This window comes from Pelophylax lessonae (genome assembly GCF_965119305.1).
Source record: "Pelophylax lessonae genome assembly, chromosome: 5".
In the NCBI taxonomy this organism is placed as follows: domain Eukaryota; kingdom Metazoa; phylum Chordata; class Amphibia; order Anura; family Ranidae; genus Pelophylax; species Pelophylax lessonae.
In genome coordinates, this window is record NC_138772.1 from 202,233,711 (window position 1) to 202,377,889 (window position 144,179).

The following is a 144,179-nucleotide window of genomic DNA, read 5'->3' on the forward strand; positions in this document are numbered from 1 at the left end:
AGCACACACTAGAGGGTGCTACAGATGTATATGTAGAAGTTGTGGAAGAAGGAGCAGAAGGAGGTAAGGTAAAAATAAGTCAGGGTCAGGAGGAGTGGTGGATGTGTAGGAGGGAGAAGGAGTGTGAAAAGAGTCCAAGAGAGGTGGGGTGGGTAGGTAGAGGGTAGATAAAGGGATAATGGGAGGGACGAGAAAGGGAGAAGAGTTTGGCCCCTGCTCAACCTCACCACCACTCTTGAAAGGTTTTCCTTGATTAAAAGGCGAGTATCTGCTGATATTCTTGTGCGAAAGTGAACCACATTCAGACATACCGTGTGGAACCGAATTTATGAAATTGGTCCAAATTTGGTTTTCCATTAGCATGGTTTTATTAATCTTGCAAAACCACAAATCTATGGTGGGGGTTAATTTTGTTTTCCACGTTGCTGGTATACATGCTCCAGTGATTTATTTAGAGGATGTATTACCAGGAATTCATTTAGCTCTTTTATGAATGGTTGTTGAGATGTAAAACATATGTAGATGGTTGGAGGTCTAAATCAGGGGTCTTCAAACTTTCTAAACAAGGGGCCAGTGTACTGTCCTTAAGACTTTGTAGGGGCTGGACTGTGGCCATTGGGAGTAGAAAAGTTCCTGATGTCAGTGGAAAAAAAAGTCCAATCTTTGGTGTCATTGGGAGGGATTGTACCCCATCATTGGTGTCATTAGGAGGAATAGTACCCCATTGTTGGTGCCATTGGAAGGAATTGTGCCTCTTCATTGGGGTGGGGGGGATTGTGTCCTATTGTTGGTTTCAATGGATTAAATATTAGCAGGCAAAGGGCACATCTGGCCCTCAGTCCGCCGTGTGGAGACCACTGATCTAGATAAACATCTAGAATTTAGTTTTTTTACTTTTATCCAGTATGGATTCCCTACAATGCTCTCCCCAGTCAAGCTGTCTTTTTAGATACTGTGCAGCTGTGCTACAAAGCCCAGCTTCAGGCAAAACTTTTTTTTTTTCCACAGTGGCTTGGAAATGTAAGGACTTTATTTAGACAAACAATTTAACACATAACAGAGGATCACGTACACTTTGTAATTCTTTAATTAAAATGTGAGCTCCAGAAATCCCTCTGCTAAAGTTTCCTGAACCTCCAGACACCAGCTGCAACACTGATTGCCATTGTAGAATTTGGCTGGGTCTTCTGTTTGCTCAGATCATACAGTCAACCCTTGTGTCACCAGCAGGCCTCCAGGATTAGAGCGGCCAGATTGTGACGTGGATCGTTAACTTTTCTGCCTAACAATGCATCCAAACACAAAATACAGACACAGTTATACAGGTGTTTATATGGCCTATTGATTGCTTTTCTTCATGTTTGTGTGTAGATCCCTTTTAAGGAAAACTGATATTAAATAAAACAGCTGTATGATTAAGCTCTGATGGAAGTAGCCACTCTATGGCTAGTTCTTGGGCAATAACCATAAACCTAACCTTTAAGTGCCGATTCACATATATGCAATGCAGGAACCCTGCAAATCCACTGCAGGTTCCCGCATCGCATTCAACTTGCAGGCAGTTCACACTGCCATATGCGAGTTGTTGGGGGTGTCAATACAAAGTTAATGACACCCCCAGATCAGTTTGCATATTGCAGTGCGAATTGCCAGTTTGGACATAAATCGGATCGCATGGGTGTAAACACCCATGCGATCTGATTCTGGTTTGGACCCAAAAAAGGATCCTTTGCGAGTTATGTCCGAATGCAATGCAAATTCAGCCATACAATCTGTATGGCTGAATTCGCATTGCACAGACGTCGCATGTGATTTGCAGAGCAGTGCGCTACGAATCACATGCAATGTCTGTCATCGCTCATATGTGAACCGGGACTGAGTCACCATCCTGGAACTAGTATCTTAGTACTGTAGTCAGTAAATGCGTCCATCCAATATCACTGACGCTGGAACTTTGTTTCAGGACACAGACCCTTGAGGGTCTATTCACACCAGTGTATTTTATGGGTGCTACAGTGCAGGATCACAGTGTGCTGAAAGCATATGAAAACAAGTTCCTATTCTATTCTATGAAGCTGTTTACTCAAGTGCGTTGTGTTAGAGAACAGTGCGTTGCATTTTTTTTTTTAATAAAAATTTGCTTTCTGCATACTTTGTGTATTGTGTGTTTTGTTAAAACCAGCAGGTACATTTCAAGGAAAAATGGAAATGGATTGCAATATTTTAATTAGTGTGGTTCTCTATACTATAAATAACCAATTAAGCTTCCTAGTTAGTGGTGCTGACGCCACCTCTTTTCACAAGGTGTGTCTTACTACAACTTTTTATGCGTGGCTTTTCTCATTAAAAGTACAGTGCCTCCAGTGGAAAGGGGCCAAGTCGATACCTCTTTACCCCCTAAGTAGTGGTAATCAGCAAGCTTGTTCTTGCAGCACAGAGCACTCCGGCTTATGGGGGTCATAGACAGCAAAACCAAGGCTGTCCACAGACATAAAGGTGCCTAAAGCCCCGTACACACGTACCGATTGTCGGCCGTAAATATTCGGCCGACGACCGATCCGCCGATTGTAGGCTTGTTAGTATGATGCTTCCGACAGCCGACAGCGCACTTTCGGCCGAACAGAATCTGTCGTGCAGGCATTAAAATTTTTGTTGGCCAACACCAGAACGGCCGATTGTTCGCCAGTCAGTACAGAATTCGGCCGACAATCAGCAGATTTTCAAGACTGGGCATGCTCAGAAAAGAAAAAACACACGGAAAGTTAACCATCACATGACATCATTTCTGCAGTCGGCTGTTGGCCGACAAAATTCGTGTGCAGTCTTTTGCAGTTTTCAACAGACACGACAGCCCTGGACAAAAGACGGCGATCGTTCGGCCGACGATCGGTACACGTGTACGGGGCTGTGGGGATTTGCTCTGGTGGGTAGGATTTGCGGGTGCAGTATAGAGGCAAAACAGATGGTTCTTCAAAGTAAATCAGGAGTGTTTTATTTACACTTCAGGAACACAAAAGTAACAGTCTTTCTTGGTGTTGACTCACACCCAACAAAAAGGAAAACTGACAGTCTTAAAGGCAGGTTTAAGCACAGCAACAAGTCCATTCACCTGTGTCTCTTTGGTGCTGTTCACACACAGCAATGGGTCAGTTCATCTGCTTGTAAGCTTTCCAGCCTCAACACTCACTTCCACAGCCTTCTGGTGCCTGGAGACAAAAATCTCAAACACCTGTTAGGCTGTCTGCCTTATAAACCCCAGGCAAGACCTGGCCTGGAGCGTGGGGAGCAGCCACCCACCCATACCTTAACTGCTCCCAATAAGAGCCGGCCCGGATTCGGCTTTGCAGCCACACTAAAATAGAAAAATGTCAAACAGCACTAGCTGCTGCTGACACAGAATTACCGGCTCTTATCTCACCGAGGCCAGGAACCACGGTGACACGTATCTTCCGTCGACCACGGATCCATGTGCCCTGCCACATACCTCCCCCCTTTGTTCAACCCTCAGGGGGTGAACACATGTCATACAGTGTGCGCGAGACAGGGCATCCGCATTTCCCTGTAGGCGGCCTGCCCTGTGTTCCACTGAGAATTTGAAGTTCTGAAGGGACAGGAACCATCTGGTGACCCGAGCATTTCTCTCCTTGGCCTGGCTCATCCATTGGAGAGGGGAATGGTCGGTCACCAGACGAAATTTCCTCCCCAACAGATAATAGCGAAGAGACTCGAGTGCCCATTTGATAGCCAGGCACTCTCTCTCCACTATACTGTATCGGGTCTCTGCTGGGGTGAGCTTCCGGCTGAGGTACACGACAGGATGCTCCTCCCCATTGACCCCCTGTGATAGTACAACCCCTAGACCTACTTCCGAGGCATTGGTCTGTACTATAAATCCCTTCTTGAAGTCTGGGGTGACCAAGACTGGGGACCCACATAGTGCCGACTTCAAAGCGGAAAAGGCCTCTTCCGCCTTATCATTCCAGTGAACCATGACGGACTTTCGTCCTTTTAGTAGCCCTGTCAGTGGAGCAGCTAAGGTGGCAAAATGGGGAATGAACCTCATATAATATCCCAGCATTCCCAGGAATGATCTGACCTGCTTAGTGGTGACTGGTCGGGGCCAACTACGTATGGCTTCTATTTTGTTTATTTGGGGTTTGATGACTCCTCGCCCAACCACATACCCCAGGTATTTAGTCTCTTCTAATCCTATTGAACACTTTTTTGGATTAGCGGTCAGCCCGGCCTTCCTAAGGGCATCCACTACCGCCTGCACTTTGGGCAGATGACTTTCCCAATCCCGGCTGTGGATGACGACATCGTCCAGGTAAGCCGAGGCGTACTGACCATGAGGTCGCAACACTATGTCCATTAGTCTTTGGAAGGTGGCAGGGGCGCCATGCAGGCCAAAGGGTAACACCTTATAATGATATAGGCCCTGAGGAGTAACAAAAGCCGTTTTTTCCTTGGCAGACTCCGCCAAGGGTACTTGCCAGTACCCTTTGGTGAGGTCCAGCACTGAAAAATATCGGGCTTGGCCTAATTTCTCAATCAGCTCGTCTACTCGGGGCATAGGGTACGCGTCAAACTTGGAGACCTCGTTTAGCTTACGAAAATCGTTGCAGAACCGCAACGTCCCGTCTGGTTTGGGTACTAAGACTATAGGACTGGCCCATTCACTTTTAGACTCTTCAATAACATCGAGTTTTAACATGAGTTGTACTTCTTCCTCAATAGCATGTCGCCGAGCCTCGGGTACCCGATATGGCTTTACCCGGACCTTGACCCGGGGCTCAGTGACGATATCATGTAGGATTAGAGACGTACGTCCAGGGAGGTCAGAGAACACATCTGTGTTCCGACTAATGAACTCCCTGACTTCCTGGACCTGTTTGGAGGACAGGCTATCTGCAGCTTTTACCGAGGTTACTGCTTCACAGGCTTCAAGAGGAGGGGCTGGACCCTTTTCACCTAGAAACCCTGGCTGGGGGCTGTCGTTCTCGGACAAGTCCCTATCTTTCCACGGCTTTAGTAAATTTACGTGGTACACCTGCTCCGGCTTCCGCCGCCCTGGCTGGTGTACTTTGTAATTTACTTCTCCTATCTTTTCGAGCACCTCATAGGGACCTTGCCACCTAGCTAGGAACTTGCTATCTACTGTTGGTACTAGTACCACTACCCGATCACCCGGGTTAAAGTTCCGGACCCTAGCCTGTCGATTGTAGATCCTACTCTGGGCTCGTTGGGCTGCCTCCATGTGTTCCCGGACCAAGGGCATCACCTTTTCCATCCGTTCCTGCATCTGGGTGACATAGTCAACAACACTTTTGTAGGGGGTGGGTTGTTGTTCCCAGGCCTCTTTGGCTATATCCAACAACCCGCGAGGATGCCTACCATATAACAGTTCGAAGGGCGAGAACCCCATGGAAGCCTGAGGTACTTCTCGCACTGCAAACATCAGATAGGGTAGAAGCAGGTCCCAGTCCTTACCATCCCTGGAAACTACTCTTTTTAACATGTTTTTTAATGTTTGGTTAAACCTCTCGACCAGGCCATCCGTCTGGGGATGGTAGACGGATGTACGTAATTGTTTTATGTGTAGCAGCTTACAGAGTTCTCTCATAACCTTGGACATAAACGGTGTCCCTTGGTCAGTCAGGAGCTCTTTAGGCAGTCCCACCCGGGAAAACATTTCCATTAACTCCTTAGCTATAAGTTTGGCGGATGTATGTCGCAGGGGTATCACCTCCGGGTAGCGAGTGGCGTAGTCAAGGATGACTAGAATATGTTGGTGACCCCTGGCAGATTTTGGAACAGGGCCGATTAGATCCATAGCGATTAGTTCAAATGGGACCTCAATTATCGGGAGAGGTATCAGGGGACTACGAAAATGGGGCTGGGGGCTAGTTATCTGACAGACCGGACATGACTTACAATACTCTTCCACTTCTCTGAATACACCGGGCCAATAAAACCTCTGTAGTATGCGGTCCTGTGTTTTCTGCCACCCCAAGTGTCCCCCAAGAACATGTTGGTGGGCAAGCTCCATAACAAGCTTGCGGTACGCTGTGGGCACCACCAACTGTTCAACCAGTTCACCCCGGATTTGATTCACTCGATATAACATTTCCTGTTGAACAATAAAACGTGGAAACATCAATTCAGCCCCAGGGTTTTTTGGTTTACCATTAATGATTACAACATTTTCCCAGGCCCTGCTTAGGGACGTATCCCGGTGTTGTGCGGTCCCAAAATTTTCCCCGGAGACATTGAGGTCTGCCAACTCAGGGCCGGATGGCAAGTCCTCCACGTCTCCCACCATTACATTTAGTGGGGTGGTGTCCCCCTCTATCACAGAAGCTGTGGTCACCCCTACCGAGGGCCCTTCGGACTCAGGCTCCCAGGGCTCTGGCCTCACACTGGAACCAGGCCATTCTGCTAGGGTTGTCCCTGTCTCAGGCTTGTCAGACCCTTTAACCGTAGGCCACAGTGCCAGAAAACCTGGAAAGTCCCTTCCGATTATTAGTTCATGTGGTAACTTGGTAGCGACAGCCACCTCATGGGTCCATTTGCCGGCCGCTGTAGACAAAGTTACCAGCGCTGTGGGATAGTCCTTTAAGTCTCCATGAATACATACGACCCCGACTCTGCGGCCGGTATATTCAGCAGGCCGTATTAACGCCGTTCTCACCAGGGATACCAGACTTCCTGAGTCCAGCAGAGCCACCGCAAAAGTGTCTCCCACTTCCACCTGACACAGATGGTTACTGTCTATCACCTCACCAGTGCCTGTGGCGCATAGCTTTCGTGCATACAACGAGTGGCGGTGTCCATAGTTAGTCTCCATAGGCTCGTCCTGTTGGGGACACTCAGCCCTCACGTGACCTGGCTCCTGACACCGCCAGCAGACTATTGGGGCCGGGCGTACAGGGAGTACGTCTTGAGTGTGTCTCATTGCCACCAAGCGTTGGGTCTGTGGCGGAGATTTCCGGGGTTTGACTGGCCCCCTCCCCCCTGTACATCCCTGCAAGTTCTTGGTGGCCTCATAGCGCTCCACCAGGTCAACCATATCCAGAGCATTGTCAGGAGAAGCCTGGCCGATCCAGTGCTGGAGGGGATAAGGCAAGGCCCTCCAAAACATGTCAGCCAATAAGCGGTCCAGCATATCAGTGGGCTTTAACAGATCAGGCTGCAGCCATTTTTGCAGTCTGTGCAGTAAATCGTAATATTGTGGCCTGGCCGGTTCGGCCGCTTTGTAGCCCCACTGATGCACTCGCTGAGCGCGGACTAAGACATTTACGCCCAGTCTCGCCAGGATCTCACCTTTTACGGTCGGGTAGTCGGCAGCTTGGTCATCTGTCAAATCGAAAAACACCTGCTGGGGTCCGGATGCCAGGAACGGAGCGACCACCTCAGCCCACTGGTCACGGGGTAGCTTCTCCCGGACCGCCACTTTTTCAAATATGGCGAGGTACGTCTCAACGTCATCCGTGGGAGCCATCTTGGGTATCGCTGCACGGACCGCTTTCCGGGCATCATGCACTCCCCGAGACACCCCAGACTTTTCCAATGCCAACACATGTTGCAGCAGCCGTTGATTAGTCTCCTGCTGTGCACGCATAGCCTCCTCATGTCTTTTCTGCTGTTGCAGGTTAGTCTCCCGCTGTAGCTCTATGGTCTGCTGTTGTCCTTAACTGGCCTGGGTAAGCTGCCTTATCAATTCCTCCATCTTTTCCTGTGGCTGCAGCTTAGCAGGCTTAATATACGACATGTACAGTCACATTCAGCAGAACAAAAATATTTTGGCGTTTTACGCCAGCCTCACTGCGCATGCCCGCATCCGAGCACCAAATGTGGGGATTTGCTCTGGTGGGTAGGATTTGCGGGTGCAGTATAGAGGCAAAACAGATGGTTCTTCAAAGTAAATCAGGAGTGTTTTATTTACACTTCAGGAACACAAAAGTAACAGTCTTTCTTGGTGTTAACTCACACCCAACAAAAAGGAAAACTGACAGTCTTAAAGGCAGGTTTAAGCACAGCAACAAGTCCATTCACCTGTGTCTCTTTGGTGCTGTTCACACACAGCAATGGGTCAGTTCATCTGCTTGTAAGCTTTCCAGCCTCAACACTCACTTCCACAGCCTTCTGGTGCCTGGAGACAAAAATCTCAAACACCTGTTAGGCTGTCTGCCTTATAAACCCCAGGCAAGACCTGGCCTGGAGCGTGGGGAGCAGCCACCCACCCATACCTTAACTGCTCCCAATAAGAGCCGGCCCGGATTCGGCTTTGCAGCCATACTAAAATAGAAAAATGTCAAACAGCACTAGCTGCTGCTGACACAGAATTACCGGCTCTTATCTCACCGAGGCCAGGAACCACGGTGACACGTATCTTCCGTCGACCAAGGATCCATGTGCCCTGCCACAGGCTTTACAGGTAAACGGCACTTCTCTTTTGTTTTCCTCTAAGGGTTCACTTTAAAGAAGATATATCACTAGAAGAAAAAAAAAAAAAGCTTGTTAGAGCCCTCAGGGTCCCTGTCTACATGGCACTTGTCCCTATTAAAATTAGAGCATTGGATGTTAAAAAGGAAAACTTTTCTGTCATTGCTGGGTGTAGCTCAACCTCTCCTGGAGCCTAAAAATATGAACGATTTAATTGGGGGAGGGGAATTACAGCCAGCACTGAGCCCCACCCCCTCTCAACTCCAGAGCTGCTTTCTCCTTATTTCTTCTCTTTAGTTTATGCAGTGCTGTAGCCTGTTATTCAGCTTGTATTTTAAATGACTGCAACTTGAGAGCAGTCTGAGCCAGCCTTATGTAGTACATGGCTTGTGCTATTGTCAGCTTGTTCTTTTTTGAATAAAAGCCCTTTTCTGCAATTTACAACACAAGCTGACAGTTTTCACTCTCTCCATTCCCCTTAATAGCAGGCTGCAGCTCTGGACACTGTGCAAACCGCACAAAAGGGATTAGAAGGCAGAACAGCAATGTTCTGTGTCAGCTTACTTGGAGGGGAAGTGGGGGCTCGTTGTTCACTGTCTGTTATGCCCCCTCTCTTCTTGAGCTGTCACTCAGAGTCTCAATTCCTTAGTGTTGTCGGATAGCTAGGCAGTTGGGGAGAGCTATCCGACAACACAGTTCAGCAAACCCTTCACAGATTTAATGGGGAAAAGTGCTATGGGCACAGGATCCCCTAAGGGTTTACAAAGATAGCTTTTCTTCTTGTCATAGATCTTCATCTTTAAAGAGTGAAGCATACACATACAGAATTTCAGGTCGAAACTGGTAGTTTTCGTAAAGATCATTCAACATTCGTGCTGTTATTGAACTCAATTCAACTGTCGATTTCGACAGCAGGCCTGGCTAATGTTGATGGATCCGAAGCGAAAATATTTACTGTTTCAACCAAAGTCTTTATTTGCATATTATATTTGAAACAAAAAAATCTTCCGTCTTCTATTGCTCATGTCCTTGGAATATAGGTGAACTGGAATTCTGTATATGTTGTTATTGACTGATCTCTTTCGATCGTGGAAATTATTTTATTCTATCAATTAGTGGGCTCGTCGTTCGCACTGCAAACGGCCAAAATTCTATACGTGTATTGCCAGCTTAGCTTGACTCCACTTCTCCACTCCCCTCTGGGTAATCAATGGACATCGCAAGGATTTTAACAAACTTTGTTGCAGAATCCTACCGGTGTCTGCTGGTGCATTTTCATGCCTCTGATATGAAAAGTTGCAGTGTCTGCATCCCTTTAGAAGTAATTAACCCTAAGGCTCGGTTCACACTACGCCGCTCCGACTTAGGGGGCGACCTGTGAAGTCGCGTGCACTGCGACTTCGGCACGGCTTGCACGGACTTCATAAAATCCAGGTCGCCCCAAAGTAGTACAGGACCCTTTTTCTAAGTCGGAGCGACTTGTGTCGCTCCTATTAGAACCGGTCCTGTACTACTCAATGGACCGTGACGGTGCGCGACTTGCCAGGCTGACCAAGTCGCCTGACAAGTCGTAATAGTGTGAAACGGCACTTAGGGAGCACCTCACCAAAAATTTAATTTTTGTTGAAGAGGATGCCTAAAATCTGACTTGTATCTTAGTGCAGAGTTCCTCGCCCAAGCAGGAAATTACATTTCTGGGGGTATTCTGTACACAGCCCTCAGGGTAGCATATAACATATAACTTTATAACTGCGAAGGTCAAGTAATCATTTAAAGCCAATGGTTCCAAAAGGTTTTGAGGTTTTGAATGACACAAATTATAATTTTCATAAAGTCTGATGCCACAGTTTTTACCATGGCAATTTGCATATACTCCAGAATATTATGAAGAGTGATCAGGAGAATTGCAATTAATTGCAAAGTCCCTCTTTGCCATGGAAATGAACTTAATCCCCCCCCCCCCCACCAAAAAAAAAAAAAATTTCCACTGCATTTCAGCCCTGCCACAAAAGGACCAGTTGACATCATGTCAGTGATTCCCTCCTTAACACAGGTGTCAGTGTTGACAAGGACAAGGCTGGAAATCACTCTGTAATGCTGACTGAGTTAGAATAACAGACTGGAAACTTTAAAAGGAGGGTGGTGCTTGAAATCATTGTTCTTCCTCTGTTAGCCATGGTTACCTGCAAGGAAACACGTGCAGCCATCATTGCTTTCAACAAAAAGGGATTCACAGGCAAGGATATTGCTGCTACTAAGATTGCACCTAAATCAACCATTTATTGGATCATCAGGAACTTCAAGGAGAGAGGTTCAATTGCTGTGAAGAAGGGCACCCAAGAAAGTCCAGGAAGCACCAAGACTGTCTCTTACAGTCAGGGTCGCTGTTAGAAATCGTGGGGCCCCTTCTTCGCCCCCACCCTCGATCCCACCCCTGGCTCCACCTGTAAACAAAATGTATTGCCCGGCCAGCAATACATATGTGCTGCATGTGGGTGTTAAAGCCCAGATTTTTGCCACCACACATATGGGTTTCTTGGGCATAAAGGGGGTTAAAGGGGAGTGGTTGGGGGGGTATTTGTAAAGAGATATTTGTGTCACTCACAGTGCAGCCCTGCCGCCACCAGGATTAGAATTGCTGCTCCCTGTCAGCCGTTACACATCAGTCTTGGAACCTGGCTGAGGGAGCAGGGCAGAGCATGTGGGCATCCTACAATTTAGCAGAGTGAGTTATGGTGCTGAATTGTGTACCTCTGCCCCGAGAAAGAAGAAAAAGTCCCTCCTCTGCCCTCACCTCCTGGGCCCCTCTGTCGACCTGATCGGGCCCAGGAAAATGTAATTATACACCCCCTAAACAAATAAGGGGTAGCAAGTTCTGACAAACTCCAATTAATTATGCAAGAATGAGCTGCCATCAGTCAGGATGTGACCCAGAAATTGATTGACAGCAAGTCAGGGAAAATTGGATAAGGGTCAACACTGCAAATATTGACTCTTTACATAAACCTAATGTAATTATCAATAAAAGCTTTTGACACTTATGAAATGCTTGTAATTACAGTGCCTTGCGAAAGTATTCGGCCCCCTTGAAATTTGCGAACTTTTGCCACATTTCAGGCTTCAAACATAAAGATATAAAACTGTAATTTTTTGTGAAGAATCAACAAGTGGGACACAATCATGAAGTGGAATGAAATTTATTGGATATTTCAAACTTTTTAACAAACAAAAAACTGAAAAATTGGGCATGCAAAATTATTCAGTCCCCTTAAGTTAATACTTTGTAGCGCCACCTTTTGCTGCTATTACAGCTGTAAGTCGCTTGGGGTATGTCTCTATCAGTTTTGCACATCGAGAGACTGAAATTTTTGCCCATTCCTCCTTGCAAAACAGCTCGAGCTCAGTGAGGTTGGATGGAGAGCGTTTGTGAACAGCAGTTTGCAGTTCTTTCCACAGATTCTCGATTGAATTCAGGTCTGGACTTTGACTTGGCCATTCTAACACCTGGATATGTTTATTTGTGAACCATTCCATTGTAGATTTTGCTTTATGTTTTGGATCATTGTCTTGTTGGAAGACAAATCTCCGTCCCAGTCTCAGACACCACTTGGGTCATACACTTGTTGATATTCCATACTTGCTGGCTATTTTATAACATGTGCACTATTGTCTTTGACAGGCTTATATATTTATTTACTCCTGATGAGTGGGCCAACAGACCCACGAAACGTGTTGAGTTTTTTACAAGATATTCTGTTGAGTTTTAATCCAAAACATTCTACTCATGTATTACTGCTACATATGCCTTGCACTGATGCTCATTGGCCTGTGCATTAACCCTTATACTTTTATTGTATGTTTTTACTCAATTTAAGCTATATACTAAGTTTATTGCTTCATATGTATGTTGCTCTGTAATCCTGTCATGTTGATCATGTTTTCTATTAACATTTGACATCTGTTACTTGTCGGTACTTGTTCATATTCAGTTATGTTTTTATAATAAACAAATACATTCATTATTCCATAGTAGTGACTATTGCGTGCACCTCATTCAAAGTCCCATCTGGGCACTCCATTTTTTTGCAATTGAATTAGGGATGGAGGTGCACACAATTGCTAGTGTCAGACCATTACCCCTTTCTACTCCTTTCACTTGCAGCATCCTATGGCATCACCCTTGTATGCAGAGACTAGAGCTGTGTCTTCCTACATTGTGTGAATCAATAGGAACACACAGCCCAGTAGCCTAGGGTGACAAGGCATTGCCCTGCTCCTTCTTCCACCCCTCTTTCTCCAGTCCAACAGACTTGCTGGGTAAAGCCTAAGTTTAATCGAAAAGTTTAAAAAAAAAAATCAACATAAGGAACATTACATTTTGATAAATGAAGAGTGTCTAGTGTGAAAGGTGGGGTTAAAACAAGCCAAGGGATCTGCCATATGCATTCCACAGGAGTGCCAACAATGCCCAACCTTTCCGTCCACCAACTCCATTCTTGAAAGCTGTGCTATAGCTTCTATGAATAGAGGAGGTGGATCTTCCATTCAAAGATCTTGTTTTATTTATGGAAGCTACAGTACAGCTTATATGAATGGAGGTGGTGGGCGGAAACGTCAGGCATGGCCATCAGTCTTGAGGTGTGCATATGAGAGGCCCCTCAACTCATTCACAAACGCAATTGTTTATTGGGCCCATAATGTTACATAAAGTCGAGGTGCCAATGTTGCGGATCCTAGCAGGGTTAACCTCCTCAGGGTGACTTGTTGATTCAGTTGGCCTAAAGAAGGAAACCCTATGAGGTCCTGAATCATTGGCATTATGTGTTTGCAATTAATTTTTGAAAGGCCCTTTGGAGTACTGGCGACTTTCTTCTCTATGGACCAGGGGACTCCAGACTACAGTTCCCCATGCCATCTCCCACCTACTATATAATTACATGTGGCCCACTACTAATGTCAGGTTCTATATCCCTCCTGCTGTGCTGTCTTTCTCCAAGTCAGTTGATTGCTAGGCCTGTCTGCACTCTAGCAGCTGATGACATGCTTCCCCAGTATGAAGTTGGAGTATCCTACATTCATACCTGCTCAGTCTCCTGGCTCCCACTCTGCTGCTACATGGACTACAGCCACACTGTAATCAAGGTAGGGGCAGACTACTGATAGGGAATCTGAAATAAAGGAGAAGTATAGCCAAAGCTAATTTGGCTATACTTCTCCTGGTGATCACAAGAGTGTAGTTTGTTCTGCAATCCTGTAATCTGTTTTCTGCAGACACCGGGCTGACATCACTCAGCAGGTCCAGGCTCTGGATCAATCCCAACCTTAGTCAGGATCCACCAAGATGCCTGGATCGACAGCAAGCAGAGCAGAGCAGAGAAGAGCAGAGAGTCGGTGACTGTCAGTGAAGGCTGAGAACTGAGAAATCAGCGATATTTGATCATTTAGTTCTTAGTCTTAGAAGCAGCAGGGGACAGATGCAGCATCCGATCGATGCTGCCTCTACCTAGGTCAGTATAAAAGTTTGTTTTAAAAAACCATATTTCCCTTTTAAGGGGCTCAAATGAGCAGCTTGATGTAAGGGGGACTCTGATGAATACTCTGAATGGGGGGGGGGCTCTAATGGGGACTCTCAAGTAAGATGGGGCCCTTCTGATGTAAGGGTGCTCCGATGGGAGCCCTGAAAAAGGGATGTCTAAGGTGGTCTATGATGTAAAGGGGACCCCTAACGCAAAATCTGATGTAAGGGGGTTCTAGTGGAAACCTTGATATAAGGGCGACATCTAAGGTGGTCGCTGATGTAAGGGGGGGGGGGTATCTGATGTGGACCCTGATACAAGGGGGGTGTTTAAGGTTGTCTCTGATGTAAGGGGGCTCTGATGAGGATACTCATGTACACAGGACTCCTAAGGTAGACTTTGATGTAAGGATGGCAGACTTCTAAAGCAGACTTAAATGTAGGGGGGGACAAATAAAGCAGACTTTGATGTAAGGGGGAACTCCTGAGGCATATTTGATGTAAGAGGAACTTTGATGTAAGGGGGGCTTTAAGGTAGACTCTGATGTAAGGGGGCTCTGATGGGAACCCTGATATAAGGGGGACATCTAAGATGGTCATTGATGTAAGGGGAGGGGGCTCTGATGTAGACCCTGACAATAAGGGGGATGTTTAAGGTGGTCTTTGATGTAAGGGGGGCTCTGATGAGGACACTGATGTACTGAGGACTTCTAAAGCAGACTTTGATGTAATGGGGGACTCCTAAGGCAGACTTTGATGGGGGGGGGGGCTCCTAAGGCATATTTGATGTAAGGGGGGACTCCTAAAGCTTCTATGGCATATTTAATGTAAGAGTAACTCTTTTGTAGGGGGGACTTATAGGGCAGACTTTAAAGTAAGTGGAACTCTGATGTAATGGGGACGCCTAAGGCAGACTTTGATGTAAGGTCTGTGTGGGGGCGGGGGGGCTACTATGGCATATTTAATGTAAGGGAGGGCTCCTAAAGCAGACATTGAAGTAAGGGGGACTCCTAAAGCAGACTTTGATGTAAGTAGGGGACTCTTAAGGCATATTTGATGTGAGATGGGACTCCTAAAGTAGACTTTGAATTAGGGGAGGACTCCTAAAGCAGACTTTGACATAAGGGAGGACTCCTAAAGCAGACTTTGATGTAAGTAGGGGACTCTTAAGCAGTGGTGTATTTTGGTTTTGTGCTGCCCTAGGCCTGACTAAACTTGGGCACCCCCTAATTTAAATACGACCCACCCCTTCCTGTCTGTGGTCTGTCAGAATGTCCTCACTGGTGGATATTATCACAGCGCAGGTAGCAGTGTGACCGCTTTATGGGGGTGCCAGACTGATTTGCCTCCTGGACCCTGCCCTCTGGCCCAATTTGCCCCATAAGACTGGCACTATACTCAAAGTGTAGCGCAAGCCAGCGGGTATCCTTTTCGTGCGGGAGCCGGGAGTAGGCTGTTTATTTTTCATGCTGGGTGCAGCTTTTTTGCTGCCCCCCTTCAAAGTGCCGCCCTAGGCCTGGGCCTTGTTGGCCTAGGCCAAGATACAGCACTGCTCTTAAGGCATATTTGATGTGAGATGGGACTCCTAAAGCAGACTTTGAATTAGGGGAGGACTCCTAAAACAGGATTTGATGTAAGTGGAGGGGGGGTTAAGTCATGTTTGATGCAGGAGGAACTCTGATGTAATGGGGGACTCCTAAGGCAGACTTTGATGGGGGGGGGGGGGCTCCTAAGGCATATTTGATGTAAGGGGGGACTCCTAAAGCTTCTATGGCATATTTAATGTAAGAGTAACTCTGGTGTAGAGGGGACTCCAGATATAAGGGGGTCCGGTGGGAATCCTCATGTCAGTGGAGGACTGTGTTTTACTGAAGTTTTTTCTCCCTTGATCTGAATCCTATGGTGCAGAAAAGATCCAAGTAAAGTGTATTTAGGATTTATAGATGTATAGAACTGTTTTTTTGTCCCATTAATAAAATGTAGGATGTTGTCCTGGTAGTGAAATGTTTGGAGCTCCTTGTTGCAGACATAGGCCAGTCCTTTGGACCAGTCCCTCCTGCAGGAATGATCAGACTCTATGGCTCTGGCAGGACTAGCAGTAAAGTTGCACAGATAAAGCCTTGTTGATCGGTGACATAACCTGTCCGCCCATTCCTCCCCAGCATCCATATACACCGTGCAGCCAGCAGGCGGGTCACTGCTCTGAGCTCACTGCAAATAGCAACATCATCATCATCATCATCATCATTAGTAACCGCAACCCCCTCCCCCTCCTCCTCCAGGTCTCCCATACAGACACACAGCTGCCGGGGCTGATCTGGGCCCCCACAGGACAACATCTACAGCCCGCGTCCTTGGCCCCAACATCGGATCCATCCCCTCCATAGAGAATCGTACAGGCCAGCCAGAGGAGGAAGAGGAAATAGGAAGAAGGGAGGGGAGAGAGGAGGCAGGATCGGTGGGGGGAGAGCAGGGCCCCGATCGGGGTGTGGAGACAGGGAAGGAGGAAGGATCGTGTGTGGGGACACCGCATAGACTGGACCAGGAGCACAGAGGTGAGTGCTGCACGACTGTCTGTGTGTGTGCCACTGCCATCCCTGAGAACAATGCCCGCTTCCTGTCTGCTATATATAGGACTGATCGGGACTGGGGAGACATTGCAGGGATAGGCTGGAGCCTCCATACATCATACACAGCCTGATACTCATCTCTATAATACTGCTATGGGATCTGTACCGATCTGTATGCTAAGAAATCAACACTACAAGGCAGAGATCTCTGTGTGTATGTGTGTGTGATCTCTGTGTATGTAAGCTCTCTATGCATGTGTGATCTCTATGTATGTATATGTGTGTGATCTCTAGGTAGGTATGTATGTGTGTGATCTTTAGGTATGTATGATCTCTATGTGTGTGATCTCTGTGTATGTATATGCACATGTGATCTCTATGTATGTATATATGTATGTGTGATCTTTGTGTATGTATGATTGTATGTATGTGTGATCTCTATGTATGTATGTGTATATATATATATATATATATATATATATATATATATATATATATATATGTGATCTCTGTGTGAGCTCTCTATGCATGTGTGATCTCTATGTATGTATGTAGATGTGTGTGTGATCTCTATGTATATATGTGTGATCTCTAGGTATGTATGTATGTATGTATGTGTGATCTCTATGTATGTATGTATGTATGTATATGTGTGTGATCTCTATGTATATATGTATGTATGTATGTATGTATGTATGTGTGATCTCTAGGTATGTATGTATGTATGTATGTGTGATCTCTATGTATGTATGTATATGTGTGTGATCTCTATGTATATATGTATGTATGTATGTGTGATCTCTAGGTATGTATGTGTGATCTCTATGTATGTATGTATATGTGTGTGATCTCTATGTATATATGTATGTATGTATGTGTGATCTCTAGGTATGTATGTGTGATCTCTATATGTGTGTGATCTCTGTGTATGTATATGTACGTGTGATCTCTATGTATGTAATCTCTATGTATGATCTCTATGTATGTATGTGTGATCACTGTGTATGTATGATTGTATGTATGTGTGTGTGATCTCTATGTATGTGTGTGTGATCTCTATGTATGTATATGTGTGATCTCTATGTATGTATATGTGTGTGTGTGATCTCTATGTATGTATATGTGTGTGTGTGTGATCTCTATGTATGTATATGTGTGTGTGTGATCTCTATGTGTGTGTGTGTGATCTCTATGTGTGTGTGTGTGATCTCTATGTGTGTGTGTGATCTCTATGTGTGTGTATATGTGTGTGTGATCTCTATGTATGTATATGTGTGTGTGTGATCTCTATGTGTATGTATATGTGTGATCTCTATGTGTGTGTGTGATCTCTATGTATGTATGATCTCTATCTATGTATGTGTGATGTGACAGCTCTGACTTCAACACACACACACGTATAATAAGTCTGGAGTGGAGAAGATGGGTGCATGGGACCATAGCCCAACCTCTATTTGGTTGATATGGACAACTGATCACCTGTTGTCTCTAGTTTTCTAAGGTTCACTACTATACACTTTGCGATCTGACCATACAATCAACTATAAATTTAGAAAATCTATGTAAAGATCCACTTAAAAGCTAATAATGGCCAATTATCCATCTCAACCAATCAGTTCGTATCCAGTCAGGCAGGTCATTGCACTACATACTTGCTGGTAGATCTAAAAGAGATTGCACAATCAGATTGTAATGTGTGTTGTGAGCTTAAGCACACCAGCCTACACAGTTTATATAGGAGAATTGCTTTTGAAGTGTAGACTGAGTGTCTATGTCAGCCATTCTAATTTGGGGTTCCATGGAAGGTTAGGGTTCCAGCCATGGTTGCTAGGGGTTCCTTGAGCTGTGGCTATTTAACTTCCCAGTTGATGGTACTTGTATAGTTTTTGGGTCATTTCTGTTTAGCATTACAAGAGTGGCGTGACACCAATCATCTTTTTAGCTGTCTGTAAGGGTGATATTTTTCCTGCTGACCACTTGTGTAAGGGGCATTTTTCTCACGGATACCAATAAAAAGGATGGAATTTCGCCCGCTGCCTATCGGGATGATATTCTTCCCACTGACCACCATTAGTAAGGGTGAAATTTTTCCCACTCACCACCAATGTAAGCATAACATTCTGCAACAGTGTAGGAAGGGGTCTTCCCACAGACCACCAATGTAAGGTGCCATTTTTCCCACTGACCATCAATGTAAGCATAAGATTCTTCCCACTGCCCACCAATGTAAGGGTGTCATTCCTCTCACTGCCCACCAATGTAAGGGTGTCATTCCTCTCACTGCCCACCAATGTAAGGGTGTCATTCCTCTCACTGCCCACCAATGTAAGGGTGTCATTCCTCTCACTGCCCACCAATGTAAGGGTGTCATTCATCTCACTGCCCACCAATGTAAGGGTGACATTCTTCCAACTGACCAGCAATACAAGGGGGCATTTTCTCGCTGACCACCAATGTAAGGGTGACGTTCTTCCTAGTGATTACCAATGTAACGGTGATATTCTTCCCACTGCCCACCAAAGTAAGGGGTAATTTTCCCACTGCCCACCAATGTAAGGGTGACGTTCTTCTCACTGCCCACCAATGTAAGGGTGTCATTCATCTCACTGCCCACCAATGTAAGGGTGTCATTCCTCTCACTGCCCACCAATGTAAGGGTGTCATTCCTCTCACTGCCCACCAATGTAAGGGTGTCATTCCTCTCACTGCCCACCAATGTAAGGGTGTCATTCATCCCACTGCCAACTAATGTAAGGGTGTCATTCTTCTCACTGCCCACTAATGTAAGGGTGTCATTCTTCTCACTGCCCACTAATGTAAGGGTGTCATTCTTCTCACTGCCCACCAATGTAAGGGTGTCATTCTTCTCACTGCCCACCAATGTAAGGGTGACATTCTTCCAACTGACTAACAATGTAAGGGGGCATTTTCCTACTATCCACCAATGTAAGGGTGGCATTCATCCCACTGACCAGCAATATAAGGGGGCATTTTTTTCTCGCTGACCACCAATGTAAGGGTGACGTTCTTCCTAGTGACTACCAATGTAACGGTGATATTCTTCCCACTGCCCACCAATGTAAGGGGTCATTTTCCCAATGCCCACCAATGTAAGGGTGACGTTCTTACCACTGACCACCAATGTAAGGGGTCATTTTCCCGCTGACCTCCAATAAATTGTTTTTAGCAGAGGTTCCCCTACACCTGAAAGTTATTTCAAGGGTTACACTGGGGTCAAATAGTTGAGATTGGCTGCTCTATGCCTAAAGTACATACAATTAAAAAGTAACTGTGCATCCAATTAATATTGCTTATACTTTCTGTTGAGTCTAAAGTCCTTTACATACCAAGTGACAATGTGACATGCTTTTATATGTGTCGAATATGGAAACACACACGGCATATATAAGGAGCATCTTTTTTTTTTTTTAATGATGCCATATAGTACTGCATTGCATCTGTGTGTTGTCATTGGTGTGAAATATTAAACAGTGGATTTTCTGGGTTCGTATCTTGCATTTGAAATCTTGCAGGCCTTCTGTTAGGGTGTGGTGCAGCTTGATGTTTAGGGCTTTTCCTTCAAGTCATTATCTCCGTTGCGCTTCTTTTTCCTCTGTGAATTCTATGATATTAAGTTTCGGTTACCACCCAAGGCATTTTGGGACAGTTGGAGAGCTTTTGACGAGATATGCGCACAATCGGAAAGTTTGAGTGGGTGTCCTGTTGCTATAGATCAGCTCCCTGGCCATATTGTTTTTTGCCTCTAATGATTCCTTTTACTGGAGGAATTCTGTTAGATGTTCTATTTATGTGTAAGCTTGGAGGAGTAAATAGAAATTTTCCCAATGATGCAGAGCCAGGGTGGAAATCAGTGGGAGTCGTGCTTCATTTGTTATCTGGAATATGTGACCTTCATATGTTATGATCAGGCTTCTATAATATTAGTAGATGTCATTGCGGAGCAGCACAATAATACTGTCTGCGTTTTTATGCCTCAAAGGGATTTTAAATTAATTGCTCTGAATTTTCAAGCCATGAAATAATGTACTGTATGTCTGGGGAGTTTCTGTTTTTTTGTGCCCCCATTTAGCTTCAGTATCGGGCTTGTCCTGTAAGGCATGACAAAAAGCATCTATAATATACAAAGTCATTTAAAGTAAACCCCGAGGGCCAATTTACACTGGTCTGTCTTGGTGCGTTGCATTCATGCATACACGGTAAATTTTATCACTTAAAAGCTGAACGGAGAAAAGAAAAAAAAATTCCCTTGCATTGGGGCTACTCTTGCAACTACAAGGGTTAAATGCCAACTCATGCCTATGGTTTCCGTAACAAAGAAAATTGTGATGCCCCCCCCCCCCCCCCCCAATTTCATTCACTTGTGGGGGGCGGTATCTGGGAGCCCCCTTTTTGGTAAAGGGGGCTTCTAGATTCTGATAAGCCCCCCAACCATTGGCCCAGGGTTGTGGGAGAAGAGACCCTTGTCCTCTTCAACATTGGGAAAGGTACTTTGCCAGGGGAGTTCATCCTGTGGCAAGGTAACCCCCATGTTGCCTGGTATGGGTCAGGAATGGGGGCCGCACACTCATCCCTCCCCTTTCCTGGTCAGCCAGGCTGCATGCTCGAATAAGGGTCTGGTATAGGGATGCACTGATCTGACTTTTTTGGACCCGATACCGATATCTGGTGTTGTGAAATTGCCGATACCGGAACAGATCCGGAGCTACACACAAAGCAAGCGGCTGCAGTACAGGGCAAAGCCGCTGCTTCATGTGTACGGCTCCTCCATTCACAGGTGGAGTGCATCTGATATCACTCCGCCTGTGAGCCGGACCTATACAGGAAGTAGCGGTTCCCATACTATTACTGCACCAAGTAAGGGATGGCTGAGCCGTTACTCAGCAAAAACCGGATTGGCCAGTGGATCGGTCAATGTTACCGATCCCCCGATCCATCTAAAATGGCCATATCGGCGTGGATATCCGATCCGAATATCGGATCGGTGCATCCCTAGTCTGGTACAGATATTTAGGGGAGGGCCTCCAGGCCTTTTTTTTGGGCAGTGGGTCCCCCTTAAAATTCACACCAGACCAGAAGGGCCTGGTATGGATTTTGAGGAACCCCAGCACCATTTTGTATTGTGTTCTGGCTCTTTTTTTTACAATCCCCTGTCAGCTGGGAATCCCTGGCTGACATCTGAATGAGCAGGGCATGAAGAAGTCACTGGTTGTTAGGAAGCTGGTGGGTCCCGACTCCCTGACAACCAGCATCTCTGAGCTGAAACTGTCACCTTTTGCAGTTTTGGGAATATCACATCTAAATGTTTAACTTCCCCCTGCAGCTGGAGGTCCAGTCTGTGGTAAAATAAGGGGTAAAAAATGCATTAAATATCACAAAAAAAAAAAAAAAAACATATGCAGTTTTTTTTTTTTCTTTTTTGCCTGCTCCTGAGGTAATAAATACGGTTGTTATAATTCAAAAATTCATGCAGTGTTATTCGCTTAGTTTTTTGAGCCTTGGTTGGCAATTTGAGACAGTATTGTCAACCCATAACAGGAAGTGCTGAACCTTTCAAGGCAGTATTCTTGGGTATTATTTGAATTCTAGCAGCTGATTTATAAAGATTGAAAACAACTTTTTAAAATGTACATTAACATGTTGGGAAAGCCATTCTCAACTAGGGTTCCCTTCCGGGGTATCTAGGGGTTCCTTGAGCTGGGGCTGATTGACCTCCCAACTGATAGTGCCTGCCCAGATCCAACGTCACTTGACAGAGCTAGCAGAATGACACCAGTGATCTTTTTAGCTGTCTGTAAGGGTGGCACTCTTCCCAATGACCACCAATGCAAGGGGCATTCTTCCCACTCGGCCCTGATTAATTAATTTATGCAGGGGTTCCCTAAGACCACAGGTTTAATTCAAGGGTTCTTTTGGGGTAATAAGGTTGAGAAAGGCTGTGTTAGGACATAGACGTAACAAAATGAAAATGCAGGATCAGGGCATTTTAGCTGTCCGTATGCAGTACACATGTACTGTTTGTGTACATGCAGCCAGCAGTACAGCAAATGTGGCCATGTCTCTTGCCATGGCCTGACAATATAAAAAATGTGTAGTCAGTGGCGTGAGCTCAATAATAGACCCCTGCAACCTTGCATCCTTGATTGCTAGGATTCAGGCTGCCCCTACACCCTAGCGTGCATGGTTGCTAGGATCCAGGCGGCCCCTACCCCCTAGCATGCATGGTTGCTATGATGCAGGAGGCCCCTATACTGTAGCGTACATGGCTGCTAGGATGCAGGCAGCTCCTGCCCCCTAGCATCCTTGGTTGCCAGGACAAAGACGGCTTCTGACACCTATCATCCTAGATATCTAGGATGCAGACAGCCAATGCACCCTAGCGTATTTTGTTGCCAGGACACAAGTGACCCCTGTTGCCTAGCATCCTAGGTTGCTAGGATACAGCTGGCTGGCAGTGGAAAATAGATGTGCAAATGGGCCCACCCACTTCCATATGGCTGCATATGAATGCTGTGTACAAGACTGTAGCTACATGTGTAACACCGGTGTGAATGAGCCCTATGATTATGAGATTTTTGTGATTGGGTTACACCTACTTTAATCCATGGAAGCCTATCTGAAACCCTCTCTTACATGATCTGACTATGTGTCAAGGTCTTACCTTGTCCACCTGTTGGCAGCCATCTTGGACATGTGCAGACTTTTGCCTCTTATAAACTCTGATTGCATCATCACTTGCCTGCTGCCTGGGCGTCACACAGTGATGATATTCTGACTATATCTATCACCTGATGGGTTGCAGTCCTTGGCCTTGCGTTGTGCTCCAAGGTGCATCCCTGCTAGTCTTCTGCTCTCTGTGTTCCTCCATGCATGACCTGGCTTGGCTGACGACTCTCCTTGCTCTCGACCCCACATCGGCAGATGACCCGCTTCTGGACTCAACCCTGGCTTGGATGACTACCTGCTTCTGGACTTGACCCCGGCTTGTTCCTGCTCTCACTTCCTCACTCTTGCTGTGTGTTTATTGTTGTTTGCTCCAATAAACTGCTTTATTTTACCTGCATCCCCGTGTGGGCTGGTTTCCTGGTACCATGACACTATGGTAAACTGAGATAATTGGTTGCTTGGGGATACTGCCCTATTGAATAAGATCATGTTTCATTTTATAATAGCCCCAGAATAAAGGTAGTTTTGTTCATGTAATCCTAATCACCTACATTAGGTCACCATTGTTAATTAGGTGATTCCTCTTGTTCCTCATGCACCTTTCTACCTAAAGTGGACCTATCATTAAAGCTAAAATGTGTATGAATCAACAGAGCCTGTGCCAGTACTGCCAAATCATTGTTGTTTGTAATTGAACAAGTATCTGTTTCTTGTCATAAAAAGAAAAACTCCCGAATTTCTCATTTGACCTACAGCTTGTACGTGATCACAGTGGGGATCGAAAGTGTGGGGACCCCAGGCAAAAATTTGTATTAATGTGCATAAAGAAGCCAAGGAAAGATGGAAAATTCTCCAAAAGGCATCAAATTACAGATAAGACATTCTTATAATATGTCAACAAAAGTTAGATTTTATTTCCATCATTGACACTTTCAAAATTACAGAAAACAAAAAAATGGTGCCTGCAAAAGTTTGGGCACCCTGCAGAATTTATAGCATGCACTGCCCCCTTTGCAAGGCTGAGACCTGCCAGTGTCATGGATTGTTCTCAGTCATCGTCTGGGAAGACCAGGTGATGTCAATCTCAAAGGTTTTAATTGCCCAGACTCATCTGACCTTGCCCCAACAATCAGCACCATGGGATCTTCTAAGCAGTTGTCTAGAAAACTGAAACTGAAAATAGTTGACGCTCACAAAGCTGGAGAAGAAGAAGATAGCAAAGCGTTTTCAGATGTCAATATCCTCTGTTTGGAATGTAATTAAGAAATGGCAGTCAACAGTGGAAGTTAAAGCAAGATCTGGAAGACCAAGAAAAATATCAGACAGAACCGCTCGCAGGATTGTGAGAAAAACAATTCAAAACCCACATTTGACTGCACAATCCCTCCAGAAAGATCTGGCAGACACTGGAGTTGTGGTACACTATTCCACTATAGAGATACTTGTACAAATATGGTCTTCATGGAAGAGTCATCAGAAAAAAACCTCTTCTACGTCCTCACCACAAAAATCAGCGTTTGAACTTTGCAAATGAACATATAGACAAGTCTGATGCATTTTGGAAACAAGTTCTGTGGACTGATGAGGTTAAAATTGAACTTTTTGGCCGGAATGAGCAAAGGTACGTTTGGAGAAGGGGCACAGAATTTAATGAAAAGAACCTCTGTCCAACTGTTAAGCATGGGGGTGGATCAATCATGCTTTGGGGTTGTATTGCAGCCAGTGGCACAGGGAACATCGCACGAGTAGAAGGAAAAAATGGATTCAATAAAATTTCAGCAAATTTTGGATGGTAACTTGATGCCTTCTGTGAAAAAGCTAAAGTTAAAGAGAGGATGGCTTCTACAAATGGATAATGATCCTAAACACACCTCGAAATCCACAGGGGATTACATCAAGAGGCGTAAACTGAAGGTTTTGCCATGGCCTTCACAATCTCCTGACCTCAACATAATTGAAAATCTATGGATAGACCTTAAAAGAGCAGTGCGTGACAGACAGCCCAGAAATCTCAAAGAACTGGAAGACTTTTGTAAGGAAGAATGGGCAAAGATACCTCAAACAAGAATTGAAAGACTCTTGGCTGGCTACAAAAAGCGTTTACAAGCTGTGATACTTGCCAAAGGGGGCAGTACAAGATATTAACTCTGCAGGGTGCCCAAACTTTTGCAGACGCCATTGTTTTCTGTTATAGTGTAAATGATGGAAATAAAATCTAACTTTTGTTGACATATTATAAGAATGTCTAATCTGTAATTTGATTCCTTTTGGAGATATTTCCATTTCTCTTCTTTATGCACATTAATACAAATTTTTACCTGGGGTGCCCGAACTTTAGATCCTCATTGTAGATGATGGAAGTCAGCAGAGCTTCATCTTATTCGATAAACTAAGAGAAAATTCCCTTGCAAAGTGAATAGCCATTTGCCTTTAGTAGATCAGCCCCATTGTCTCTGTGAAACAAAAGAATAGTGGGTGTTTTAATGTAATTAGATACTGCAGAGCGTTTTCCATTTAGACCCTGTCAGGTATATTTGCAGGTAAAAGGGAACAAGCAAGGCACATGCGTAATGGGTGCCCGTGGTACATGTATAACTATTTTGGATAGATACGAGCTTTCTAAGGCCTCATTCACTCATCTGAAATGGCCAGTCAGTGGATTACTATAGCTGGAATCACAGGGATGTGCGAACAGCCGCGGCGCTCAGCAGGTATGAAGCACTAACAGGCAAACCGAAGGCACGGCTAACAGTTATCTGTCATTGCGGACAGATGATCGACCCTGAATGTTTGGATACATGCAAACACGAATTCAGATATGTGAATATTCTGACTCATGATGAAGGAATCGGCTGCCTGGTTGTACTTGGACATGTAAATGAGGGTTAAAGCTTATCACACATGTTACAATCTGTACGATATTCTTTAGATCTATCATCAAGTATGTACTGCAAGGGTCTGCCTAGAGCCAGCCATAGACAGTTTGAATCTTGGCCGCTTCAGCAGATACCGGCCGAGTTTCAAACCATGTATGGGCAGGCTGAATGTACCAAAGTTGATTGATCAACTTGGGAACAACCAGCCTGCCAGGTTTTTACATTTGATTATCGTTAGCGGCTGGTATAGCTGCTAGCACTAATCACTGTCTTCTCTCAGTGAGGATGGTTTCCCCTGCCCTTCCACTAGATTAGGGGTGTCAAACTCCACTTCCATCAGCATTATGGTTTCCCTCAAAGGCCGGTTATATCTGTAAGATTAGATGTCCAGAGCACCCCACCCCTCCCTTACACCCTTACATCACAATGCACCCCCTTACCGGAGGGTGGATCTGGGAAGAAGTGCAGGGGCTGGAGGAGAACCAGAGAAGGGCTGGAGTCAGCTTCCAGAGTCTGCTGAATGCTGAGACCAGGGGAGGCAGCAGAGACAAGGTGGTGTTGCGGCTTCACAGAGAGGTGCAGGATCTGTAGGAGGAGTTCTGCCCTCCTCTCTGATGCGGACTGCTGAGGAGGAGGGGGGGGGCAAAGATGAGCATTCCTGCAGCTGCACAGAGTACTGTAGGATCTGGCAAAGGAGTTCTGTCCTCTCTGCTGCCAACTACAGAGAAAAGATGGGGGCAGAGACAAGGGGGCTGCCACAGCTGCATGAGAGGTGCGAGGGCCACATGAAATGGCCTGGGGGGCCGCATTCGGCCCGCGGGCCTTGTGTTTGACACCTGTGCACTAGAAGAATACAATGGCTTGGCGGGATTCCCCTTTCGACACTGTCTGTGTTGTTGGGGGAATCAAGCAAATTTTGCAGGAAAGTAACTTGATTTGTGTAAAACCTGCACAATAGATAGAAATTATTTGATAATTTAGGTGGGTCCTCAGCATTGCACATTTTTGTAGATCTAAAGCTGATTACTGTATACAGATATAATATAATATAGTCAGATTGTAATGTTTATGGTGAGCCTAGAAGATTAAACTTTTTTTTTTTTTTTTTTTTAAAAGCGGTCTGTATCTCTGTTAGGGAGATTCGCTCTCTCCTATTGTCCTGTTTACTGTTAGCACCAAGAGTGAAAGTAAAAGAAAATCCCAAATTTAGAATAGGATTTGAGGGGAAATCTTCCAATGGGCACAATAGTTTTGATGACTACCATGGATTCCCTTACTTTAGAGCAGGCTCTTCAAACTATGGCCCTCCAGTTGTTCAGGGACTGCAATTCCCATCATGCCTAGTCATGTCTGTGAATGTCAGAGTTTTACAATGCCTCATGGGACATGTAGTTCCTGCAACAGCTGGAGGGCCGTAGTTTGAAGATCCCTGCTTTAGAGGGATTTTCTCTCACTTCCTGTTTTGGATATGGAACAGGATGCTAAGGGATATCTTCCCCAATGGAACACAAAAAAACCTGACAGGAGTAATAACCCTTACTTACTCTATCCAAAAAGGAAAAAGTGGTGTGGTACATACCAGTACATTAGGACTTAAACCAGGGCTCCACAAATCCCAGGTGCCAGGATACCGTGGCAACTAGAAATTGCATCCTGGCGCCTGGGGTTTTGTTAGCCCCTTTCCAGGCGAGCAGTTCCTGCATGCAGTTCAGGGGGCCTGGTAGCTGATTGGAGTGTTCTGGTGGGGGGCCGTCCCCCTGTTGGAACACAATAGCTTAGTGGGGGGAGATCGCTGTATGTACTTTGCATAGCGACTACAGCAGCTCCGACCGGAGCTGAGGTTTTTTTTTTTTTAACCCGCTGGGTTGAACGGAAAAAAACAAATAGTGTGTACCAGGCTTGATTGTCCTCATTAACCCCTTCAGGCCGACCGAAGGCAAACATGCGGCCTCAGCTTCAGGGGGTTGTACCGGGATGATCGGTGCAGCTAGAGGCATCACCCCAGTACTGTGTTTAGGGCTGATGCTTGGCTTTCTTGGCTGACCCTCCCACTGCTTTCCGTGGCTCTTCCAGGTCTCCCGTCCCACCGGGAGACTTGATTGACCAGCCGGCACGTCCGCCGTCTGGCCAAAGACCCAAACAAAGCCAGATTCAGCTGTGATCGGGTCTCCGATGTAGAAACCCGGAAGCGATATCATGACATCACTTCCGAGCACTGGAGCCCTAAAGGTGCCAGATTGAAAAAAAAAATAAAAAAAGTGACAGCATTTGAAACACCCAAACTTGGCGTTTTGAAAGCTTTTAAGTGCAGAAGAGGGATTTGGGGCCTGCCTGTCACTGCCTATTACTGTCACAAGGGATGTTTACATTCCTTGTGACAGCAATAAAAGTGATCACATTTTTTTTTTAAAGAAACGGTGTAAAAATTAAAAAATAAAATAAGAAATAAAAAAAATGAAAACGCCTCGTCCCTCCGTGCTCACGAGCAAAAGCGAACGCATACGTAAGTTGGGCCCGCATATGTATACGGTGTTCAAACCACACATGAGGTATCGACACAGTCGTTAGAGCGAGCGCAATAATTCTAGCACAAGGCCTCCTCTGTAACTGTAAACAGGTAACTGGAAAAAAATTTAAAGTGTCGCCTATGAAGATTTTTAAGTACCGTAGTTTTTCGCCATTCCACGAGTGTGCCCTGTTTGAAGCATGACATGTTCGTTAACATTCTACAAAAAATTGGGCTAACTTTACTGTTTTTTTTTTAAATTCATGAAAGTGTATTTCTTCCAAAAAAATTGTGTTTGAAAGATCGCTGCACAAAAAGCGTGTGACATCAAAAATTGCAACGATCGCCATTTTATTCTCTAGGGTCTACGCTAAAAATATAATTTATATATATATATCCCCAGCAATTTGCATATGGCAGTGTAAACTGCCTGCGAGTTGAATGGGATGCGGGAACCCGCAGTGGATTTGCAGGGTTTCCGCATCGCATATGTGTGAACCAGGACTAAAGATACATTTTTTTTTTGTAGCCTATTTCAACAGTTGGACTGAAATGACCTGGCAGTTAACTGTATACTCACTAGATTGTTGCCATTTTATTTTTATTACAATTATCTGTTTTTACTTTTCAAGTGCTGCTGCAGGTTTATTCTGGTCGCAGTCACATAGCCATTGCATAGACATGCGCATTTATTTTAAAACACTGTGACCCCGGGCTCCATAAATAACATGGTTGTAAATTGGCCTTCTGAAAAAACGTATTTAGATGTATAAGTCAAATTTAATTTACCCCCTTATCATTTAATTGTATCCTGGACGTGTCAGAAGTGCACGGATTTAAGCCTACTCACAACGGCTCTTACAAATAAAGAAATTCTACCAATGCTGAAAATGAAGACCATTCAATTTCATAGGCGTGGCACTGTTATATTGTGCTGCTGCATGGTGACTGTATCCCTGGCTGAATTCATTTTGGGATCTTTATTCCATGGAAATTTGTGATCTTTCCCAAGAGTGTACATCTAATTTTTGCAGTGACGTTTCTCAATTCTAATCATTTTGGTGCTGTGTGATTTTTATTTCCCTGTACAGTTCTTTTCACATGGAGATAAGGCAATCTCCAGAGCTGGCAGAAATGTATTATTTAGTGTCTGCATGAAATTGATCAAATTGTTTAAAATGGACTACTGATATAATGCTGCAATTTGTTGGTATCTAACAGGCTATGTATTTTATTTTTTTTAACTATATTTTTTACTGTGAGGTTAAAATAGAAGTAAAGGTAATTTTAATTTTAAAGAGTATGGGAGGGTTATAATTAGGGATAGACCGATTATCGGCAAGGCCGATATATCGGGAGCCGATATGCACTTTCCCCGATATATATCGGCCTCGGAACTGGCCGATATTGCCGATATTTTTGTGACGTCATTCTGCCTTCTTAGGCCGCCTCCTTCACCTTGGACAGCCTCATCTGGAGTCGGGACTAGTCTCGCGGGAGTGTATCACAGCCATACACCCACACACAGCAGCCCGGTGCCTGCCAGCCACCCACATCCACAGGCCCTGTACCAGCCAGTCAGCCACAGGCACTGTACCAGCGAGCCAGCCAGCCAGCCACAGGCACTGTACCAGCCAGCCACAGGCACTGTACCAGCCAGCCACCCACAGCCCCTGTGCCAGTCAGCCACCCACCACAGGGTGCCAGACAGCCAGCCATCCACAGACAGGGTACCAGCCAGCCAGCCATCCACAGACAGGCTACCAGACAGCCAGCCACAGGCTTTGTACCAGCCAGCCACAGGCCCTGTACCAGCTAGCCACCCACCACAGGGTGCCAGCCAGCCATCCACCACAGGGAGCCAGCGAGCCAGCCACCCACCTCAGGGAACCAGCCAGCCACCCACCACAGGGAGCCAGCCACCCACCACAGGGTGCCTGCCAGCCACCCACCACAGGGTGCCAGCAAGCCAACCACCCACCACAGGGTGCCAGCAAGCCAGCCACCCACCACAGGGAGCCAGCCAGCCACCCACCACAGGGAGGGAGCCAGCCAGCCACCCACCACAGGGAGCCAGCCACCCACCACAGGGTGCCTGCCAGCCAGCCACACACCACAGGGTGCCAGCAAGCCAGCCATTAAGCATTAAACAAAAATTAACATGTTCAGTACCAGATTTGTGTCAAAAATTGTCTATTTTTCAAAACTTTAAATGTGCAAAATATCGGCCAATACTGATATGTTGTGACCAAAATATCGGTATCGGCCCTGAGAAAACCATATCGGTCTATCCCTAATTATAATCCCTGTTACCTTTTGGCCATCCGTGTCCCTCTAGGGAGATTTCCCTTCAGTTCCTGTCCCATAGCCAAAACAGGAAATGAGTGGAACAAGAAGACACCAGACAATCTCGGGAGATTGCCTTGCCCAGAAAACAGGTGGTGATTGACTTCCCAGCTTTGCACGTTTCCCTATGAGACTGTGTAGAAAGGAATGTATTCATTCCTATCACTCAGGTCTCAGAATAAATGTAGCTCTATGCTGGGCAGTGTGTGACATAAGATCTCCACCCTCTGCCTGCTGGAACTGAAAAATGCTGTATAAATTCTGTGCTTTGAATGACTGTAGAGAAGAGATGGCTGCAGATAAACAGCTACAACTTATGTAGGGGGATATGTTTCAACTGATTAGTGTACAAAACTGACTGAACGCCAAGTGTGGTACGATACCTAGGACCAGATTAAAGAATTTACTGTTTGTAACTACTACTGTTCTGTCTGGACAATAGGTTCACTTTAATGCTGACCCTGTAGTAGTTTGTAATAATCTCTTTTCCTTCACATGGTATCGGGAGCATGTGACCCAATCTCCAACTTTCAATTTAAGAGAAGAGAAGCATGGCTTTTAAAAAAATAAAATAAACCGTCATACTCCCCTAGATGGCTGCAGCACCGATCCAAGCTGCAGCTGTCCCCCACTGCCTCTTAAGAACAAAAACTGAGCAATCTGCTGATCGCTCAGTTCTCTGCCTTCAGTGAGCAGAGAGCTGGTGACTGTCAGTCACCGGCTCTCTGCTCTGCTCCACTACTCCAGCGCTCACTGGAGCGCTGTGCTGTGGAGATGTGGGAGCGGATGCCTCAGTCTTCCAGCTGCTTGCTAAAAGGCCGAGCCAGCTGATACTCTAGGTATCTGGGTAGATCCCGACTGTAAAGTTGGAATATTTCCCATACTGGGCCAGCTGAGTGACGTCAGCTGACAGCGTGCTTTATCCCACTGTTGGCTGAACACGGGTCACAAGTGTGCAGAACGAACTGCACTCCTGTGATCCATCGGAGAAGCATAACCAAAATGGCGTTCCTCATGGGTAGTTTGGGATAATGTCCACAGCTTGGTGTGAGATCTGACCAGGATCAACTTTGAGATTACGCAGGCATATGTAAGGAAGATATGTCTAAATTCTATACTGTAGGTCACAGACTGTCTGTGTCTAGGCCACTCATCTGTCCCTGTACCCTTGTAAGTGTTCAGATATGCGGTTACGTCTCTACAGCTGTAATGTCTTTCAGCCTGTCATTGAATTTTACAGGCTGCTGGCCACTGCTATATGCAAATTCCCTGTGACTAGCAGAAATATGCTACTTCTTGGGGTGTAAGCCTCCCTGTGCCTGTGTGCATGACTTCCAAAGGTTAAAGTAGAACTTTAAAGGCAAAACTTTTTTGTTTTTCATTTTGGATAGTGTAAGGAAGAGTTTTGTTTTTTGCCATCTGTGTCCCTTTTGAGATTTCTCTTTGCCTTCCTGTCCCATAGCCAAAAGAGGAAGTGAGAGGAAATCCCTACAAAATCATGGATCCCATGGTGGTCACCATGTCTGTCCTGTCCTAATGACAACTCAAATGTGAGATTTTCTTTCATTTCACTCACAGTGATAATGGTATACAGGAAAAATTGAGAGGATGACTCTCTATTCGGGACCAGAGTTGTATAAGGTACTCAAAACCCATACTTGAGTAAAAGTACAAGTGCTCGATCAAAAAGTGACTTGAGTAGAAGTGGAAGTGCTCTATCAAAAAGTGACTTGAGTAGAAGTACTAAAGTATTCAACATTTTTTGTACTTAAGTATTGCAAGTAGTTTTTTTTTTAAATTTTGCTACTCAAGTACTGAAAGTAAAAGTACAAGTACTGTGTTATGTAGTTATCAAAGAAGTCAAAAGTTTGAACATCATATTGTTTTTTTTATTATTTCAAATGATGAACCTAAGCCCCCATTCACACTGGGGCGACGCTACTTCGCACCGCGACCTCCGAGGTCGCGGTGCGAGCAGCGCGCCGCTACCTCGGAGCGGCCGCCACGGACTTCGTAACATTGAAGTCTATGGCGGTCGCCTCCTGGTCGCCCCAAAGAAGCTCCGGACCCTTTTTCTGAGTCGGAGCGACTTGTGTCGCTCCTATCAGAACAGGTCCGCAGCTTCCCTATGGGAGGCGACCTGCGGCGACCTGTGAGGCGACCAGGTCGCCTCACAGGTCGCCCCAGTGTGAACTGGGGCTAAAGGACAATCACAATTTGTTTGTTTCATATTTTCTTTTTAGTGGAAAGATTTGGTATAGCAGCTTTTATTTATACATAGAGTAGCATTTATTTTCGTATGCGCTCATTTACACATGACATTATACACATTTGTTTGAGCTTCATGAAACCTGCCATCTACTGTTCTGGCAGTGGTAATTTTTATAATTGTAACGAGTAACTATGCAGTACAAAAAAAAAATATTGGAGTAGAAGTATTGAAATCATCGAAAAAATGTAGTGAAGTAAAAGTGGAAGTAGGAGAAAAAAATTCTACTCTAGGAAAGTACAGATACCGCCTTTCGGTACTTAAGTACAGTAGTGAAGTAGTTCTACTTAGTTACTATACATCTCTGACCGGGACACAGACAGCAATAAAAACTCAACAAGGGTTCTAATCCCTTTTCCAACACTAAAAAACCTTTAATTATGCTTTAAACTCTACTAGCAGGTCTGGTGTGTAGTAAGGCCCCTTTCACACGGCGGACCAATCGGACCATTCATTGCCCTCTATGGAGCAGTGGATGTAAACAGTGATGTAAAAACAAGTGGCCACTGCCCCCACCTTTAACTGGTCTTTGCAGCAAGGAGCACTGGAAGGGCGACCAAGTAAGCAAAACCAAATACATTTTCAAGCTCAACTTACCGACCAGCTTGCGACCAACTAAATTGACCTGTCTAACAATATACATTAAAAACAGGGGTTTAGTTTGCACACATTTGCAGAAACATGCGTAAGCTACAGGCCCTGTCAAGGCACCCTTTTTTCTGTAGACCTAACTCTTAACTTCTGAGAGTCTCCACAATAAAAGCACATGGGCAGAGGGCAGGTAAGCCTGGAAGGAGCCCACCCCTCCTTAAAGCGGTAGTATCCCGCTTTTTGACACTTTTACCTACAGGTAAGCCTATAATAAGGCTTACCTGTAGGTACAAATAATGCCGTGCCGGTTTAGGAGATATTTACAGTGCATGCAGCCGCTCGTGCGAGCGGCGCATGCGCTCTGAAGGTCCGGGGGACCTTCAATTAAGTTGCCGGGAGCTTGCCGGAAAAATCACTCCCGCGCGCATGCGCGGGAGTGACGTCATCGCGGCTCCGGCCAATCATCGCGCCGGAGCCGTCTCTTCCGGCCAATCAGCGTGCCGGAGCCGCCGAACCCGGAAGAGACGGCGAGGGACCATGGCAGCGCCCGCAGCGATGTCCGGGGGTCCGTGTCGGGGCTTCGTTTTCAGGTAAGTTACACATAACGGGCTAGTATGCGTTGCATACTAGCTCATTATGCCTTTGTCTTGCAGGTTTTTTTTTTTTTATTTTTTTTTTTTATTGAGTTTACAACCGCTTTAAGGGTACAGGGGCACACTGAACACCCAACACATAGCAGCACTATGGTAGCAAAGGTGTCAGTGCGTTGCCTGGCCAATATACTAACAGTACAAACTAGTGGTCACTGCCTCCACCTATAAACTGGTCTTTGCATCAAGGAGCACTGGAAGGGCGATGTATGTCAAACAAAACCAAGGAAATTTCCAAGCTCAACTTACCGACTAGCCTGTGACCTACCGAATCGACCTTTCTAACAATATGCGTCTATTTACACCGACGTCTGATCCGATCCTATCGGCTAAAAAGTGACAGATGGGGGAATCCGTTCCCTATCCATCTGGTGGCTTGGATCAGATGTAAACGTACAGGAGGTTTACATCCAACTGACCATAGAGGAAAGCGGACTGTGTCTGTGTCTGCTCTGCATAAGCGAAACAGAGATGGACATGTCATCCCCCTGCTGAGCGGGGATCTGTGGACAGATCCCCCCACTGAGCAGGCGGATCTCTGCTGGTGGAGTCCTCCTGTGTGAAAGAGCCCTTACACGGATAATGGAATATTATTCACAGATAGTGGTATTCATGTGATCGTTATACTTTTTGTTTTGTTTTTACTATCCCTGTTCCATCGGGGAAGATTTCCCTTCACTTCCTGCCCTATAGCCACAACAGGAAGTGAAAGGAAATGTTAATGTCCTCATTGAAGATTTCTCCAGTGTATTCCTGCTCTGGTGACCACTCAAAATTTAGGATTTTTTTTTTCACTTTTTTTTGTGATAACAGACTGAAGAACAAACAGAGTGGGTGAATTTGCCAAACAGGGGCCCAGACAGCAATAAACACCAACAAGTATTCTAACCCCTCTCCACTCTATCCAAAACTAAAAATAAAAGTTTTCCCTTAGTCCGACTTTAACCACTTACCAACCAGCTGCTGTCAAAATACGGCGGCAGGTCAGCAGGTTCCCGCGAATCACTGTACCTGTACGGCGGATCACGGGAGCGCTCCTGGGGGGCCGCCGGGCACCCGCGATCGCTCCCTGTTAAGAGAGAACACAGCAGACCGTTGTTCTCTCAGGAGTCATCACAGGGCTCCTGTGTTTCTCCTATTTAGAAACACAGGTTCCTGTGTTTATTCTACAAGCCCATCTCCCTCACAGCTAGAAATCACCCCCTAGGCTCATGTTTAACCCTTTGATCGCCCCTGTTGTTTACCCCTTCCCTGCCAGTGTCATTACTACAGTAACTTCATATTTTTTGCACTGATTACTGTAGTAATGTCACTGGTCCTCCCCAAAAGTGTCAAAAATGTCAGTTAGGTCAGTGGTCCTCAACTCCGGGTCCTCAGGGCCCACTAACAGGCCAGATTTTAAGTATTACCTTGAGGAGATGCAGACTAGAGCACTGCAATCACTGAGCAGCAAATGATATCACCTGGGATGTATTTCAGTTATCTTGCAAATCTGGCCTTTTAGTGGGCCCTGTAGGCCAGGGTTGAGAACCACTGAGTTAGAAGTCCGATCTGTCTGCCGCAATGTCGCAGTCCGGCTAAAAATCACTGATCGCTGCCATAACTAATAAAAATAAATAAAAATGACATAAATCTTTCCCCTGGTTTGAAGACGCAATAACTTTTGCACAAACCAATCAATGTATGATTATTGGGATTTTTTTTTACCAAAAATATGTAGCAGAATACAAATTGGCCTAAAATTATGAAAAGATTTTTTTTTTTTTTTTTTTTTTATTGGAAATGTTATATAGCAGAAAGTAAAAAAAATATTGTTTTTTATTTTTTAAATTGTTGCTCTTTTTTTGTTTATAGCGCAAAAAATAAAAATCACACAGGTGATCAAATACCACCAAAAGAAAAAAAGACATCCATTTTATTAGGGTATAGCAGGGGTATTGAATTAAAATTTACGAAGGTCCAGTCAGTAAAATATTCTTCCAGCAGAGGTCCGAATTGCATGTTTGTGCAATGACCGCCCTGTATCCTCGCAACCAATCACCTGCTTGTTAACTTGGATAGCCCTTGCCCTCTGTCTATAGCTGTCCTGCCTCCAGCTGTTGGCTCTGTGAGACTGGCAGTGGTGATGGCTGTGGGCAGAACGACTCTAAAGGGTGGGCCTGCAGGGGTCCGGATGAGACATTAACTGGGTCCGGATCCGGACCGCGGTCCGCCATTTAGTGATGCCTGGGGTATAGCATCGTACGATCACGCAATTGCCTGTTATAGTAACGCAGTGCCGAATTGCAAAAAATGACCTGGTCATTAAGGGGTAAAATCTTTTCCGGTCCAGAAGTGGTTAAGCAACTCACTTGTCAGGCATCAAAAAATATAATCACTCCACCAAAATTATTTTAAAATGATAAAAATATAATAGCCCTGTTCATTTTGCTGAGAGCTAGAATGCTGCATATTTTTGGGAAATGGATTTTCATGTCTCAGTTGCTGAGCTGAATGCATTGGTATGGATTTCACTATGAACCATAATGCTCTGCATGTCTTGAATCCATATTTCCTTTACCAATAAAAAATGGAATATGCCCAGCAACAAAATAATGCTATAGAACCGTTTTATTGTTTAAATTGAATTTACGGGAATCTGTCCCAAACCTCAACACCTCTGGGAGCAAGTAGGCTCTGATGGATGCTGCTGTTCCGTGACTCATTTTGCAATTTGCATGTGTTTCTCAGAAGTGCAGGGATAGCCCTGAACTACAGCTACATAAACAGTAATCTGTCAGGACAGAAATATGGAAGCTGACATTTGTCACAGCCTCCAGACCTGTCATCATCCTTGCTTCACCCATTGGTGGCTTAAATCAAGCAGGTGTAGAGACATCTGATATGGATGTGCACATGATTGTTCCAGTCTGGTGATTTTGGCAGAACTCCAGCCAAAAAATTACAAAGGTTGAAATAAACATCCAAATAAAAGATAAAATAAAATCACTTTTGCTGCAATATTCACCTTCAATGCAGAGATTTCCCCCAAAGTGCTTTTTTACCACTAGATGTCCTCCATCTTGATCTTTCAGGCCACTTCTTCTGAGCCCGTGTCCTCCCCAGCCTGTGACAGGACAGTGAAAGGAGAAGCAGCAGAGTGATGAGCTCATCCCTCTGTCAATCTGCTTTTTCTTGCAATCAGCATGCTTCTTGTCAGCACGTGAACTTATTAGCTCCTTGTGCTTCTTCTGCCTCTCACGTTTAAGCTCTGCTGTACTGGGACTACAAGAGGTCTGATGGCAGGTCAGATTTAAATACTTACACTGATTAAATCAAAAAATAAAATTCATGATGTTTTAGGCTCCATGTACACGGGACGTTGATAAAAGTCCCTTTGAATGCTGGAATTTTTAGGACGTTTGAAACGTCCGTTCGGTCGCGTTTGTACCCGCGTTTAGCGGGCGTTTAGCAGCGTTTGCGTTTAGAAGCGTTCCTAGAGGTCAAAAAAATGATTCCCCTGTAAAATGGAAAAACGCAAACGCTAAACGCGGGTCATTGCGTTCGGACGCGTTTGTGCGTTTGAAACGCCGGGAAACACACGTTCGAACGCAAATAATTGCGTTCTAAAAACAGTCCCTGAACGCAACTGCCTGCAAATGACTGTAAACGACCTGGTGTACATGGACAGATAAGATAAAATGTAGATGGGTTCAGGGGCTTCTGAAAAAAACGCCCAACTGCTCCAAAACGGCCATTTCCAGCGTCCCGTGTACATGGAGCCTTAATGGGATACAGATCTACATTTATGTGTGTCCTAAAATACTACAGCCCTGGAAGATTTCATCCCCTTCCTGACCAATCCATTTTTTGTGATACGGAACTGCGTTGCTTTAACTGGCAATTGCTCAGTCTTGCGATGCTGTATCCAAATATGTCCTTTTTTTCTCACAAATAGAGCGTATTTGATCACATCTGCGATTTTTTTTTTTTTTTTTTTTTGGGCTATAAACAAAAAAAACCTGACAATTTTGATGAAAAAAAAACCAATATTTTTTTACTTTCTGTTATAAAACACAACCACTAAAAAAATCTAATTTCTTCATCCGTGTAGGCCAATTTGTATTCTGTTACATATTTTTGGTAAAAAAAAATAAATCCTAAAAAGCGTATATTGATTGGTTTGCGTAAAAGGTATAGTGTCTACAAACTATGGGATAGATTAATGGACTTTTATTTTTTTTGTTTTTATTAGTAATGGCAGCAATCAGCGATTTTTGGCAGGACTGCAACAAATCTGAAACGCGGTGACACTTTTTGAGGACCAGTGACATTAACACAGTGATCAGTGCTAAAAAAAATGCACTGTCACTGTATAAATGACACTGGCAGGGAATGGGTTAACATGAGGGGCGATCAAAGGGTTAGTGTGTTCCTAGAGAGTGTTTTCTAACTGTGTGGGGGATGGACTGACTGCAGGAAGAGATGGGTTAACGTCAGGGGCGATCAAAGGGTTAAGTGTGCTCCTAGAGTGTGCTTTGTAACTGTGGGGGGGGGGTGGACTGATCTGGGGGGGGGGGGTGGACTGATCTGTGTCCCTGATTAGAAGGAACACAAGATCTCTCTTCCTGTCTGACAGAACGACGGTCTGCCTTGTGTACATAGGCAGACCACCGTTCTGTCATTCCTCTAAATGATCATGGCCGCCGGACCCACTGGTTGGCTCCCGCTGTGTTCAATCACAGTGGAAGTGCGGCTTTGGCGGCGCACGCCCCCTAGAGTTGATGAACATAATCACGTACAGGTACGTGATTTTGCGGTTAAGGGCGGCCCAGCCACAGTAAATGTATGTGGGGCAGTCCTTAAGTGGTTAAAGTAGAACTTTTGGCAAAACTTTAGTTTTCATTTTGGATAGAGCAAAAGAGGCCCTGTTCTAATAGGAGCGACAAGACAAAAGTCGCTCCAACTTAGAAAAAGGGTCCTGTACTACTTTGGGGCGACCTGGAGGCGACTTGCATTGACTTCAATTATATGAAGTCCGTGCAAGTCACGCCGAAGTCGCGGTGCACGTTGTGCACCGTGTCTTCACAGGTCGCCCCACAAAGTCGTGTCGCGCCAGTCTGAATGGGCTGTAAAAATAATCAGTGTTGACTGAGGAATGAAGTTCTGCTTTAGCTTAGGTTCGCACTGATGCGGTGCGGGACAACGCATTTAATTTGCACAGGAATTACAGCACATTCCTTGTGCGAATTACATTCGGTGTCTCTGGGGTGCGATTTGAGCCATGGATTTGTATTGATCAATTTTAACCAAACTCGTGCTTTTTTTTTTGTGTGCGCACCAGAATCGCACTCTTTCTCAAACCAGTTTCGGGGTGTCCTTAACTGAGCATAAACTCCGCAGTCGATTTACATGAACGGGCCGCCATTTTAAAGCATCGTGAATTCACACCACATCTAGTGTGAACCGAGGCAAAATGTCAGATTAAAGCGGTTGTATACTGCCTGAAAAAAAAAAAAAAACCTTGCAAGACAAAGGCATAATGAGCTAGCATGCATTGCATACTAGCTTATTATCAAATACTTACCTTAAAACGAAGCCCCGACACGGACCGCCGGACACCGGTGTGGGAGCTGTCCTGCTCCCTCAGCGTCTCTTCCGGGTTCGGTGGCTCCGGTGCTGTGAGTGGCCGGAGCCGCAATGACGTCACTCCTGTGCATGCGTGTGGGAGTCACTTTCCGGCAAGTAGCCGTCAAGGAACTTTGAAAGTCCGCCGGACCTTCAGAGCGCATGCGCCGCTAGCGTTAGTGACTGCATGCAGGGCAAATATCTCCTAAACCGTGCAGGTTTAGGAGATATTAATTGTACCTACAGGTAAGCCTTATTATAGGCTTACCTGTAGGTAAAAGTAAAAAAAATGAGTATACCACCGCTTTAATTTGTATCTTTTGTGTCAGTTTTTAGGCCTTGTTTACATGCGCTGTAGAGTTTATCGCTCCTCTTTCAAGGGGCAGTTGATGGGCAGCTCTAAAATCATTATGTTGCCTCCTGCCCGGCCTATTTTAACTTAAAAGCCCACCACACTGCGCTATAACCATGTTCATTACTTGAGATTGCAGTGCAGCCTGTTTTACTTGAATAGGACATGTGAACGAGACCAAAGCAAATAGAAATTGCACCTTGAGAGTTGTCTCCATGACAGGGGTAGCCACTGGTGTTTGGTGACAACTGTCAATGGTGGGATTTTTCCCAACTTTCTGTCAGAGTGACCGCTGCCACTGAAGAAAGGAAATTAGATATCTCCCCAGTAGGGACATGGGCAGCACAAAATCAGGAAACTAAAGGTGTGTATATATATATATATATATATATGTATATATATATACACACCCGGCCAGAGCTTCTCTGTCCCATAACTATGGTGACCCCCCATGTGCTGCGGTGGAATACAGCAATATCACCGTAGTCTAGAAGGAACTCGCAGCTCAAAGTTTTTATTCCCAAGGTCACTTTGGAAATTCCTAAATGCCTTGACAAAGCAAGTTGATCAGCGTGAAATGCTGAAATCTGAGATTCTTTTTAACCTTGATTTTTTTTTTTTTTTTTATATATCTGCAGATAAAGTCCCATGAACTGCAAGTGCCCTCAACTGCTTATATGAATTATGTTTATTTCAGCTAATATGAAAATTAACTATTCTCTTAAAGCAGAAATAATGGTTGCCTGTGTCCTGTTTTCTAGATCACTGGAAATTAGTGGAAGGGTTGCTTCGTATGGCAATAAGCCAAAGAATAGTTACTTTTGCCTAATCTTGCTAAATCCATTGAACTGTAAAGGGAAACAATGAAATAAAGATTTAGGATCAATTTTATAATTATTTGTTTTTAAGCATATGCATTTTTAATCAGATCCTTAAATTTTTGCTATTTTTATATAATCCTTAAACACTGAATACAGGGTACATCTGTCACACTGGCGGCACTATTGTGGATCATCCAAGGGCCCATTCACACCACAGTGTCCTGGTGATTAGTGGAAACACATTTTTTTTCAGGCATTAATCTGCTTTGTGTTATGGCTGCTTATTCAAATGAATAGGGTGGTGTAACAGAACCACCGACCCACACTGTACTTGTGGTCTTCCGTCAGTATACGGCTTTCTTGAAGTCTTGAACCTATATCCCAGATTTTCCCAGCCACCCTCATACAAAGCTAGCCAACAACTTAGCTTGTACAAGTTTTGCAACCTTCTCCTTTATTGAACAGTTTCACACTCAATTTATACACACATGAGCAAATCCCCCTCCTGATCAAATTACTACACACAGGTCAGGGGTTGCCTGATTACATTATCCTATGCAGATGAAATTGTATACAGAAACCGAATTAACCTGAACTAATTATCTGGCCATCTGGACAGAACAATGTGAGATCATTAACATTTAACAATGGGACAGGCAGACTTAACACAATACACATTATCTCAATACCCAAACAATAGGGAAAGCCTGTCTCTAACATTGAAGGACATGGAACAGAAGCCAATGTGAATAGCTCTTTCACATGTTCAGAATCAATCAGGAACAGTCCTCACATATCTCTTGAGATACATGGCTGACAAACATCACTGTCCCACTTAAAGCAACCCAAATCATCAAGTTTCTGTCCTTCACTCCCAGTGACGGTGAGCACCGTCACAGGTGGCAACACCAAAACATAAAAAACATGGCCATGCAGCATTTTTTGCCAACTCAGCAAATCACAGTGCTGTAGGGCAGATGTCTTAAACTGGTGGCCTTCCAGCTGTTGCAGAACTACAATTTTCCATGAGGCATTGCCATGCTGACAATTACAAGCATGACTCCCATAGGCAGAGGCATAATGGGACTTGTAGTTCTGCAACAGCTGGAGGGCCGCCCATTTGAGACCCTTCCTCTAGGGCAGTGGTGGCGAACTTTGGCACCCCAAATGTTTTGGCACTACATTTCCCATGATGCTCAACTACACTGCAGAGCGCATGAGCATCATGGGAAATGTAGTTCCAAAACATCTGGGGTGCCAAGGTTTGCCATCACTACTCTAGGGTATTGTAAATACCTTAAGGGCCTGCATTACATGCATGTGTTTTGAATGCAGGCAACTGCATTGCCTCAGTGCATTGGGTGGCAATCAAAACTAATGGCGTTAGTTTTGAATAAAGTCAAGAGGGATTAGAACACAAGTCAGGTTTTCACTGCTGCCTGTACCTCCGTTATAGAGATTCATCCACACTTTTTGTCCTGTTTTATCGCAATTTCCAAGAGTGAAAGTGGAAGAAAATCCCAAATTTTGGGTTACCACTAAAAAAGGATTATGAAAAATCCTCCAATGGGGACATTAGTTCTAGTAACAACCAGGGTTTTCCTTAAAATATGAGGGATTTCCTGTTGTGGCTAGGGACAGGACGTGAAGGGACACAGAAGGCAAAAACAAAAAATGATAGGTGTTATAATTTTACTTTATCAAAATTAATAAAAAAGAAAGATTTTGCCCTTAGTTCTACTTTGAACTGTATGAACCCCTAGAACAGGGGTGGGGAACCTTTTTTCTGCCAAGGGCCATTTTGATATTTATAACATCATTTGGGGGCCGTACAAAATTATCATCCTAAAAATAAGCCTGTTATATTTGGTCAAACATTTAATTAACTCACCCCTAATGTGATGGCTGGAACTGCGTCTTCTTTGGTGAGATGTGTGATGTTAGCTGGTATTGATGAGGTTACTACTCTCAACTTGTTTTCCAGGTTTGCGTCGAGCAGTCTGGAGCGCAGTCGACTCTTTGCAGTAGTAAGTTTTGATAAGAACTGCTGGTGGGTACAGCTGGTGGGTACTGCTGGCTGGTACTGCTTGTGGGAAATGTTGGCTGGTACTGCTGTGGGTACTGCTGTGGAAACTGCTGGCTAAGGCTGGTACTGTGCTGTGGGTACTGCTGGCTGGTGCTGCTGTGGGTACTGCTGGCTGGTACCGCTGGCTCAGGCTGGTACTGCTGGCTGGTACTGTGCTGTGGGTACTGCTGGCTGGTACTGCTGTGGGTACTGCTGGCTAAGACTGGTACTGCTGGCTGGTACAGCTGTGGATACTGCTGGCTCAGGCTGGTACTGCTGGATGGTACTGCTATGGGTACTGCTGGCTCAGGTTGGTACTGCTGGATGGCACTGCTGTGGGTAGTGCTGGCTCAGGCTGGTACTGCTGTGGGTACTGCTATGGGAACTGCTGGCTGAGGCTGGCACTGCTGTGGGTACTGCTATGGGAACTGCTGGCACAGGCTGGTACTGCTAGGTGGTAATGCTGTGGGTACTGCTGGCTCAGGATGGTACTGCTGGGTGGTAATGCTCTGGGTACTGCTGGGTGGCAATGCTCTGGGTACTGCTGGCTCAGGATGGTACTGCTGGGTGGTAATGCTCTGGATACCTCTTGGGTGGTAATGCTCTGGGTACTGCTGGCTCAGGCTGGTACTGCTGGGTGGTAATGCTCTGGGTACTGCTGGCTAAGGCTGGTACTGCTGGGTGGTAATGCTCTGGGTACTGCTGGCTAAGGCTGGTACTGCTGGGTGGTAATGCTCTGGGTACTGCTTTGGGTATTGCTTTGGCTACTGCTGTGTGTACTTCTGGCGGGAAATGCTTACCAGAGAAGAGCGGCGCCACGCTGGATGAAGCTGATGCTTCCTGTCTTCCTGTCTCAGTCAGTCTCCTCACAAGCAGGCGGAGTGCATTCGATATCACTCCGCCTGTGACTCACACTGTCAGGACAGAGCCGAAACTATAAAGGAAACACCGGCTTCGTTCTGCTGGCATACGGCTTAGCGGCACGGGGGGGGGGGCGGATGCAATGATTTTTTGGGCCGCATGTGGCCCGCGGGCCTCAGCTTCCTCACCCCTGCCCTAGAACAATGGTCTCCGAACTTTTCAGTAGAATGGCCACATTTTATTTTTCTAAATATTTGCAGGCCGAAAACAACTTGAAATCAATTAATAGAAATTTAAATTAATTTTTACTTGAAGCTTTTTTGTGATCGGCATGGTGTGATTTAGAACAACGGAGAAATAGAGTAGAACTATAGGCAAAACTTATTTATTTTTTTTTCATTTTGGATACAGTAAGGGAGGGTCAAAACCTGTGTCTATTTTTTTTCCATCTCCACCTCCAAACAATGTTTTTGTAACCTAGGGCCAAATGGGCTTTGTACCACTCTCCTGGCAGACCATCTGGCCCTGGGGATTTATGATTGGGGAAGGATTGGATCGCAGCCTCAATCTCCAAGAGTGATAGGGGTTTGTCAAGTACCTCCCTATCCTCGGCATACAAAAGCCACAATTGTACGTATACCAGAAAGTCCAGCAGGGACCTATTCGGGTCCAGGGGGGAATCCTGATACAGCATATTGTAGAATTGATGGAATTCCCCTAGGATGCGCTCTTGGTCCATAAAATAGTCCCCTGCGGGAGACTGTATCCAGGTATCACAGTTTGACAGGAAGGTTCTGCTACTAAATTGGCTAGCATTTTTATCACCTAATTTAAACACTTTGGCAGCCAGGTGTTGTGCATCTGACTGGACCAATGAGGTGCAATGGAGCCTGAGCTCCCCCCTAATCTGCGACAGTTCCGAGAATGAGACAGGCCCGGGAATGATTCAGGCGTCGGATCCTCTGCAAAAGCTACTGAGGCCTCCGATTAACGCTTTTCCAGTTGAGTGGTCTGCGAGGCAAAATCGGAGCGCAGGGCCTTAATAGAGGAAATGTATTCACCTCTAGCATGAGCATGTTTGGTATTTTTAAATAAAAAAACAAGACTTTAGTATCACTTTAATTGTAATATCTATATGTGTTTTGGCATATCTTAATTTTAGTTAAGAAAAGTAAGCCTATTCTGAAGTTTAACATGCTACTTGTTTTCTTGATGTCTTTTTTGCATGGCTTACCAAATGATATTTAAAGTGTGCATATGTAGTTTTATGTTTCCTTACCTAAGGGTCTGTTTTTAAATCTGACAAGGACAAATTTACATCCCAGTGAAAGTTTCAGTAATGTGTGATATTTATTCTTTGTGACTCCTGCTGTTGTATAATGCTCACATCAAGGCTACAGGGAACACTGCAACCGGAGAGTGATCTGCTCAAGCACAAAGCTGATTGTTGAAAGAATAGAGCTGACCTGGTTTTTGTATTGCTACGAGTTCTTTAATGATGGTGACTTTCTCTGTGACAACAGTCCTATACCTTTCTGGAAAAGAACAAAAATAAAGGGGGGCTTCAGATGGTTTACATTGCAGAAACCATCTGAACAACGGCAGAGACCAGGGGTATAGTCTGAATAAAACTTCAAAACAAATGAGATATATACTGTATATATTCACTATCATAACTATCCACTTTCATAACCTAGTACAGTGAGCTGACATCATTTTAGCAGATTGGGAAGGGAGGAATGATGTCATTGTATCCCTACCCAACTGGACGTAAGTTGATTTTTACAGTTTTTCACAGCTGCTACTTATAGCTAGATAGTGGGTATGAGCTCAGGTGTGTTTGGCCCCAAGTTTGAACCCTTCTGATTAATCCTGCCAAGGAGCTGACACTGTCCTTGGCCAATCGTAAGCGGTTGAAGCATTCTCCACCCCGCAGCCACTCATAAACGTCCCCTGAATATACTCGGCTGCGGGGTATTGAATGCCTCTGACAATTATTATTGATAAAAGACAGTGACAGCTTCCTGGTGGAGGATTGCTCAGGTGGGTTTGAACTAGGATTCAAATACACCTGAGCCTATCTGTACTAGAGAGTTTTGTGTCTGGGGAGATGAACAGTAAATCGCTTGGGTAGGAAGGGTTATTTTAACTCAACTTCAGTCCAAGCCTTAAAGCAGTAATTAATCCCTGACCAAAAATGTATTGTATTGCAATTTAAAAATCCTTAAAGTGGATGTAAACCAATTGTAGGCTTGTACCTACAGGTAAGCCTATAATAAGGCTTTCCTGTAGGTACTATGAATATCTCCTAAACCTTTACGGAACATGCATGTTGACTTGATAAAGCGCATAGCACGAAACATGTAGTCATGGCAACCATATAGCTTATGGTCCACCCTGGTTCCTGGTATTTCTCCGCAAGTGGCGCCTGTCCGGCTGATGTCACCGCTACGGAACTACAGCGGAGTCCTTTCATCCTCACGCCGGCTGGTTTCCGGCTTTGTGCACACACTGCTCAGCAGTCCTGGGAGACCGACCTCCTCGCACTCGTGTTGCTTGCTGCCAGGTGCCCTTGTCCACTCCAGCCCAGGGGGATGTAAGCATTTTATGTACTTTGTTTTTCGGTTATCAATACCAATAAACTGTTAACCCTTCCTATACTTGATGTTCACCTGACTTCCTTATCCATTGCATTCCGGTGTGGGTCATGCGCTGCCTTCCTCATGTACTTTTATTATCAGGGGTTCCCTGAGACAGGATAGTTATTTTAAGGGGTTCTTCCATGTTGAAAAGGTTGAGAAAGCCTGCTATGGAGCGTGCACATCGACAAATGTAACCATCGCTTAGATCAGTGTTTCTCAACTCCGGTCCTCGGGCACACTAACAGACCAGATTTTAAATATTACCTTGGGGTGATGCAGAATAGAATACTGCAATCACTAAGCAGCAAATGATTTCACCTGGGATGTATTTCAGTTTTCATGCAAACCTGGCCTGTTAGCGCCGGTTCACACTACTGCGGGTGCGCTGATCGCATGTAATATCGGAGCGCAGTGTTCCTTCATTACATGCGATCTCCTGTGCGGATGCGAATTCAGCCATACACTTTGTATGGCTGAAATTCGCACTGCACCCGCACAAAAGACGCACAGGACCCTTTTTTTCAGCCGCATCAGGATCAGATCGCACAGTGGTTCACACTTGTGCGATCCGATCCTGTGCGAACTGTCAGATCGCACTGCGATATGCGATCAAACTGGGGGTGTCGTTAACATTTAATTGACACCCCCTGCGTATCGCATATGGCAGTGTGAACTGCCTCTTGTGCGGATGCGATGCGGGAACAGGCTGCGAATTCGCAGCCTTCCCGCATCGCACAAGTCTGAACCGGGCCTTTGTGTGCCCTGAGGACCGGAGTTGAGAAACATTGGCTTAGATAATCCCAACAATCTTTGAGAAAATCACAGTTTTATTTTAGGCACACCACGTAAATAAAAATAATGAATTCCATGAACTTAGATTATTATTTTTTTTCACCCCTGCGGTAGTGATGTTCAGTTGTTGGTAAATCAGGCTCATTGTGTTTAGTATATATGCTTTATGTCAGCTGAGCAGCAGATTGTGGTGTTGCAACCATCGGAATGTAATAGTTTTGTTTGCTATATGAACCGACAAGTCATATGTGGGGTTAGTCATCTCTGCATACTGTGTTGCTCCTAGTTTCACGTAAACATCATTTTACACTCTCTAGGGATGGAGAATATTCTTTACACTTTGTAGTAACTTAGATCATGCTCTTCATCTTGTATGGTTTGTTGGAGCTGTTTTTTATTCTTTTAATGAGAACTTATCTTTCAACACTAAAAAAAAAAAAAATCGCCAAAATCATTGTTTTTTTTTTTTTTTCCTTTTTAGAAAAACTTGCATAAAGGAAAAAAAGATCAGGTTACTGGCTAAGTTCGCTTTTGAATAAAACTGACTGCAGTCAAGGGGCCATAGGGGTAGGAGGGTAAAAGCGCTTTGCAGCCAAAACACTTTTTGCTTAGTTTAAAAGGAGTTCTATGGTCACAGCATATACTTTCATTTTATCAGCACTGTAATAACAATATCATCAACAGTTATTTTTTTAAATTCTTTGCTCAATATGTAATCCATAACATATAATTCCACTCGCAGGCAGGGCAGACCAGAGTTATAAAGCACATGGAAATATCATAGGCAGAGGTAAAGGTGTCAAATTGCAAAAACAAGATGTGGAATGTATATTATCTCCATAACATGGAGTGTTAACGGGTAGTAAGGGATGCTGCGATAGCTAGAATTGCAGAATTTAAAGTGGTTGTAAAGGCTGATGGTTTTTTACATTTATGCATTCTATGCATGATGGGTAAAAACCTTCGGCATGCAGCTCCCACTAATACTTGGGCCCCTTTCACAAGGGCGGACCGATCGGGTCAGCCTGTCAGTTTTTAGGCGGACCTGATCGGACCATCCATTGCCCTTTATGAAGGGGCAGATGTTGATACTCACCCACGACATCCAATCTGATCCTATCCGCCAAAAACTGATCGATATGGGATCTGTTCCCCATCCATCTGGCGGATTGGATCGGATAACAGTTAGCTGTAAACAGACAGGCAGTCCGTTTACATCTGACCACCCATAGAGGAAAGCAGGCTGTGTCCGTGTCCGCTCTGCATCAGCGGAGCAGACACAGACCTGTCATCCATCTGCTCGGTGGGGATCAGTGCGAGATCCCCCGCTGAGCAGGCAGATCTGCTGGCAGAGTCCATCAGTGTGAAAGAGCTCTTATCTGAGCCGATCTCAATCCAGCAATGTGTATGAGAGCAGCTGTCCCTTGGTTTCTGCCTCCTGATTGGCTGAGAGACAGCAGCGGGAGTCATTGGCTTTTGCTGCTGTCAATGACAGCTCACAACCAGTGCGAAGAGGGCGGGGTGGGGCCGAACCCCCTTCTGTGTGTCTAATGGACACACAGAGCGGGGCTCGGGAGCAAGCACACATGAAGGCAAGCAGCTGGCTAAGGGGGCACTGGGAGAAGAGGATGGGCCAGGAGTGTTGGCAGGGGACTTGAGAAGAGGAGGATTGGAGCTGCTCATTGCAAATAAATAAATGAATACCTTTTTATTATCACTTTAAGTTTTTCGTATTTTGTAAAATATTGGAAATAAAATAAAACCAGGGCAATTTAAAAAAAAAAAAAAAAAAGCGTTTTGGGGGCAAAGGGAAAAGAGGGGAAAAAAATGTTTCAAGGGAAACCCTCAGGGTAGAAGGTGGGAGAGGGGGTAAGAGATCACGCCAGGGTTTGGTCGCTCAAGCAGTCATGTGGAACACTTTTTTGGAATGGATATAAAGTTGCATAATATGAAGGGATCTGAATGGTCCCCCCCATGCATCTCTATGGGGCATCGGATGTCAGTGGAGACATGTCCGCTGACATCCGATCCGTCAAATCTGGACGGATGGAAACCCTATTTTCCATCGGCGGATCGATCCCCCGCTGAGAAAAACGGAGTCCGTCCAACGGACAGTGTGTGTGAAAGAGCCCTAAAGCTGGCAAAATTATTCATGTGGAAAGAAAAAGAGAGATAAGTCACGAAAGAGAATTCAGCTGTGCAGATGTAAAATTGGGAAAAAAAAATGTATAACATTTTAAATGACCATCATAAAGTCTTTCAAGTCACCAGGACTATATCAATGTCTTGACAGCTGCTTGGATGAATGAACAAATAGAAATTTTATTGTCTGAAATTAAAGTTTTACTGGTCTAGGTCAATTTTATATGTTAAAACTAGCCTTATACAACTGAACCCCTATAATAGCATGAATGGTGGAATTTTACACTGCTGGCTATTGTATTTAGCAGCCATGACACCCACAGCTGTCTGAATACAGTGGCACCACTGAACAAGGACTACATCTGATAGGATGCAGTCACTGTTTGGCTCAGTTGATTTTTAAATCTACCATTGTCGAGTCTGGCGGTACTTGCAGGGCCACCTATGGCTCGCCCAATTCAGCAGTAATCAATCTGAAAGGAAAAAAAAACTAGAGGCTTTGGGTGGACATTAACTGATATATCTGTTAGCCATATTGTATGGGTTGGAGCACATTGCATGCTATTATTGCTCTTTGCATTGTCAAGCATTTGAAAGATCTTTCGTAATAAATGCTCTATTTTGTTCTTTAAATAGTGGTAAAGGCCTTTAATATGAACCTGTCCCCATCTAAGGTACATCAAAATACTGCAACTTCTCATTAGCAGATGTGGGGTGTTTGCACATTCCACATTTCCTATGAAAGTCCCTCCCCTGCGTACACAAACTTTGTGTGCTCAACTTGAAAGTAATAGGCCTGGAGAGCTTTTGAATGGCAATTCTGTAAAATACACAAGCCTTTCTATAAGTCAGTAAGATGCATGCACAGTGGGATGGAGGGAGTGGGACATGTCTGAGCTGCAGCTTGTGGTAATTTGTTGCAATGGTGACAGGTTCACTTTACATTTTCAGTTTATTTTACAGTGTGTACCATTGTTAGTGGTAGATATATGTGTGTGTGTGTGTGTGTGTGTGTGTGTGTGTGTGTATGTGTATATATATATATATATATATATATATATATATATATAGTCGGTTCCATAAATATTGGGACACAATTCTAATCTTTTTAGCTTTATACACCACCACAATGGATTTGAAATGAAACAAACAAGATGTGCTTTAACTGCAGACTTTCAGCTTTAATTTGAGGGTATTTACATCCAAATCAGGTGAAAGGTGTAGGAATTACAACAGTTTTTGTATATTTGCCTCCCACTTTTTAAGGGACCAAAAGTAACGGGACAATTGGCTGCTCAGCTGTTCCATGGCCAGGTGTGTGTTATTCCCTCATTATCCCATTTACAAGGAGCAGATAAAAGGTCCAGAGTTAATTTCAAGTGTGCTATTTGCATTTGGAATCTGTTGCTGTCAGCTCTCAATATGAGATCCCAAGAGCTGTCAAAGAGCTGTCACTATCAGTGAAGCAAGCCATCATTAGGCTGAAAAAACAAAACCAACCCATCAGAGAGATGGCAAAAACATTAGGTGTGGCCAAATCAACTTTTTGGAACATCCTTAAAAAGAAAGAACGCACCGATGAGCTCAGCAACACTAAAAGACCCAGAAGACCACAGAAAACAACTGGGGTGGATGACCAAAAGTATTCTTTCCCTGGTGAAGAAAACACTCTTCACAACAGTTGGCCAGATCAAGAACACTCTCCAGGAGGTAGGTGTATGTGTGTCAAAGTCAACAATCAAGAGAAGATTTCACCAGAGTGAATACAGAGGGTTCACCACAAGACGTAAACCATTGGTGAGCCTCAAAAACAGGAAGGCCAGATTAGAGTTTGCCAAACAACATCTAAAAAAGCCTTCAGTTCTGGAACAACATCCTATGGACAGATGAGACCAAGATCAACTTGTACCAGAGTGATGGGAAGAGAAGAGTATGGAGAAGGAAAGGAACTGCTCATGATCCAAAGCATACCACCTCATCAGTGAAGCATGGTGGTGGTAGTGTCATGGCGTGGGCATGTATGGCTGCCAATGGAAATGGTTCTCTTGTATTTATTGATGATGTGACTGCTGACAAAAGCAGCAGGATGAATTCTAAAGTGTTTCGGGCAATATTATCTGCTCCTATTCAGCCAAATGCTTCTGAAGTCATTGGACGACACTTCACAGTGCAGATGGACAATGACCCGAAGCATACTGCGAAAGCAACCAAAGAGTTTTTTAAGGGAAAGAAGTGAAATGTTATGCAATTGCCAAGTCAATCACCTGACCTGAATCCGATTGAGCATGCATTTCACTTGCTGAAGACAAAACTGAAGGGGAAATGCCCCAAGAACAAGCAGAAACTGAAGACAGTTGCAGTAGAGGCCTGGCAGAGCATCACCAGGGATGAAACCCAGCGTCTGGCGATGTGTATGCTTTCCAGACTTCAGGCTGTAATTGACTGCAAAGGATTCGCAACCAAGTATTAAAAAGTGAAAGTTTGATTTATGATTGTTAATCTGTCCCATTACTTTTGGTCCCTTAAAAAGTGGGAGGCACATACACAAACTGTTGTAATTCCTACACCGTTCACCTGATTTGGATGTAAATACCCTCAAATTAAAGCTGAAAGTCTGCAGTTAAAGCACATCTGTTTCATTTCAAATCCATTGGGGTGGTGTATAGAGCCAAAAATATTAGAATTGTGTCGATGTCCCAATATTTATGGACCTGACTGTATATGTGCGTATGTATATAATATAATGTGTGTGTATGTATGTATATATATATATGTGTGTGTGTGTAATATCCAATGGTCGCCACTGCACACATATCAGAGACCATAAATGGGCCCAGGTGCGCAGCAAAGACTGTGGAACGTATAATCCAATTCCCCATCCTTAAGAATGTGCTTCGTTAAAACGTCGAAATAAAACCTTCATTGTGAGTTTTACCTTTCATGGCCCTTGAGTGCCGCTCTCTCTTTTGGATTATATATATACATATATATATATATATATATATATATATATAATCTTAAAATGACAGTCTTAAAATACGATTAGCTTAAAAGTTCTGTGTTAAAAAAAAAAAAGAGAAACCAAGCCCACGAGCATACACTCCTGCCCATTGCAGGAGCACATTCTGTCAGGAGCCCATGCCTCCCGTGATCATCAGAAGCTTGGGATGATGTAAGTATTTACTTCAGTAAAGCAGATTTTCTTGTTTTCATGGTAGGTCCACTTAAGGGTGGAAAACAATTGAATCGTACAGACACACTTAACAGTTGATCAAAAATAATAATTTATTGATTATTTCTTTACTATTTAAATAAAATATTTTGTTCTACAAGCACAGTACTACCTGCTTGCTTTTGACTTACTTTGATTGAAACGTACAGTCTGAGTTGCCCTATAAAGGAAAGGGCACTGCTGATAAAGCGTTTATTTGTATTGTAAATTTCAGCTTGGGCTATTGAGTTTTGTAAACAGTAAACTTGGGGCCTGGAAATAGTTCAGCAAAGGAGCCAAAAGCTCCACCTGGTGGCTCAAAAAGAGAGCACTACATTTTGGTATCTAATATTCCATATTTTCCGTCACAAATTGATTTTATTTTTTTTGGTACCCTAATTAAAAAGAAATTAACATTAAACCACATCTACTACACTCATTCTTTAAACATAATAATTTTGGAGGTTTATTATATAACAAATCCTATCCAAAGTGCTGTGTGAGTTATTATGGATCTAATAAAAGCACTTGTGTGTTTTAGATTGGTGAATATTTGTTGTAACAAAGAGACATAATAGGCCTGAGGAACACCTGGCCTCTATGGTTTCTGTGGTAAATAATACAACAGGGTCAACTCTCAAAAAGCTTTACACCGTGTGTTATGTGCTTTGCTGTGTAATGTTCATCATTGGTGGAGAAATATCACTATAATTAATTTATAGGCTGGATCACCCCGTGCAGTATTTTACCAACTGTTTACCTAAAAATGTATGCAATTCACAAAGATCATCCCTAGAGCAATGTTTTCATTTTTGCACCCGATAAATATGAATTTTTGCTATAAAATGACTTAAAACTCCCAGAACATTCTATGTTTGCTGAAAGCAGAGCTTTACAATAAAGATAGAAGGTGCATTTTTTTTTATACTGTACAATATTTTCCCAACTGTTTATCAAATATTTATTTTTAGGAAAAAATACACTAAAATCATTTTTATTGCACACAAGCACAATTTATTCCCCATTTTTTGTACATAATTAATGATGAGATAGCGCAGAGGATATAGATACAAAATGTGTCTGACCTCAAAACTGCATGTGCCTAGTATATTGTGAAAAATGATGGTAGCCAGAATTATTAATAGGCGATGCTTTAAATGTTTTACAGCTAGCATTTTTTCTCTAACTCTGGCGATCACGAGGATATATAACGTGTGACACAATCGCGGTTTACGTACACGTGCACGTATTCTGCGCATTTGCGAGTGTGAGCAGGGTGACGGTGTTGCTTTCATTTTTTTTTTTTTTAATTAATTTTGACTATACAACTCCAGTTGCTAATAAGTTAGGACGCTGTGTCAAATCGACATAAAAACAGAATACAATACAATTTGCAAATCTCATGAACCCATATTTTATTCACAATAGAAAATATATAAAATGTTTAAACTGAGAAAATATACCATTTGGAGAAAAAAATAAGCTGGTAAAGTAAGTGGCACTAACATGGAAGAGCTGGAAGAACATTTTGCAACTAAAGCCCCGTACACACGTAGCGATTGTCGGCCGTAAATATTCGTCTGACGAACAATCGGCCGATTGTCGGCTTGTTAGTATGATGCTTCCGACAGCGACTTTTCGGCCGAACAGAATCTGTTGTGCAGGCATTAAAATTTTTGTTGGCCTACACCAGAACGGCCGATTGTTCGCCAGTCAGTACAGAATTCGGCCGACAAACAGCCGATTAGCAAGACTGGGCATGCTCAGAAAAGAAAAAACACACGGAAAGTTAACCATCACATGACATCACTTCTGCAGTCGGCTGTTGTTGGCCGACAAAATTCATGTGCAGTCTTTTGCAGTTTTCAGCCGACAGGACAGCCCTGGACAAACGACGGCCGATCGTTCGGCCGACATTCGGGACTTGTGTACGGGGCTTAAATAAGTATTTGGCAACAGGTCAGTAGCATGTATTAAGAATAGCCTTGCAATGAAGGACATCCACACAGCTATATCTCCATCAATTTAATCAACAAAAAGAGGTGCTATGTGTACAACAAACTAAATCAACACCTATGACCTGCAAATTATATTAAGCAAAAAAACTTAATACATGTATTAAAAATCAGTAACCGTGCATATGTGCATAAACAGTGTCCATAAAAGTCCATTTCAAAAGTCCAGTGATTAAATGTCTTTTTACATTTGGCGTGCTCTTCCAATCCACCACTATGCTAGCACAATGATATTATCCTGTGAGCCACAGATAAATAATGCCCTCACCAGACCAATATGACTGCTATACTTAAAGGTCAAATGGTGCTCCAATCGTTTAGTGCTTATTATAGTTCTCAATCCACCAACAGCCTAGGCTCCAAAGGGTAAGCTCCAATGCCTCCCAGAATGATCTCCTTATATGTGCCACTCATATCGCAATAGACCAAAGAGAAGGTGCGTATAGTGCAGTAGATTTTATTAAAACATCAAACATATAATGAAAACAGCAGGATGTATACTTTCCAGCTGCCTATATCTATCACTGAGAAGGCCGCTTGTATGTGCTATGAATATTACCGCCCCTCAGCACACTCCTGGAGATGGCTTGTGCGCCAAACACTGAATATGCAAAGCCAGAAGTGAAATACCGAAACGAGTTTAAGATCGGAGGACCCACCCCTACGAGTTTTGTCCCAATTGCATCATCAGGACGCCCAAATGGTCGCCATTTTGGGATCACAAAGCATCAAAAACAGAGTGACCTAGTACGAGAATAAACACAGTTTTTATTTTTTATTATGTCTTCTAGGGCTGCTGAATATAATCGCCGAATCGATGCATCGCGATGCGACCCTTCGCGATTCTGCATCGATTCGGGGTGGTTGAATAATCGATTATTCTAATGACGTCACTTCCTGGGGCGGGGTATACATGAAGAAGCGCTGCGTCGCATCATGAACCGCTGCACTGCACATGAAGTTCCGGCAGGGCGCCGGTCGGACCGCCCACTGCCTGCCTAGCCTATGCTCTGCGGCTCTAACCTCCTCGTCAGCGGAGTGATTCTGCGGAGGACTCACAGAAGGCGGGAGGACCGAGGAGAGCGGGGGATCATGTGTGGCCGAGGACTCGAAGGAGCGGGAGGACCGAGGAGAGCGGGGGATCGTGTGTGGCCGAGGACTCGAAGGAGCGGGAGGACCGAGGAGAGCGGGGGATCGTGTGTGGCCGAGGACTCGAAGGAGCGGGAGGACCGAGGAGAGCGGGGGATCGTGTGTGGCCGAGGATTTGAAGGAGGCGGGAGGACCGAGGAGAGCGGGGGCTGCGAAGGACTCGGAGGAGGCGGGAGGACCGAGGAGAAGACTCCTGCCACTGCAGGTAAGTGTACTGGTCAATCTGGCATTGAAAGGGTGCACACTGTGGTCAATCTGGGGCACACTGTGGTCACTCTGGGGGCACACTGGTCACTCTGGCATTGAAAGGGTGCACACTGTGGTCACTCTGGGGGCACACTGGTCAATCTGGGGGCATGCTGTGATCAATCTGGGGGCACACTGGTGACTCTGGCATTGAAAGGGTGCACACTGTGGTCAATCTGGGGGCACACTGTGGTCAATCTGGGGGCACGCTGTGATCAATCTGGGGGCACACTGGTCACTGTGGCATTGAAAGGGTGCACACTGTGGTCAATCTGGGGGCATGCTGTGGTCAGACTCTGTAGTCCCCCTAGTTGTTGTATAACAGGCCCTGGTAAGGAGGAATTCTGGGCTCTGTAGTGCCCCTAGTTGTAGTACAGTAGGCCCTGGTAAGGAGGAATGCTGTGCTCTGTAGTCCCCCTAGTTGTAGTATAACAGGCCCTGGTAAGGAGGAATGTTGGGCTCTGTAGCTCTGTACAGAGCCCAGCATTCCTCCTTACCAGAGCCTGTTCTACTACAACTAGGGGGACTACAGAGCCCAGCATTCCTCCTTACCAGAGCCTGTTATACTACAACTAGGGGGACTACAGAGCCCAGCATCCCTCCTTACCAGAGCCTGCTATACTACAACTAGGGGGACAACAGAGCCCAGCATTTCTCCTTACCAGGGCCTACGGTACTACAACTAGCATCAGGTAACTCTTCAAACCTGATGTGGCCTGCTCTAAAGGGGGATCTATGAGGGGACCTGCTCTACTAAAGGGGGATCTATGGGGGAACCTGCTCTACTAAAGGGGGATCTCTGGGGATGCTGGCCTGCTCTAAAGGGGGATCTATGGGGACCCTGCACTAAAGGGGATCTATTTCATAGATCCCCCTTTAGAGCAGGGTCCCCATAGACTCCCCTTTAGAGCTCAGTTCCCCTGGATCCCCTTTAGGACAGGCCCAGGCTCCCCATAGATCTCCTTTAGAGAAGGGTCCCCATAGATCCCCCTTTAGAGAAGAGTCCCCATAGATCCGCCTTTAGAGCAGGGTCACCATAGATCCCCCTTTAGAAAAGGGTCCCCATAGTAATCGTGATGCATCGCGGAATCGAATCGTATTGAATCACGACCCTAATAATCGTAATCGCATCGAATCGCGAGATAAGTGAAGATGCGCAGCCCTAATGTCTTCTACACTATTCTACGTCTTGGACACTTATCTAGTGGGAAAGGGGGAAATTCTGATTATCTGAGATAATATTGTAAATGTCACATAAATGATAATTTGCAAATTAATTGATTATCATATATCAGCCAAATAGCTTATTAAAAATAACATGAAAGAAAACCCATAATATAAAAGAAAGTACCATAGCCAAAGATACAAGGCCGCGCGTCCTTTCCTATCCACCTGCTTCTTGTCCCCATCCCACACATCCTACACAGCTAGAACAATGGTTATCATCATGAACCTAAATTTACTGACATCCTTTCATTTCTACATTGTCTAGGCAGAGCTAAAATAAGAAGAAAGAACTCAGAACACAACAGAACACAGTTCTCTTATAGTTCATTTTTAAGTCATGCCAAGATGGCTTCCTTGTGACTTCATCTTGGTATGTCTAATCTTTTTTATTAGGTATTTGCAAACAATACAAGTTTTTAATACAAATACAGATCATAACTGAACAAATGTATCTGGATTCGTACATCCACCTTATGATGAACATCATACAATGTAGAACAGATGTAAAATATATATATCATTTTAAACAGTGGTCACAACAAACCAATAGTGTCCAGCCCTACAGGTTATCAGAAGCCACTGGACTACATTGAGAAAACAGTAGAAAAAAAGGATATGCACCAAGAGTGATACCAAACAGTAATATCCGGTTCAGCTGACTCCAACTTGTTATGTTAATAACTCAACTCTCTTTTGCATCTCATCTTAACACATGATTGGGTCTAAAATGAGCATCTTAGAGAGTCAGAGTATCTCAGAAGTAAAGATAAGCAGAGGTTCATCAATCTGTGAAAAGCTGAGTCCAAAAAAAAGAATGTCAAACATCAGAATATTGTTCCTCAACATAAAATTGCAAAGATTTTAAGTATATCATCATCTACAGTACATATTATCAGCAAAAGATTCAGAGAATTTAGAGCAAGGGATGAGGCTAAAACGCAAAATTGTATGTCCATGATCTTCGGGCCCTCAGATGACACTGCATTTAAAACCGGCACTATTATACTGATCAAAATTATAAACGCAACACTTGTTTTTGCCCCCATTTTTTATGAGCTGAACTCAAAGATCTAAGAAAACTGGGATTCATCCATGAAGAGAACACCTCTCCAAAGTGCCAGACCCAATCAAATGTGAGCATTTGCCCACTCACGTACGCAACTGCAATCGTGTCAAGACCCCGATGAGGAAGACGAGCATGCAGATGAGCTTCCCTGAGACGGTTTCTGACAGTTTGTTCAGAAATTCTTTGGTTATGCAAGCCGATTGTTGCAGCAGCTGTCCAGGTGGCTGGTCTCAGACAATCTTGGAGGTGAAGATGTTGTATGTGGAGGTCCTGGGCTGTGTGGTTACACGTGGTCTGCGTTTGTGAGGCCGGTTGGATGTACTGCCAAATTCTCTGAAAAGCCTTTGGAGATGGCTAAAGGCCCGTACACACGTGCAGATTGTCGGCCGACGACCGATCTTGGGCTTGTTAGTATGATGCTTCCGACAGCCGACAGCGCACTTTCGGCTGAACAGAATCTGTCGTGCAAGCATTAAAATTTTTGTATCCCGACACCAGAACGGCCAATTGTTCGCCAGTCAGTACAGAATTCGGCCGACAGACAGCAGATTTGCAAGACTGGGCATGCTCAGAAAAGAAAAAACACAGGGAAAGTTAACCATCACATGACATCACTTCTGCAGTCGGCAGACAAAATTCGTGTGCAGTCTTTTGCACTTTTCAGCTGACACAACAGCCCGGGGACAAAAGACGGCCGATCGGTCGGCCGACGATCGGTACGTGTGTATGGGGCTTTATGGTAGAGAAATGAACATTCAACTCACGGGCAGCAGCCTAATGGCGCTTTTCCACTGCATAGAACCGTACCGGCTCGGCGCGCTTTTGTGCTTTTCCACTGCGGTACCGCATGGTATAGGGTCGGAACGGTTCGGTACGGTACGGTATAGGTTTGCTTTTCCACTGCATGAAACTGAACGGTACGGCCCTGAAAAACAGTACCTACTCGATTGTGGTTCCAACAGGTACCAAACTGGTACCATATCCCACAATCCTTTGCATGCAGTCACTACTAGCCACTGATTGGTCAGAGAATCACACCCACCCCGTTGTTATCCCACCCACTTAACTTTAGTACTACTTTAGTGGAAAAGCAAACCTATACCGTACCGTACCGAACCGTTCCGACACTATACCATGCGGTACCGCAGTGGAAAAGCAAACCGGGCCAAGCAGGGCCGAGTAGAGCCGAGCCGTACTAGCCGGGTACTTGCAGTGGAAAAGTGCCATAAGGCACACCTGTGCAATAATCATGCTGTCTAATCAGCATCTCGATATGCCACACCTGTGAGGTGGATGGATTATCTTGCCAAAGGAGAAGTGCTCTCTAAGGGCTCTTTCACACGGGCGTTCTGTTTTTTATGCCCGATCAGTTCCTTTTTTTTTTTTTTGAAACGGACACGGGTGACACTTGTGTCATCCGGTCCGTATGTCCGTTTTTCATCCCATCTGTTTGCGGATGAAAAACGGACATAATGTATCTCTATGTAAATACGGATGTCAACGGATGACACCACTGACATCCGTTTTTGCATTTGTTCCGTTTTTTGAACTGAAGAAAAAATAGGGTTCTCTTCCGTTCAAAAAAACTGAACTGAACTGATCATCCGCTGACATCCGTATTTACATAGAGATACATTATGTCCGTTTTTCATCCGCAAACGGATGGGATGAAAAACGGACGTACGGAACGCCCGTGTAAAAGAGCCCTAACACAGATTTGGACAGATTTGTGAATATTTGAGAGAAATAGGCCTTTTGTGCACATAGAAAAAGTCTAAGAGCCGGTTCACACTACCACGACCAGAAAGTCGTCCTATGAAGGAGCGACTTTTTAGCGTGACTTTGAAGAGACTTGTGCACTACTTTGAAGAGACTTAAATGATAGGCGACTTTGTCTGTGGGGAATGCCTGGCTAATCTTTTTTTTCTTCCTGGAAAGTCTGATAACAAGTCGCTTGAAAATGGATAAGGATCCGACTAATGCCCCGTACACGCGCATCGATTATTGGCCGGGAATTTCGGCCAATGTCCGATCAGCTGTTTTTCGGCTTGTTAGTATGATGCGTCCAACAACCGACTCCGACTTTTCGGCCGAAAAAAATCTGGTGTGCATGCTATAAAATTTTTGTTGGCCAACAACACAACGGCCGATTTTCCGTCAGTCAGTACAGATTTCTGCAGACAAAAATCTGATGAGCAAGACTGGGCATGCTCAGAGAAGAAAAAACACACGGAAAGTAAACCAGCACATGACATCACTTCTGAAGTAGATTTTTGTTGGCCGAGAAAATTCGTGTGCAGTCTAGGCACATTCCAACCAACAAAACACCACTCTGGACAAAAGTCGGACGATCGGTCGGCCGATAATCGTTGCGTGTGTACGAGGCATTAGAGGTGACTCCCATTGAAGTCTATGTGCACAAGTCGGATACAGGTCGCCTTGAAGTAGTACAGGAACCTTTTCTGAAGTCAGAGCGACTTCAGTGGCCCAAGTCGGAGTAGTGTGAACCGGCTTTTAGAACTTTGAGTTCAGCTCATGAAAAATAGAGGCAAAAACAAAAGTGTTGCATTTTCTTATAGTTTTGTTCAGTATATATAGTAGACACCATTGCATGGGCTCAGGAATACTTCTAAAAATTATTGTGTGAACACAATTCGCCATGCCATTCACAAATGCAAGTTAACCACTTTACCACTAGAGGATTTTGCTGTCATACGTCTGGGCCACTTTTTGCGATTCGGCGCTGTGCGACTTTCACGGACAATTGCGCGGTCGTGGGACGCTGTACCCTAACAAAATTTACGTCCTTTTTTTTCTTGGTGGTATTTGATCACCTGTGCGATTTTTACTTTTCGCGCTATAAACAAAAAAAGAGTGTTTATTTTGAAAAAATAACAATATTTTAACATTTTTTTTATATGAAATTCCCCCCAAAAAAATGTAAAAATCAAAATTTTTTTAACATTTTTGGCCAATTTGTTTTCTGCTACATATGTGTGGTAAAAAAAAAATCACAATAAGTGTATTTTGATTGGTTTGCGCAAAAGTTATTGCTTTTACTAACTAAGGGAAAGATTTTTGTCATTTTTGGTATTTTTTTTTTTAACGAGTAATGGCGGCGATCTGCAATTTTTTTTTTTTTTGCGGGACTGCGACATTGCGGCGGACAGATCGGACCCTTGACTGACATTTTTGACACTTTTGGGGGTACCAGTGACATTACTGCAGTAATCAGTGTTATATATTTGCACTGTTACTGTAAAAATGACACTGGCAGGGAAGGGGTTAATTTTATTGGAGAGGGAGGGGTTAATGTATGCCTGGAGCTATGCTGAACACTGCGATCTGTCACTCCCTGTCACTTAGGAGATCCGCCCGCTCTGTTTACACAGGCGGGCGGATCTCCAAACTAGATTCCTCGACGATCGGGGAAGAGCAGCGGCGATCGCCGCCGCTCCTCCCCTGGCCCGACTCCCGCTGTGACTGAAAACAGCGGGAGCGCGCCTCCGGCGGCGCGTGAGCGCCGCCTATAGGGGGAGGAGTCTAGCGACGTAGTACTACGTCGCTAGACGATAACGAGCCACGTTGCTGCAGTAGCAGCAAAGTGAGCAGACGGAAAGTGGTTAAAGCTATCACTTAAAAAAATAAATCATATCTGAACATGATCCAGAAACACCGCCGTCTTCTTTGAGTCAAAGCTCATTTAAAATTGTCTGTTGCAAAGTGGAAAACTGTTCTGTGGTCAAACAAATCTACATTTGACATTCTTTTTGGCAACCATGGGCGCTGCATTCTCTGGACTAAAGAGGAGAGGGACCTTCCAAGGTGTTATCAGCACTCTGTTCAAAAGCCTGCATCTCTGATGGTATGGTGGTGCATTAGTGTGTATGGAATGGGTAGCTTGTACATTTGGAAAAGCACCATGAATGTTATAACATATATCCAGGTGTTAGTGCAGCATATATGCTCAGGCAAGGAAAAGACGACGTTCCTCTCCCTAGACACCAGAAACTGGTTTACTTTACAGAGTCTTGTTAAAAGAAATGTGATGCTACATCGTAGTAAACATGGCCCTGCCCAACTTTTTGGGAATTGGGGTTGTACTTTGCCAGCTTTTTGTTGACCTTTTTTAAGACGTGTCGCCTCCATCAATTTCAAATGACCTTTATTTTTTTCTTAAAATGGCAGTTTTCTCAGTTTAACATTTGATATGTTTTCTATTTTCTATTGTGAATAAAATATCGGTTTGTAAATTGCATTCTTTTTTTCTGTATATTTTACACAGCGTCCCAACTTTTTTTGGAATTGGGGTTGAAATTTTTTTAAATGTGTCATATATATATATATATATATATATATATATATATATATATATATAATATTTTTTTTTTAAATGTAACTGTCCCTAATGTGATAGCATTAGACACCCCTAATGTCTCTTCTGCCCTCTTCTCCAGCTGACCGAGTATGGGATTGTGCTAGATCAGCTGTTCACCCGGCTTTCTAGCTAGTGTTTTGACAGCTCTGAGCCAGAGGTGCTCAGCGCTTCAGGTTCACAGTACTGAAGCAGAGATCATGGAATGGATTTTCCTGATTCTCTCCTACTCGCCATACTAATGGTAGTTTTGGTCCTAGGCTCCAGGGAGGAGCAGGGTGGGGTAGGGGGCAGCTTTCGCCGGACATGTAAAAGTGATCAGACAGCTCCACAGCTGCCCAGATCACATAAAAGCCCAGAGCCTGCAGATGAAAAAAGGAAAACGGGCTAAATTACAAAGGTGCTCACAGGTGCTGCCGCAGACTGGAAATATTAAATATGCAATATTCATATGCAGTTTTTTTTGTTTTTTTTTACCTGAACAACCGCGTTAAAAAATGTTTTCTAAGGGCTCATTCACACTAGTGGTCGGGAATTACCCGAAATTTTAGCCCCATCACTTTGGCTGGTATAGCGCCCACAGAATGCAACCCATTCAAGTGAATGGGGTTGCTCTGCAAGCAACCAGTTGCGATGCCCTAGTATGAGATTCAAGGGGTTAAAGTAGGCAGTGAGGAAGCGATACAATGACACCTCATCGCCTGTGAAGTGCTCTCTGAAGAGTGATCCAAACGCACATGGCTTTCCTTCATAGATCCAACTGGAAAAAGCGGTCTTTCTTCAACACGTGTACACCCGAACTGGAAGATGACTGCAAAACCGCTGGCATAGGCCATGTTGAAGGAAGTTGGTTCGTAGTAAGTAGATAAAGTATAATAAGCAATAGTTTTGTTGTATTTGGGAACATTAAAATATTGCTCATAATAGAACACAGCCTGCGCCAACCATAGCACTAATGTATGAGGCCATCATCTGTTTTTTCAGATTTCCATTGGATATGAAACGCTTAGTTATTTCCCCTATTTTCGTTTATTGCAGTTCCCATTACAACGCAACAGCATCTAAATGAATTTCATTCAGGATGTCAGCAAGATTCTAACGTATATTAATATTACATCGATAAAAGGCATTTTTAGTCAAGCGTTTAACAGTGAGAAGCTCAGGGAACAAATGTCCTGCTATGTAAGAAGGATGTAGTTATTAAAAATTAGATTAGCAGAGTTACTCTGAGAGGGACGAGGAAATTGTACTTAGCAGGTGATTTTCTTTGAAGATGCAATGTGGTGATATGGTCAGATTTGAAAAGATATGCTTTACCTAAAAAAAAAAAACCTGCGTCCATGTTAAGATGTAATTGGTGACAAAAAAAATTATATACTGCACTTTTCCCTAGATAGATAAACTACTGTATGAAAAAAAATATATATTAGCATAAATAAATGACTACAGCACTAATCTGAACACTAAAGAGTATTATAGCGAACCTATAACCATGGCCATATCTGAAAATGTCACCACCAGGAAGCCCACAGGTGGTGTGTACAGTTGCCTACGGAAGTCAAGGACTGTACACGTCTTTACATGTGTGTACGCAAGCAGTTGTCTAAACATATGTATGCGTACTGACATACAGCTCTGGATGCAGATTCCTGATTTTTACTGGGACTGCGACAAATCTGACACGAAGTGACACTTTTTGGGGACCAGTGACACCAATACAGTGATCAGTGCTAAATAAAAATGCACCGTCACTGTATCAATGACACTGGCAGGGAAAGGGTTAACATCAGGGGCAATCAAAGGGTTAACTGTGTTCCCCAGGTGTGCTTTCTTACTGTGTGGGATAGACTGACTGGAGGAAGAGAGAGATCGGTGTTCCTGATTAGCAGGAACACAAGATGTCTCTCTCCCTCTGTGACAGAACGGCGGTCTGCCTTGTTTACATAGGCAGACCGCCATTATGTCTCTCCTAACGATCAGCGGGTCCTGGCGGCCATCGCTGCCACCAGACCTGCTGATTGGCTCCCGCTGTGTCCAATCACACATAGAGCGAACAACAGCTATGATGTACAGGTACGTGATTTTGCACTTAAGGGCCACCCTGCCACAGTAAATGTATGTGGGGCTATGTTTAAGTGGTTGCGTAACCCTGCCATTTTTTACAATAAAAATAAATTGCGGTCAGCCTCCTCCAAGTACTTTTTCTTTTGTTTTGTTTTTCTAGTGCATCGACTCAACAACCTATGGTCCTACTTGAAGCTGCATGATTAATCATTAAAAAATCGCAAACTCAATTCAACCCCCCTCACGATCTAAATCCGGCATTTCCACAATTTATGTAACCATGCAGAGCCTTTCTCTGCTCAGAGCTGTCAAAGAAAAAAAAAACAGCTGGCAAAGTTTATCACAACATTGCTGATGAACTTCCGACTGTAAAGACTAAGCCTTTTTCTGACACTTGTTGCTTACAAGTTAACAAGGTAAAATCAGTATTTTTTGCTAGAAAATTACTTAGAACCCCCAAACATTATATATATTTTTTATATATAGACCCTAGAGAATAAAATGGCGGTAGTTGCAATATTTTATGACACTGTATTTGTGCAGCGGTCTTTCAAATACAATTTTTTTGAAAAAAAGTACACTTCAATTAACCAGTTGCCGACCGCCCCGCGCAGATTTACTGCGGCAGGGCGGCCTGGCAGCACCTACGTGATTATGTGCACCGCGCTCTTGGTGTGATTAGACGCAGTGGGAAGAGCGGCGGCGATCGCCGCCGGCCTCTCGCGACTGTCAGAGAAACTGACAGAAGACCCATCTGCTTATGTAAACAAAGCAGCCAAGTCTTCTGTCACACAGGCAGAGAGAGATCAGGAGTTTCGGCTAAGCTGAAACGCCAATCTCTCTGTGCCGGTCACAGAGCCCCCCCCCCCCCCCCAGTCAGTAAGCATTGTTAGGCATACATTAACCCCTTTGATCGCTCCCAGTATTAACCCCTTCCCTGCCTCATTTATATAGTAACCGTGCATAATATTTAGCACTGATTACTGTATTAATGTCACTGGTCCCCAAAAAATGTCAGAAATGTCAGTTAGTTTGTCCGCTGCAATGTCGCAGTCCCGCTAACACTGGCAGATCGCCGCCATTACTAATCAAAACAAAAAAATAAAGTCCAAAAATGTATCCCATAGTTTGTAAACGCTATAACTTTTGCACAAACCAATTAAAATACACCGTTTGGGATTTTTTTTACCAAAGAAATGTAACAGAATAAGAAATTGGCCTAAACTGATAAAAAAAAATTGATTTTTTAAAAAAAAAAATTTTTATTGCGAATGTTTTATAGCAAAATGTAACAAATAATGTGTTTTTTATTTTCAAAATTGTTGCTTTTTCTGTTTATATCGCAAAAACTAAAAACCGCAGAGGTGATCAAATACCACCAAAAGAAAGCTCTATTTGGGGGGAAGAAAGGACATCAATTGTATTGTGTTACAGCGTCGCACGATCGTGCAGATTTTTAGTTAAAGTAACGCAGTGCCGAATCGCAAAAAATGGCCTGGTCATTAAGGGGGTAAAACCTTCCCGGAGCTGAAGTGGTAAATAAAAAAAATAAATAAATAGTAAAGTTAGCCCAATTTTTTGTATAATCTGAAAGATGTTACACCGAGAAGCATGAGAGAATCATGATCTTTATTTTAAACAAAAAGAATTGTGATTCTCATTTTATCCAGAATCGTGCACTTCTAGTCCTACTGTAGGCAGGAATGTAGTCACTCTCTCTTGCTTGCTCCCAAAATGGACTATGGGATTTGTAGCATGTATAGAGCAGTGTACATGACTGCAACTAACGTGCACCGCTCATTCCATATAAACAGGAGAGGAGAGGGGTTCAAGAGCTCATGGAGGATTTTTCTCTTGTTTTCTGCCTCCTTGTAAGAAACCATTTCATAAAAAACAAATTACAGGGCCATTAAGTACAGGGTATGTATGGATTACTGTATTTTTGGAGAATGCATGGCCCGCTGTCTTCAGTTCTTAGAACAAGATGCAGATGCAGATCTTAAAAATCAGGAATCTTTATCGGCATGCTTGTTCTGTGTTAGTGGTGGAAAATATTGAAGTGAGAAGTTAGTAATACAAGCCAAGCAACGGACATTTGTAGAATGAGAAGTTGGCAGTTGCAGCCTTTGTGTTTTTCTCAGGAAAGATTCCATTACTGTAATTGATCACAGAGACCAAGTTTCCCCACACATCTCTTTTTCCATCTTGGATATAAAATCCCAACAGCCCCACAATAAATATCACAATAGCTTTTGGCTTGTTCTGGCTTAGAACATCAGCTCGTGTTTGGAATTTGTTGTGATCTATTGCTAATGCAATATACAATGTTGTTGAGTAATAAAGGGAACCAGTTATGTCAACTGGAACGTATGGAACCCTGTTCTGCAGATGCTGTTTTTGGAATAGAATAGCTGGCCTTACTAACTAGTATTTGACTTTGTGTGAATATAAGAGGGTGCGCTGATAAATGTGAAGCTGCTACCAAAGATCCAAATACCTGATATGGAATTAAATATTGAAAACGTGATAGTCTGGTGCGCTAAACAAATGATATTGTGTATTCCCAAATTATTCCATGTGACACTATTATCCAAATATAAAAAATTATATAAACTGTGTGAGTATACAGATCCACAATGAAGGATATTCCAATGTGAGGTACCCCTATATGGGGTGTGAATACAATAAAGCAAAGTCCACAGATATTACATTTTCCAGATATGAAAGGTTTTTTCCCATGTAAAAACTGCAAAATCTGCAGAGAGGCCAAAACTGTTAGAACAAATAAATTTAGTTCTACAGTTACAAACAAGGAATATAAGATCAATAATTTCATCTCCTGTCACACTAAGGGGGTAGTGTATCTCTTTAGGTGTGACTGCAGTCAACAATATGTTGGGAGGACCATCAGGACTGCTAGTATAAGAATAGAAGAACATTTAACCAACATTCGGAAAGGCTTCACGTGACATAGTGTCTCGCAACATTTTGCGAGATGCCACCATAAAGATCCTACCAATCTAGAAATTACGGTTATTGAAAAATATGTCCCTGGCGAGAGAGTAACCTAAAAAGATCCATATCTCGACGCGAGACGTTTTGGATCTATGAGCTTAAGTGTTTTAAACCATTAGGACACAACATCGAATGGGACATTAATGCCCACATTACCAATTGTTAATAATCAATTAAATCTATAACCTTCCTTTTGAAATCTTTTTTACATTTTAAACATTAGGCATATTTTAAATGGTTTATTTAATTTATATGTATGTTTATCTATATGTTAATTAGTAATATGTTGCCCCCACCTACATGCAGTAATTGTATTGTTAAGGTAGTGTGGAATAGAAGGAAAGTACTTCCGGTGTCAACCTACTGTCAACACTATGTGTTCTATTGTTTCAATACATACAGGGATGGAGACCCGATGGCAAGAGTCTCATCTAAAGTCCCACTTTTCCCCATCCCCATTTTTTCCCTCCCTTCCCCTTCCTTTTTTAAGATAACATCACTGAAGTTGTCACATAATAATTGATTTTGAGGACGGACTTTACACTGTGGACTTTGCTTTATTGTATTCACACCCCATATAGGGGTACCTCACATTGGAATATCCTCTGTTGTGGATCCGTATACTCACACAGTTTATATAATTTTTTATATTTGGATAATCGTGTCCCATGGAATAAAAAGAAAAGGGGACGAATGGCCTCTTTTATTTATGGGGAAGTGGCAGGTGAGGATAGCTTAGAGTAAGGAATAGGCTGAGTTAGTTGTTAGGCAGTTTAGAGCCTGTCAGATGTAAGGAAAGCTGATTGGCTATGGGGTGATAGTTAGTTTACCCAGTATCCAGGAAGAATAAGCCCCTTACCAGTTTGAGCCGGTTTTTCCCGCCTGAAAGAGTTGAAGTTGATTGGCCAAAGAGTTCAAGAGGTCCTATTTAAGGGCCCCCTCATAGATGAATCGTCACGTCGCCGGTCAAGAGGAGAAGAAAGAAGTCAGCCCAGCGGTTCCCCCCCCCCCCACCCCCCCCTTTTTTGTTTGTCGCGGTCAGTTTGTTATTTTAGGGTCACCTTCGGTCACAGCGAAGGGGGACGTTCTTGTTTTATTTGAGTTGGATGTTTCGATATATTTATTTGTTAATGGCAACCTGGGTCGTTGGGACCGGGTTGTTTTCTATACTGCTGTTTTATTCAAGTTTAAAAAGATTTATCGATCTTTAATGTGTGAAATAATAAACGGCCGCGGCCTCTTTCATTCCAAAATTAAGTCTGAAGGTGTCTTATTTAATATTTTAAGATAAGGTTAAGGAAATCCTGCCTACTGCCCCATAATTTGTGAATACACAATATCATTAGTATTTGTCTTTGGCCAACCTACTTCTGCCCCCACAACCCTTGTCTGTCCATAGCTGTAATGGATGGCCTTTCTGGCCATTACTGGAATATATGAGCTAGGAGAGCTTGAGGCTCAATTTTGTAAGTTAAAGTTCTTATTTGCATAATGGAATGCTTAGGACTCCTGTGACATTCAAGGCCATATCTATAGAAACACACATCAGAATGGTCTACTTAAATTCTGCTGACTGTTGCAGATTTCTGTTGGATATGTCTGCGTTTTAAATGATTATGATTTCATATAGCAGAAATAAAACCTAAAATTAACTTTAGTTTTCCCGCAATTTCATTTGACAGTCATAGTATCTTTAACTGTTATGTCATAAAAGTTATTCTATGATAGTAATAGAGCCAGGTAAAGCAAACCTTGCCCGTTTGTGTATATGTGTGTTATGTGCATTTTCCAGATATGTAGGGCCCCGGACACAGCTGTGGCCAACTTTTTTTGAATGCCACCAGATGTGGCACACATTTTTATTTGCAGATGCAGCTGTGGGCATGGCCCTATTGATTCCTATAGCTCTGCATGTAGATGCATACAAAACTGTACATACTGGAAATGCTGCATTTTGGACACCCATGTGCATGAGCCCTGACGCAGAAGAGACACAGGAGTTGATTTAGGCTCCATTCACACCTGAGCGAATAGTTTTCAGAAGTTTTTCATGCGTTTATTGCAGGTGTTTGGGGGCAGGTATTGACCTCTGACCAAAAATGCTTGTAATCTGTCAAAAAAGAAGCTGATGTACTTTTTTGAGCTTCAGGCGACACAACGCTCAGATGTTAACAGAGGCCATTGAAATGGGATTTTGCTTGTTGGGCGTTTTTGGATCTTCAGATAAGAGCATTTACGAGCTGAAAAACGCTCAGGTGGGAACAGGGCCTTATGCCTTGTACACACGCAACCATTATCGGCCGACCGATCGTCCGACTTTTATCCAGAGTGGTGTTTTGTTGGTTGGAATGTGCCTAGACTGCACACGAATTTTCTCGGCCAACAAAAATCTACTTCTGAAGTGATGTCATGTTCTGGTTTACTTTCCGTGTGTTTTTTCTTCTCTGAGCATGCCCAGTCTTGCTCATCAGATTTTTGTCTGCCGAAATCTGTACTGACTGACGGAAAATCGGCCGTTGTGTTGACGGCCAACAAAAATTTTATAGCCTGCACACCAGATTTTTTTCGGCCGAAAAGTCGAAGTCAGTTGTCGGAAGCATCATACTAACAAGCCAAAAATCGGCCGATCGGACGTTGGCCGAAAATTCACGGCCAATAATCGTTTTGTGTGTACGAGGCATTACTAAAATTATAGAGTGCAAAATCTGGTGCAGCTGTGCATAGAAACCAACCAGCTTTCAGTTTTTTTTGTCAAAGCTTGATTGAGCTGGCTGAAGTTATAAACTGATTGACACACAGGCCGGTTTCTCTGTGTAGTGTGAATGAGGGCCCTAAGGCTCTGTTTCAAATGATGTTCAGGAAAATAGTATTGAGTTAAACAGCACCAAACCAGTAAGGGATTAACATTTCACCTTTTATACAATATGTATTATGTAAATGTTTAGCACAATGATCTGTGAACATGTGGGTAGCACAAAAAAAAAAAAAAAGTCCCACAGGGCATAAAATGTGGGCTTACGTTTTATCTTTATGGTCTTTCAGTCATTGTCAAGTGTTTTTCCTTGGTCAAAGGGTCTCGAAACATTTCAACTTTGTGTAGGTCAGTCCAACCTTTTGACCTTCCTGGGCCACATTGGAAGAAGAGGAATTGTCGTAGACCACACATGAAATACACTAGCTGCTGAACAGAAAAAAAATTAATAATAACTTAATTTTTTTGGAATATTTTTTTTATAAAAGTAAAAGCGCAACATAAACTAGTGTGACATTTGACACTTTTTGACATCAATATCTGGTTCAATGGATGTAGTAGCTATTCTCAATTAATTCTCAAGGTCCACATCAGATATTTTGGTTGAAATTTTGCCCTTCATGTGCTTTATCCTTGAAAACTGATGGCATGAATAAGGCGCGATTGTGAAGAGTGGGAGATTTTTCTTTGGGAAAATAAAACCTATAAAAGTTCAGTAAAGAGACGCTGTCACATTTTTCTTTGGCCGCATGTGTTCACTAAGTGTAAACACATTTTTACAAAAAATTCCAAAAAATCAACATTTTTAAATAAGTTAACAATTTTGTGTTGGGCCACAATTATATTTGTCTTGGGCTGCATGCGGCCCGTGGACTGAGGTTGGACTCCCCTGGTGTAGATACTATTTTTATAAATCTCACCATCCAGAACAAAGTATGTAGATATTTTACAAAGCTAGTGCCAATTCCAATTAACCATGAGATTAAAATCTTGTTTTCTTTTGTCTTCCAGATTGATTTTTCTTACCATTAGGAACTGAAAACAAGTCCAAAGATGGCAGTCAATAAGCCTAAGGGGCAGAATTCCTTGGCATTACATAAAGTCATCATGGTGGGAAGTGGTGGTGTAGGAAAATCTGCGTTAACTCTTCAGTTTATGTATGATGAGGTAAGTTCAAAAGAGACGGCTTTGCACTTTTGTTTACACCTGGAAGCAAGTTTTGTCCATTTGGTTGTTGCTTAGTTCAACGAATTTAATTTAAATGGTATTTTTTTCCTAACATTAGGATCGGGCTAGCAACCTTCTCAAGTTTTAAAGTTGTATGTGCCCTTGCAGGGGAGATTCTCCCTCATTTGTCAATTTTCACTGGAACTAAGATTTAGGGAAATCCAACAATTTGAACCATCACTGAAAAAGGAGGTCTTCCAAAGGGAACATTTGTTCCAGTGTCAACTATCTAAGAGAGGATTTCCTAAAGATGGCCATGCACTAGTAGATTTTCAAATGAATGTTTGTATGAACATTCATACCAATGTTCATATGAATTTCGTTCAAATATAATTAAAAATTTCATTTTTAATTTAACATTTGATTTTATAACAAATGGGACTTTTCTGAATGAAAACCATATTTACTGTTAGAAAAGTTCTATCTGTAGAGCTCTGGCGTCTGTCACCCTGAATGCCCTGAAATCTGGTGGTGTACAGCCCTCTTCGTCTGTGTAAATGGGCCTTTTATACCTGCTCTCAACTAGATGATCATCTGTGGAATAGGGCACTCTGCAATTATGAGTATTACTATAAATCTAGGCGACATTTGTTTTACTTTTAGCTTATTAGACTTGCATATGTTTTTCAGTTTGTAGAAGACTACGAACCAACGAAAGCAGACAGTTACCGCAAGAAAGTTGTGCTGGATGGAGTTGAGGTCCAGATTGACATCTTGGACACTGCTGGTCAGGAGGATTATGCCGCTATTAGAGACAATTACTTCCGCAGTGGGGAGGGCTTCCTCTGTGTCTTCTCCATCACAGAACAGGAATCTTTTGCTGCTACTGCAGACTTCAGGTGGGTTTTTATGTGTTTTGTCCAGAAAAGTAATACCATAAAAAGATTTAATAAAGATTTAATCTATCTTGTCCGTAGCATAAGGAATAGTGCCCACTCATTGGTATTAGTGTGAGGAATAGTGACCCTTTGTTGATCTTAATGGAGTGCCCCATCGTTGGTGTCATTGGAAAGAATGGTGCCCATCATTGGTATCAGTGAGAGTAATAGTGCCCTGTCATCAGTACTAGTGGGAGGAATAAGGATGCTTTGTTGGTATCAGTGGGGTGCACAATTGTTGGTATCAGTGGTAGGAGAGTAGTGCTCTATTGTTGGTGTCAGTGAGAGGAATGGTGCCCCAAGGGCTAGATAAAGGCAAGCAAGTGGCAGCATCTGGCCCACAGGCCAAAGTTTGGAGACCAGTGACTTACCTCTTCCCAACCGTGCTATAGCCAAATGACAGCTACAGCTATGTCTTCCAGTTCTGGGAAGGCGTCCTTCAGACACAGCTAATCACAGATCATAGTAAAGGGACAATCACAGCAGCCCTTCACTATGTGATCACTTGCAAACTTGCTGATTTTTGGCATTCCTTTCCTCACGCGTTGTTACAGCTTGAGGAGAGAAGAGTCGGTAACTGGCAATTCTGACATGTTAAATTTACACTGATCATCAGCGCAGCCCTATCAGTGCCCAACAGTGCTGCCTATCAGTACCACCTATCAATGCCCATCAGTGCGCCCCCAAAAGTGCACATCCATGAAGGAGAATAATTCGTTATTTACAGAATTTTTTAAAAGAAACTAAGAAAAACTTTTTTGTTGTTCAAATTTGTCAGTCTTTTTAAATTTGTTTAGCAAAAAATAAAAAACCCAGTGGTGATTAATTACCACCAAAAGAAAGCTCTGTCTGAAAAAAATTATAAAAATGTCATATGTGTACAGTGTTGCATGGCTGTGCAATTGTCATACAAAGTGCGACAGCGATGAAAGCTGAAGCTTGGCCTGGGCAGGAAGGGGGTAAAAGTGTCCAGTATTGAAGTGGTTAAGCAACCTACTTCATACAGACAACTGGTTCACAAGTGTGAAGTTCTCGTGTTCATGTCTAGAAAGTGACAAGATGCACAAAGCCCATTGTATTAGATTTACATTATTCTAATGATAAAGTATATTAGCACAATTTTTCTATCTCCAAGTGATGTATTTGCAGGGTAGTTAACAAACTGCGTGTTAAAGCAAATGGATAATAAAAAAATTACCCAGCATTTAAAGGTCCATTTTAATACATACGGTTTTTTAAAGTGTTTTTCACAGCCTGTTTTTTTTTTTTTTTTTTTTTTTTCATGTTTCATTGGGGATGATTTTATTTACTTTCTGTTCCAGAGACACTACAGAAAGTGAAATGAAATCTTTCCACTGTGAGAGGAAATCTGTTAAACTGTCTATACTTTACAATCTATTCTATTTTCAATCACCCAAATCTATATATCCAGTCATCTTCTGTACAGTCAGATAGGCCTTTGTTCTACATAGTTGGTTAGGTTGTTGGTTACTGTAATGAAGTTTGTACAATCAGAGTCCAATATATGCGGCCAGCTTTTCACAATTTAAGTTGGATCAGGTTTCCCCATCCGAAGGTTTTCCATCACTTCCTGTTCAGGGACAACTGTAAAATTTTGGGTTTCCTATTATTTTGTGCCCTAATGGGACACACTGAGCATTATTTATTTTACTTTACTCCTAAGCCTTTTCAACTTTTTATTTACTCCTCTGTTAACCCCTTGATGGCGGATCCCGCCTGCCCTTCAAGGGGTTTGGCATTCCAGGAGACCGGACAGGGCTTGTGACCAATCACGGCGGTCACATGATCGGAAAGCTCCCGATTGTAAGAAGCGATCGGGAGCTTTTCATGAACCGCCAGTCACTGTGCTGTGAGCGCGCAGGGAGTGCGCTCTCGGCACACCTCTGTTGGTGCTAATGCACGCAAATATGCTGGCTGTCTGCACCAAGGCTGGGCTGCTGAGGGCCCACATATTTGCGGTCACATGATCGGAAAACTCACAATTGTAAGAAGCGATCAGGAGCTTTTCATGAGCCGCAAGTCACTGTGCCGTGAGCGCGCAGGGCGTGCGCTCTCAGCACAGCTCTGTTGGTGTCAATGCATGCAAATATGCGCCAAGGCCCGGCTGCAGAGAGACCGCATATTTGCATGCAGTCATCACCTAGGGCAGGGGTGTCAAACTCAATTTCATCGCGGGCCTCATCAGCATTATGGTTGCCCTCAAAGGGACGGTTATATCTGTAGGATTAGATGTCCAGAGCACCCCACGCCCCCTTACACCCTTACATGAGATGTCAAGAGCCCCCCCACCATCAGAAGTCAAGAGTCACCCACCCTTCCTTACATCAGAATGCAGCCCCTTACCTGGTGCTACTGCCAGGGAGAAGATGCGGTTGGATCTGGAAAGAAGTGCAAGGTCTGGAGGAGGACCAGAATGCTGGGACCAGGGGAGGCAGAGACGAGGTGGTTTTGTGGCTGCACAGAGAGGTACAGGATCTGTAGGAGGAGTTCTGCCTTCCTCTCTGCTGTAGACTGCTGAGAAGGAAGTTTTGCAAAGACGAGCCTTTCTGCAGCAGCACAGAGAAGCACAGAATCTGGCATAGGAGTTCTGTCGACTACTGAGACAAGGTGGGGGCAGAGACAAGGGGGGTGCTGCAGCTGCAGGAGAGGTGCGAGGGCCACATGAAATGGCCTGGGGGGCCGCATTTGGCCCGCGGACCTTGTGTTTTAAACCTGTGACCTACGAGTTATTGATGCAGCAGTAATGATTTTGGTGGTATAGCCACTTTAAAACAGCTTGCGCCTAATTCAGGTAAACCTTGCAACAGTTTTTCTAAGCTTTCCAACTGTTGCACCAGATCCAAGTTGTCCTCCTTACCGCTACTTTTAGAATCTGTCACTTTGGCTGCAACTGATTCTAAGAATTCTTGCCAGTTCACAAAAAAGCAAACTGGCGTTAATTTAGACAAACTCTGAGTTGATATACAGAGGGATGCCAATGCTCAGAGTGGGGCATTTTGTGCTGGAAAGCTGTCATGAATATACAGGAATATGGGAATTTGTAGACTAAAAAACATACAGCGAGAAAAAGACTTACAGTGAAGATCCTGAGCGAGCTCCTTGCTTTTACCCATCATGAGATGTTTCTTGTGTGACACCTTGGTAATGAGACACCTTTTTATAGGCCATCAGTTGAGACTGAACCAGCTGATATTAATTTGTACGGACAAGGAGCAGGATTGATGGTGTCTTGGCTTTCATGTCTTTTTGCACCTCCCTTTCTTCATGTGTTCAATACTTTTTCCCTGTGTCAATCCATGTTATTAGACGTAACTTAATTTCTGAACTTCTTTGTTTTGGTTTCTTTGTGTGTATAAATTGCATGTTTTGTTACCGACGTGGTAAAAATTTTCATGTCAATAGCGCCTTACAAATATATTTACCTAGAAAAATAGTGAAATGTTCAATACTTATTTTACCTGCTGTAAATACACATACACCCACACAGGTTGAACTGGATGGACTTATGTCTTTATTTAACCTTACCAATGATGAAACCTTAACCCCTTAGTGACTGGGAATAAAACAAATGTTAATGCCTGAACATAATTCTGCAACTTAGACATGTTCATAAAACCGTGCATATCGTGCAACTACTTTGTGCATCCAGGTAGATTATACCTTGTTTTTTTAGGACAATTTGAACTTTCCAAATGTTAATGCATGTTCCAGAAAAACTGGCCCAAAATAGTAAAAAAAAAAAAATTATTTATATATAATTTTTTTTTTAAATTTAGCTGTATATTTCTTGCTACTACCATAACCTACCACCAAAGAAAAACCCACAATAAATTCTCCTGCTCCTGAGGATTGCAGCAATACTACATATGTGAATGTTAGTTGTATGTAACCGTAGTACAGCCTAGAAACAATGGTGCACATTTTACTTTTTTTTTTATCCTACCTACCTATACAGGTGCATCTCGTAAAATTTGAATATCATCAAAAAGTTAAAATTTCTTTCAGTAATTCAAAAAAAGTGAAACTAAAATACTTAATAAAGATGCATTACACACAGAGTGATATATTTCAAGCATTTCTTTTGTTTTCATTTTGATTATGGCTTACAGCTAATGAAAACCCAAAATTTGGTATCTCGAAAAACTACAATATTACATAAGACCAATAAAAAAGGATTTTTAATACAGAAATGTTGGCTTAATGAAAAGTATGTCCATGTACAGTATAGTATGCACTCAATACTTGGTCGGAGCTCTTTTTGCATGAATTACTGCATCAATGCAGGGTGGCATGGAGGCGATCAGCCTGTGGCACTGCTGAGATGTTATGGAAGCCTAGGTTGCTTTGATAGCAGCCTTCAGCTCATCTGCATTGTTAGGTCTGGTGTGTCTCATCTTTTTCTTGACAATACCCCACAGATTCTCTATGGGGTTTAGGCCAGGCGAGTTTGCTGGCCAATCAAGTACAGTGATACCATGATCATTGAACCAGGTATTGGTACTTTTGGCAGTATGGGCAGGTGCCAAGTCCTGCTGGAAAAATGAAAACAGTATTTCCATAAAGCTGGTCAGCAGAGGGAAGCATGAAGTACTCTAGAGCTTCCTGGTAGAGGATTGCACTGACTTTGGACTTGATAAAACACAGTGGACCAACACCAGCAGATGACATGGCTCCCCAAATTATCAGGAACAGTGGAAAATTTTGCATTTTATTTGGAAATCAAGGTCCCAGAATCTGGAGGAAGAGTGGAGAGATGCACAGAATCCAAGCTGCATGAGGTCCAGTGTGATGTTTCCACAGTGAGTGATGGTTTGGGGAGCCATGTCTTCTGCTGGTGTTGGTCCACTGTGTTTTATCAACTCCAAAGCCAGCGTATCCCTCTACCAGGAAATTCTAGAGCACTTCATGCTTCCCTCTGCGGACCAGCTTTATGGAAATGCTGATTTCATTTCTCTACCGTTCATCGACAGACGCAGCTCCTTATCTTCATGACTCATAGTTATTTATGCTCCACCTCCTAGGAGTAGGCACTAGGCAGGAAAAAAACTTAAACCATGCCTATAAGGGCTGTCCCTGCTGGCATAACCCCTCAGACTCTGCTATCATCAAACAGTTTTGTTCTGCCTAGTGTTAGGAATAGGACCTAGCTCCCTGCTGCGACTTCAGGTCTTAGCTTTAACAGGGCCTCTTGGGCTTTTCGACATCTGGCGTCGGTGCTACAAGTTTGCAAGGTGGCAACTTGGTCGTGTCTGCATACGTTCACAAAGTCCTACAAGGTAGATGTGTTGGCATCCACGGATGCTTCTTTTGGCATCCGCGGATGCCAACACATGCTTCTTTTGCAGACTGCAGTTTAAAAGAGAAATCTGTTTCGTTTCTCTTTGAGGGTTACATTTTTTCTGGGTGAGCTCCAGTTGTTCCTTGTTGAGCTCCATGTTGCCTGGTTGGCTAAGTTTGTAACGCATCTATATCAAATAAATAAGTTTCACTTTTTGAATTTAATTACTGAATTAAATTAACTTTTTGATGATATTCTAATTTTATGATGTGTGTGTGTGTGTGTGTGTGTATATAGATATACTTTTACTTCCTTTTTCTTTCACATAAAACAGAGGTTTTGTTGCCTGTGACTAAACATGCTTTTCAGTTTAAATTTCATATGTTGTTGTAGAACGCCCTCTAGTGGTACAATCATAGTAAACACACACACACTTAAAGTGTACCTAAAGGCAAAACTTTTTTTCCCTTTAGTTTAGAATAGCTGACACCTGTCAGCTCTTGTTGCTGTCTGTGTCCTAATTACGGAGATTTACCCTCCCCTAAATAACCTATTTGTCCTTTTTAATGTTATCATTGAACGTTAAAGTAGAAGAAAATCCCAAACTTGAAACAGAAAAGCTGGGCATACATGGATTGAAATCTGGCTAGTTCAGCAGGAACCAGGCTAAATTTGATCCATGTACCGGCAGGCTGGTTGTGCAGAAGTCAATCTACTGATCTACTTCTGTACAACCAGATTATTGCGTTTGTTGCCAGTGGCACTGATTTATGTATTCTGACAGCAGGAAAGCCTCCCCGTTGTCAGAATACATTGACACAACAGGAGAATTCCTCGATCCACATTGAATGTGTGGATGGGGGAATTGGATCATTCTTTTTTTTTTTTTCGTTCAATCCGCTGGTTGAATTAAAAAGAAAGATTAATGATGTATGGGCTACCTAATAGAGGAGAAAATCTTCCAATGGGAAGGAATAGTAGGTGTGGTGACACCCAAACTTTGGAAGGATTTCCTCTCACTTCCGGTTTTGCCTATGGGACAGGAAGTGAAGGGAAATCTCCTTTAATGAGCAACAGATGGAAAAAAAAATGGAGGGTACTTTTACTTTTTTTTTTTTTTTTTTTTTTTTTTTTTTAGAATGATAAAAAATGTTTTGCCTTTAGTTGCACTTTAAGATTGCGGTACAGCAGTATGAGCCAGTATAAAGGGTTTAAGCCCTTTGCACTTTTATCCATACTAGACAATTATGGGCCTGCAGTGAGAGACACGAGATATTACAGAAAGTATAATATTTATGTTAGGCTGTCATCTGTATCCTTGCCTCACTACCTATTAACTCATTGACCAAAACAATTAAACAAAATGGTAGTTCAGACGTTAGTGGCTGTATATTTGAACCTTTTTGCATCCAAACTTATTTTCCACATGTTCCTGTGGGGGTCCTTCCCTTATCCCTCAAAAAATATACTGCTAGAATAATGGACTTCTCACTAAACTGGCCCATAGGTTGGGTGTGTAGAAATGTTGTATAAACCACATTTGTAAACTTTTAGCTAGGTGAGTACTGTTGTGAGATTTCCTGCATTTCACACATTTCTTTTTTTAATGTACAGGGAACAGATACTGCGAGTAAAAGAAGATGAGAATGTCCCGTTTCTTCTGGTCGGTAACAAATCAGATCTGGAGGATAAAAGACAGGTCTCTGTGGAAGAAGCAAAGAGCAGAGCTGATCAGTGGAATGTTAACTACGTAGAAACTTCAGCAAAGACACGAGCCAATGTTGATAAGGTAAATAATCATATATATATATATATATATATATATATATATATATATATATATATATATATGCACATGGGTATTTTCTGTACCAGACATCAGTATAATGAACTTGTTGTGACTCCAGAATGTGCTGATCAGAAGTCCTGACATCACATTTCTGCATATTTTCCATTTTTTGGGTTTCCTTTCCCTTATTTAGAACATATCTCAAAAATATAATCAAGGAGTTGCAACCAACAACAGTTGATGGGTATCCCTCATTAGCAGAACTAAAAGCTGAACTCCAGGTTTACAGTCCCTTTAACTAGTTTGTTTGGGCCAAGCTGGCCCAAATAAACGATTTTTCCACACTAACAGGTGCACTGTCAACGCTGTCAGCATGCAGGAGGTTCATTGTAACCGTTTTTGCTGAGGTTAATAAACTTTTTTTCCTCTATCGTTCATTGACGGACGCAGTTCCTGATGCATATCAGTAGGTTTATACTGCCCCCTACAGGAGTAGGACACTAGGCAGAAAAAAGTTCTGACTACACCTATGGGCAGTCCCAGTGGTTACACCCTCTCTCTTCCTGCATAGGATGTCAATTTTAATCTAGTCAGGAGTAAGGACCTAGTTCCTTGCTGGGATCTCTGGTCCTGACAAAGTTTTTTTCTAGTTAATTTTTTTTTAGTTAGCTGTTCTCCAGATTTTTTCCTGTGAGATCTACAAGTAATTATGCCGGATCTGGGCGACTGGCTGGATGTATAGATCCAGTGGTCACCCCAGCCGGCCAACGAGCGTGTGCAGACCTTAGCTCTGCGCTGGGTCGGCCACGACATAGTCCCACTGGATGGGGACTGGCCCCGCGAGTTAAACGTCTCGCCAGGTTGCACACGACCAGGTCTAGGCTCGAGTCGCAGCATTCCTATTTGGCCGACAACCCCCCCACTACGGCGGAGAGGGGTTCTGTCAGGAGAAACCCGCACAAGATAAGGCACCAGTGGACGCACATTTTGCACTCACAAGCCATCCAGAGCGTAAAAGGTTTCTCTCTTTCCTGCGTATTTTGTCAACATGCTCAAAAAAGAATGGGACCATTCAAAGCTTTCCCCTGGGGTACCTCAGCAGATGCTAGATGCTACCCTTTTGTGGAGTCCCTGATGAAGAAGTGGACTGTGCCACCTACGGTGCACCCTTCGGTCTCAAGACTGATTAAGGCTACCGTTATCCCAGTGGAGGATTCCCCGTCCTTTAAGGATCTGGAGGATAGGAAGGCGGAGGCCCGCAATATGTACTCACTGGCGGGGTCTGCACCGAGACTGGTGTTTACGGTTGCCCTTATCACGCAAACGTTGACTGAATGGACTAAGTTACTACACCGTGACCTGGAGGGGAAACTGGTTCCCTCTGCCTTTGAGGAGCTGTTGGACCAGCTGGTGCAGGGGCTGCAATTTGTTTGCGATGCCACGCTGGACACTGCTCCCATATTGGGCCGACTGTCGGTTTTGGCAGTGGTCTTCCAGCGTATACTTTGGCTGAAGTGCTGGTCTGCAGATCAGACTTCAAAGAAGGCCTTGACTGATCTGCCTTTTCAAGGAGATCGCCTGTTTGGAGCTACCCTGGATGATATCATTAAGGGTCTCACAGGGGGGTAGAATACCTTTCTTCCACAGGCTAATAAGAGAAAGGACCCTTGTCGCAGCCGGGGTCCCTCCTTTTCAGCACACACAAAGTTTTTTCGTCCCTCAGGGTCAGTCACTAAGGCAAAGCCTCAAACGGTCAAGAGGGAAAAGAACCGCTCAAGTGAGGGGATAGTTCCAAACACATCCAACCCAGGTGCAGGCACGGATCCGCAGTCCTGATAGCAGCAAATGGAAGAGCACAAAAAGCCGCACAACTGGTTGAAGATGCAAAAAGTTAAAATCCAAATTTATTTTGCAGGCAAAAAGATAAAATCATCCAAGATGAAACCAAAACAGTCGGAGACATGGGGGGGAAAAGGGGAGCGTTCCACGGAGTCTTCCGCTTAGTCGTAACCGACTAAGCGGAAGACTCCGTGGAACGCGTCAACCGCCGTGCTCCCCTTTTCCCCCCCATGTCTCCGACTGTTTTGGTTTCATCTTGGATGATTTTATCTTTTTGCCTGCAAAATAAATTTGGATTTTAACTTTTTGCATCTTCAACCAGTTGTGCGGCTTTTTGTGCTCTTCCATTTACTAAGGCAAAGCCTCTCATGACTCCCTCGGGCAATTCCAAGTGATCCTGGTCTGGCAAACGAAAATCTGTTTTCTCCAGACCTGCGGACAAGACCTCCTCAGCCTGAAGGTGCGCCCTCACCCGTATCTGGGGTGGGGGGGATGTCTTTGCCGATTCCCGGACCTGTGGCTATCCAGAATACCAGACAAATGGGTTCAAGAGGTCATACGGTCCGGTTACAAGATCGGGTTTTGATCCGTCCCGCTGGTAAGGTTTTTCCCTTCCAATGTGCAACTGTCCCCGGATCGCTTGCTAGCGCTTTCTGGGGCAGTTCAGGACCTGGTTCAACAGGGGGTAATAGTTCTGGTTCCATGTGCGGAACGTTTTCAGGGCTTTTATTCAAACCTGTTTACGGTTCGTCAGGAAGGAAGGCAAGATGCATCCAATCCTGGACCTGAAAGCACTAACTTGCTTCTTACAAGTTCAAAAATTCAAGATGGAATCAGTTCAAAAATTCAAGATGGAATCAGATCGCACGGTGGTGGCCTCCCTACATCAGAGGGATTTCCTGGCCTCCATACACATCAAAGATGCCTACCTTCACATCCCAATCTGTACAGGACACCAACGGTTTCTCAGTTTTGCTGTGGGAGAAGATCACCATCAGTTTGTGGCGTTGCCCTTTGGTCTCGTCTCTGCTCCTCGGGTCTTCAAAAAGGTGTTGGCTCCGATCCTGGCGCTGTTGTGGCAGCGGGAGATATCGGTCCTGGGTTACCTGGATGAACTGCTTCTCCGTGCAGAGTCTCCTACGGTGCTGGAAACAAATTTGGAAATCCCCATGAGAACTCTGGAGGAATTCGGGTGGATTCTGAACCTTCAGAAGTCGTCCTTGGTCCCTTCCATGAGACTGGACTACCTGGGCCTGACTTTGGAAAGAAAACTCCAGACTGTGGTTCAGCTGTTGCTGTCCAGCAAATGGTCGTCCCTTCGGACCTGTATGAGAGCTTTGGGACTGATGGTGTCATCTTTCCAGGCGGTCCCCTTCGTTCACGAGGATCCTGCAGATGGAAATCCTTCTCAAATGGCACAAATTCCCTGGACATTCAGATCCAGCTGAGCCGGGTGACCAGGGAGTCCCGATGCTCAAGCAAGGAAAATCCTTCCTCCCTATATATATTGGACAACTGTTACCACGGATGCAAGTCTGTCCGGGTGGGGGGGGGGGGGGGGAGTTCTCGGCAGGTTATCTGCTCAGTGAGTCTGGTCCCTGGAGGAGTGCAGCTTACCGATCAATGTTCTGGGGCTGAGAGCGATCCGGTTTTGCCTAGTCCACTGGACTGGGTGCCTGCAGGGTTGCCTAGTGCGCATTCAATCAGACAATGCCACGACCGTGGCTTATGTCATTCACCAAGGGGCGCCAAAAGTGTCCTTGCGGCCTTGGAAGTGGCAGGCATCCTTTGTTGGGCAGAATGCTTTTGTTCCACCTCTCTCCGCTGTTCACATTCTAGGAGTTGAAAATTGGCAGGCGGATTACCTCAGTCGACAGGTCTTGGATGCGGGGGAATGGTCCCTCCATCCATAGGTGTTCCAGCAGTTGTGCCTTCATTGGGGCACTCCAGATGTAGATTTGTCGGGTCAACAGAAAAGTACAGAGGTTTGTGGCCCACTCCCCGAATCCTCTGGCAGACGTGCTGGTGGCCCCTCAAGTTTCTGTTGAGTTTGAGTTTGAGTTTCTCTCAAGTTTCTGACAAGACTTCTTTTCAGGATCGAGGCGAAAGGTATTTCAGTCATTCTTGTGGTTCCGGACTGGCCTCGCCGAGCTTGGTACGCCGACCTGGTCAAGCTAGTCGCAGACGCTCCTTGGAGACTTCCTCTCAGGAAGGATTACTGTCTCAAGGGCCAATCTTCCATCCTGCTTTACGGTCGCTGGCTTTGATGGCTTGGCTGTTGAAAGCCAGGTGCTGAAGGACAGGGCATTGTCTGCTTCAGTGATTCTCACTCTGCCTAAATAAAGTGAGGAAAGTGACTTCTAGGAAGATTTATCATCGTACGTGGAAGTCGTCTATTGCGTGGTGTGAGTCTCTGGGGATCCCCCTCGCTCTTTACTCGGTGGCTCGGATCTTGGCTTTCCTTCAACGGGAAGTTGATGAAAAGTTGGCCTTGAGTACTATCAAGGGTCAAGTTTCGGCCTTGGCAATTTTTTTCCAAAGGCTGTTGGCCACCTATTCCCTGGTGCGTATCTTCACCCAGGGGGTGCGACACTTGGTACCTCTGGTGCGACCTCCATTGCCACCTTGGGACCTTTTAATTTGGTGCTGTTGGTTCTTCAGAAACCTCCTTTTGAAAGTATCGGGAGATTCCTCTGCTCACCTTATCCCCGAAGGTGGCCTTCTTGGTGGCTATTACTTCTGCGCGCAGGGTGTCGGAACTGGTGGCGTTGTCCTGTCGTTCTCCCTATCTGGTGGTTCACAGGGATAAAGTGGTACTTCGTCCGGATCCGTCCTTCCTTCCGAAGGTGGTTTCCAGTTTTCACTTAAATGAGGACATCGTGTTACCTTCTTTGTATCCTAAGCCAAAACATCTTAAGGAATTCGCACTGCTTACTTTGGATGTGGTTTGGGCAGTCAGGGTGTATTTGGCGACTACTGAGTCTTTTCAAAAGTCAAATTCGCTCTCTGCACTCACGGATGGTCCAAAGGAAGGGCTGCCTGCGTCTGCTGCGACTATTTCCAGATGGATCAGACAGACAGTTGTGCAGGCTTATTCAGTTAAGGGTCAGGTTCCACCTTTCCCTGTTAAGGCGCATTCTACTCGGGCGCTTAGTGCTTTCTGGGCTTTTCACCATCAGCCATTTGTGGTTCAGGTTTGCAAGGCGGCTACCTGGTCGTCTGGTCACACCTTTACCAAATTTTATAAGGTGGATGTGCTGGCATCTGCTAATGTTTCTTTTGGCTGCAAAGTTTTGCAGGCTGCTGTTTAGGGGGCTTTTTGGCCTTCCTTGAGGGTGTTTTCTGTTTTTCAGGTGGGCCTCATCTTGCTGTTTTGATGCGTCCTATGTTGCCTGGTTGGCTGTTGGCTAGGTTTAGCCTTGGGGACTTGTTTTTTCTGCTGTTCCCATCCCTCATTTTATGGCACTGCTTTGAGACATCCCTACTGATATGCATCAGTAACTGCGTCCATCAATGAACGATAGAGAAAACTGGATTTTTTACTTACCGTAAAATCCTTTTCTCTTAGGGTCATCGACGGACGCAGTACCCGCCCCTCTAATTTTGAGTTGAGTTGGTATTACTTCTCTGACACTGCTTTGATACAAAACGGACAACAGAGAGAGGGTGTACCCTCTGGGACTGCCCATAGGCTTAGCCAGAACTTTTTTTTTCTAGTGTTCTTCTCCTGTAGGGTGCAGTATAACCCTACTGATATGCATCAGGAACTGCGTCCATCAATGAACCTAAGACAAAAGGATTTTACGGTAAGTCGAAAATCCAGTTTTTTCATGGTTTTAGGTCTGATACTAGCTCAGTAATGCTCCATGGTAAGGCCATATGCACACGGTTTTAAAAGCTTTTGACTTTTTTTTTTTTTATTTCACTTGTGCATTCAAGAAAAGAGCACAGACACCAAAATGCACCTAGCGCTTAATTTCAATGGCCAGGATAAACTATTATTCTGGCTAATAAAATTAGTGTACACTCAATCGATTAAGGCGCCTAAATGCACCTAAACATGTTTGCAAAAACATGGCTTAGACATGTTTCTATATTTTTGAGGCTGCTTTTCTCCTACCAGTGTGCATGAGGTCTATTTAGAGAACCAAGATATGGGTTTTGGATGGATGGTTTTGAATGGACACAAAGTTTAAAGGAGAAGTATAACCAAGGCTTTTTTGGCCCTAATTTTCCAATGGATCACAGGAGTGCAATTTGTTCTGCACAGCCTGTGACCTGTTTGCAGCCGTCAGCTGCCTAAAGTCGGCTGATGTCGTTCAGTTGGTCCATGCGCTGGATCGTTCCTGACTTTACAGTTGCGATCCACCCGTAAGCCTGGCCTGGCAGCTGGCTCATCCTGTCAGCAAGGGGCAGAGCATAGAGCAGGTAACGAACAGTCACCGCTCTCTGTTCAGAGCGTAGGCGAGAACGATCAGTTTGTTTGATTTTTTTCCAGTGCAGAGGCAGGGAGGAACAAATGCAGCATTGGATCAATGCTACATCCACCTAGGTGAGTTTGTATGTTTGGTTTTTTTTTTTAAACCCGAACTTCTCTTTTACCCAGTTCGGCTTTGGATCAAAGTTTTTATTTTTTGCATACATGTAAAAATCTGCATTTTATAACTACGGGGGGGGGGGGGGGGGAGGGGGGAATGTAAAGTGTTATTTTCACTGTAAAATAAATATGCTTTTTATTTTTTAAAAAGGTATTCTTTGATTTGATGCGAGAAATCCGTGCCCGAAAGATGGAGGACAGCAAAGAAAAGAATGGAAAGAAGAAGAGAAAAAGCTTAGCCAAGAGGATAAGAGAGAGATGCTGCATTTTATAATGAAAACCTAACATCCTCACCCCCCTTTTTTTGCTCTTTTTTTTTTTTTTTTATTAAGAACCATTACTCATTAGCATGCCCTCAGACGACTGTGGCGTCCAGCCGTCATTTTCATTTTGGAGACATTACATTACACTAAAAAGCATGATTGGGGCACTGCTCTGGACAGACCACTACAAAAGGAAAATCACTAATTACGTCACCTGGAAACCAAACCCATCTGGAAGACGTGCTTTGATTTACCTGTATAATGTTCCTGAATGTATATGTTTTGAGAGCGGATGCGGTAGTCTGTGAATACTTAATTTCTGGGGGCGGTTATGCCTCTCCATCTTTCTATTCCTACTTTTAAATAGAGCAACACTGATTGACATTAAAGCTGAACTCTGGGCAAATAGAAAAACACAATATATATTGCAAGGGTGTCCATAAAAAAGTTTCTTCTAGGTTAGTATCAGTTTAATTTGGTATCATTATCCTGCACAGCAGTACACAGACTTGGAAAAAGACGCTCCGTGCGCAAACGCAATAGGGTTATGCTGAAAAGTGACATGCTGGACAGAAGGACAGAGCGGAGTGATTACCTTATCAGTTTGTTGCTTCTCTTATGCTGTCTAATTAAAGGCTGGGCACAAAGGTGACCAAGCTCTATTGCTTAACCATAGTAGGAAAGAGTCAGGTCACAGTCTGGCTGTGCTATCTGGCGCTTCAGTGTAAATCTTAAGACTGGCTGGACAAAATCATAAAACCTTAGGGAGCTGAAACCACTACCAGATATGTATTTCAACTGCATACCTTGCTGTCTATCTGTAGTCTAGCTTTATTGTAGGTTCAGTGTGAATTTGGTGGCTAAAACAAAGTAAACAACTTATATATTTTGCGTGCTTATTTTTATTTTTTTTTTTACACAGAGCTTTAATCATACAAAGGTGTCTCGAAATATCTGCCTAAATAACATCCAGTTGTAGGTTCATAGGGATTGGATTGGATAGCCACCTCTAGCCCCCATGTACTAATAGAGGGAAGCTCCACGCTACAGTCCCTGTAAACTACAGTAACAGTCTATTCCCTAAAATATAAAGTTGATGATAGAATTAAATTATTTATTGCCACTTAATGTTTGGCTTACAGGGCAGATTTCATCTGCAAGTAATCTCTGAACCTGTAATTCCCTAATCGCAGAATAGAGAAGGAAGGACCTTTTCATTTCATGTTGCTGGTTAGGGTTCAGAAGTTGTTTTAGGCTTCTTTCACACGGTCTGCCTCCGTATGCGGACTCCGTGCTGCTCAGCAGGGGATCGATACACTGATCCCCGCTGAACAGGCAGGTGACAGCTCCCTCTATGCTCTGTGTGCAGAGAGGGAGGTGTCAGAGCCCCATGCATCTCTATGGGGGAATCGGATGAGAGCGGACTGCTTGTCCGCTCTCAACCGATCCAATCCCCTGAACGGATGGAAAATAGGGTTTCCATCCGTCTGGATTTCACGGACAGGATCGGATGCGGGTGTCAGCGGACATGTCTCCGCTGACATCCGCTGCCCCATAGGGATCCGGTCAGATCCGCCTAAAAAACTGACAGGCGGATCTGATCGGATTGCTCGTGTGAAAGGACCCTTAATCTATTCATTTATAATTGGGAGGGAACACTTTAAAAGTACACCTGTCATCGTAGAAGAATGGGGCTGATACTGCTGACTTTATGAAAATGATAGTTGTCAGTTTAATATGAGCCATTGCTTTCAGTACTGAGTTGCTGCTCCAGTAAAAGTATGCAGATCATATAAAATGTTATCTGCATGCTTGTTTTTACATCAGGGGCTTGAAGTATTGAAGCAAGAGGGCCACCTGTGACAACCAGGGAACTAGCATTTTCAAAAAGGAAAGTTGGCTTCAACTGCGATATTTCTGTCATGACAGTTTTTTTTTTAAGGCTTCTTTCACACTTGTGGGACTTGACCTGTGACTTGGGACTGCAAAGTCGCATTGCAAGTCGTACCCCATGATTTCCAATGAGTACCATTCATATCTGCGCGACTTCAAGTTGCAGTGACTTCTAAGTAGTCCGACTTTGATACAACTTGAGGTCCATAGACCTCAAGATTACACAGGCATTGTTTCAAGTCGTGCGACTTTCAGGTCGTACAAGTGTGAAAGGGGCCTTAGAGTCCAATTGAACTTTGAGTTTGAAGCCAAACTCCAGGTTTACTTTCCTTTTTAAATAGTTTGTTTGGGCCAAGCTGCCACAAACAAACTAATTCCTTTGTGAATTGCAGCCAATGATAGCTGTATACACTGTATGTAGCATCAGCTACATATAGTATACAGCACTGTGTCCTTGCAGCGGTACAGGGACCTCCCATCGGCTGCCAGAACAACATTGTGATGTCATCTGCCTGCCTTGCCACTTCAGCCAATCAGAGGAGGCCTTTTATTTATTGACAAAATACGGGGCTTCTTGTGAATGGCTGAGCGGGGCTCAGACTGACTCGATTTTGTTCTGGCTGGAAGTCCCCGCACCACTGGTGAAACGGTGCTGTATACTGTATGTGTAATGTATACAGTGCTGATAGTGGGCACATTTATTAGTAAAGGAAATCATATGTTTTGGTCTAGCCTGGTCCAAATGAACTATTTAAAGTGAAAATAAACATGAAGTTAGGCTCTAAATCCTCCAAATGCTTTCCAGGTGCATCAGAACAAAAGGTGTTCAAAGGCTTACAGTTGATTTTTTTTCACAAAGCAGCCACAGTAGAAAAGTCTATATCCTGCAGAGAGGCAGGGAGCTCACTCTGCAGAGGTCTGACATGCCGCTGAGTGTGACCTTTAGGCCCCTTTCACACGGGCGATCCGATCCACTGGTCAGTTTTTCAGGCGGACCTGATCAGATGCTCCAGGCATCCCTATGAGGCAGCGGGTGTCAGCGGAGATGTCTCCGCTGACACCCGCTGCTATCCGTTCCGATCCTGGTCGTGAAATTCGGACGGATGGAAACCCTATTTTCCATCCGTCTGGAGTATCGGATGAGAATGGACAGGCGGTCCATTCTCATCTGACCCCCCCACGGAGGACAGCGGGGATCTGACCGCTCCGTCTCTGCACACAGAGCGGAGACGGAGCTGTCATCCGCCTGCTCAGCGGGGATCGATCCGCCGAGCAGAACGGACTCCATCGGGCGGTGCGCCCGTGTGAAAGGAGCCTTAGCCTTGCAATCAGCAAAGATCATGCTCCCTGCTAAGTAACAAGTATTAGTTCTGACCCAGCAGGGGGGTGTAAGACCTATGTAGAGGAATACTGTTTCCACACATAGAGCAAAGGTCTGATTCTGCAGCATTGCTGGCAGGGGACAGACTTTTCTACTTGAGCTGCATCAGCTTCCTAAAGACACTCCACTGTAAGACTTTGCACATCATTTGTATTGAGGCACTTGGAATGTATTTAGCTGAAACTGAAAACTCCTTGTCATTTGTGCTCAGACCAGTAATTCTACTCTTTGGTCATGCCTGAAGCTGTAAAATGAAAGTATGTCAGTTCAGCCCACAAAACTTTAACCACTATAGTGAATGCAGGTGTCTGCGATTGTGGAAGACAAGTATTCTCTTTCTTGAGTTTATCTTGTGTGTGTTGCTACATGACCCAAATGTCATAAGATGATGTGCCATTATATAGGTCTTGAGTACATTTTCTAGAACATATTTTTGTAGTTTGGTAAACATTTCACTAGTTTTCATCTATAAATGTGATTCAGATGAATGGAAAATTGGAATTGCGTCCGTTTTATATTCTGAAATGATAGAAGGACCTTTGTGTATTTATGCTTGTTTACCCGACACGTAAAATACCCTTTGTAAAATTTGAAAGCATATACATGAAATAGCACTTAGAATACAAGTCAAAATTGGGTGAGTGAGCCATTGATACAACGTAATATAGGCCTGTTCACAAGAATCATGTGACTTGCAAAGTAGTTATGTATCCCAGAAACATATGAAGGATGCATGAAATGTGTGTTTGAAAGGTTGTAAAAGCAAATAAAGTTTTTGCTGTCATCATTGCAAAAAAGCAGGCAACTCTTCAGGACACTTTTTTATTGGGGAACAAAAGTTCATGTTTTTGAGAATAATACATGAACCTGCTTTGATAAACCAAGGGCCAATGTTCAGTGACTTAGTAACCAATCACTTTTTTTTAATTTGTCTGACTATTTTAAAAGTGTAAGCTCCGCTTTTCACAAAAAAATAAAAGGATAAACACCTTATGCTCTCTTAACCTCTTCTCCCTCCACGCTGTACTTACCTCTGTGGGTAATTAGCTAGCACTGCTCATGCACCTGGTGCAGTGGTCTGGGGACTTGGAAGCCCCCTTCTTATTTCCTGTCTTTCCTTAGGCCTTCTGGGACAGATCAGACCAATTCTAAATGGTCAGAAGCCCCCTTCTTATTCCCCGTCTTTCCTTAGGCCTTCTTAGACAGATCAGGCCAATTCTGATTGGTCAAGTGCTGGCACGTGAGCAGATTAACAAATCACATACTCTTTAATCAGTCCGGAAAGTCCTATAGAAAGACAGGGAAGAAGAGTGGGGCTTTCAAATCTCTGGACTGGCTGCGTAGGCAATGACAGCTAATCACCCACGGAGGTAAGTGCTGGGCAGACCGGGGTGGGGGGGGGGGCGGTTGATCTACCCTTTCATTCTCTTTTAAAAGGTGAACTTGCACTTTAAAGTAATGGAAACATGTTGACATGTTGAGTTTCTGCACACAATTACACTGTTAAGCCTCGTACACACGCACCGATTGCTGGCCGACCGATCGGCCGTCTTTTGTCCAGTGTTGTTGTGTTGGTTGAAATGTGCTCTAGACTGCACATGAATTTTGTCGGCCAACAACAACCAACTGCAGAAGTGATGTCATATTCTGGTCTACTTTTCGTGTGTTTTTTCTTCTCTGAGCATGCCCAGTCTTGCTCATCTGACTTTTGTCGGCCGAAATTTGTACTGACTGACGAACAATCGGCCGTTCTGGTGACGGCCAACAAAAATTTTATAGCATGCACACCAGATTTTGTTCGGCCGAAAAGTCGCAGTCGGTTGTCGAAAGCATCATACTAACAAGCCGACAATCGGCCGATCGGACGTTGGCCGAAAATTTACGGCCAACAATCGGTGCATGTGTACGGGGCTTTAGGAACTTCTTGCCTAATAGATGGTTCGCGCAACATGGCACATAATGCATGTGCGATATGAACGTGTGCTGCAATGCTTTGCTATATTGCATTACAGTGCCCTCTTTTTTTTTAACTTCTATATCGATTCTATATGCTGCAGCTCCCTGTGATGCATTACAGGATGTCCATATGCGTTGCACAGCGCAAAAAACTTCTAGGCTGATTCTATGTGCTGCAGTGCACTACGCCATGTCGAAATATGCTACGCAAATATAGAACATCTTGTTTTTTTTTTTTATGTGCCCACCAATACAGTGTGGGCATCAAACCTCTGTAGAGAGACCACTGCTTCCACACAGAAAGCCTTGCAGACAGAGGACTCCTCCACTGCAGCATGCTGCAGTTGCTGTGAACTAAACGCACAGGACATTAGGCAAATTGCAGTGTTTCTGCATAGGTCAGTGCAACCCAACGGGTGAACAAGACCTAACTGCTGAGAGGTTTTTTCATGTGTTCCTCTGGTGATCAGTATAATTCTTGCCTGTTCTCCCGAAATACACACTCCAAGCTAGCAGAATAGATGTCTTATCAAGTTTCTATCTAGCAATTTGGTAGTGGAATTCCATTGGGTGGGAGTGCTGATTAACTGCCGATTAGCAGATGTTTTTCGGGCATGCCCCATCGACAGAAGCCGAACATGCTGCCTATACACACTGGCCAAATGCCAGCTGGTTTCTATTGAACCTGGCGATATTCGGCCCGTGTATGAAGGGCTTTAGTTGTTACTGGTCTTGAGAATTGCGATTAGACAAAACGTTCCTGAAAGGCTCAGTGCTATATAAATGCTGACTTTTTCTTGATGTTCTCTTAGCTGCTGCTTCTACTGAGGGAAATAACAAAGTAGAACTTTTTCTTGATTTACCTTACCAAAGCACTTTCCTAACATAGATTGTGCTGGTCCTGAAGGGCTGATAGCTACACCTTTGGGCATAAAGAGGTTGACTAAAGCCCATAACGGTGATTAAACTCTCTATTGGTCTAACAAATTAGGTTCTGTCTGTCTGCTTGTACTTTTTTTTATCTGGCTTCACTGTTTACAAGTTATTTTTATTTAACTAATTAGAAGTAGTCTTAAGCTGGCCATACCCTCTTCGAGGGAATGAAAAAATATCGAACAGATTTCTCCATCTGCGTTATACAGCATGGATGCGATGGACAAAGCTGCTGCGTCTATTGTATTCGGACAGACGCCGGCTGTTAGAATATCTGAACAGTGGCTGAGTGTGATTTGAATGCAGTGGCTGTTTGTCCAAAACTTTTCTCTCTAGCTCCTTCAGTTTTTCGATTGAAGGATGTTGGGCAGGAGGGTGGTATCGGGGCCACCCATGGAGTGTATTATTGAGGTTCATTAGGAACCGGCTAAAGTTTGCATAGTGGTATGGCCAGCTTTTCACCCCTTTCTTATCTTACATTGTTTTACATGGAGCTTGCCTCAACAGGGCTAGACCATTTGTGTGTCTTTTTCACAAGATCTTGTCATCTGCAAATACAAAAATTAATTTACTTGTAGTACCAACAACCTTATTTTTGAATCATTTTTGGTATCCTTGTCGATGATAACATAGTACCTAATTGCTGTATAAGAGTAGCTTAGTCAGCAAGCCAATTATTAGTAAACCGTGTGCTAATAGAGCAAGATATTTATGGTCTTGACTCAATAGAACTCTGCCTTTGGCAACCTGTAGGTCTTTGGCTGTTATTTGACAGAAAAGACTGTTAGCTGCTCTTAGAGGTTTCCAGAAGACGTACAAGGTTAGACGTACAAGGTTAAAACTAAATTATTAGTAAACCGTGTGCTAATAGAGCAAGATATTTATGGTCTTGGCTCAATAGAACTCTGCCTTTGGCAACCTGTAGGTCTTCGGCGGTTATTTTACAGAAAAGACTGTTAGCTGCTCTTAGAGGTTTCCAGAAGACGTACAAGGTTAAACTTTGGCTTAAAAGCTGCAGGTCTCCTACTGTGATTGTAATATATTTTATTACTTTTTTTTATTGGATTTATTACATATTTAATACCAGTAAGAAACTTTTACCAAATCCAACGTGGATACAGCTAAGTAGAAAACCTCACTCTTAATACTAAAACACTACTTTCCAGTCTGCACGTTCAGCACTTATATGCATCCAGTATATGTCAAAGGTCTGGATCCTTTCCGCTATTGAACCCTATTAAAAGATATTCTAATAATAAGTAACTATCAGAAGGTAAATAGCAACAAAACGTAATTTAGATACTGCTCATATCAGGGTTGCACAAAGTATTGTAGAACTTAGATGTCAGGAGGACAGGAGCTTATGCTGTGACCAGCAGACAACGCTAAAAAGAAAATCGTCAAAAATCTGTATTTTTTTTTTTTTTAAAGTATACTGGCTATATGGCTCCTAGGATTTGTCCAACTCTGTTTTTTTGTCTGTTTCTCGGCACTGGTCTGGTCAAAATATTGTTTGTGACCTCCGATTTAACCTTTATTTTCTGACGGTCTGGTCAGATTTGGTTTTAGTCTTAGTGATTTGCCTGTCAATCATCTTTTGATGACGTTTCCTTTCCACAATTTTTGATGATGCTACTGATTTTGCAGCTGGCAACTAGCAAAAAAATGTTGAAGATATACCTTTTCCAAGAGATGGAAATTTGCTGTGAATTTGTCGTGTGATCATAAGCCAAGAAACACTGAACCTTATGATTGTCAACTGTATATAAATGTCAATTTCTCTAACCATATATCATTCAGATACCATGTCCAGACTACATAACATTAAATTTGGAGGTCATTGTGGGCCTCAACTTATTTACTGTGATTGTTCCTATGTTAACTAAAGTTTCTGACCACTAATGCTTTGAAGTGCACATGGTACCTGGGCACAGTGGAGCCAACCATTTTGTAAAATGTTCCAACGCTGATAAGAATGCAGCTTATAAGAGGGTGTCCCAAATATACTGCCCATAATGTTCCTAATGGTAAGCTGTATTGTCATCGGTTTTGGTTCAGTCCACAAAATGCCCTCCTCCCAATTGTGTGTAGAGAAAATGTGTATTTTAAATTGCTTTGCAGCTGTTGTGCTGGGTTCTGTGGTATTATGAAGCTACTAGTTTCAGTTAACAATGTACAGGCTGATTCCACTACCCAGTTTTATATTTTGCCATTTGCTCCATTTCAAGATAAATAAAGTTCTGTTTTGTAATTTTGGATTAGCAGTATTCATTTATTTTTCCTCAAAATAGTCTTCCAAAACCTAAAACATTACACAAACCGATCCAACGCTAAGTGCTTCTAAGGTACGTCCAATGTTATGTAGGCACTAAAATTATACTAAAAGAATATATATAAATATTAACAGCGCTTGCTCAAACTTCAAAGTACATAAATAGTTTAAACAATTGAATGCATGAGGCTAAACGTGCTATAAGAATGCTATAAAGTGCTAAATTCAGTAATTGCTTGGATAAATGTATAAATATAAGTGCCAAAAATAATTTAAATAAATTCATACAATGATAGACAGTACTACAAATTCATAATACAAAACAAAGTGCTTGAAGTGCTGTGAATAAAGTGCTAGATGCAATATTACTAATACGAATATATATATAAATATATAAAGTGCCAAAAAAAACTCAATTGAATTTATATAATGGACAGTCCATATAAACGTCCAGAAAAATGTGCCAGTCTGCTCGAAAACTGTGCTCATTTCCTTAGTGATTAAAATGTCCAGAGAAATGTGCCAGTCTGCTCAAAAACTGTGCTGATTTCCTTAGTGATGTAAAGTGCTCATCGGTGAGAAAGGTGCCACACACTCCCCTCCTGCACCCCTACTCATCAGAAATGACCCTCTCTGGGTCAGATGTGGCCTTAAAGGGCAGTAAGGAGTCTTAAATATGAAATCTAGGTAACCTCCAGAAATTACGACTCACTTCTATTGGGAATAGTTGTTCCTTAATTGGCTCAGCCCAAATAAATGAAAAGATCTATAGTGAAGTACTGCTAAAATATAGTTTAATGTCACAGGAATACTTACAAAACAAAGATTAAAAGATTGCAGTAAGGTGAATACAACAAACTTCCTGGAATGCAGTCTCTCATGCATTCCACGGAGAGACAGGAAGTGACGTAGGTGGTTTAACATGGAAGTTAAGTCAAGGCGTTCCGCCCGCCTTCCCGAGCGTCATCATATGGACACTAAAATTATAGTCTTCAATGAGATGTATTCTCTAGCTGCTATTTATGGACCCTCCTTGAGTGGTGGAGTATGACACCATGAGGCTAAGTTCACACCTATGCAGGTTGTGGTTGATGCGTATTTCTGGTGCGTTTTGCATTTTTTTTTCACATTCGCTTTGCCTTTTTTGTTTTTGGGATGTGCCTGTTGTAACAGAACAAACCAGCAAAAACTCATCAAATCGCATAAAAAATGCAAGCACTGTGTTTTTGATGCCTTTCTGCTGCATTTCCATTGAAGTCTATAAAATCAAAAATGCAACCTGCTGTAGGCAAACTATTCTCTGACCCTTTTCAGCAAAATCCCTGTTTAAAAACGCACCGATGTGAACGTTAGCCATAGATAAATATGTTAAAAGAACTGTAGTGCATTTCTGCAAAACTGAAAATGCACTGCAAATCACATAGATGTGAACCTAGCCTACCACAGAACACCAAAAGAGCACTCGGAGATCACCTTGAGACTCATTAGAAAAAAATATTTAAACTATAAAAATGTCTTGCATTAATACAGCAAAAAACTGCCAATGCTGTCAGAGTCTTAAAACTTCAAAATGTCCATGTATTGAGAAGACAAGATAAAAAAAACTAGCAGATTGTGAAATTTGAGAAATAATGTCAGCAACAATGGGTAGCATAAAATGGTAATCCAAGCTTACATAGCCCCAGGGTCCAGTATGTATACTGGTGAAAGTGATGTTAAATAAGGCAGCTTAGCAGGGACACTGATTTAACAAAATGGACCCATCGGAGAACTCCGCAAGATATCATCCACTGATCTCCGGATCCCAAGCTACAGAGGCACGCCACTGGAAGTAATGGTCTTGTCAGTAACAATGCTCACTTACTGTACTGTATCTATTCAGGAGCAGCATTGCCACCCTAGCACAGTAAGTATGCTGGAACTACAGAACACCTCTCCTATTTACATGAATGTTTTCTGTAGTTCACAGAGTAGCCTAACCTAAGCAGGGCTTATAATACTGCAGAGTACACAGGGTACATGACTGGATTTCTGAGAGAACGAGGTATTCTTTTGAATTAATTTAACAGAAATAAAGGCTTTAAGTAGTATATTTAACAGAACAAAATGGAGAAAAGAGTCCATTGTAAGCATTTACTTACACTTTACTAGACATGAAATGAACGTTAGCTGCTTTTTACCACTTACAAAGAAATGAAGGATCTATAATTTCTCTTTCATTCATTGACAAACACAGCTCCTGACTTTCATAACCATTGGGTTATACTGCCCCCTACAGGAGTAGGACACTAGGCAGAAAAAGAATCTGGATATGCCTATGTCCCAGGGGGTATACTCCCTCTCTCTGCTATAGGTACTCAGTTTTTTCTGCCTAGTCAAGGGTAAGGACCTAGTTCCTTGCTGGGATCTCTGGTCCTTGCAAATTTTTTGCTTTATAGATAACATTTTTTTTTCTCCTGATGTTTTCCTGTGAGATCTACAATCAACTGCCGGAATGGGCGACGGGCTGGTTAATCTAGATCCAGTGGTCACCCCAGTCTGGCCAGCGAGCGCGCGCAGACCTCAGCTCTGTGTTAGGTGTGCCGCGACATAGCCCCATTAAACGGGGGCTGGCCTGCGAGTTAAACGCCTCCCGAGTCGCATATGACCGGGTCTCGGCCTGAGTTGCAGTGTTCCTCCTGACCGACAGCCCCCCATTTTGATGGCTAGGGGTTCTGTCTGGAGCGGTGCCCATATGATCACTGGTATGGTGAGTAGCTGTCTCCCCTCATTCCCTGGAGGGTTTTGAGGTGGACATGGTCACCTCTTTGGTACAGTCGGACCCCTGGGTTCCCCTCAGGCACCCCACTTTCGTCTGTCCCCCATCCTAACCCCACATATACTGGGACTGTGTGGGTGATTTCGGCGGTGGGAGCCCCTCCTCATGCCCTGGTGCTGACTGCTTTTCACTTCCTGATCGCCGCACTTGGAGTGCAGATTATCCTAGTGGCTGCAGGTGCCTGTTTCTGCTGGGTTGTGAGTCTGGTAGGGTTCTCTTGTGCCTGGCGACCGAGTGGTTCTGCCAGCGAGGTGGGGGTTTTCCCTTTGCAGTGTTTTACACTTTTTGTGGGGTCCTCCTGGTGATTCATGGAGTCTTTAGAGCACATCTCCTCACCTGATCCCCCCCTCTCTGAGGCTGTGGGGCCCCAACCATCCATCCATACACTGATGGCAATCCTGGAGTCCTTGCTGTCCCGGGTGGAGGTGGCTTTTGGGCGACGGGCTGGCAAAAAGTGCCCCCCGCCTTCCCCTGCCTCATCTGTCTCATCAGATCCTAAATCTAATTTGGCCGCCGTGGACGTGGGATACCCTGCTAGGTCTGCGACCACGCGCCCTGAATCCTCAGATAGTGAGGAGGATTCCTCCACTTCTGCAACCATGTATGAAAAGGCGCTGGTGGATACCCTGATTGTGGCTGTGCGTGAGACCTTAAAGATGGAGGATGCAGCTGATACTGCTGTGGAGGCGCAGATTAACTTTGGCATTCACAAGCCATCCAGAGCGCCAAAGGTGTTCCCTTTCCCCTCCTATTTTTACAGAACTGTCACTAAATAGTGGGGATGACCAAAGCGTCCCCTTGGGGTCCCTAAGCAATTTTGCTAGATGATACCCCTATGAGGGGTCCCTTCTTAAGAAGTGGACTGTTCCACCGGTGGTGGACCCTCCAGTTTCCAGATTAAACAAGGCAACCATGAAGGTGCGCCCTTACGCCGTATCTGGGGTGGGGGGACATCTTCGCTTGCTCCCGGACCCGTGGACTCCCCTGGTACAAGTCAGGTGGGTTCACTAGGTCATTCGGTCCAGCTACAAGATTGAGTTTCGTTTTTACCCTCCGGTAAGGTTCTTCCTTCAAACGTGCGACTGTCCCCGATCCGCTTATAGGCTCTTTTTAGGGCGTTGCAAGACCTTTTACTTTAAAGAGTGATGGTCCCGGTTCTGACTTCGGAACGTTTTCAGAGGTTTTACTCAAACCTGTTTACAGTCCCCAGGAAGGAAGGCAAGGTGCGTCCAATTCTGGACCTCAAGCCACTGAACTGCTTTGTGGGGGTACAGAAGTTCAGAGTCCATTCGCATGGTGGTGGCTTCCCTGCATCAGGGGGGTTTTTCTTGTCTCCACCGACATCAAGGACACTTACCTTCACATTCCAGTATGTGTCCGTCTCCAGCGCTTTCTCCGCTTTGCCGCGAGAGAGGAGAATTAGCAGTTACCCTTTGGTCTCGCTTCTGCTCCTCGGGTCTTCACGAAAGTGTTCGCCCCAGTACTAGAATTGTTATGCCAATGGCCACCTGGTCGTCAGTGCACACTTTTACAAAGTTCTATAAAGTGGATGTGTTGGCATCTGCAGATGCTTCCTTTGGCCGCAAGGTTTTGCCGGCTGCTGTTTAGAGGACCTGGTTCTCTTTGAGGGTGTATTATTTTTTTCAGGTGAGCTCCAGTTGTTTTGGTTGAACTCCTGTTTACCTGGTTGACTATAGTTAGCCTTGGGAATTTATTTTTCGCTGTTCCCACCCCTCATGTTTAACACTGCTTTGGGACATCCCAATGGTTAAGAAGATCAGGAGCTGTGTCCGTCAATGAACGAAAGAGAAAATGGGATTGTTGACTTACCATAAAATCCATTTCTCTGATGTTCATAGACGGACACAGCACCCACCCCTCTGTGGAGTTGTAATTCTTCTGACACTGTTTGTAACAAAACTGAATACCTATAGCAGAGAAAGGAAATAATATCCCCGGGACTGGCCATAGGCGTAGCCAGATTTTTTTCTGCCGAGTGTCCTACTCCAGTAGGGGGCAGTATAACCCAATGGTTTAAAAGATCAGGAGCTGTGTCCGTCAATGAACATCAGAGAAATGGATTTTACGGTAAGTGAAAAATCCCGTTTTTACTCACTGAACTGCAACTTAATTTATAGCATTTGTTTTGTTTTCTGGATTTGTGGTTGATATTCTGTCTCTATCATTTACATTACACCCATGATAAAAATTATAGACCCTTAATTTCTTTGTAAGTGGGCAAACTTACAAAACATGCAGGGGATCAAATAATTATTTTCCCTACTGTACCTCTGGCCAGTCTTCCACAAAACAACAAACTATTTGGCGATTTTGGATATTTTAGGACCAAATGCAATCACAACTGAATGGTTCAAGATTTTTTGCTTGTTTATGGAATTGTTTATCAGAGGTAGGGAATTTTAGAGATGGGATCATTCCAAATGTAATTTTACATTTAAATGACCTTGGCCAAGTTAGGAAAACTTACAGTGACCTGCTTTTGATAAATGCTCATGCTGAAAAATTAACCACTTTACCACCGGAGGATTTTCCTGCTTTACGTCCAGGCCACTTTTTGCAACTTGGCACTGTGCGACTTTAACTGACAATTGCGCGGTCATGCAAAGCCATACCCAAACAAAATTTACGTCCCTTTTTCCCCACAAACAGAGCTTTATTTTGGTGGTATTTGATCACCTCTGCGCTTTTCATTTTTTCCGATATTAATAAAAAAAGAGTGACAATTTTGAAAAAATAACAATATTTTTCTACTTTGACAGTTAAAAAATATCCAATATATTAAATTTTTTTCATATATTTAGACCAAAATGTATTTAGCAACATGTCTTTGACAAAAAAATTCTCAATGAGCATATTTTTAACTGCTTTAAGACTGGAAGATTTTACCCCATTCCTGACCAGGCTATACTTTGCAATTCGGCACTGCGTTACTTTAACGGACAATTGCGCGGTCATGCGCTTTACCCAAATTAAATTTATGTCCTTTTTTTCCCCACAAATGGAGCTTTCTTTTGGTGGTACTATAAACAAAAAAAGAGCAAGAATTTTGAAAAAATAACAATATTTTTCACATTTTTTTTTGTATGAAATTCCCCAAAAAAATGTAAAAATCTAAATTTTTTAACATTTTAGGCCAATTTGTTTTCTGCTACATATGTTTGGTAAAAAAAAATTGCAAAAAGCGTATTTTGATTGGTTTGCGCAAAGGTTATCACGGCTACTAACTACGGGAAAGATTTCTGTAATTTATATTGTTTTTTTTTAAACGCATAATGGCGGCGATCTGCGATTTTTTTTTGCGGGTCTGCGACATTGCGGCGGACAGATCGGACCCTTGACTGACATTTTTGACACTTTTGGGGGGACCAAGGACATTACTACAGTAATCAGTGCTATAAATATGTACTGTTACTGTAATAATGACACTGGCAGGGAAGGGGTTAACTTTATTGGTGATCAAGGGGTTAAATGTATGCCTGGTGCTTACTGACGTGTGTGGGGGGAGGGGATTGTGTGACACAGGCACAGATCACAGGTTCAGCTATGCTGAATCCTGTAATCTGTCCCTGCCTGTCGCATAGGAGATCTGCCGTTTTGTTTACACAAGCGGGCGGATTTCCTCACTCGATCCCCGGCGATCGGTGAAGAGCGGCTGTGATCACCGCCTCTCCTCCCCTGGCCCGACTCCCGCTGTGTCTGAATACAGCGGGAGTGAGCCTCCGGCGGCGCGCTCGCTCCGCCCACAAGGGGAGGAGTCCAGCTACGTAGGTCTAGGTCGCTGGACAGAATCAAGCCACTTTGCCGCAGTACGCTCAATGTGAGCGGTCGGCAAGTGGTTAAAAGACCAATAAAGGCAACCAAATGTAGTATACAGGGATGCAGGCTGGATGTTGAGGCTGGGTTCACACTAATGCGAATTGGATGCGGGTTTCTACGGGGCAGCCACGGAGTGCATTGCACAAGAGTCCTGTGTGGCTATGGCTTCGTTTCAGGCTTGAATTCAGGCAAAAAATTGGGGCCTGATTCGTCCCTGAAATGGAGAACAGGGATGCACTGGACCCCTGCTGTGAGCCGCGTCTGCACACAGTGTGAACCCAGCCTAAAGGTAATTTTCTTTTTTTTTATATATATAAAACTTTTATTCAGGAATTTTCATAAAAAATACATACATTTGCATTTCAAGTGAAATTTTACACCATTTTCGTACTTAATTTAATCATCCTTTTCCACTTTTTGCCTCTTATATTCCTTCTTTCCCCCCCCCCATTCTCTTTTTTTCCCCCCCTTCCCTTCCCTCCCTCCTCCCCCAAAAAAAAAAAAAAAACCCCTCCCATCCTCCCTCCTCCCTTAATTTACTCCTTTATCCACGGCGAATGACCAAAACATTCAATAAGCTCTTCTCAGTTGTTTTTATCCTATTATAAGTTGCTTCCCTTCTTCTGAAACTATAAATTGGTCCCATATGTCCCATACTTTCTTATATTTTCCCTGTCTATTCTGAGAAATTGCAATCAATTCTTCCATTCTCCTTGTTTCCTCTACTCTGTTTACCCATTCCTTTATCGAGGGGGGTTGTACTTTTTTCCAATTACTCGGTATACATTCCTTAGCTGCATTTACCAGATATGGGACAATCGAGTTTTCATATCTCTTTGCCGGGATATCTGACAAATGCAGCAAAAAAAAAGGCTGCTTTTTTCTCTATTCTACTTTCCATAAATTTCTGAATTATATCTTTTACTCTTCTCCAAAAGGGTTTTACCTCTGTACAGGTCCAGAGAATATGAATCAGCGTACCTACTTCTTTATTACACCTCCAACATTCACTAGATTCTCTTGGATACCAATTATGTAACTTCTCAGGTGTGATGTACCATCTCATCATAAAATTATAGTTCATCTCTTGAGTCTTGGTACCTCTAGCTGGTTTGAACGCTAATCTTACTATTCTCTGTATCTGCTCCTCTGTTAATTCACACTCCAAATCACTTTCCCATTTTCCTACCCACGGGGGTTTGAGTTGCTCCTCTGGGTCTATCAGTAGATCATAGGAGATTGACAACGTATGTGATAAATGTCCTGGTTCTATGCAGTACTTTTCAAACTTTGTTAATTCTCTACTATACCCCTCTGAGTTCTGCATTGAATCCAGGAAATGATGTAGTTGCACTGCTTGCCAAAAAGTCAAGCCGTATGCTCCATCTCTCTCCGATAGTTCACTAATCGAAACCCAGTTATTTTGTATAAGGAATGCTGAAGCTTGTTCCTGTTTCTTTTCCCTCAGTAGCCTAAGGTTTCTAGGATCTAACCCCGGGGTGAACTGTGGATTCCCTAATATTGGGTATAAGGGAGATTCCTTCTTTGTTAATTTACTATATATGTTTGGGTGCGAGCATATCCGTAGTGTGTTTCCTATTATTGGATGGTGCTTCAGTTCCTTGGGTAAGCACTGGTAAACCCATATCGCTCTCTTTAGGTCTATCTCTGTTTGAGTCTGTTCAATCTGTATCCATAATTTATTTTCCGAATGACGCCACCAGTCCAGTATCCTACTCAAATGTGCCACATGATAATAAGTTAGAATATCAGGCAAAGCTAAACCCCCATTTTTCTTCGGTAGAGTTAAAGTTCTACGTGCTATACGGGGTCTTTTATGACCCCATATATATTTCACAAAAAGAGAATGCATTATCTTAAAAAAAACACTCGGTATCTTGACCGGTAATGCCCGCACCAGGTACAAAAATTTTGGTAACACTATCATTTTTAATAAATTACATTTACCGAACCAGGAGTGTAACCCGCCATGCCATTGTTTAAGTAGTTTCCTGGTCGTTGCCAAAAGGGGTAGGAAATTAAGATCATACACCTGTTTTAATTTCGCTGGTATATGAGTCCCCAGGTATCTCACTGCATCATCCCTCCATCTAAACCCAAAACTGGTTTTTAATAAGTTAATTTGAGCCACAGGTAGTCCCACGCCCATTGCCTCTGATTTACTATAATTAATTTTTAGGTAGGACATGACATTAAATTTTTTAAATTCCTGTAGTAGGTTTGGCAGTGAAATACCTGGTTTAGTCAAGGAGAATAACAAATCATCTGCATAAGCAGCAACTTTGTACTGCTTCTTCTTTACCTCTATCCCTTCAATATCCTGGTTCAATCTAATTCTGCACAAGAAAGGTTCCACCGTCAGGGCAAACAGTAAGGGTGACAGGGGACATCCCTGTCTGGTACCATTTCTTATTGGGAATGCTTCTGATAATAATCCGTTAGCCTTCACCCTAGCTATCGGCTCTGTATATACCCTGGTAATCTTCTCTAGCATATTTTTATCTAATCCAATGTGTCTGAGTACGGAAAACAGAAAGGACCATCCCACCCTATCAAATGCCTTCTCTGCATCCGTACTCAGCACTACATAGGGGATCTTTTTTTCTTTTGCTATTTGCATCAGGTTAAGAATTCTTGTGGTATTGTCTTTTGCCTCTCTAGATGACATAAAGCCCACTTGATCTAAATGTATCAATTTTGGAAGAAATTCTGCTAATCTACTGGCTAAAATTTTAGTCAATACTTTTAAGTCCACATTTAATAGGGATATTGGCCTATAGCTGCCACACGCAGCTGGGTCTTTACCCTCTTTTAGTATCAATGATATATGGGCTGTGAGTGTATCCCTCGTCAGTTTAACTTCCAACCCCGATGCATTATATAATTTTACCATATACGGTCCTAAGATATGGAACAGTACCTGGTAATATTGTACCGTTAATCTGTCTGGACCGGGTGCTTTCCCAGGGTTCAATGCTTTAACTGCTTGTTTTATTTCTTTTAATGTAATCTCAGCTTCCAGGCTTTCTCGATCTTCCTCTGAAAGCCTAGGTAGCTGCGACTGTTCTAGATACTGATCCATATCTTTTTGTTGAGGGGGCGTCTCCTGCAAATCATACAACGAGGTATAGTATTTCTGAAATTCCTTTAATATTTGCGTGGGTAAAGCTTTTTTAATTCCCTCTCTCGAGGTAATATATGGTATATAAGATCTCGTCCTCTGCTCACGAACAGATCTAGCCAAAACTTTCCCACATTTATTACCTTCCTCATAATTTAACTTGCGGCACCTTTGTAAGGCAGCTTTTGCTCTGTACTGTAACAAATCCGTTATCTGTTTCCTGACTAGTTTTAGCTCAATCAATATTGCATCAATCGGTCTTTGTTTATGTTCTGTCTCAAGTTCCTTGAGTTTTCCTAAGAGTTGTGATAGTTGCTCATTTCTTTCTCTTTTGATACGTGCTCCATGTTTTATGAGTAGCCCTCTCACCACTACCTTATGAGCCTCCCAGAGTATTCCCACCTTACAATCTGGTTGCTCATTTATTTCAAAAAAGCTTTTCATTTCTTTCTCGACTTCCCTTAGTATCTCGTCTCTTTGTAATAAACTTTCATTTAGCCTCCAGAAGCTCCTCCCCTGTGCAGAATTCACTGTTAGATTATATAACAAGGATATTGGTGCATGGTCTGACCATGTGATGCTGCCTATACTTGTCTTTTGGACTGATTGCAATTGGGCATGTGGAATAAGAAAAAAATTGATTCTAGAATAAGTGTTATGCGGTGTAGAAAAAAAAGTGTACTCTTTTTCAGAGGGATGTTGTAACCGCCATGCATCTATAAGTTGAGCATTATATAATGTCTTTAAGATCTTTTTATTCCTTCCTACTGAGGAAGTCGATGTCCCTGTTGATGTATCCAATACTGGTGTCAATGGGCAATTAAAATCTCCCCCCATGATTAACTGTCCCTCTGAAAACCTCATAAGTTTCTCTACTACCTTAAATATAAATCTATCTTGTCTATTATTGGGAGCATATATTGTTGCTATTGTTATTTGTATTTTCCCCTTAATAAACAAAAATCTTCCTTCCGGATCTTGCATTTTGTCCTGAAAGATCCATGGGACAGAGTTTGCAATAAGTATGGAGACCCCCCTTGCTTTCGCTTGTGTATAGGTGGAATGGTATACATATGGGAAGTTTCTATTTTTGAGGAAAGGTAGTTTATCTGTCCTGAAGTGCGTTTCTTGTATTAACGCTATACTAGTGTGTAGTTTCTTCAGGTCAGACAATAAAATATGCCTTTTTTCTGGGACATTAAGTCCCTTAACATTATATGAGATCACCTTTAAATCTTTCATCATTCGTTCGTGGACAAGGAGCAAAAAAAAAAAAAAAAAACCCCCTAACCCCCCCCTCTCTACCCCCTTCCTGCGGGTACGAGAAGGTCGGTCTCTACAGGAGAACGGCCTTTTCTACCGCAGTTTCAGATAATAGAAAGTTTATCCTTTTTTCACACGGTCACTTTCGTGCCACTTGTGTGACTTTATTAATAGGGTCGTGCCCCGAAGTGATCCCCTGTGGACTCTCCCCCACCTCTTCCCACCGTTTCTTTTTTCCTTTTTTTTCCCCTAGACATCTTTAACCATGTCTTATTCTGAGGTCTACCGGCATTTCTCTCTTTCCCTTCACCGATTTCAGCTTCCCTTAACGGATAGTAGCTTTCCCTTCTCACAAAATTACCAAGATGAGAAAAAAAAAAAAAAAGCAAAAAGATACATCAGGATACCTAAGCAATAACCCCTGAGACCGGTGAGGGGGGTGTATGGTCAAGGGAAGCCCCTCTTTCCCCTAGCCTCCCCATCCATCCCTCCCCTCTCCACACCAACACCCTTCAACATAATATGAGTAACTCAACATTTTCATTTTCTATAGTTCAATCTTCCCCTTCTCATCTTCCTTCCTCTCCCCATTAGCGGGGAGGGGGGTAGTTGGTCAATAAATCCATCAAATTTATTTAATTTATAAGTTAGCCTTTGTTCTCAAAAAAAAAAAAAAAAAAAACCCCCCAAAATCCCGTACCACCTATAATTAGTGACAAGAGGAATGGTTTCCATCCTAAATTCAAGATTGTGTCAAAAAAAAAAAAAAAAAAAGAACCCCCCCCCCCCAAATCCCCTCCCACCCTATACCACCTGTAGTTAGTGACAAGAGGAATAATTTCCATTCTAAATTCGAAATTGTGTCAAAAAAAAAAAAGGGGGGAACCCCCCAGAACCCCCCCCCCCATACCACCCATAATTAGTGACAAGAGGAATGGCTTCCATCCTAAATTCAAATTGTGTCCTAATGGCTTCCATCCTAAATTCAAATTGTGTCCTAAAAAAAAAAAAAAAAAACCCAAAATCCCTCCCTCCCTCCCTCCCCCCCTCCCTCCCTCCCTCCCTCCCTCCCTCCCCATACCACCTGTAATTAGTGACAAGAGGAATAGCTTCCATTCTAATTTCAAAGTTGTGTCAAAAAAAAAAAAAAGGGGGGGCACCTTATATAAATATCAGACTAAGTCAGTATGATAATATATAAAACATAGTTCCCCTAAGAGGAACTCACATCCGTCTCTTAGTGATTAGATCTCTTTATCTTCTCTCCTCTCCTGGTAATGTCTCTACTCTTTTCTCACGTTGTTGATAATATGCCGACGGGGTTTCATTAGGCAAACGGCTCAACCAATTTACTACTTGAATAGCTTCCGTCTCTATAAACGAGAAGAAGGCTATTCCATCTTGGTATGTCTTCAGACTAAAAAATTGTCCATTGCTACGAAATGTTACAGAGAACGGGTACCCCCATCTGTATGTACACCCTGCTTTTCTTGCCAGGTCTAATAATGGTTTCAGGAGGGCCCTTCTCCTCAATGTCCCTCTGGCAATATCTGCGTATATCTTGTCCCAGGACTTCCACCTTTATGTCCTGGGTTTCCCATGCCAACCTTAGAATAAGAAGAAAGTCTCTTTATGCACATAATGAAATAGTCTACAGATCACATCTCTTGGTCTTCTCTCATCCTTACTCCTAGTGCCCAAGGTCCTATGTATCCTTTCTATCTCCAATTGTTCTGGATATTTCTCCTTCATTATCCGCTTGAAGATCTCCTCTGCTACTTCTGTCAGCTTTTCCTTCCCTACCGTTTCGGGAATACCACGTATTCGCAGATTATTACGTCTATTCCTGTTTTCTATTTCCTCCAACTGTAATTGTGTCTTCTCATCTATTTCTCTCTGTATGTCTCTTGTTGTCTCCAGTGATGTTATCCTTTTTTCTATATTTTTTCTGGCTGTTGACTCTTCCACCAAGCATGTTGTAATATTTTGTATGTCTTTCCTTATTTCCTGTATTTCTCTCTGATGTGCTTCTGCTATTTTGCTAATCATCTGTTCAATATCCAATTTAGTTGGAAGAGCCTGAAGCATAGCTTTAAGTTCAGCATTATGGGATGGGCTCTGTGTATGTGTACAAGGTAGATCCTTCTCTTTTTGTCTTAATTCTGGACTTTCAGGGAGACTTTCTGATGTCAGGGAGGTAGTCAAGGGGCTAGGAGCATCTCCTGACTCTGGACTTGTTAATGCACTACATCCTGCCATTTTGGTCTCTCTTGATGTTTTATAACTATCAGAGAAATATCTATCTATCTCTCCCTCTGTTCCACCTGTCTTGGATTTTGTCACCTTCTTCTTTCCTTTATGTTTTTTAGATAACGTCATCTTCCTCTATCTCAGATCCCTCAAGAAAAATTTTTTTAAATCACCGCTCCAGGAAGTTTCTTTCAAAAAAAAAAAGGAGGGAGTAGAATACAATCCTCTCTTCTCCTATTTTTCTAAATACTACTTCCTTCACAGTCTGCTTAGTGGTATTTAATATAACAGTTAGCGGCCCCAAGGCATACAATGAAGGTAGACATCACATAGAGAGGAAAATGTGTTATCTCACCCACGTTCGTGTCCATCTCCTTCCGTCAGATTACTGTGCTCTTTACCTCAAGACTGTAGTTAAAAAAAGGGGGTCTGGGTGAATAATCTCATAGGGTCTCTCCAACCAATTCCCTTCTGCTTTTCTCATCCACCGCCGTTGTTATCAATGACCCACTACCTCCAGGTGCCTTGCTCCACTGAATATACAGGATATAGAGGACACCTGGTCCAGTAATGCCTTGGTTTCCAGCTCTGCTGCTCGGCTTCTGCCTCCTCCGTCTTTCCTCTCCGCTTCCTGTAGTCGGTAATCCGGTCTATCTGTTCCTATCGTCTGCTGCCCCTTAAGGCCTCCATTGCTTCAGGGACGCCAAGCAGGCTGCGCTCTCCTCCGGGAGCCCCGCTCCTTCTCTGTATCCCGGTCGCCTCCCCTCCCTCGCCTATAACACAGGCTCTCAGGAGTTTGGCGGCCGAGTCCCAGCTTGGCGATTCCGCCGTCCCGCAGCGTCCCTCGATACCTCTGCAGCCTCCGGCGGAGCGGGCACTTCAGCGTGGAGGTTAAAGCCGGCGGCCACTGCCACCTCGCGACCGCCAGGCGAAGCAGGCCAGCCGTCAGCTCTCCTCTCCCAGCCTCTTCCCCTCCACTCCTTCTCTCACTCAGAGCGTGGGTTCCCAATAGGTCGGTGAGTGGATCCCGGTTTGCAAGCTCAGTTTTCACCCTCCCAGTATCTCTCAGCGTTTTCACGCTCCAGGGGGAGAGGTGTTCAGCGGGGAGTCTCACAGCCCTCACTCACATGGTCACTTCCGGGCACGTCCCCAGGTAATTTTCACAATACCTATATGTAACTAAGATAGTTTAATATGCAATCTGACAATAAAATTCTTAAAAACTTTGAGAGAGTTTCGAAAATCCGGTGAAAAGCGTGACACAAAAAGGCATCCAGGTGACAGATGTGTTAAAACTTACCATCGCTGAGCAAAGTTGTCCTCTCACCTCAATGATGTGACCCCTAAGCTAACAGGATGGTCAGAACAGGCATTCCCGCATAGGGATATATCCATAGGCTAAGGTGACTCTGTTCACTGTGTGAGGCGCCATCAGATAAACTTGTCAAATGTGTAAAAAGAAGCAACAAAATAGTGTTCTCTGTTTCGTAGGATCTAATGATTAAAAACATCAATGAATACACCCACATTTAGGGACACTGTCCTCAGTAGAGTGGAAGAGAGTAGTCTGAGTTCCCAGCACAGCTAGAGCACTGACCATGCTGTGCTCTCATGCGTAGTGTGGTCAGTTTTTAATGGGAAACAGAGGGACTAGCAGGAACACCAGGGACTTCACACAAAGGAAGCAATACAAAGAGAACAGGATACATTTTCATACTAGTGCATGGTGCAGCAAGGCACATACCAGGAAAAATGTAATGTTGGGTTTAAACATTCTTTAAAAATTAGGCATATCTGATTTTTAGGTGCGTTCATATGCATTTTCTGGCTCATTGAAGTCAATGGAAGCACGTGAAAATGCACATATTGTGCAATTTTCATACTTTTTTCATGCAGTTACAATTGTTGTGAGTGAGCACGATAGATGGATGACAGCCTGTCACCCCATGATTACAAGCACCTCCTCTAGATACCTACCATGTGCTTAACAACTATTTACTTGCAAAGATACCTGCCACGTACTTAGCCCCAATGAACAATGTGAAAGTTTATGCAGCAGCTGCAAACAACAATGCAAAATCAGCCATGCTTCCTCAACTCCAGACACAGAAAACCAGGAAGCACTTTCCCCAATGATGTTACTGCAGGGAAATGATCCTCTGGTTAAAACCAAAAATGTACAATGCATGAAAATGTATGTAAAATGTGAAAATACGAACATTAAAAAATGCAAGGAAAAATGCATTACACTTGTAGCCAAGCTGGGACTACTGTGTATATACATATGGTATGAGTGTGTATATATATATATATATATATACTGTATATATGTATCCGAGTTGCTGTTCTGGCATTATCAGAGTGCCCCTTTAGGAATTCACAAGAAGGATCGGCTTCCCTCTGGAAATGGACGAATTGGATTTTAGGGGATATAGTCTGGAGAAGAGTGCGAATTTTGACATGCATAGCGGGCGGAACTATACTCCCAGGGAGTGTTGGGGCCCATGGAGGATCATGGGGGAGAGCATATACTTCGGGACGGGGCCAAGTGGGTGCTCTCTTGCATCTGGGACTCGTGTTGGAGAGATCGAAGAGGGAGAGCTGCTGCTGGAAGATAGTCAATGACGGAGGCCTGGGAGTGCGGCCTAGAGCGAGTGGAGCCCGTCCTCAGCGAAGTGGATGTCGGTGGTCACAGGGAAGTGACGGATCCAGAGAGCTGAGAGGAGAGCAGGTGGCGCTAGACTGACTGTCTGGAACAGTGAGAGCTGAGTATACCCTTGTGACGCAGCATCGGAAGGAGAGGTTCAGTCTGTGGATGAGACAGTCACATGTGGACACTGCCGTTACACAAGAGTGCCTGGTGACACCCACAACGGCAAGTATAACTCTGCATCCAGAATACACTGACAGCAGTTAACATTGCATAAACACTTCTATACCTGGATTACAAATATCACATAGAAGAGTGATAAAGAGCTCCAACTGCGGGTGAAGAATTGCAAGGCCTTGCTAGAGTAGAAACTGCGCTTTTCATAATTCTTAAAGGAGGCTCCCTGATATAGGATACAACTTTATTAGTCAGATCTAGAATAACTCTTGGCCTGAGTTTAGAGAGACAGAGCCCATTTTGTGGTTATTACACTTGTGTCTTAATTATAACAGTTATAGCTGATGATCATCTTAGTCACTTTCATTTGCTTCATGTACTACTTGTGAATCAAGCATTTACTTTCTGGTTGTCAGCCTTCCCAGCTCCTTCCCTATTATTGGGGTTTGGAGGAGTGACACCACATTAACAGTTATTTAAACATTTTGTCAGTTCTTATGCAATTGTTTGCTTTACCTTTCTTATTCCAGTAAACAGTTAAACTGGTATTTCCTGTGTCAAGTGTATTCTTAAAGAATCCTACAGAAAATGACTGAACCTATGGTGCCTAGCGGGTTGGACGTTTCTCAGGGTCAAGGGAGTGCATAGGATATTCCACTAACCAGCAGCCCCCAAGGGGGTCATGCTACATTTGGGGGCTCGTCCGGGATCCTCTTTGCCACTCCAGCCCTGAGTACACCCCTTTACGAGCCAGTTCCAAGGAGGGCTATAAATCTGACCCTTGCCAGAGCCTGGGGACGGTCCCAAGGGGCCCAATTGGAGCGGAGCATTGTTCTGGAGGTTGCTGGAAATGAATGCACTGAAACGGAAATTCTAAGGTGGGTGAAGGCTTTAGCCCCAGATCAAAGGGCTTATCTGTTGGATGCCCAAGCAGATGATGAGCTGGATGTCATTCAAGCACTATTAGAATGGCGAGAAGAAATACCTGAATGCTTCCAGCCAGAAGAGATAACACTGAACGGAGGAATTCGGGCCCGAGTGTTTTTCCAGTTGGAAAAGAAGGAGATGATGGAAGGGGGATCACCACCCTCACCAGTCAGCCCCAGCCCTGTAAGAGGAGATACCAATGGACCAGGAGCTCCGCTTGCTTTTTCTTATGCAGATATGAGTCGTCTAGTTGACAGTCTGGTCATGAATGGGTCAAATGGTGCTGGACAGAGTTACAGGCGGCTGCGGTTTTTCTCTGGCCAGTTGCCCACCTCCACAGGGGAAGAGGACTTCCAGAGTTGGATGAGCCAGGCCACCCAGGCTGTGGAAGAATGGAGTGTGCCCGAAGCGGTAAAGAGGCAGAGGCTCAGTGAAAGTTTGAGGGGCCCAGCTGCTGAAGTGATCAGGAACCTGCTAATGGGCAACAAAAACTGTACAAAGAAATAAAACAATATTCAGCGCTGAACTCCACACTAGAACATACACAGATCAGCAGCTGAACACTCAAGGGCAATCATATAAAACCTCCATAGAACATAAAATAAGAAAGTGCAGCGCAATCATATTAGTGCACGTCACAACAATGATTGTACAATAATAGTAATGAATCCAAGTCTACTTACAAGGAGACAAAGACTCCAATAAATCACATAGCAAAGTCTCCAGACTGTAGAGTACAGGTGCAAAGACTCCAGACTGTAGAGTGCAAGATAGTGAGAACAGTCCTTTTGTAAGTAATAGGAAGCAGAGACCAGGGTGCTGATGACAAAATCATGCAATGATTTTAAGTGCTCTAGCCGTCCAACCACCACGGCATTCTCTGCCTCTCACCTTCGTAAAAAAAGACCCCACAGGGCCAATCAGCATTGAACTAGATGTTTTGATATTGGATCTCTTCCTCCAGTAGGGATGTCTATCCCGGGCTTCCTCCACAGTATAAATATGCAGGGGGAAAGAAAAGATCTAATGCTTTCTTTATATTGAAGGCTTTTTATTATAGTAGAATACTGCACTTACATCCAAAAGTTGAGTAAAAGCATTAAATGAGCGGACAAGGATGTGCATCAGTTTGTCTCTGTCATCCCTTCTGGTATACCAAGATGGCTGCGGGTCACCAGAAGGGATGACAGAGACACACTGATGCACATCCTTGTCCGCTCATTTAATGCTTTTACTCAACTTTTGGATGTAAGTGCAGTATTCTACTATAATAAAAAGCCTTCAATATAAAGAAAGCATTAGATCTTTTCTTTACCCCTGCATATTTATACTGCGGAGGAACCCCGGGATAGACATCCCTATTGGAGGAAGAGATCTCATATCAGAACACCTGGTTCAATGCTGATTGGCCCTGTGGGATCTTTTTATGAAGGTGAGAGGCAGAGAAATCCGTAGTGGTGGGACGACTAGAGCACTTAAAATCATTGCATGATTTTGTCATCAGCACCCTGGTCTCTGCTTCCTATTACTTACAGAAGGACTGTTCTCACTATCTTGCACTCTACAGTCTGGAGTCTTTGCACTTATTTGCTATGTGACTCATTGGAGTCTTTGTCTCCTTATAAGTGGACTTGGATTCATTACTATTATTGTACTATCATTGTTGTGACATGTACTAATATGATTGCGCTACACTTTCTTATTTTATAAACAAAAACTGTACAGCTAGAGATTACATAGATGCCTTGTTTGCTGTCTTTGGACGAGTGGTGAAGACTACAGATCTGTTGTACAAGTTTAATCATACCCACCATCTAAGAGGAGAGAGACTATCTGATTATGTTTCCCGGGTGGACAAGATGCTGCACCAGATCCTGTTGAAAAAGGGCATAGACCCCAAAGATGTCGACCGGGTGCGGTTGGACAGGGTGCTGCAAGGGGCTCGGCCTAATCATCCTATTGTCCTAAAACTGTTAATGAAGGGAGTCCGGAACACCCCCACCTATCCTGAACTGATGAGAGAGGTAAGGGAAGAAGAAGCCTTACTGGAAGAAAAGAGTCAATGTGTTAGAGAGCTGTTGAGCAGTGAAGGGCGGAAAGAGAGGGCCTCCGCCCATTTAGCTCGAGTGGAGAACAGTCTTTCGGATGAAAAGAGTGAAGTGGATGTTGATTTAGGTCATCGTGAAGACCTTGGAGAGAAAAAAAGTCTGAGGAGAATTCAAGCTCCACAGAGTTAATTTGTATGGGTGTGATTCTTGCGCTGTCTTGGGGGATTCTTGTGTAATTCTACCCTTGATGCTGCTTGTACTATTACTGGTGACCACACAGTTAAATTAATCAGTTTATTTTAGATACAGTGATTGAAGATATTGCACCTTTTTGATATTTATTTATATATTTACACGATTAGACACTTTATTGCAACAATCACCCCTGAAGCCCGGTACTCCCCCCCAAGAATTTCCACAGAGTTAATGATCCAGGTGGCACAGGCCCAAACACAGATGTGCCAGACCCTGATGCAAGTCATGGAGGCACAGGGGAGGATCCAAGAGCCGAAGAAGAGCCTTAAGGGGCTGAATCTCACCTTTTCGAGACGGAGGGTGTTTTGAATGCGGTGGAAGTTGGACATTTCCAGGCCAAATGTCCCAAGCGGGGGCTGAGTCCTGAAGTGCTGGAGGAACTATTGAAAGCTCTACAGAAATTCTTCTTTGCCAAGAAGGCAGAAAACTTCAGAGGACCTCAGTGAAGGAGCCAATTGAGTGTCCCGAGACCAAACAGAGCTCCAGCACTAGTATAATTGGTAAAAAACAGCACAGGGTGGGGTTCTCTGCCCTGTCCTCCCCCTCCACATTTATTTCCCCAAGGGGGCCGCCTGGGTTGGGGGAAGAGACACAGGGAGTCAGTGCATCCTCTCCACCAAGGAAGAAGAAGAGAATCGCGTCCCCGTCATGAAATCAGTGGAAATACAGACTGCTGAGTCCCCTGTAAGTGACATTCCCAGAAGGCCGGAGAGGACAGTGCCGATTGCACGGTGAAGGTTATTTACTCCTACATCGGGAAGGATGCCTAAGAAGTTAGTGGAGCCCTCTCCGGTAGTATCACTACAAATGGAAGGGATCTACACTAAGGCTTTGTTAGATACCGGAGCTCAAGTGACGCTATTATATAGGGACTTCTATGACAAGTACCTGAAACATATTCCACTGTGCAAGCTGGAAGAGCTAGAAATTTGGAGCCTTGGACCCCAAAAATATCCCTATGATGAGTATATACAGGTAAAGATTGCTTTCAACCCATCAGCAGATGAGGAAACGGAAGTCTTTGATACCCTAGCAGTGGTGTATCCTCGACCCCCTGGAGCAAAGCAGAATTCATTGATCATTGGGACGAATACTGACTTGGTGAGGAGAACGCTTACCCCCTTAGCCTTAAGGGGTTCACCAGTCGAAGAAGTGCATCCCCAACTAAGGAGGGCTTTTCAGTGGGTGATAAAGGAACAGAAGGCCCCGGCCGAAGGAGTGGGGAAGTTATGGCGGCTGGACACTCGGGAGCAGGTGTTGCAGCCAGGTGAAAGAAAGTGCATGAAAGCCACCGTCAAATTGTCCTGGGATCAGCCGGGTCCCTTTGTAATGCTGGAAGGCAACCCCCTAGGAAAAGACACTGGGCTGGAACAGGTCCCAGAAATAGTTCTCACCACGGCCTTGTGGCAAACTGGAGGGAAGGTCCCTGTCAGCATCAGGAACAGCCAGTCAGTCTGAAATCTCGGATGGTGTTGGGGCGAGTGAGTGTTGCCACCCCAGTGACTTTAAGGGATCTGGTCGAAAAGGAAGAGGGGAGTGAGCAGACAGAAGACCCTCAGAGTCGACGCCCTGCTGTCCCATTCAAGTGGGGGGAGCGGGTGAAGACCCAGTTGTCTAGGTGGAGAAAATGATTCTCAAAAAAGGATTACTATGTAGGGTGTGCCGAGAGCGCTCAGCACCGAATCCGGCTGAGTGAGGATAAACCCTTTTGTGAAAGAGCCCGACGAATCCCATTGAGTGATATGGAAGACCTCCGAGAACAGCTGGCTGAACTAAAGAAGTCTGGTGTTATCCGAGAGTCCCGTAGTCCTTATGCTTCTCCTATCGTAGTGGTCCAAAACAAAAATGGGACTATTAGGATGTGCATTGACTATCGAACTTTGAATCGTCGGACCATTCCTGATCAGTACACAACCCCTAGAATAAAAGATGCCTTTCAATGCTTGTCAGGAGCTAAGTGGTTCAGTGTGCTGGACCTAAAGAGGGGCTACTATAAAATACCCATGAAACCCGAAGATAGGGAGAAGACTGCTTTCATTAGTCCACTGGGTTTCTTCGAGTTTGCCTGCATGCCCCAAGGCTTGGCAGGAGCCCCAGCCACTTTCCACTGTAGGTGACATGAATTTAGTTGAAGTCCTTGTATACTTAGATGACATCATTGTGTTCAGAAGAACGTTGGAAGAACATGAAGCTCGTCTGGAGAAGGTTTTTCAGAGACTTTATGAGGAAGGGCTGAAGTTGTCTCTGGAAAAATGTAAATTCTATCAGATGTGGAGAGGATCCTCCCTGCAAGGGGCGTGACTGTGGAAATGGCGCCGTGAGACAGCGTGCAGCGAGGCTTCCGGAACGCCGGTGATTGACCGCTTTGAACCAGTTGGTGTCCCCTACTAGACGCCGCGGAGACTGACCGAGAGATCGGACACAAGCACGACCATCACAGACAGCACGGCGGGAACGGAGAGGTGAACTCTGTGGTAATTCCGTATGCCCCTGATACATCTGGGGGTAACCCTGCCGTAATTCGGAGGCAAAAGCGGATGAAGTGCTGGCCAGGCTCGTGAGCAGTGGAGGAGAGCGCTGATGGCCAGGGTGTTTAGACTGGTGGAGCATTGAGGAGCTATACTACCTGACCGAACACCGGGAGTGTGCAGGCGGACCCTGAGGTAATATCGTTTTATCTTGATGTGTATGGGAGTATGGTGTGCTGCCCCAGGAGACAATAAAAGGAAATAACAGCTTGGCTGAAATAGGAGAGAAGCCTTAACCTGGTCTATGAGTGGTGGAGGGGAACGTTCGGCTGTTACAACGCTGGTAAGACATTCAGATATATCAGAATATTTCATTTGAAGCCTCCCCACACAGGAAAAAAGTGTCTTACATCCCAAAATGGCTCAGACACGCTCAGGGTCGGCCAGCGCAAACACCTCCAAAAAAACTGGTAGTAATCAGCGAGATTCTACAGAAGCCCTATCAGTAAGCCAGCATCAGCAAGGAGTGGATAGAAGTGTAATTGCCCCTGGAATAGACTCCCTAACTCCCCAGGGACCCCGAATTCAGGACTGGCAAGAATTAATGGCAATAATCCCCACAAAACAAGATATGTCAGAAATGGCGTCTTCAATTGTAAGCGCACTGACACAAGAGATAAATTCCCTTAAAGGCCAAATGGACGTAATGTCTAAAAAAATAGAATCAGTGGAGCTGGGATCAAATGCTTTGAATGCCAGAGTTGATGACATAGAAGAAACCCATAAAGTATTTACCAGGCAATTGGTGATATTAAAACTCCAACAAGATGACGGGGAGAATCGGAGTAGAAGGAACAATATACGTTTGAGGGGGCTTTCGGATAAAGTTCAAGGTGGTGATCTAAAAGCCAAAGTGATATCCATATTAAACACACTCATGGAATCTCCCCAATCTGAAGCCATAGAAATAGACCGGGTGCATCGGGTACGGGTACTAGGAGCATGGGGTCAGATTTTCCTCAAGACGTCCTGATAAGGATTCATTTCTATGCAATTAAGGAGAAAATAATGAAAAACGCATGGGACAAGGGTCCATTTGACTTTGAGGGTTCAACCATACGGCTATTGCCAGATCTTTCAAGACAGACACTCAGGATGAGAGCTACATTAAAGCCGTTACTGGAAGTTATTCAGAACTCGGGGGCAAAATATCACTGGGGTCACCCTTTCCAATTAATTGTCATTAAAAAAGATGGTGTATACACTTTAAGGTGGCCTGATCAGCTGCCAGGTCTTTTTGAATTCCTGGAGGCCCCTCCGGTGGTAGTCCCAGACTGGCTCAGACTACAGGGATATAAAAACTCCCTGGGGTCCCCGGCGGTCGGGAGATAATTATTGAAGGTTGGTCCTCGGGTTTGGGGGGCTCCCCTCGGGGGTGGAAGAGGAGTACACTCCCCGGGGGTATAGTCCCCTAGACGCGGTGGAGGCTTGAGTAAAAATAAGGGATTCAAAATAATTCCCTTAACTAAAAGTGGCCCAACGCGCAGCCCCGCCCCTCAAGGTTAGATGTCAGAGCGGTCTCACCGGGTTCATTGGAGCCGCGCTCGCAGATTAAGTGAGGAAATTTTTTTTTGTATTGGGAATTTTTCTCTTTGTTTTTTTTTTTTTTTTTTGTTCTCTTTTTCCTCCTTTTTGCTGGATATAACAGAAGTCTCATGGAGCGACCCTCCCACACGCCCCTAGAATAGATAAGCGCTTAGTTGTGCTTTAGGTCAAGGATTGACAAATAGGGAAGTAAGGGGAAGCAGGTAGAGAGGATCGGCGTTTTTGATATATCCTCCCCAAGGGCGAGACATTGAGTGGGGAAGTATACCCCCCTCAAAAAGGGGGGAAAAGGAAAAAAAAAAGGGAATTTTTTTTTTCTCCTTCTCTCTCCCCCTCCACCCCCCCCCCCCTCCCCTGTTGGTTAAGGGGACTGTCCCTGTGGCAATATGAGTAGAGGAGGAGTAGGAGGGATGATCAGGGCTGTTAGAACGGGTCTGAAAATTTCCTCTCTGAACGCAAGGGGGCTGTCCACCCCAGAAAAACGTATGCAGGTACTCAGCGACATGAGAAGAGGACATACTCAGGTGGCCTTTTTTCAAGAAACATATTTTAAATCTGAGGGTGTACCCAAATTTTGTAACAGAAATTTTCCATGGGTGTATCATGCCCCCTCCCCAATCCTGAAGTCAAAAGGGGTTAGTGTTGTGATAGCAAAGGAAGTAGACTGGACATATCAGGAATCAAGGGTAGACCCACAAGGTAGATATCTAATGATAAAAGGAACAGTAGCTCAAAGAGTAGTGACATTGGTCAACGTTTATTTTCCAAATGTTAACCATTTAACATTTTTACAGCAATTAATACCCTTGAGGTCATTTAATAATGGGCGGAGACTGGAACTATGTGGCAGAACCCCTGCTGGACACTTCACGGGGCTCTTCCCATTTATCATATGCAAAACTCAATGGGCTTAGGAGGGAACTCGCCCTCCTCGACCTAGTTGATCCGTGGAGGATTATGCATGCAGGGGAGAAAGACTATTCATACTTCTCCGCATCTCATAACACATATTCAAGGCTGGATAGATTTCTGATCCCTCAGGGGGACCTGGGCAGGGTCAAGGCTACCGCTATTGGGATGCCCATCATATCAGATCATGCGCCTGTACATATGGTGATTGACTTGGACTCTGTACCACCGAAACCTCCTACTTGGAGATTAAACGAATCCCTATTGCAATCTCCGGAGTTGAGATTAGAAGTAGAAGTAGCTTTGGCAAACTATTTTAAGGAAAATACAGACCTGCTAATATCCCCGTCTATAGTATGGGAAGCACATAAATGCGTGATTAGGGGGATATTAATGCAGCTGGGTTCTCGCCGTAAAAGGGAATATGAAAAAAGTGTAACGGAACTGACGATGCGTATGGGAGAGTTGAGCGCAGCACATAAAAAATCATTGGCGCAGGAACACCTGCAACCTCTTATTAGGACAAGGGAGGAGTTAAATAATCTTCTATTCCAAACAACAGTAAAAAGCTTGTCTCTGATGAGGAGACAATTATATGAATTCTCTAATAAACCGGGAGCCATGTTGGCTAGGGCACTTAGGGGACCCCAAAAAAAGACAGCGATTGTACAGATACAATCAAAACAGCATGGAAAAATTACTGAGACAGGGAAAATTGTAGAGGAATTTGGGAGATTCTATCAATCCCTTTATAATATAGATACAGGGGGAGATAAGGACGAAAGGGCCAGATGCTTGCTTCCAAAAGTACGGGAGTATATCGAAACATCCGGGATGCCCTCGTTAAAAAAAGAGCAGGCGGAGGCAATGGAAGGAAACATCTCAGAGGAGGAATTAGATTATGCCCTAAGTCAAAATAAACCACATAAGGCTCCGGGCCCCGATGGTTTAACTTTACCGTACTACAAACAGTTTTGGGCACAGCTAAAAGTCCCCTTATTAGCCCATCTTAACAGCATCGGGAAGGGGGGTTCACTGCCCTCAGATAGTTTGCAGGCATATATCTCACTGATACACAAAGAAGGTAAAGACCCGGCATTATGTGGTAATTACCGTCCTATAGCGTTATTGAATTTAGACTTGAAACTATTCTCTAAGGTTATTGCAAATAGAATTATAACATTAATACCTCAACTGATCCACTTTGACCAGGTGGGCTTTGTCCCCTCAAGAGAGGCAAGGGACAATACGACTAGAGTAATAGACCTCATATTGCATGCCCAGAGTATACAAAAGCCATTGATGCTTCTATCTGTTGATGCAGAGAAGGCATTTGACAGGGTGGCCTGGGACTTTATCCGGGCCATCCTGTCACATGTTGGGTTAGGGGAGTGGATGAGAACTTGCATCATGGCTCTATATTCAGGACCTACAGCAGCGGTAAAAGTTAACGGCTGGAGGTCTAATTTTTTTTAAATTAAAAATGGTACACGCCAAGGATGCCCGCTATCTCCATTAATTTTCATACTGACATTAGAACCATTATTATGTAAAATTCGGAATGATTTGGAGATTAAGGGCCTTCAGGTGAAAGGGACGCACCATAAATTAGCAGCTTATGCAGATGATTTAATTTTCTTTATAACCAATCCGGAGCAAATGTTACCATTAATTCTAGGGACAATCAAGGAATATGGGAATCTTTCCTATTTTAGAGTAAATTTAACAAAATCAGTGGCATTAAACATCTCAATCCCCAATGATAGATGGAGGGAATTACAACCACTTTATACTCTTAAGTGGGCAAAAGACTCACTAGTATATCTTGGGGTGCATATTACATCTAAAATAGAAAATATGTTTGAGGCTAATTTCCTCCCTTTGATGAAAACTCTGAAAAGAGACACTCTGAAATGGCAGTCTCTAGCCTTAACGTGGTTTGGAAGAAGTAGTGCGTGGAAGATGAATGTACTCCCACGAATGTTGTATCTTTTACAGGCGTTACCAATAGAAATACCAGAATATTTTTTCAAGCAAATGAGAACTCTATTGAGAACATTTATATGGGCCAACAAATCCCCGAGGATAGGTATAAATACTCTCTCTAAGCCCAAGTGTGAAGGGGGGATAGGGTTGCCGGAATTAAAGCGTTACCATAGGGCGGTACACCTTACGCAGGTGCTTGATTGGCATAGTAATTCGTTAACCAAACAATGGGTGAACCTGGAAAATGAGATGACAGATCGACCAGTCCCCCTGGCCCCGTGGGTTCCAGTGTCAAAGGATGATCCTATACTTTCCCATCCGTTGATAGGAACCACAATCAAGGTATGTCGGCATATACAAAGAAACGCAGGGATTGCACCCACAATCTCTCCAATGCTCCCGTTAGTGGGAAACGCGGACTTCCCACCAGGGTACTCAAAGGGGAAGATTGGGAATCTTGCCCGGAGGGATAAAATTCGTTTGGTAGACATATGGAGTCGGGAGAATCCTCCCACTTTGAGGGAGATTGTGTCCTGGTCGGAAGAGACCTTGGATGTGTTCTCTGCGTTTCAAATTAGACATTATCTCAGTAAATTACAAAAACAGGGATATTCTCCTAGATCTCTGACTCCATTTGAATCCTTATGCAGAGGAGGTAGCCCAATCCCACATGCCTTATCTTTTTTCTATTCCCTTTTATCTAAAGGACAGGATGAACAAACACTGACCTTTTTTGGTAAATGGGAACGAGAGTTGGGGATTCATTTAGATTCCCAACAAAAAAAAAAAATACTCGTACTCACACATAAGGCCTCTATAGCTAACAAATACCAGGAGATTAGTTATAAAATATTGACAAGGTGGTACAGAGTCCCAGCAATCTTGCATAAAATGGATGGGAAAAACCCAGACAATTGTTGGAGATGCGGAGAAGGAGGTGGATCAATGCTCCACATCTTCTGGTCATGTCCTCGGATTAAGGGTTACTGGTCAGAGGTAGCGAAAGTGATAAAAAATCTCACTGCAGTCGAGATGGGAGGGGATCCGGCCTTATGTCTTTTACATGCGACAAAGCTATCAATTAGGAAATATAGAAACTCTCTCCTGAGTCACTTACTTAATGCAGCAAAAGCAGGTATTCCGGGGGTATGGAGACAAACCAACCCGCCTGCCTTACATACCTGGTTTTCGAAGGTGAATGAGATACACCGAATGGAAACGCTGATAGCGGTACGCAATGGGAGGGAGGAGAAATTGCGTAAGTGTTGGCAGCCATGGAATACCTATACTTCTTCGGAAGACTATCTGAGGGTTCGGGGAGATGGGGAGGAAGAGGGACGAGATATATAGAGAGCCTGATGGCTGGGTGTTAGATACATACTGTGTACAGAATAGGGATTGTTTCGATGGGGGGGAGAGGAGATAACCCTCTTTTTTTTTTTTTTTCGTATGCCATGGTCTCGCTGTGGGATGGAGGGGATATATCAACGCTTGGCAGTAGATAGGGAGGTATATGGAGCTCAGGGGGACACAAATCCCATATTTTTTTTTTTTTCTCCCCTCCTTGTCTCTTGTACTTTTCCTCCCGTCTCGGGAGGGGAGGGGGAAGGGAAGGGAAGGAAGAGTAGCACAAAGGAGTTTGGTTGGCGGAGATGGTTTGGTGTTGGGTATACCTCGGTATGCCCTACATTTTACTTATATACTCTACAAGATGGTAGTCTTTTTCAATAATATGTTTATATGAGTGGGGGATGTTTTTTTTTTGCCCCTCCCTTCTCTCTTGCATTTCCCCCTGCTGGGAATAGAGGGAAGGATGGGCAACACACATGAGTTGGGTTGTTGGAGATGGTTTTTGAGTGTGGTATATTTTAGTAAATCCTATGCTTACATAATCTACAAGTTTTGTAGCCCTTTTTTAATAAATATGTGTATATGAATTGCGGGTGGAGGGGTTTTTTTTTTTTTTTCTTTCCTCTTCCTCCCTTCTCTCTTGCATTTCCCCCTGCTGGGGATAGAGGGAAGGGAAGGACGGGCAGCACACATGAGTTGGATTGTTGGAGATGGTTTTTGAGTTTGGTACACTCTAGTAAGTCTTATGCTTATGCTTACATAATCTACAAGTTATGTAGTCCTTTTCAATAAATAGGTGTATATGAATTGCGGGTGGAGGGGGGGTGTTTTTTTTTTCCTTCTTCTTTTTTCGGGATTTGTGGAAGTCGGGGTGAATTTACTGAAGGGAATCCTTCTTTCTTAATAGATATACAGGCAAACAAGTACTGTCAATTTGTTTTAGGATTGTATGATATGTTAAATATTTTGTATTTCTGTTGAAAAATAATAAAATTAGAATTTTTTTTTTTTTTTTTTTAAATTCCATCAGATGTCTGTCACCTATTTATGGCATGTGATTTCTGCTATAGGGGTAGCTACTGATCCCAAGAAGTTAGAGGCTGTCACTACTTGGCCTCAACCAAGGACAGTAACCGAGCTGCGGTCTTTCTTGGGGTTCTGTTCCTACTATCGAAGATTTGTCAAGAATTTCGCTCAGATAGCAAAACCTTTGATGAGCTGTTGCGAAAAGAAACTGATGAAGAAGGGTTGCAGCTGAGTGGCAAAGAACCTCTTTGAAAGGGACCCAGAGGATCCAAAGAGTCTATTCAAGCCCAATGGAACACAAGATGTGAACAAGCCTTCTGGAACCTGAAGGAGAGCCTTACCAGAGCTCCTGTGCTGGCTTGTGCTGACCCCGCAAAACCGCTGATGCCAGTCGGGATGGGCTGGGCGGAGTGCTGTATCAGGAGAGTGAAGGAAAACTACATCCTGTAGCATATGTAAGCTGCAGTTTGACCCCTTCAGAGAAGAATTATCCCATACACAAGCTGGAGTTCCTGGCCCTCAAGTGGGCAGTGGTGGATAAGCTGCGATATTACCTTTATGGAGCCTTCTTTGTGGTGAAGACAGATAATAACCTGTTGACTTATTTGCTAACTACAGATAAACTAGACGCCACTGGACATCGGTTGTTGGCTGCTCTATCAGAATTTCAGTTCAGCTTAAAGCATCGACCAGGGAAAGGAAATCTGGATGCAGATGCCTTATCCAAACGACCACATTCTTCAAATAGAGAAGAACGTAATTGGGTGCATCTGACCTCAGAATGAGTTCAAGCTGCACGTCAATGAGTGGAGCACCGACTCAAAGGAGCTATTGGAGCTGAAACAGTGGGGGTCTCCCCGACTGGGGTGCCCTGGTGTTATTGTGATTTGACTCAAGTGTGGAGTCTGGAGCTCCCCCAATTAATGAAGGAAGATATGAGGAGGGATCAGAAAGAGGACCCCCTAGTTGCAGTGGTGAAGAAGACGGCCCTAACCTTGGGAGATCTCAAAGCCTTACTGGATAGCTCAATTGGAGGAGCCAAAGCAATCTACAAGGATTGGGACAAGATGAAGTTAAAAGATGGGATTGTCTATCCTGTGAATGCTACAGAAGAGTCGGATGGGGAGCAACAGTTGTTTTTGCCAGAGAAGCATCGGTTGACTGTACTCTCAGCCCTTCATGATGCTCATGGGCATCTGGGACCAGACCGGATGTTTAAACTGGTCAGAGACCAGTTCTGTTGGCCTTTCATGAGGAAAGAAATAGAGAGTTATTGCCATTCTTGCATTCGGTGCATTCAGAGGAAGACTTTACCACACAGAGCTGCTGCAATGGGCCATCTGCAAAGTCAAGGACCCATGGAGTTGGTGTGTATTGACTTCCTGTGTCTCGAACCTGATTTGGGTGGTCGTAGTAATGTTTTAGTTGTGACAGACCACTTTACTAGGTATGCTCAGGCTTTTCCAACACGAGACCAGAAGGCTAGCACAGTTGCCAAGACACTTGTGGAAAAGTTATTCGTCCATTATGGCCTGCCACAACGTATACATAGTGACCAAGGCCGAGATTTTGAGAGCAAGTTGATCCGAAGACTATGTGACTTGCTGAATATACAAAAATCTAGAACAACTCCGTACCATCCACAGGGAGACCTTCAGCCTGAGAGCTTTAATTGTTGGGAACTCTGCCGATGGAAAAGAAACAACATTGGAGTGAACACATTGCCACAGCAGTGCATGCTTATAATAGCACTGTGAATGACTCTACTGGATATTCCCCCTACAGATTGATGTTTGGGAGAGAGGCTCGATTGCCAGTGGATCTGGCCTTTGGAACATCATCTGACCATACTTCGCAGAGTTCTTATAAAGGCTATGTAGATCGACGCCGGAGGAATTATAAAGTAGCTTATGAAAAAGCCCTTGATGCATCTCCCTTAAGAGAGCAACAAAATAAGAAAAATTTGATTTAAAAGGGAGGATAGAAGATATACAGCCTGGGGATCGAGTCTTGCTAAGGAATCTGGAAGTGCCGGGAAGCACACATTGGCTGACCGGTGGCGTTCTTAATCTGCAAGAAACTGTCTGGCCTGCCTGTGTACCAGATCCATCCAGAGGGGAAGATTGGTCCCGTAAGAGTATGGCATAGGAATCACTTGTTGCCTATTTCCGATGCCATTAGAGTGCCAGCTGTCTCTGATGTTGATGTTCCTAGAACCCCCACTTTACAATCTGGGACACAGCGGGCGCCTAAGTTATCAAGTCAGCAAGAAAAGGAGGAAGAAGTGATATTCGACTGGTGGTAGCCTTCTTCAGTGGAGGAGTTGTCTGGAAGTAGCAGGTCCACTATGGGAGATTGGCCAATGCTGCTTTTTCCTGAGAGAGAGAGACCTTGACTCAAGAACTCACAACAATCTAAGGATTCAGAGAGTCCTGTTTTGACAGTGAACAAGGAAGTTCAACTAATTGAGACAGAGTTGGTTGAACAGTTTGATGCGTCAGGTCCTGAAGAAGTTCCAGTCATCTCTCCACCATTTAATCCTGAACTATTCAACGTAGAGGACCCCGGTCCTCCATCTGAAGAAGATGTAGAGACTCCTATTGTGGATGAAGATTTGATGTCACTCCAAGTGAGAGGTTTGGGAGATACTTCTAATGAGTCAAAGGAGCCGCAACCAGGGTGTAGTTCATGGGGACTGGAGCCTGAACCTGAGTTGAGTGAAAATATGATACTGGTGTTAAAAATATTGAATAAGATGTTCGGAAGACAAAACATAAATAAATGTTGAATATTAAATAATGAAAAGTGTCCAAAAAATATTGATGTTAGTCCATTAATTCATCCACGGATGGAAAATGCAGGTAAAGTTGAAATATCCACACTAAATGGCCAATATGTAATCTGCTTACCAGAAACCAGTAAGGAATATGCCTATAAACTGGTCAAATCAGCCCAAAGGTTTAAGGTGTCTTCATGAACGAGGACCACTCCGACATAGGACCACTCTATTGCTTGCAGTAATATCTCCTGAGCAGTTCATTTGAGTGCACAGTCACAACGCATTACCAATAACATGAAATGAGAGATGTGGATGCCATAGCATACTGTAAAACCAACTAACAAATTAATAGAAGAGAGTGGAAAAGAGATACACTCACAGATAATGCAGAGTGTAACACCTTAACCCATAAAGATATGAAAATCACCGCTGTGCTTGTGACACACCCGTGCAGATACTCCTTACCAGAGGTCAGTATAGTATAAGCTGTAAGTCACCATCAGGATTGAAGGGTGATGTATATAACGCTGGCGATCGGCAAGTGGTTAATAAAGAAAGCCATATGACTGACAGCTTCCCAAGTTTTTCTTTATAGGTGCACTTTCTGTGGATACACAGGATCCTGCAGACTCTTTTTGCAGCCGCTGGTCCATACGGAGGTTAATAAAGGCTGTGTGTGGAGACCAGTGCTCAGGCAAGACTCCTAGTCATATAAAGTACAGCTTTGTATCCCTGTGGAAGCAAGGATACAGATGGAGCCCCAATCTAGCCCCTGTAGGAGGCACAGCTCCACCAATGACGCTGATTAGCACACACAAGTCTAACATACATCCACCATGCAACTGCAAACAGCAATTTTGAGAGGAGAGCGGGTGGCGCTAGGCTGACTGTCCGGAACAGTGAGAGCTGAGCAACCCCTTGTGAAGCAGCATCGGAAGGAGAGGTTCCGTCTGTGGATGAGACAGTCACATGTGGACACTGCCATTACACAAGAGTGCCTGGTGACACTAACAACCGCATGTATAACTCTGCATCCAGAATACACTGACAGCGGTTAACATTGCATAAACACTTCTATACCTAGATTACAAATATCACATAGAAAAGTGATAAAGAGCTCCAACTGCCGGCGAAGAATTGCAAGGCCTTGCTAGAGTAGAAACTGCACTTTTCATATTTCTTAAAGCGGGCTCCCTTGCTAGAGCTCCCTTGCTAGAGTAGAAACTGCACTTTTCATATTTCTTAAAGCGGGCTCCCTGATATAGGATACAACTTTATCAGTCAGATCAAGTATAACTCTCAACCTGAGTTTAGAGGGACAGAGCACATTTTGGGGTTATTACATTTGTGTCTTAATTATAACAGTTATAGCTGATGATCATCTTAGTCACTTTCATTTGCTTCATGTACTACTTGTGAACCAAGCATTTACTTTCAGGGTGTCAGCCTTCCAAGCTCCATCCCTATTATTGGGGTTTGGAGGAGTCACACCACATTTACAGTTATTTAAACATTTTGTCAGTTCTTATGCAATTGTTTGCTTTACCTTTCTCATTCCAGTAAGCAGTTAAACTGATATTTGCTGTGTCAAGTGTATTCTTAAAGAATCCTACAGAAAATGACTGAACCTATGGTGCCTAGCGGGTTGGATGTTTCTCAGGGTCAAGGGAGTGCAGAGGATATTCCACTAACCAGCAGCCCCCAAGGGGGTCGTGCTACACACTGGAAATAGATAGATGTAAAAGGGCCACGGATATTCAAGAAGAACTCCAGGCAAAGTGCACACAAGACACTCTGCCTAAAGTACCTTACTTTGGCACTTCATACTAGATTATCACCGACAAGGGAGGAAAAGCAACATACCACCTCCCTCTCCCAGCAATTCAAAAAGAGATATTCCTAAGAGTATGCAGAATACTCCAAGAATCTGTTTGGAAAGGCAGTGACCCCAATGTCAATACTGTATATTGTATATATTCACAAGTAACTGTTAATAGAGGGGTATAAGGTGACTGTATGCCATGCAACAAATGGATTCTAAACACTGTTCAGAAAGTGTATTCCCTACATCATGAGCTCATAAAATCTATAAAAGAATTGGCATCAGATGTTCTCTGTAAGAGAGGGTCAATGAGTTGGAACAAAAATAGCCTCTGATGATAAGACTCATGGCTCTGGAGGACAGACAAGCAATAATGGTAGATCATCAAGAGTAATTTGATATTAAGATTATTCTTGGTGTCCATTACTGACCTGGATAAATATCTTTATCTCTTTATGGAGTTTTCTCCTAGCTATCTGACTCCAGCCAAACTTCTACTCAATGGAATATTCCGGACGTTTTTTCTTTTTAATCACCCCAGGATTATCACCACTCGTTCTTCCACAAATGGCAATTGTTAACAGTGCCCCGTTTCACTTGTTGTGCAGCAATGATTACCTCCTTGGTTCTCCTTCTGCATAGTGCGGCCATCCTAACTATGTGCATGTGAAGCCTGCTGGGTCTCTCTTCCGGGATTAGGTGCAAGCTATCTACCTAGCATGCACCTCCCAATCTCGCGCATGAGCAGTGTGAAGCAAGCGCGCCCACTGCATTGGCCCGGTTTCCATAGCGATAACTCTATAACTCCTGTTTTGCTTTCCTCTGTGCCTCATCAGTTCCAGGTCTGACAAAAGTGGCGACGTACCACTATCCCTCCTTATGGTATTCAATCCAACAATCCTATTCCACATGCCGGATTCCATGTTCTTTGCCACTTCTACGATCGATCCAAGGTAACAAAAGCTTTTTTACCCCTCCTCATTAATGGTGCTTAAAGTGACATCTTTAAATGTGCACGGTCTCAACCACCCCACGAAAAGAACATCTATGTGGAAAGAAACTCTCACATTGGGCTACAAACTAATCTGTGTTCATGAAACGCATCTTTTAGCATCAACCACATCCGTCTTATCTCACAAAGACTTTCCGTACATTTTTCTGGCATCTGCTCAACACAAACAAAAAGGGGTCCTTATTTCAATCAAAAAGTCTGTGGCTTTCTCATTGCATGAAGCCATCTGCAACCCTGTGGGCAGGTATCTCATTCTCCTGTGCGAACTGAACAACAGACCCTTTACCATCATAAATGCATACACTCCCAACTCGCACCAAGCTCTTTCGAAAAATATCTGCACCCAGAAGGGGCTCCCTCATAGTATGCAGGGATTTTAATCTCACCGTCAATCCACAACAGGACATATCCTCTAAGCCTAAGCGACCACCTCCTGCACTTTAACCTCCATTTCACACTGAGAATGTTTTTGACATTTGGAGGTTTCAGCACGCCAAAGAACGAGATTACACTTTTCATTCTCTGTGTCATAATTCTTACTCAAGAATTGATATGATTCTAGTTGATAAGATTTTGCTCCAGACTATATCTTCTTCCACCATTCACAATATATCGTGGTCCGACCACGCTCCGATCTCTATATCATTTGTGGAAGAACATACACCCAGTCCCTCCTGCATATGGAGAGTTAACTCCCAAGTGTTCAATATACCCCAACATGTATCCGATATAGATAAACATCTTCAAGAATTCTTTTTTTTTTAAATCAGAAACCAAGTTTATTGAAGAAAACAAGAAATTACAGATTGCATACAGTTCACATCATTCCCAAATACAGGCACATCCATATAACTGAAACAACAACAATAACAAAATATATCCCCCCCCCCCGCTAGGAACTTCTCCCAGCAGAGAGGTAAAAGGTATATCACGGTCATCCAGTTCAAAGCCCCCTCCCCCAAACTCCAAAAATCCACATTCACTGCAGCAGTCGGTCCAAGACCAAATCCTTAGGAGCCAGGCCAGGAACTGCCAGCCACCCCCCCCCCCCATATCTTATCATATCTATGCAGGACTCCTCTGTGTTGGTAGATCAAGCGTTCACATCTCAAAGTATTACCCATTGCCTGTACCCACATCTCCAACGAAGGCGGAGATGGGGCAATCTAGTGCTGTAGAATAACCTTCCGGACCTGAAATAGGGACCTGGTAACTGCCCATCTAATATTAACATCTTGGGTGAAGTCCTCCACCACACCGAGAAGGCAGGGCTTTGGGTCCATCGGCACTGAAAGGGGATAGGCAGCAACAATGGTCCGAACCACCGCCGTCCAATACCTGTGGAGCTTAGGGCATCGCCATAGTAGATGAATGAGGTCACCATTGTCCCTGTGGCAACGAGTACACAGCGGGTCCGCTCGCAGACCCAACCTGTGCAAACGTGTCTGCGTGCGATGCACCCAGAGAATTATGTACAGTTATGAAAGTCTTTGCGTCACATTCAACGAGCAGTGTCGCACCGACTCCAATGCCTCCCCCCACTGGTCATCAGTAAGGTCGCCCACGTCAGCCTCCCACTGTACCCTAGCCGGACTAGGAAACCGTTCCAGGCATAATGGAAGCCCAGCTGATAGTATTACAGCAAAGGCTTCCAGTATGTCCACTCACCAGTACACATTAACAACAAAGAAAATGGCCACTGCCCCCACCTATAACTGGCCTTCAAGGCAAAGAACACATGGAAGGGCTCCACACATGAAACAAACAAAGGTAAAATACTATCAGCTGGGCTTCCATTATGCCCCCAATTACCTTTCAGAGGAGGGATGGGCCACCTCCAGGCTCACCTGCCCCCTATCTATCCATTCGCTTGCATGTGCTTCCACTGTGAAGGCTCTTATAAATTCATTAGAGTAGGACTGCAGGTAATACAGGGAGCCGTGGAGTGGCCCTGCAGCTTTCACATGCGTTTGCAAATGTGTGCTAACTAAACCCCTGTTTTGACGCAAACTGTTAGACAGGTTAATTTGGTTGGTAAGCAAACTGGCTGGCAGATTGAACTGGGAATTTTACCTTTGTTTGTTTCATGTGTGGAGCCCTTACATGTGTTCTTTGCCTTGAAGGCCAGTTATAGGTGGGGGCAGTGGCCATTTTCTTTGTTGTTAATGTGTACTGGTGAGTGGACATACTGGAAGCCTTTGCTGTAATACTATCATCTGGGCTTCCATTATGCCCCCAATTACCTTTCAGAGGAGGGATGGGCCACCTCCAGGCTCACCTGCCCCCTATCTATCCATTTGCTTGCATGTGCTTCCACTGTGAAGGCTCTTATAAATTCATTAGAGTAGGACTGCAGGTAATACAGGGAGCCGCGGAGTGGCCCTGCAGCTTTCACATGCGTTTGCAAATGAGTGCTAACTAAACCCCTGTTTTGACGCAAACTGTTAGACAGGTTAATTTGGTTGGTAAGCAAACTGGCTGGCAGATTGAACTGGGAATTTTACCTTTGTTTGTTTCATGTGTGGAGCCCTTCCATGTGTTCTTTGCCTTGAAGGCCAGTTATAGGTGGGGGCAGTGGCCATTTTCTTTGTTGTTAATGTGTACTGGTGAGTGGACATACTGGAAGCCTTTGCTGTAATACTATCAGCTGGGCTTCCATTATGCCCCCAATTACCTTTCAGAGGAGGGATGGGCCACCTCCAGGCTCACCTGCCCCCTATCTATCCATTCGCTTGCATGTGCTTCCACTGTGAAGGCTCTTATAAATTCATTAGAGTAGGACTGCAGGTAATACAGGGAGCCGTGGAGTGACCCTGCAGCTTTCACATGCGTTTGCAAATGTGTGCTAACTAAACCCCTGTTTTGACGCAAACTGTTAGACAGGTTCATTTGGTTGGTAAGCAAACTGGCTGGCAGATTGAACTGGGAATTTTACCTTTGTTTGTTTAATAACTCAATAACATAGTATAACACTCAGAAATAGATCCTTTGGTAGAATCAAAATGTCTCATTATATAAATTACCGGTGTCGGGGACAGGTCCGGAGACTGCAGAGAAGGCTGGGCTCCAATGGCATGCTGTAGCTGGAGGTAGAAGAACTGCATACTCCGGGGTATATCAAATCTGGCCTGCAGCTGCGCAAAGGTCAGCAACCTGCCATGATAAAACACCTGGCGAAGGTGGGTAAACACCCCCCCCCCCCCACGCCATAGAGCTTCACAGGGCAAATCTGCCAGTTCTGGATTTGTCAGATTACGCCATATCAGGCTGAACTCTGTGAAGCCAGTAACCCGCTGAAGTTGCTTCGCCTTAGCTCACACCTTATGCATCAATCTATACGTGGGGAAAAGCTTGTTCGATTTTGCCATTAACTGCGATTCCAGGGCCCCTGGAAGGTCATCAGCACCCACCGCCTGTAATATTACCACGAGCGTGGAGTCCCTCTTCCCCCCACCCCTGACACCAAGGGCTCCCAGCATGTGTTGCAACTGTGCTGCCAGGTAGTAAATCCAGGGGTTAGGGAATGCTAGCCCCCCATGATCTTTAGGGCGTTGTAATTGTTCCAGTTTAATCCTAGCTGTACCCGTCTTCCATAGCAGAGAGCGGAAGAGGGAGTTGACCAGCCTGAAAATCTTAAGAGGGATATCCACCGGGGTGTTATGAAGCAAATATAAGAGTTGGGGCATAAGAATCATTTTTACCAGGTTGGCCCTCCCCGCTACCGAGAGTCAAAGTTTGGACCATATTTCTATCTTATCTCTAAACCTCGTTAGGAGTGGGAAAATATTCAATCTACAGTATGCTGCGATATCCGCTGAAATAACAATGCCCAAATATTTGAACTGTTCCACCACCGGGACGGGGCAAAAGGTGGCCAATTGGGGGTCAAGTCCCTGGTCCAATGGCAACAGGGCCAATTTAGACCAATTAATGGTGAGGCCAGAGAACTCACCGAACGCTGCAATAATGTGCATCACCATCTGCAGGGACGGGCCAGTGTCGCCCAACAGCAGCATCATATCGTCAGCATAAAGCAATATCTTCTCATGTATAGTCCCATAGCGGAAGCCCACCACAGAATCATCGGCTCTAATGCGGACTGCCAGGGGCTCTATGGCCAGAGTGAACAGCAAGGGGGACAAGGGGCACCCCTGTCTGGTCCCTCTCCCTAGGTGAAACGGTAAGGACCGCTGACCTCCCTCCCTGATGACTGCCCGCGGGGCCCGATAGAGGAATCACACCCATGCAGTGAACGTGGGACCAAAACCAAACTTCTCCAGAACTGCCCATAAATACTCCCATTCCACGCTGTCAAAGGCTTTGTTAGCATCAAGAGATAGGAACAGAGATAGGAAGAGAGATGAACCCTGCCTGGTCACCGTGCACTATAGTGGCAACCACCTTGTTCAGGCGTTGGGCAAGAACTTTAGCCAAGATCTTGACGTCAGACTGCAATAGGGAAATCGGTCTATATTAATTAGGATCCATAGGGGGTTTATCAGGTTTCAAGAGCAGGATGACACTGGCTCCCGACATGGAAGGTGGCAACCCCCCACACCGGAGAGCCTCATTTAAGACCCTTAGCAGCCTAGGCATGAGAGCCTCAGAGTAGGTCTGGAAGACCTCCATAGGAAGGCTGTCATCGCCAGGTGCCTTAAAGGTAGGGAAAGAGCTGGCCGCCTTCTGAAGCTCCTCCACCGTAATGGGAGCATCCAATTTCAGTCTATGCGTAGCAGATAAAGTGGGGAGGTCAATCTCCTTTCAATAATTCTTTACATTGAACTCTCACTCAGTAGCTAAGCCCTTCATTGTATGGTGTGTCCACAAGGATTTTATAAGAGGCATTTTATTCCAATTGGGCTCACGCCTTAAGAGGCAGAGGACGCTGCGCCTTGACCAATTACTGAAGGAGATTCACGCTGTGGAGTTTATAAATAAAATTAAATCCTAACTATTCATACTCACAAACCCTCTCTAAATTATACTCCCATCTCCACCTCCTATTAATAGAGCAATACGACAAACATTTCAAAGCTCTTAAATTGTCACAATACTCATCCGGTAATAAAGCAGGGAAATTTTTAGCAAATTGCCTTAAGGCTAAGAAAACCCAAACTAAAATCACCTGTCTAATAGATACTCACTCAAAGCAGAAAATTGTAAATCCAGAAGAAATAACAGAGTCTTTTGCTTCGTACTATAACTCTCTAAATAACCTCAATGCTGATTCTCACACTCCCCAACCTCTTGACAATCACATTTACCTACCCTCACGAGTGCCCAATTGCAATAGTTAAATGCACCTATCACCTCTCAGGAGATTACTAAAGCAATCTGATCCCTTCCGAGTGGGAAATCTCTGGGACCTGATGGCTTATCAAACGCCTATTACAGGCAATTTTTTTCTACCCTTAGCCCCATTCTTTCTTTGGTGTTTGCAGCCACAGTGCCCTCTCCTCATTTCCTCCTGAGATGCTCAGAGCCCATATAGTAAAGATACCTAAGCCTGGTAAAGAACCTACCTCCCCAGCTAACTTTAGGCCAATCTCATTGCTAAACACTGATGTCAAGCTGTATGCAAAAATATTGGTGCGCAGATTGACTCCTATTCTTCCGGTTTTGATCAAACCAGACCAGTGGGCTTTATATCTGGACACCAAGCTTCAGATGCCACAAGAAGAGTCATTGATGTAGTAGCATCTTCGAAAACATCCTGGGGTCAGTCAGGTGCCTTCTCTGCTTTTATCCCCGGATGCGGAGAAGGCATTCCAACTCATCCACTGGCAATATATGCGGTAAACGCTACTTAAATTTGGCTTCATGGGACCCATATTTTCAGCTATACTGGCGTTATACTCTTCGCCTTCTGCAAGGGTGTATACCTCCAACATTCTTTCCCAACTATTCCCAACCTCCATTGGCACCCGCCAGGGAAGTCCGTTATCTCCATCTATTTTCAACCTTCTCATAGAACCCCTGGCAGAGGCCATCAGATTGTCCCCAAACATCCCAGGCTTTCAGATTAAACATACCACTCATACCATAAATTTATTCTCAGATGATATCATAATTTTCCTGACCAACCCAGAACCATCCCTTGCTGCTACCCATTCAATTCTCACAGAGTTTGTTTCTAGATTTAGGCATTAATCCCCCTCTTAGGAGCAAACTTAAACCTCCTATCCATACACCTGGAGTACTGATTGTATTCCCTACCTAGGTATTAAACTAGTAGCTAATGTAACAAAGTTAGCAGATGCCAACTAAGTGCCTCTCATTTCCAAACTAAACAAAGAAGATCAACGCATTTCCAAATTTGGACTATCATTGTTGGGCCGCCTCGCTTATTTCAAAATGTTACTGCTTCCCCAGATACTATATATTTTTAGAACTCTACCAATTCCAATAAAACGGGGACACCTGATGGCCCTAAACACTTTACTTAAACACTTCATTTGGAAATTCACAAGACCCAGGTGCAAACATACACAACTTGTAAAACACAGAAATGCAGAAGGCATGGGCACAATCGACCTCCAAGATTACTTTTTGGCGACACATCTAACTCAACTTAAACATTGGATCTCTCCTTCTTGCGGAATCCCATGGAGAGATATACAATCAACCTTCAACCCTACCAGCTCCCCTTGTAACTCCCTACCGATTGACACATGGTACCCTTACCCTTTAACCGCTTGCCGACCGCCGCAAGTACATATACTGCGGCGGTCAGCCTCGTGCAGGCAAAGTGACGTATGGGTACGTCACTTGCCTGCGAGCCAATAGGGGGCGAGCGCGCGCCGCCTGAGGCAGGCGCGCTACTGCCCCCGCTCGTTCACGGACACCCCCGCGCGTGTGCCCGGCAGACCCGATGTCCGCCAGTCACTCGCAATCGTCCGTTACAGAGGGAGAAAGGCAGGCAGCTAATGTAAACAAAGCCGCCTGTCATTCTCCCCTGTGTAAGAACAGAGATCATACGGTCCTGCTATGCAGGATCGTATATCTCTGTTGTTACACAACATGCCACATCCCTTCACAGTTAGAAGCAAGCCCCTAGGGACACACTTAACCCCTCCTTCTCCAATAAAGTTAACCCCTTCCCTGCCAGTGTCATTTTTACAGTAACAGTGCATATGTATAGCACTGATTACTGTAGTAATGTCACTGGTACCCCCAAAAATGTCAGTCAAGGGTCCGATCTGTCCGCCGCAATGTCGCAGTCCCGCAAAAAAAATTGCAGATCGCCGCCATTACTCGTTAAAAAAAAACAACAAAAATGACAAAAATCTTTCCCTTTGTTAGTAAACGCAATAACTTTTGCGCAAACCAACCAAAATACGCTTATTGCGATTTTTTTACCAGACATATGTAGCAGAAAACAAATTGGCCAAAAAAGTTAAAAAATTTTGATTTTTACATTTTTTTGGGGGGAATTTCATATAAAAAAATGTGAAAAATATTGTCGCTCTTTTTTTTTTATAGCGCATGATCAAAAAATCGCACAGGTGATCAAATACCACCAAAAGAAAGCTCTGTTTGTGGGAAAAAAGGACGTCAAATTCGTTTAGGTACAGCGTTGCACGACCGCGCAATTGTCCGTTAAAGTCACGCAGTGCCGAATCGCAAAAAAGGGCCTGGTCAGGAAGGGGGTAAAATCTTCCGGGGCTTAAGTGGTTAAAAAATCTTCCTGTTACAATTCAGGTCTCACTGATGGCACGGAGAGCATTTCATGCTTCAATTACATCATCATCTCCACACAAAACCCTTCTCCCCCCATTCCACCTACTGCCATATAATCTATTATCCCCAATGTATCCTTCAAACAGTGGTCAGATAAAGGGGTTATTTCCTTTACTAACCTACTTTCTCAACAATCTCCTAAACCTTTCTCCCAATTCCAACAGGAGTTCCAAATTCCCTCCACTGACCATTATTTATATCTCCAACTCTCCCATTTCCCAAAATCATTAACCTCCCCTGAAATATACAGTATGTTCCTACAAAAGGTTAGCAATTTCTTCAGAACATATCACCTACCACTAAAGGCATCTCACTCTACAATCTCTTCCAAAACAAACTCTCCTTCCACAAATCCACTCCGTATCTGAAATGGGAAGTGAATTTAACAGAGACTTTCACTCCCAAACAGTGGCAGCTTGCCTTTAGAGCCATCTTCCAGTCTTCCAGATGTGTAAATCATTGGAAGTTATCACAAAAGATTGCTCTTAGGTGGTATCTTACCCCCTATAGAATATTTTAATTCCTTCCGTCCCAATCTCCCTTACGCTGGGGAGGCTGCTGTTCGGTAGGCCAACCTATGCATATTTTTTGGTCCTGCAAGAATCTAACAAGCTTCTGGAACAAGATATTTACTACAACCTCAGACATTTCTGGGATCCTTACTGTGCCCTTTCCAGCATTGGCGATCCTAAATATAGGCATAGATCGATTCCCACCTGAATGCCAAACAATTGTTACCCATCTGCAGGGGCGGACTGACCATACGGGCATTTAGGGCATTTAGGGCCCTAAACAGTAGGGGGCCCCATGACGCTCGCCATCTTACTATATTCAGGGAAGCTGTCAGCATGGTAGTGAAGCTGAGTATAACACGGATGGACTATTTGGTGTGAGCTGGAGCAGGCACGGGGCAGAGGAACACACAGCAGCTCTGTGCTCCGAGGTTGTGTTACACTTTGAGCAATGGGAGAGTAAGAACAGCATCTGATGTGGGAGTGCAGAGACAGTATTTCAGATTTGATGGACCAGCAAGCTGGAAGTAGAATTGAAAGTTGGTAAAGCTCTCTGCTCTCTGTATGACAGCTCTGACTTGCTGACATCCGTGGAAGAGCCCTGAGTGTTAACCATTGCTTATCTGCTGCAAGGAAATGCTACACTGCTGCTATCCTCTGTTCTTGCATTAAAGCATATGTAAAGTGAGATTGCCTCTGCTCACTGATTTTCTTATACTGAGCATAAAAAGCTGACTTGCTATATGCTTGCTGACAGAGGCGTAACTAGAACTTTCAGGGCCCCAGTGCAAGAACCCATGGGGTCCCCCTGACCCCCAGCCTGGGCCCATCCCACTGATTCCTGAGGCCATTTGCTCCTATTTCAGGTTTCTTTATTACAATCCAACAGCAGGACCTTTTCACATGTTCTGTAGCGGATCTCCTTCCTGCTGTTTTGGTCCTCCCCACGGTAGCAAAACACCAGAGCCTGGTCGCATATGCGACCTTTGCAACCCTGGTAGTGTCAGTCAGTAGGGCAATGGATCGTGTCAGTAAGGCCGTGGACAGTGTCAGTAGGTCAGAGGATGTGTCAGTAGGGCAGAGGATGGTGTCAGTAGAACAGATGACAGTCAGTAGAGCAGAGGATGGTGTCAGTAGAGCAGACGACAGAGTCAGTAGAGCAGTGGATGGTATCAGTAGAACAGATGACAGTCAGTAGAGCAGAGGATGGTGTCAGTAGAGCAGAGGATGGTGTCAGTAGAGCAGACGACAGAGTCAGTAGAGCAGTGGATGGTATCAGTAGAGCAGTGGATAGTGTCAGTAGAGCAGTGGATAGTGTCAGCAGAGCAGTGGATGGTGTCAGTAGAGCAGTGGTTGGTGTTAGTAGGGCAGTGGAAGGTGTTAGTAGGGCGGTAGACGGTGTCAGTAGGGCAGTGGAAGGTGTCAGTAGGGCAGTGGATGGAGTCAGTAGAGCAGTGGAGGGTGTTAGTAGAGCAGTGGACGGTGTCAGTAGGGCAGTGGACGGTGTCAGTAGGGCAGTTGACGGTGTCAGTAGGGCAGTGGAAGGTGCCAGTAGGGCAGTGGATGGGGTCAGTAGTTTTTATTTTTGTTAATTTTTTTACCAATTTATTTTATTATTTTGTTTTACAATTTTATTTTTTTTTATTACTTTATACAACTTTTTTTAGGATCCCAGTTGGTAGGCTTTGGTGATATACCAGGGTTCTAAACAGACCTCTAATCTTTCACCTTGGAGAGAAAGAAAGAAAGAAAGAAAGAAAGAAAGAAAGAAAGAAAGAAAGAAAGAAAGAAAGAAAGAAAGAAAGAAAGAAAGAAAGAAAGAAAGAAAGAAAGAAAGAAAGAAAGAAAGAAAGAAAGAAAGAAAGAAAGAAAGAAAGAAAGAAAGAAAGAAAGAAAGAAAGAAAGAAAGAAAGATTGAGGACACAGTCAGGGCTGGTGCAAGAATTCTTGACACCCTAGGCGAAACCACATTTTGCCGCCCCCCCATTGGCTCTGCCCCTAACTCCACCCATGTATACAGTGGCAGGGGTGAAGTTTTTTTGTGGCGCTTCTCTACCTATTTCTTCAGCCGTGGTCCCCAGGCCTCCACCTGCTCTTCTGGGCCCAGACTGAAGACAAATAATGGCAACACCGGCTCGCTTCCTCACGCCAGCTGTGGTCTGCAGGTATACAGACAAGCTAGGGAGGTATACGGACAGGCTAGGGAAGTATACGGACAGGCTAGGGTAGTATACAGACAGGCTAGGGTAGTATACAGACAGGCTAGGGTAGTATACGGACAGGCTAGGGTGGTATACAGACAGGCTAGGGTGGTAAGCGGACAGGCTGGGGAGGTATACGGACAGGCTGGGGTGGTATGCGGACAGGCTGGGGTGGTATACGGACAGGCTGGGGATGTATACGGACAGGCTGGGGTGGTATACGGACAGGCTGGGGATGTATATGGACAGGCTGGGGTGGTATGCGGACAGGCTGGGGTGGTATGCGGATAGGCTAGGGATGTATACGGACAGGCTGGGGTGGTATGCGGACAGGCTAGGGTGGTATGCGTACAGGCTGGGGTGGTATACGGACAGGCTGGGGTGGTATGCGAACCAGCTGGGGTGGTATACGGACAAGCTGGGGTGGTATACGGACAGGCTGGGGTGGTATGCGGACAGGCTGGGGTGGTATGCAGACAGGCTGGGGTGGTATGCGGACAGGCTGGGGTGGTATGTGGACAGGCTGGGGTGATATGCGGACATGCTGGGGTGGTATACGGACAGGCTGGGGTGGTATATGGACAGGCTGGGGATGTATAAAGACAGGCTGGGGATGTATACGGACAGGCTGGGGTGGTATACGGACAGGATGGGGTGGTATGCGGACAGGAGGGGGATGTATACGGACAGGCTGGGGTGGTATACGGACAGGCTGGGGATGTATACGGACAGGCTGGGGATGTATACGGACAGGCTGGGGTGGTATGTGGACAGGCTGGGGATGTTTACGGGCAGGCTGGGGTGGTATACGGACAGGCTGGGGATGTATACAGACTGGCTGGGGATGTATACGGACAGGCTGGGGTGGTATGCGGACAGGCTGGGGTGGTATGCCGTCTGGCTGGGGTGGTATACGGACAGGCTGGGGATGTACACAGACAGGCTGGGGATGTACACAGACAGGCTGGGGTGGTATGCGGATAGGCTGGGGATGTATACGGAAAGGCTGGGGATGTATACGGAAAGGCTGGGGATGTATACGGACAGGCTGGGGTGGTATACGGACAGGCTGGGGTGGTATGCGAACAAGCTGGGGTGGTATACGGACAAGCTGGGGTGGTATACGGACAGGCTGGGGTGGTATGCGGACAAGCTGGGGTGGTATGCGGACAGGCTGGGGTGGTATACGGACAGGCTGGGGATGTATATGGACAGGCTGGGGATGTATACGGACAGGCTGGGGTGGTATGTTGACAGGCTGGGGATGTTTACGGGCAGGTTGGGGTGGTATACGGACAGGCTGGGGATGTATACAGACTGGCTGGGGATGTATACGGACAGGCTGGGGTGGTATGCGGACAGGCTGGGGTGGTATGCGGACAGGCTGGGGTGGTATGCCGTCTGGCTGGGGTGGTATACGGACAGGCTTGGGATGTACACAGACAGGCTGGGGATGTATACGGACAGCAGGGGTGGTATGCGGATAGGCTGGGGATGTATACGGAAAGGCTGGGGATGTATACGGACAGGCTGGGGATGTATACGGACAGGCTGGGGATGTTTACAGACTGGCTGGGGATGTATGTGGACAGGCTGGGGTGGTATACAGAAAAGCTGGGGTAGTATACGGACAGGCTGGGGTAGTATACGAACAGGCTGGGGATGTATACGGATAGGCTGGGGATGTATACGGACAGGCTGGGGATGTGTATGGAAGGCTTCCCCTATGTTGTTCCATAATCAGAGTATATTCCTGTGTTCAGGGGATTTCTATGGTATTCTACATATAATAATAAACACACACACAGTTCCATGTTGGACTGTCACAACAAACAGGTGACTGCTTCTGCCAATCAGGTCTCCTCTGCCCTATGACCCCCACTACAGAGCCCAGGAGGTACTTCTCCCTTCTGCCCCTCATCACCTCCCCTCCAGGCTAATCTCCCAAGACAGGTCCCACTCACGTTCCATGAAGGAGGCTGCATCCCGGCCGCTTCCTTACTCTGTTCGGAGCTGACAGCACACAAGGTAGCAGCAGCCTGGAACTCGGATCACCTCTGCCAGCTCTCCACCCCATCACGTGCACAGCCCCGCCCCAACTGGTGAGCCACACCACCAACCTCCGCCTCTAATACCTAGCAACACACAGCTCTGGCAGCTTTTTAAAGAGACGGCAGTGGGGCCGGGAGACTGGAGTGTCACATGAAAGAGCACTGACAGCACGCGCCCAGCAGTCCTTCTGCCCGGTGGGGGGGGGGGGGGGGTAGCGCGGGGACGAAGCCCCTGACTGATGTGCGCTCTAGGCCGGCACCTACCTATAAGAAATGATAACACAAATGTGTTGTTCTCCTCTAGAGGGGGGGATTTGCCTATAGGTAGCGCCGGCCCTGGACTCAGCCCTCCTTACAGTTTAGCTGCTGCTAGACGGTGACACACTGCTTTTCTTTTTTTTTTTGCTTTTCTTATATTGCTGCTTTAAAGGATTTGTGAAAAGTGCAATATGTAGGTGGGGCTTTGTGTGGGTGTGGCTTGAGTGTGGATGGGGACACAGGGGGCCCCATGATCTCCTATTGCCCGGGGGCCCCATGAGTTGTCAGTCCGCCCCTGCCCATCTGCTGTTAGCAGCCAAATCGCTTATAACCAGAAGATGGAAAACAAACCTATCACCCAATGCGTCAGACGTGTTAGATATAATAAACATAATTACTTATATGAAAGCTGGCCTGCATATAAACACGGAGGCAAACAACTATTTGACCACCTGGAGCCTATGGAATCTATGGATTAAGAACCACTGAACGTATTTTAATATGCTAATGTACATGTCACTCTTTCTAAATACTAATCTCAATGTCTCAATTCTTTATACAATTCCTGATATAACAGGTTAGATCAGACCATGTCCTTTTACTGTATTCCCTGTTAATTTTTACATTTTGTTTTACTTTGCTCATTATATTTCGAAGATGCAATTTGTTTTTGACTTGATACTACTGTTACAATAACCCCCCCCCCCCCCCTTAGGGGCTTGTTCCTTTTTTTGCTTAACTTGTTGTATTTCTACAATACCCTTGTAGCACCCTTCTAGGTAGGTGCTAGGAAAAAGCATATGGGTGGCCCTGTCTGCATATCAGGAGGGCCTAATTAATATGCTAGGCTGTCATGTGTTTCCCAGGGTGTCTGTTGGGTCTGGGCAGCCTCCCCACTATGTCCAATGAGGGCTCTCATTGGACAGTGGAGGAAACCTAGCCAATAGTACACCAGGGCTTGTATCCATCTCAGAGGGCAGAATCTGCCACAAAGCATCCTGGGAGAGGATATAAGTCTGAGGGGAGCACATGACGCAGTGTCTTTAGGGGGAAGCAGAGTCCCAGGAGGAGGGTGACGGCTGTCTCTTCTCCTGTCAGCGTAAGTGAGAGTGTCCTGGGCGGTCAACCTAAAGGACAAAGGTTGAGCTGGGCTGCAGAGAGGGATCCAGAGTGCTGTGGACCGAGTGGAGCTGCTGGGCAGAAGTTTTGAGGAAAACAGTATCGTGAGTACTTGGGACTGCCTAGGGGTCTGTCTAGGAGAGGGGACCACTCCAAAAGGTCAAGGGGATCCAGGAGCCAGCTAACCTGAGGAGAAGGATTAGAAAAAGGAGGTGCCAGTGTGAAGCCCTGAAGAAAATAGAGAGAAAGGGGGTGCCAGTGTGGGCCCTGAAGTGTTTAGCAGCGCAGCAGTACAAGTAGCTACCTCAGCAAGGAGTGCTTAGGGAGCAAACGGTAGGACTTCTTTAAGAGAGAAAGCAGTCCAAAATCAGTATGGAGTTAACAGGCAGCAAGCCAGCGTTAACCAGCGTTAACCGGCATCTAGTCAGTGTCAAGTCAGTGTCAAGAAGCGTTTCCAGTTGTCCCTAGAAAGTTGTGCATAGAGGCAATAGGAAAACCCTCCCCCGATTATCTCAGATGCAGAGATGGATGCAGCGAAAGGTGGCAATGGAGTACGGATACGATTATCCATATGCTCCCAGGGAGGTCATGATACTTATTGAAGAGAAAAGGGACTTTTGGTGTGACTAAGCCATATGGGACTTTCTTTTTGTCCCCAAGCCTTTTCGAGATTCACCCAGGACTGACCTCAAGGAGAAATTCGATGCAATAAAAACACAGTGGCTGTATGGACGATCCATCTACATTGACAGGGTGGAAGTTCGCCATCCAGACGGATCGGGTCAGGCTTGGT

The 144,179-nt window shown here is 44.2% G+C and overlaps 1 protein-coding gene across 1 annotated transcript; it reads left to right on the forward strand.

The window, feature by feature from the left end:
• Nucleotides 1-16,252: 16,252 nt before the first annotated feature.
• On the forward strand, nt 16,253-87,152 carry RALA (RAS like proto-oncogene A). The gene is made up of 5 exons (XM_082259304.1): nt 16,253-16,515; nt 71,866-72,021; nt 72,712-72,920; nt 79,873-80,047; nt 86,635-87,152. Exons 2-5 carry the CDS (start codon nt 71,908-71,910, stop codon nt 86,755-86,757), a joined length of 621 nt encoding a protein of 206 aa, XP_082115430.1. The 5' UTR covers nt 16,253-16,515; nt 71,866-71,907; the 3' UTR covers nt 86,758-87,152.
• The last annotated feature ends 57,027 nt before the right edge of the window (nt 87,153-144,179 follow it).

Coding starts and splice junctions, on each gene's coding strand:
- RALA (XM_082259304.1), top strand. CDS start 71,908: ATGGCAGTCAATAAGCCTAAGGGGCAGAATTCCTTGGCATTACATAAA. Junction 72,022..72,711: donor TTCAGTTTATGTATGATGAG/GTAAGTTCAAAA, acceptor TATGTTTTTCAG/TTTGTAGAAGACTACGAACC. Junction 80,048..86,634: donor CACGAGCCAATGTTGATAAG/GTAAATAATCAT, acceptor TTTTTTAAAAAG/GTATTCTTTGATTTGATGCG.